Genomic DNA, 144179 nt, shown 5'->3' with positions numbered 1-144179 from the left:
GCTCCAGGCTACCCTGCACATGAAGGCAGCATGCTTTAGCACTGGGGCAAGGGGCAACCATAGAGATTCTCTGGCTGGCTACCAGTGTGTCTTTTGGAGATGCCGAACCTTTGGCTGCCTTAGGGCACGGTCTTGGATCATGTCCGGCCCCGCTTCTTTTCTGTGGGTTTTTTTTTTTTTTAACGCCTGGATATCCAGGTATCAAATTTTGAGTCCCTGCTGCAAATATGCAGTGCGGAGAATGTCTTTTTTTGTTCCCAGTGTGCCTCTTGCCATGTCTCAAACTGCTTTGAGACATGGTAAGAGGAATGTACGAGCTTGTCTGGATGTGGTATAGAAGTTGAGAATCTCTTCCCTGCCTCCTCCTTTCCCCTGCTTTTCAAATAGAAACAGAGCCATGATACTAAATGAATTTAGAAATGAGTATACAACAAGTGACACCTAGCTAACAATTTCTTAATTACTGCAGGGATATTTTTGAGCTACCTCAGTTTTCAAGAGTTGTACAAATAGTTCTATAGTATGAATTGGTGTGGTGAAGAACTCAAAAGTCTTTGTGAGACATTTCCTTCTTTCAAAATAATCATCTTGTTAGGATGTTAATACCAAAGCTGAAATTGTGTAATCGTACATTAATGGGGTGGTGTGTGGCTTTCTTCTGGCGGGGGGGGGCTTCCAATAGTACTCTAACTGCCAGGGTAAAATAAGTTACTGTTTCTATAACTAATTAAAAGTGTTCTCCAAATAAAGCAGTTTAACATGAGCGCAGATAAATATATCGTAAGTGGATATACTTTCTGATAATGGCTTCTGAAAAACAATTTTTTTAGGATTCTGTTAATACACTCACATCCATATGCACTGAAGTCTGCTTTCCATGCAAATTAGATACTCACATATGCAAAGAGATTCACAGTTATGTAACCATTTCTACATGGAATTATCCAATTTTCACTCTTAGATGCTTTATGCACATACGAATAGATGCATCAGTTATTATATGTTTGTATTGCTGTAGTGCTTAGGGACATCAGATTTTTATGAATGAGAGCCTGTTACATTTGCTTTGGAGAATCTAATTCTTTTAAGAGAAGAATTCTATATTTTGGACAAGCATACACAACTGCTTTCTCATAATAATATGTTTCCATTTCCTTGGCTGAAACAAAGTCTCAGAGGGATAACAGAATGCATGTGTGTATTAAATATATAGCATGGCACGAGTAAGTCATGAATAGACACAGAGTAAGAGTATGGGTGAAAAAAATTATATGTGGGAGGGGTAGGGGGAGGCAGAGAGGAGAAAATTACCAGAGCTACCACACATTTCTAATGGGTCTGTGAAATTCTATGGATTTCTTAATTTTTGATGGAGCATGGTCATATTCAAAGCTCTTTAGAATTGTTAAGAGAATTAAAGAAGTCATTACCATCATCACATAATGATGCAGGAGACTAGATAGCCTATTAAACTTCTCTTCAGCTTCAGAGGATTAAGGGTGATCAAATCACATTGGAGCATCTCATTCTAGTGAAGGTGCATTATTGCAACAATGGCTGTTTCTTGCATACCAATTACTTTCTTCTTGTGTTGCTTCTGTCATGGTCTTGTCAGCTGAATGCAAACTACTTTCTGTAACATTTCATTTCAAAGATTGGTAGTCTTTATGGGCCAGTCTTATGGAAGGTCCATATATCAATTTAATCTTGAGCAGCCTATTTTGTCAAGAGGAAGATGCCAGTGGTATCTACTTCACAAACTATTTAGCACAATATTTTGAGAATTAAACTTGGGCATATAATAAGTATTTCCAGGTGCACAAAACAGTTCACATTGTTCATCGTAGCGCTTCCTCCTCTAATCTCCATAAGGTTCCTTTTCTTTTCTCTGCACAAGATCATTGCCTTTTGTGTCTATATGGATATGCAGCCTGAATCACTCACCAGCTTTGTTAGGAGCTGTGACCTGCTTCTGCAAACTGCAAGCCCTTGTTTTCCACATCCTGAATATCAACAGTATTAGCAAGCTCCAGATGGTTGAACTCCTTCCTCAGGCCTTTGCAACTCCAGCAGCCTGTCTGAAGGTAGGTAAGAGAGAGAAAGACAGGACAACCAACTCTTTCTCACTATGTATTGTTTTGAACCAGTTATTCAGGTGACCATTGATGAAGATTTGTCAGACTTGACTCTCATAGAGGTTTTCAGCATAGCTAAAATCTGTTTCCCCTTGTTCTACAACTTTAAACAGCCTACTTGTTCCACAGTGAGACAAATACCCTTTTAGACACTTAAGATCTTCCTGTTTACCTCTCTACTTTTTTGTAATCTGCCTCAGGCACAGTATTCACTCCTTTGTTCTTCTGTCTTTGAAAACAGGTTATCTTTTCTTGGTACTGTCATCATGATGGACTTTCCCCAATTTTCAAGGTTTTTTCTTACTTCGTGTTGAACGGCACTTGCACCGACCTGATCAGATCATTGTCTCCTACTGCAGTCAGCTTCACTGTAATGCCATCCATTTTGGGATGCTTCCTGTCTACTCTTTCAACCTCTTTTAGCAAGATATTACTAGAACTGTACAGAAATTATAGATTGAAAGAAGCAGAGATGCTTAAAGACTTGGAAAGTATAGACCCACTCAGATTAGTCAGCATCATTCTAGAAGAGGTTGAATAGTTAATAGGAATAATAAATATATTCTGGACTTGTTAATATATGACTCTTTCCATCAGTTGGTGGCTCGATGATTAATGTAAAAAAGCTTTCTGGCTTATACACCTTCAGACACCCTGCTTAATGACCAATACCAATTACTTCTTTTAAGATGTATAATTAAAAGTATTTTGTATTTTCATTATATTTTATAGCCATAGCTCATATTTAAAAAGCCATTAGCACAGCTTGCCCCAAACTACTCTGAAAAACCACCAGCAGCTTTTTTCATATTTTGAAATCCAAATTACCCCGTTTGCATTTATACATCCTAAAATTACCTCTTCATCAAGCTCTGAGTGAGCTGTCTATAGCTTGAAGTTCTCATTGTACAAGCAAACAGAATAAAAATACACTTGGATACTGTAAACTGAATAAAGAAAAGATATTAAACTTCCATACATTCTATTATAATAGAAGTATGTTCTCTATTATTACCTCCATTGTGTCCAGCAAAATGTTATGGCTTTTGTTTTTCAGAGACCCACACAGATTGATTTCTAGAATCTTGACATAAATTAGCCTTCCAGCATCATTACTTGTCAAGAAAAATTCTGGTCTGGGAAATGGGGAGATTCCCAGTAAAGGTGGTAACCAATATGGTAAATGTATGCAGACCTTGGAGCATTTTCATCAAGGAAGTTTAGGGTAAGATCAAAAAAATGAAAGCAAGGCTATTTGCAATGCTAGAGCTAAAGCCATAAAAAGATACAGTATCTGGAAGTCAAAAACTGAACAAATTATAAACTGATATAAGATGTTTTAAAACAGTTATCTGACAGTAATTAACTACTAGAATATACTTTTAAACAATGCATTAGAATCCCCATCATTTAATGCCAGATCCAATTTGGTCACATAGGCATCTATAGACATTAGAATACTCAAGATTTCATCACTTTGCCCCAGCAGGGTGATGTAAATTGAATGTGTTTTGGCATTTAAGGTCCCTATACTGTCAATGGGTGCTTCCAAAGAGCATTTCAAAAAGTCAGGGAGAACCTAGAGCTACACAACAGGAAATGTTAAGTATAGGGATTTGTGTAACTTCTAACTTTTGAGCTCGCACAGGCTTTAGGCTCTGTTCAGTTTCAATCCAGAATGGCTAGCCTGATTTGTGAGAGAAGATATTGAAAGAGTAAGTGGGGATAATATCCATCACTTCCATAATAGCTGAATGATTAGAGCACTCACAAAGTGTTTCTAGGTCCCCCACAGCCTGAAGAGATGGAACAAACTACCCAGAACTGAGTCACGAACAGTACACGCTACATGTGTCAGGGACTTTTTTTGTTTTTTTGGGATGGGGGGAGGTCAGGAAGGAGTTTTACCCCTTGGACAGTTTGGTATGGACTGTGGGTGTTTTTACCTTCCTCTGTTGCAGGGGGCATGACCTTCTACCTGGAATCCCTTGAGCACATACTAACAACCTTTTACCAAAGTAGGACATTGGCTGCTGTGGTCTGCCTGATTTACCTTTGGCAGGTTAGGGTATTATGATTTGTGTTGTGTCAGAGTTGATGATTGTTTCACTAAGAGGTTAGATTATGGATTTGTATGGGATGGTTTGAATAAGGCTGATTAAGCCTCGGGCAGGGGGTCAGACTGGAAGACCTCTCGAGGTCCCTTCCAACTCTACTTCTATAGGATTCTGAATTTACTCTTTCCTATTCACAATGCATTAGTTTCAATGTACGTAGTCCACAGGGTGTTATCAATGTTTTTTTTACCGTGGTTTATGAAGAAATCTATATTGGTATTTCTGGGAGTAAGCACCTGAGGGAATTGCAGGAGTAATCATACCCTCACACTCCCGCATACCACCCCCCCCAGTAAAGAAAGGATAGACATGACAAATAGTAGTAAGTTAGTCCATTTAGAATATACATTTTAACACTTATTAAAATGCAGGAATGTTTGGCCTAGCACTTGTAGAGTGTACAATAATTTTATAGAGGAACTGATGGTTTGGTAAACTAATACTACAACAAAGGAGCCATTCACTTCTAGGACGCTGATTTTAATCGATTGTAGAAGAATAATGGTGGGACTTGGTGGGATAATTTATGTGACTACAGTATAGTGATGGATGGGTGACATTTTTTTAGGAAAATCGGGGAGGTGGGGAAGGAGGTGATCTCATTCTTGCTCTCATATGAAATGGGATGTAGGCCTGTTCAATGTCTTTTGAGTAAAGTTAAGGGAGAGAACAGGAAGGGTGAAATCATGATGGGTGTCTGTTACAGACCACCAAAACAGGGGGAAGAGGTGAATGAGGCTTTCTTCACCCCCCCCCTTCAAATAACTACCCGAAGTATCCAAATTGAGACTGTAGTACTTATGAAAACTTTAATGACATTTGTTGGGAGGGTATACAGCAGTGTACAACAGCCAAGTAAGTTCTGAAGTGTTGAGTATAAGTTTGGTATAGATAGTATAGAAGTGCTTCTTGATATGCCGCTTATAAATAGGGAAGAATTAGTTGGTAAGATGGAGGTAGAAGGCAGCTTGGGGACAGTGACCATGGAATGAGTTCATGGTTCAAGATAATAAAGGAAGAAGAATAAAATTCAACATAATAAAGGAAGAAGAAAAACAGACTAAAGGTCCTGGACTTCAGAAAAGCATATAAACAAATGGAGAACTGGTTGGCAGGATCCCATTGAATACAGTTCTGAGGCCATTGTCCTTGAGATGAGGGCAAATATTGTCCTCTTTCTTAAAAAAAGGGAAGAGTTTTATATAAGAGTTAATTCTTCAGTCAGGGTTGCTGGGCTCCTACTCTGGCCAATATTTTAGCAAAACCTTTGTGTGAGCCATATATATATATTGATAAATGTTCCAGTGAGGCCTAGCAAGTTGTCAAGAGCAATTTATGCATGACCAACCTGGTTTCCTTTTTGGATAAGTGGACCCAATGTCTTTCATTTTAACAGGGCTTTTGCCACTGCCTCCATGATATTCTTATTAAAAACTAAGGAAATACTGGACATTCTACAAATGAATTTGTGCATGCCTAAAGTTAATGCACCTTAGCCTAAGGTGCATTAAGGTAATTTAGTTGTGCATCTACACATGGATGTCTTACAGCACCTTAACGCAGACTGCTGGGCAGCCTGCCCTGGTCAGCACCCTGGATCGCCCCTTGAAGCCTGCAGCAGCATAGCCCAGCAGTAGGCCTGTGCGATGTGGCTAGTATTGGCTTTGGATTCAGATTCAGGGGACAGTGGTTCAATTCATTGATTCAAATTACTGTCGCAAATCAATCCAGCCAACTTTGATTCAGAGATTCAGCCACCGCTGAATTGGCCAAATCTCTGAATCAAACAGGCCCCATCCTCCACCCGCTTTCTCAGCCCTGTTAATGGTTTCCCTGCACCCCGCACCCCGGCTTTTTAAGAAAAAAAAGCCTTGCACTCACAGGCTCCTGCCAGGCAGGGCAAGGGGGGGTGGGCATGATCCCCCCCTGCCCCTTAGTGCGTGGGGGGGCTCTGACATGAGCCCCCATCCCCTGCCAGCTCTCCCAGCCCAGTCAATGGCTGCCCTGCCCAGCTCCAGCTTTCTGGCATTTTTTTTTTTTTAAAGCCCCGCACTTACTGGCTTCTGTCAGGTGAGGGGCAATCTCCACTGCCCCTCTACTGCCCCATGCTGCATGGGGGGGCTCTGTCACAAGCCCCCAGAAGCCCCAATGGCTGCTGCAGCAGCTGGTGAGTGAAGAACTTTTTTTTTTTTTTTTAAAGAGCTGGGGCCGGGCAGGGCAACCATTGATGGAGCTGGGAGAGTGGGCAGGGATCAGGGGGCACTCAAAGGGGCTGGGGGAGCAGGCAGGGCCCCCCCCCCCACCCCCTACTTACCGGCATGGAGTCTGGGTCTATCTCCCTGTGGCGGTGAGTGGGGACTCCCAAATCTCCAAAGCTCTCTGAACATATTCTGAACTGATTTGGAGAGCTTTGAATCTATTCAGACCTTTTTATTGGTCTCCCAGTTCAATTCAGATTTGGAGATTCAGCCACTGAATAGGGTTGAATCTCCTCTGAATTGAATCAGCACCCAAAGCTTTGCACAGCCCTACCAGGTAGTGCATCCCAGCACTGGCATAAGTAGTGGGAATCTCCAGTCCCCCCAGACATAGTTGGCCCAGCCTTACTGCCTACCTGGGATTTAGGTACCCTTAGAAGCCCACACTGAGGCTTCTGCCCAGGACAGCAGACAGGCTTGGGCTGCATCTGTCCCCATCACCCAACCTGCTCCACCTGCCTGCATCCTGGGCAAGCACCTGGTCTCTGTGCCAGATTCTGTCTGTGGAAGAGGTGGCATCAGCTCCTGGGGGCTCTGTGTGGCTCAGCCCAGGCAGGCTAGGTGCAATGTGGGTGGGGGCTCAGCTCTTTCCTTGGCCCACATGATCCAAGGCCAAGCCCCTGCTTGTGTTGCACCCAGTCTGGCTGGGCTGAGCTGCACAGAGCTCCCAGGAGCTGATGCCACCTCTCCCATGGGCAGTGTCTGCTACAGATGCCAAGAGCTTGTCCAGGATGGAGGTAGGTAGAGAAGGTAAAGCTGTGCTAAGTGCTGGGGGCAGACAAAGTCCCAGCCTGCCTACTGTCCCAGGTGAGAGCCCTACCATGGGCTTCTAAGGGCACCTGAATCCCAGGCAGGCAGTGAGTCATCTTGCCCCCGCAGGGCTGCATTGTCCAGCCAGCAAACCTGCCCCAAGGGAGAGGTGTGGGGGCACAACTAGCAAAGGCCCTGCCCATGCCCCACTGCCCATTTCCCCTGCAGGGAGTCACAGGGGGGTCTGTCCTTTGTGCTTTGATAGGAGCCCTTGCACCTCCTGCCCCCTCTGCCAAATTACTGCACGCTAACAGGGACTGCTGCTTTAGGAACCACCGCTCTAGCTCCAGTGTCTGCAGCTTGCAGAACAGCACCCATTGTGTTCTTTTCTTGGAGGCACCTGGAGGCAGCATAGGACCCCATAGGCTCAGTTCCAGCCCACTCAGTTAGATAGCGTTAAGGCATCTTATGACATCTACATGTAGGTTAAGGTGCCTTAACTAATTGTGCCTAAATGTGATACTTGCTTTATGCAGGTATTAAATTTAGGTGCAATTAGTTTAAAATAGCCATTTTTAGGGCACACGTGTAGATCAGTGCCCTTAATGCACCTTAAAAATGGCTAGCAACCAAGTTCCAGCAGTTGGTTTCCATGCTTTCCATGCTTTCTTCTATTCCAGTAAAGAAAAATCACCTTCCCAATTAACACATACACCACAATTTTGGAGGGCTGTTTTTTTTTGTGGATAAAAAGCTTGTGTGAGAGAAAATTCAGTAGTTTCATCTAAACTACTGTAAAGTGTTGGGTCATCATGCTCAAAAAGTAGTTACCAATTGCTTAATGTCTAGCTGGGAGGAGGTATCAGGTAGGGCTTCATAAGGGGCTGTCTGAGCTGGGTATTGTTTAATATATTTGGAAGATAGCATTAAATGCACACATAGCAAATTTGATAAGTCTTCAAATACCTGAAGAGTGGTTATAAAGAGAATATGATAGACTATTGTCTGTGGCTGTAGGGGACAGAACAAGGGGTAATAATCTTAATGGCAGCAAGGAAATTTAAGATATTTCTCACTATCATGGTGGTTAAGCATTGGAACAGATTATGTAGTGAGGTTATGGACTCTATCCTTATAACTTTTTAAGAGCAGGTTAAATAAAAAACTCAGGAATGGCTCAAGAAGGGATGATCCTGCCTTGAGCAGGGGGTTGGACTTGATGACCACTTGAGGTCCCATCCAAACCTATTTTTCTATGTTTTGGTAATGACTGAAAAAAATGTTTCTTGTCATGTCAGTGATTGATGAGAAACTGTTGATACTTCAGCTCATTTGGCAGAGGATAGATCACAGGCAGGGGAGAGGGGAAAAAAAGGGGGGAGCATCATAACTGGGAAAAGAAAAGATTAATAGGATTCTCAAACTGACTCTAGTGTATGGTGTGTGGGAGGGGAATAAGGATATTGACAAGAAACTCTATGCTAAATGGATGAAAAGGTGACTCTCGTTCTAATCCTGATCCGCTTATCTCTCTTTATACTAGCATAACACCACTGAAGTCAGCAGAGTTAATACACATATACAAGAAGTATGAGAATGGAATGAGAAATAAGGTTTCCATGCACTTTGTGCTTATTCAACAAAAATGATTGTTGAATTCACTGGAAGCTAGATCAATCGATTTGTCTATAGTGCTGTCACCACTGAAACTTTCATACATATTTTATGCTTTAAATATAAGGTGTTAATACACTATGAAGAAATTGACTCCTCTAAATTTTAAGTGCTTAAATGTTTAAATTCAGTTAAGTAATTCTTAACTCAACCAGGTTGAGCCATTGGACTTTAAAAAGATGACAAGAGAAAATCTGTGCATCTTTTAAGGCTTTTTAATTTAAGTCTGAGCTAAAGTGCTTTTGCCTTGGTCTTAGGTTATCCTTACTGTTTAGGTATGAAATAAAGTCAATCAAAGCTGAATATTTAATGCAGCTTTCTTTACTTTAGGAAATTTCTTGAGTTTAGCCTTTCTCTTCCCCTTTTCCCTCAGTATGAGTGGGTGTGTGTAAGTGCATGCACAGAAAGTCATGGTGTGCTTCATAATGCAATTCCTACTAGATGTACTATCATTTTACTAATATTTTATACAAGAAAGATCTGGCACATGTATGTGGCTGGATAAACATGTAACATCCTGAATCAAACAAGATGATGATTGGCAATAAGGCTTTGAATATCCAGATAGTTGATTGATCCTCCAGTTTGGCCAATGTGTCCAGGGAAGTGGAGTGGGGAGGACAAATGTAAGATTGTCAAAGTTGAATTTGATATTCCTTATCCATCTAAACGACTAAAATGACCTGCTTCTTTTCTTGGACAAATTTCAGAACCTTTTTAAAATCTGCTTGTCTTCTTCAACACTCTCTACGTTAAGAGTTCAAGGATTGATCTTTCCCCTCTCCTTTCTGAAATGCATGAGGCTGGTTTGAAAGGTTTTTAGATTCTCTCAAGTTTCAGTGCCATCAATATAAAGATATCCAGTTTTACACTGTTTTAACAATCGGACAACTGTTCACACACTCAAATCACACTAAATGGAAGAAAGATTGAAGCGTATGGATGGAAGTACTTAATCTAGTCTAGATGGAAGTAATGGTGGTAAGCAGGAAAATATCTTGATTAGTAATGTGTACATAGATTTAAAAGGTGAACCTTGTGCTGGACAGATAGTAGGGTTGTGTGAAGCTTCAGTTGCCAGTTTGATTCAGAGGAGATTCAGCCTGATTTGGCGGCCAAATCTCCAAATCTTAATTGAATCAGGAGACCCATTAATAGGTCTGAATTGATTCAGAAAAGATTCAGAGAGATTTGGATTGGCCTTGGAGAGGCAGGCACAGATGGGAGGCTGCAGGTTCTGTCACAGCTTCTCCAGCTGTGCCTGCCTCTCCCCAGGCAGGGGAAGCTGTGGGAGAAGCTCCCATGGTTGCCCTGCCTGGCTCCATACCCTGCCTGTCCCAGCCTCCTGTCACTTAAAACCCCCCCAAAAAACAAGCAAGCCCCACACATCAGCTGCAGCAGCTGGGGTCAGGGCCTCTGAGGGCTCATGGCAGAGCCCCCTTGTGCAGCATAGAGCAGTGACAGGGACAGCAGGGATTGCCTGCCCCTGCCTGGCACCCATGCAGCAGATGCCCCATGGCACGGGTGCAGCACGGCTCAGCAGGGCACTGCATGTTGTCTGGGAGCTGGGGCTATGGGGGCTGTGCACTGTTGTGCTCTGGGTGACTGCTGGAGCTGCCCCTGCTCCCAGACAATGCACGGTGCCCTGCCAAGCTGTGCTGCACCCCTGTGATGCGATAGCTGCCATGTAGGTGCCAAGCAGAGGGGAGGGGTGATTCCTGCTGCCCCTCACTGGCCCGTGCTGTGCAGGGGGGCTCTGCCATGAGCTCCCAGAAGCTCCAATTGCCACTGCTGCAGCCAGTGAGTACGGGGCTTTTTTTTTTTTAAAGCTGTGCTTGCCTCTCCCCAAGTGGGGGGAGCTATGGGAGAAGGTCCCATGGTTGCCCTGCCTGGCCGCATCCCATGCCCAGCCTAGCCTCTTGGCACTTAAAAAAAACAAAACAAACAAACAAACAAACAAAAAAGCCTTGCACTCACTGGCTGCAGCATTGGGTATCAGGGCCTCTGAGGGCTCATGGCAGAGCCCCCCTGAGCAGCATGAAGCAGTGGGGAGCAGCAGGGATTGCTCGCCCCACCTGGCACCCATGCAGCAGTTGCTCTATGGCACGGGTGCAGTACAGCTCAGCAGGGCACTGCATGCTGTCTGGGAGCTAAGGCCACTGGGGCTGAGCACTGCCTGGCTCTGGGTGACCGCTGGAGCTGCCCCAACTCCCATACAGTGCATGGTGCCCTGCCGAGCTATGCTGCACCTGTGCGATGTGATAATTGCTGTGTGGGTGCTAAGCTGGGGTGGCTCCAGCAGTCATCCAGAGCCTGGCAGTGCTCAGCCCCAGTGGCCCCAATTCTCGGACAGTGTGCGGAACCCTGTTGATCCGCACTGCACTTGCGCCATGTGGCAGTTGCTGCGCAGGTGCCAGATGGGGAGGGGCAGTCCCTGCTGCCCCACACTGCCCTGTGGGGCTCTGCCATAAGCCCTCAGAGTCCGTGATCCCTGCTGGGGCATCTGGTGAGTGGGTTTTTTTTTGTTTTTTGTTTTTTGTTTTTGTTTTTTTTTAAGTGCTGGGAGGCTGGGGCCAGGTGTGGGCTGGGGCTGGGCAGCGTAGCCATGGGGGCTTCTGCGGTGGCTCCCCCTGCCCAGGGAGAGGCAGACGCAGCCAAAGGAGCTGTGGGAGAACCTTCAGCTGTCTGACTGTGCCTGCCTCTCCCCAGCCAATCCGAATCTCTGAATCAGTGCTGAATCTCCGATCCTGATTTGGCGGAATAGAATGGGGACAGTGCTTCGTATCACCAAATTGAATCATTGTCCTCTGAATTGGCTGAATCCAAATTGAATACTTCCCTATTCTCACCGGCCTAATAGATAGTAACAGAGATGAGAAGGAAGCAAATAAGAACTTTTGTGAGATGAAGGTTTTTGCTAAAACTTGTTGAAGTACAGGAATGGAAAATGGATGTAATACAGAGAGAAAGGAGGAGGAAAAGGATGGAGAGCAACTGAAATCATGGCATTGGCTATCCTAAGCCAGGGCTGTTAACTTCTAAGCAGCTGGGGGCCAAAGGCCCTGTGGGGAACATGCCCACAGGCTGCAACAGGGTGAGCAATAGGCCCCCTGAACAACATGCCATGCAGGTATTCCCCCTGAGGCCACTACTGCATTGTGTAATTCCCTCTCCCCCACCACTGCTGCACTGTGTACTGCTGCCATCACCCTCAGCTCTCTGCACTGCACTGCACTGCTTCACCCTGTGGGGTGGGGACAGAAAGCAGAATCTGAAGGAGGGAGGGGAAGTCTGGAGACTCCAGCTGCTGTTGTAGCTGGTGTGATGGGGGGAGCTGCAGCCAGGCAGGAGCTTGGGGTATAATTTAACCCCTCATGGGTTGGATGCATCTCATGGGATGCCAGTTGAACAGCTCTATCATAAGCTATGTGATCCTCTGACACAGACTTTTCTTCAGTTTATTGGTCCAGATTGATTGCTCTGGGCTTGATAAAGCTTTGAGTGAAATTCACCCAGTTCAGCTCACTTCTTGTATTATGAAAGGGGTGGGTAGCTTAGAGCTTAATAAGTATTAGCAGCAATTTGACAGACTGTTTACTTGCTTGACATTTCAGCTAATTCTTAGACCTGATAATAGCTTACCTCCCTTATGATACTGAGTACTTTTAAAATGATTGACACTAAATGTTATTATACTGTTAGTGGACTCAGAATTAATTTTAATCAAATGCTGCAGGAAGACTCTAATTATAATTCCAGTGTTGTCTTAAGCATTGTAACACAGTTCAATGACATAAGACTAGTAATTTAAAATTTATTTTATGTGATCTCTGGCACATTAAAATTCTATATTTTAATAACTAGTGTAAAAATTAAGATCTTATTGTATTTGCAGTTGTAGTTCTTAGAAGTGTTAAATAAAAATAGTTAAGGGTTCTCAAAGTCACAGGTCTGACTTCAAAAGAAAATGTATTAGCAATGTAGAACTGTTTTGCTCCATGGAGTTAAATTATAATGATTTAATAATCTTTTGGCTTTTTAGGGATATTTTTTTCCCCTTTGGCTTAGCAAAAAAACAAAACAAAGCCCCACAAAAAAAAAAAAAAGAAAAAGAAAAATTGAGTGCCAATAGTTAACAAAGAAGCTGTAGGGGCAGAGTTACTTTATGCTTTCTGCATGATCTCTCACTTGTGGGGCATCATGGACATAGACTAGTCTGTTCATGAAGCTAGTCTAGTATCACATAAGTAGCTGGATGAACCTACATCCAACTTGATTTGCCTTTGTCCTTTATGTTGGATTTAGAAAACGAGTGTCACCAAAGGGTTGCCTAAACTTATCAACTTCAAGGTTGCTTTCTCTTAACTGACCATACACAAAACAGCCAAGGTTGGCCCTGAACTGGGCTAAAGTGGTATAATGATCTACAGGAAAAAGGCCTCAAAGTGCTTGCCAAAAATATATATGCCTTACAAAAATTTGAAGTAAATATGATAATGCCTCTATTTTCTGTTTTCCTTTTAACTTCAGAAAATACCCTCAAGATTTTTCAAAACATTCCATTCATTTATTTTATCCAACTTCTTGGTTGCCTCTATACCAGGGGTGGTAGCATAAAAGAGTTTTCAATACAAGCCTTTTTTTTTTTTTTTTTAACAATCTGCAAGCTTTTTACTGACAACTGTTTTTTTTTACTGATGCATGTTTTACATAATGTAAATTTAAATCTTCTGTCAGGCCCTGCCTTGGTGCCATCCCCCACTTAGAAGGGCTGGGTTCAAATTTAGGGGTTTAACATCAACCATAGGAAAAAAAAGTTTGGTTGTCACTAAAATGTTTTTAGTAAAAAAAAAATCTTGAGCTGGCAGCCCTGCTTGACTGCAGCAATGGTTCTATGCTGTTCTTCCTGTATGTCCCTACTCCCCGCTTTCACCCAACCAGGATCCCCATGCTCACCCCACACCCTGATGTCCCTAACTGCACCCTACTTTTCCCCCATCCCAGGACAGACCCCCAAAGAAACCTACCTGTGACCCAACAGAATTACAGGCAGCCTGAGATTCAGCAGCAGCAGCACAGGGCTAAGAGAGCACTCCTTGCTTGGATGCCAGGCGAGTTTGCTGTTCTCTGTCTGTTGGAGTTTCAATCAAGCTGAAGCTGCTTATTGTTTTTACTGATGGCAAAGTTTTATTAAAGACTTGACTGACAGCCATTTCTAGCCTGATTCTTTTTACTGACAGCAAGTATTCCTGGAGCATAGGTTAGGAAGGAAATAAACACCAGCATAAACAGTCACTACTGATATTTCTGAATATCATTTAACATAAATATTAATGTTTATATAAGTTAGTGTATATGTGTGTATACATTATGTTAACATATAATATATGTATAAGTTACATGTTTATTTTTATGACACCTTAATTTTCTAGTCCTAGTTCTCATAATATAAGATGGCAGTCCAGATTTTTAAGAACAATAAATTTTTTGGTGCCATTCTGCAACACTGTTTCCCCCCCCCCCCTTTCTCTCTCTACATAGATTGTGTTGTTACTTTTAAAGTTATTTATGTGATCAAGATACTCATTTCAAGTTGCAGACTATTAGGGATATTCACAAAACTGTAGATGGAGGAAAGAAATCAATGACTACATATATTTTCCTTTCTGCTAAGTATGCAAGAAGTCATCTTAGCTCTGGCATTCCCTAACTTGTGCCTTTGTAATGTGAATGTTCTTTTATTGTAACATTTAGTAGGTAACTTTTGAGGGCTTTTTAAAATCAACTTATTTTTTATACTTTGACACCAGATTGACTTCTCTGGTGATTCAGGCTTAAGCTTATTTATTCTATTGCACAAATCTCTCTCATGTATGCTAATAGAATAGGCACCAACTGTGTGGATGCTCTGGGGCTCAAGCACCCACCAAAAAAAAATTAATGGGTGTTCAGCACCCGTGAGCCATGGCCATTTTGTTTTCCATGATACATGTTAGATTCTGTTTGTTAAAAACTTTGCCCTGAAACTGAGCTTTTACAAGCTGGTATCAGTAGGTGGCAGAAACATGTTACATGGCTGTGCAGGAAGGTGGAATTAGACCAGTGCACCACAATTCATGGTAAGGTAGGAGACATGAGTAGGGCCGGAGGTTGGGTCAAAGCACCTACTGGTAAAAACCAAAGTTGGCACCTATGGCTAATAAAGTATCTGATTTTTTTGGATGGAAATATGTGTCACCTTTCCTTGCTTTTGTGTCACCATAAAATGGTTGTGGCAGCATAAAAAGCCAAGCAAACAGATTTCCATACTTCTTGTTGCACTACAAGTGCCCCAAATTTTTGGTTGTGACAAAGGTGATAGGAGATTATGCTGCTTTAGTGTGGCAGATGTCTATTTTTTTTTTTTTTTTTTTTTTGCAGTGAGAGAGTATAAGTAGCCAGTTATGTACACTCTTCAGTCACCCTGGACAGATTTTCTGGAGATTTGAAGGGTCCGCTACTGTGTACCTCTGTAATTCCTGGGCAGAATCCAGCCCCTCAAACCCCTGAAATACCTGTCCAGTTTTCCCCTCTTATGGAGATGCACTCTGGAGAATCTGGGAGCACATCTCAGTAAGCAGGAAAAGCCAGGTTTTTCCTGCTTGTTGAAATGCATCCTTGGGACCTCCCCCGCACATCTCCTTAAGCAGGGAAAGTCTGTGGTTCCTCACTTACAAAGATGCACCTCTGGGAGGTGCAAGAGCTGGGAAATAGGGCTGTGCAAAGCTTTAGTCGCTGATTCTATTTGGAAGAGATTTGGCCCAATTCAGCAGCCTAATCTCCCCATCTGAATCAAATCAAGAGACCCATTAATCTCTCCAAATCAAATCGGAAGCCTCTGATTCAATTTGGAGAGATTTGGAAATATTCGATGATTTGGCCATAGATATAGCTTTCTATGTTTTTTCTATGTACCTCAAGGTACCAGGCGCACCTTATGAATACTAAGATGGTGGGGTGGATGGAATATCCCACGGGATTCTCCAAATCAGAATCGAATCTTCAAATTCAGATTTGGCTGAATCAAATCGGGACAGTGGTCTAAATCAGAGAATCAAATCACTGTCCCCTGAATTGGGCCAAATTCAAATTGAATACTGCCCACTTTGCACACCCCAACTGGGAAATTCCTGGTACCTCATGCCTCTATGCTGTGATCTGTGTGGATCTGTACTTCACATGGAGGCATGGGCCAGCACAGATCCCTGTGCAGATGCATGGGGTGGCATAGAAGCCAGGGAATCAGCAGTGTTCCATGTTTCTATGCCAGGACCCATGCTGACTCATCCATTTGCATGAAACATAGCTCAGCATGGGTCTCATCATGGAGGCACAGAGTCACACATGTCCCAAGGTGGAGGCATGTGGTTCTGGGGATTTCTTACATTGTCAGCCTACACTGACCCATGCTGTTAGCACAGAACCCAGCACAGGTCCTAGTGTGGAGTTACTGGGTTCCTGGAATTCCCAGGCTCCCACATTGCCCCATCCTCCTTGCCGGGACCTACACTGACCTGTGCTTCAGCTGGAGGGATGGGACAGCATGGGTCCTGGGAATCTCTTTGCAAGGGGCAACGTACGTGTTCCCCAATAGAATGGATCAGCTGCAGCAGGACACATTCTACCAGACCTGATCTACTTCTGTTTAGCAATGTCTGTTTCTGCACATTCTTATGGATCAGCACAATTGAGGGTGAATACTTCGTTTCATAATTGTATGATTGAGGACAAGGCTGAGGTGCAGGAATTCTGGGTTTAGTCCATATTTTGAAGAGAATGTACCATTCTGGGATACAGTTCCTTGAAACATGTGACATGTTATATAAACTTGTAGGTGTTTGAAACTAAGTGAAGAACAAAAGCAATTGAGAAGTGGATCCATGTTTAGGAACTGCTTATGACTTGGCCTCACTTGGTGCTTATTAGTTCAGTGCTGTACACGAGCTTGTTTTATAGTTTTTCTTCTGATGGCTGTATATAAAACTCTGCATCAAAACAATTTCTAATATTTCAGACCTAGATTTGAATGTCTAGCTTTATTGGTTGGGCCTGTTTATGGATTTTTTTGAATGAAATTATTAGGACTGTTTAACTATAACTACCATATGCTTAGAAATGCCAGTCAAGCATCTGTCAAATATTACAGCCTTTTAAAATGTAGTATTATTCTGCTCCCAGCTGCATAGAGTCGTTTAGGCTACTTAATATTCAGAAGGTTGAAAAATACTAGTCATAAAAATTGTAGTATGCAATGTAATGCTTTGTTTTTCTGTGTCTGAAGTGATTCGTTTGAGGATCTTTCTCCAGTAAATATCTTTAAAGAGAAATCACAATAGGCCCTTTGAAATAAAAGTGAAGGAGAAACACTACATGTTTATTCATTTTTTATTTAAATAATATTCTTTCTGGTGGGAAAGCATTTGATCAACAGGTCTGAGAATTAAGCAATTCTGTGGCAAAACATTTGGAGAATCTTAAAAATCCCTCTCTGGCATTTAGAAGGTTGAGAAAGAGCAAAGGGAATTGGCAAATTTTTGTCAAACTTTCAGAATGGCATATTAGAACATTTAAAAGCTTTTTTGACATTTGAAACTTTGTAAGACCAAGCCACCAGGGTTGCTCACTCTGGGTAAGGAATACATTAACTAAACTAATCCTTAAAATAAATTATAACAGTTGAATTGGATTTCAGTGATTGAATTACAATAATTAATTTGAAAGAAAGTTACACTCCAAAACAGCAACAAAGAGAAACTCAGCTTAACCATAGTTCATGCAACAAAACTGATTTTGCATAAATATATCCCATCTTTATGTAAACAGAATGTGGCCTTATACATGGAGAAATGCTATAATTGAAATCCATTTTGAAAAACCTGCTGAGTTAATGGATCATAGAATTTGATTCCTATGTCATGTAGAATATTGTGGGCATACCAGTAGTAACTGAAGCACTGTAGTGCTAAACATGGGGGTACTTCTGTTCTGGTGAGCATGTGCTCTGAGAAGCTGGGGGTGTTGCTATCTGAGTGAATGCTGAGTGATTGTTGGGTGATTTGCTACCTGTACCTGACAAAAGCCCTACTGAGAGAGAGCCAGTCTCAGGCCCAGCAGGTTATCAAAGGAGACTCCCTGAGCAACAAGGGAGCAAACAGACAAGGACAGTAGTTTGCAAGCAGTTCTCAGATCAGTTTGCCGTCCTCTTCTTTGAAGGGGGGCCTTTAAGCTTGGTGAGAGGAAGCAGGGGAAAAGGAACCTTTTGAGATGAAGAATCAGTTTACAGGCCAGCTTACAGATGAGTTTTATAGGGAAGGTCTGCTTGGAAGAAGGGCAGAAAAAGAGAGGTGGCAGTTTAAGAGACCCAGGGAAATGGCTGGAGGATGTTGCAATGCCAGTCACTGCCACTACCTTTGCTTGCACCTGTGAGGTGTCTGTCCAGGTAGGACTGGTCACAGTGAAGGCTTCCACCCAGATCCTGGTTTGGCTCTGTGGAGACTGTGGCTTGCAGGTTCCTTCCAGTGAAGGCCAGGTGGGGGAGAGCCTGCAATCTGAGTGGTGCCTCCTTGTGGGGTCCCTCAGGGAGCAGGCAAGAGAGCTACAGGAGGAGGTTGCAAGGCTCTGAAGCATCCTCCATCATGAGGACTTCATCAGTTCAGTGCTGGAGGAGACCTTCAGCACTGTGGAGGAAGGATGGCCAAACGCAGCACTAGAGAAGGGAGAGGCCATAGCTTCTAAAGGAGGTGGAAACTGGAAGCTTGTGACCTCTGGCAGCAAGCAGAAATCTTCATCCCTGTCATAAATAAATCCCCAACAGAGTTAAATGCTCCTGCCACAATGGGCCGAGTGAGCTGTTTTACCCCCACCCCCCTTTTTGTTTGGGCCACCTGATATGGGCGTACCCTAGGTCATATTTCCGAGTACTTGGGGTGGAAGGTTCTAGAAGTTAGCACCTAATGCTAAGTCTTTATAATAGTAAGGAAAAGTTCCGCCTTGTTATGTAAATATGTGCAACATTATTGGCCAGATGTAAATTATTTTGTAAAGATGGTTAGCTATTGGCCCGCTAGCCATATATAAGGTTACCCAGTTTCCGCCCAAGGCGGAGACCTCTGCAACGACCTCCGAGCTCGCTGGCTGGAGATCTGAGAGATCACCTTTAGAGGTTCGTTGAGAGACTGATCATCTTTCAGCGTCTCCCTGTCACCAAAAAATATCTGACGTACCCTATCCCGATTGCTAGCTCGTTGCGTTGCGAACTCATCCATTCCTCCGTTCGATTGTCGTTCCTGTTACCTGTTGAGTTATTTGTATTCTACGTTCACCTCGTTTTCTGTAACAAGCAAGCTTCATTCACCTACGCCAGAACCATCTAAGGGCGTAAGTAAAATCTCTTTGAAACCATTAAGCTGTCCTGCCTCTCCAACCACACGCCTGCCCAACCGATCCTGTTTTGCTTAACAAACCTCGATTTCTGGCCCGGCTGGTCCGGCTCCCAGGACAATCTCCACCTGCACATGTTTGCCTGGAAAACAGATATGGAGGAGGAACACTGGTGGAGGGCAGGTCCAGCCTCCCCAGGTTCCATAGTGGTTAGGGGCTGGAAGGGACCTTCCAGATCATTGAGTCCAGCCCCCCTGCACTTGGGCAGGAAAAACTACTGGGGTCAGATGACCCCAGCAAGGTGGGTGTCAAGACGCTTTTTGAAGATCACCAGGGTGGGTGACTACCACCTCTGTGGGGAGCCTGTTCCAAACCCTTGGCACTTGACCGGAAGGATCAAGACCACTGCCACCAAGAGGAAATGATAGGTAGTGGTAGTTGGAGACTTCCTTCTGCCAGGGATGGAGGCATCCATCTGCTGTCCTGACCTGTTGTCAAGGAGGTCTGCTGGTTGCCCAGAGTCTGGATCTAAGATGTCATGGAGAATTACTGAGACTCATCTGGCCCTCTGACTACTATCCCATGCTGCTCATTTATATGGGCACCAGTGATACTGCCAGTGGAGATCCTGAGCAGTTCAGAAATGACTACAGGTCTCTGGGTGTAAGGATGAAGGGGATGGAGGCTCAGATCGTATTCTCTTTAATCCTTCCAGTCCAGGGGAAGGGTCTAGACAGGAATGGGTGCATCCTGAAAATCAATGTATGGCTATGCAGATGGTGTTGCCAGCAGGGCTTTGGCTTCTTGAACCATGGGATGTTGTTCCAAAAAGAAGGATTGCTAGGAAGAGATGGTATCCACCTGATGGAGAGAGGGAAAAGCATCTTCATAGACAGCCTTGCTAACCTAGTGAGAAGGGCTTTGGTCTCCATCCCCTGGAAAACCTAGTTCAAAGCCCTGAGGCAAGTGGAGAAGTGGGCGACCTAAAAGAAGTGCAAGCAGAAGCGGGCAACAGGGAGATATTCTCAGTCTTCCTGAGAAAATAGGGCAATCGGCTAGTTACCTCAGGTGCCTATATACAAATGCATGGAACCTGGGAAACAAGCAAGAAGAACTGAAAGTCCTTGCACAGTCACAGAACTATGACATGATTGGAATAACAGAGACTTGGTGCGATAGCTTGCATGACTGCAGCACTGTCATGGATGGGTATAAACTGTTCAGGAAGGACAGGCAAGGGAGAAGAGGAGGAGTGGCAAAAAAACTGTATGATTGCTCAGAGCTCCATTATGAAACTGGAGATAGGCCTATTGAAATTTTCTGGGTTAGGGTCAGAGGGCAGGGTAGCAAGAGTGTCATGGTGGGGGTCTGCTATAGATCACCAGACCAGGAGATTGTGGTAGACGAGGCTTTCTTCAAACAAGTAGCGGAAGTTTCCTGATCACAGGCTCTGCTTCTTGTGGGGGACTTCAATTACCCTGACATCTGCTGGGAGTGTAATACAACAGTCCACAGGCAATCCAGTATTTGGAGTGTGCTGGGGACAGCTTCCTAGTGCAAGTGCTGGAGCGATCCACTAGGGGCTGTGCTCTTCTTGACCTGCTGTTCACAAACAGGGAAGAATTGGAGGGGAGGGGGGGAGGGTTTAGCAGTGGATGGGAAATTAGGCAGCAGCAATTACCAGATGATTGAGTTCAGGATCCTAAGGAAAGGAAGGATGGGAAGCAGCAGAGCAAGGACTTTGGACTTCAGAAAAATCAGACTTTGATTCCCTCAGGAGAGTGATGAGCAGGATCCCCTGGGAAGCCAGTTTGAGGGGGGAAAGGAGTAGATCTGGACTTTTTTTTCAGTGGTAGCAGAAAACAGAACAAGGAGCAATGGTCTCAAGTTGCAGCAAGGGAAGTTTAGGTTAGATATTAGGAAAAACTTTCTCACTAGGAGGACAGTAAAACAGCAGAACAGCTTACCCAAAGTGGTTGTGGAATGTCCATCTTTGGAGGTGTTTAAAACCTGGCTAGAGAAAGTGTTGGTTGGGATGATCTAGTTGGGGATGGTCCTGCTTTTAGCAGGGGTTTGTATTAGATGATTTCCTAGTTTCTTACCACCCTAATTTTCTATAATTCTATGATCTTGGATTTGGAACATAACTTGTTGGTTTTCAAGAGATTCCTATCCAAGCAATACTGGATGATGACTCCAGATGGAAGTCTATAACCAATCAGATGTGGAATAGGTTCCACATAGATATAAAAGATTATTGGTACAATCACACATCCTTGCACCATGCCTTGGGACAATTACTGTCATATTATCATGATGAGGTCTGATGATTGGAACAAATTTTGCTTGACATCCATCTCTCCTCAGGACTTTCCATAGGGCCTCTTGGCTGATTGACTCAGAGGTCACTGAAGGCCATGTAAAGATCTCAGTATTACTTGGGGCCCTTTTCCTGCAGGTATCTAGGAACAAAGATCATATCTATTGTACCTCTGTGTTGTCTGAAACCACATTGGGAAGAATCTGCTTAGCAAGGAAAATGAGTCTCGAATGTGGGTGAGAATCTTTGGAGATCTGGTCAGGAGTGCAATGCAATCTTATCTACCTCTAATGAATATGGTTATAATTCTGCCATCTCTCAAGTCACTGGGAATCTGTTCATATTTCCAGATTTAATATAATGACTTCTAATTGGCGAGAGAGCTGTTTTTCCACTTTGCCTATACATTTGACCCTGTTTACCAACAGGATGACAGGCTCACTTGTTCTTCATGTGCTTAAAGACTTTCAAGGCTTCTCGATAAATTGGTGGATCTGCAAAGTAGTCCTTAATGAGATTTTGTAAAATGTCTTCCATGGTATTGTCTTTGATATTAGAATCTTGGTTCAGGTGCTCTTGAAAGTGCATCTTCCACCATACACTCATGGTGGATCTGTCTTTGAAGAGTTGCTCCATCCTTATACCTACGAGGGATTGCTCCTTATGTACTTGGCCCATAGATATCTCTGATTTGTGCTGAAGAAACTGTTCATGTCATGGCTGTCAGCAAACTTTTAAATCTCTTTTCTTTTGTCTTCCCACCACTTCTTTCACTCTTGAATTTTCTTCTGGGTCTGGTTTTAATATGTCTTGCTACCATTTGGTGTCTTGCTACTGTTTGAATGGATGTCATTCTGTCAAGCTTCAAAGGCTCTCCTTTTACTGTCTATGAGATTTTGACTTTACTAACTACCAAAAAGGCAATATTTAACCGGGGTCTCCCTGTACTTATTCTTGCAACTGGAATGTATCTACTTGGATGATACTTCAGGACTCAACAGAGTTGGACATTTTCTCTTGGACTGTTATTGGTGGACTACCCCCAAAACAATGAGTTTTGACATGACTATTCCAGTGTGAGGCAATAAGCAGCTTATGCCTCTGGGGCAATCTTACAGAACTTGCTACATCAGATACACTGAGGTCACATTTTCATTTATCTTACACATTTTTAATTGAAATATGAGTTTTTGACATGTACAACTCAAGATGCTAGAGCCCTAGACATGGAACCACAGTATCTGTGCCTTAATTAAACATGGGGGTGGCCAACCTATGGCATGGGCAGCCTCTGCGTGTGCTATCTGGCATGAGGGGAGGGGAGGGGATAGGCAGATGGGGCAGGGAGCAAAGCAGCAGATTAGGCAGGGATCATGGGGGAGGAGGCAGGAAGCAGAACAGTAGATCAGGAAGGGGTAGATGACACAAGTTGTACTTGGGGAGGGTAAGGTGCTAATTTGTGATTTAGAAGATTTTTCCACTTGGAATATTGTGGCAGCAAGCTGTTAATGAAACCTGTGATATATTTTAATGTGCTTTTTAGAATCTAACATTGAAATTTTGTTACTGAATCTAGTGTTGGTAACTGATTTACAGTTTTACTTTAATTCCCATAATATATTCCATGTGTGCCAGTATGGTGACACTTTTATCCACACCAGTGTGCGGAGTCATCCTGTTCCTTACTGTACTTAGGAAAAATACAACAAATACCACAGAGTGCTGGGGCCTAAGGCCTGGTGACAGACTAACAAAGAAATACACCTCTCTCAGCTTTTGCCAAGGGTCACCTGGCAGGATATTCCTTCTTCCAGAGCCTTCAATAGGTTTGCCATGAACAAATACAATCATCCTCAATGTCTTTGTACTCCTAGCTGTAACTGAAGTTTGGACAATTTAATTCTGCAGAACAATCTGTGGTATGAAAGGCATGTACTCCAAAAGTTTAAAAAAAAAAAAAAAAAAAAAAAAAAAAAAAGGATTGTCAGCATACTGTCATTTTTTTCCCCAAATGAAACATGTTATTTACAATTGCCCTATCCTTCTTTCTATAATTCTGCTTCCTGCTGGTTTTGAAATAGCTTTCATATCCTTGCAATTTCTAACTGCAAATTGAAAATATATGCATATTGCTTCTGTAGAAATAAGAAAACAATTACATTAAAATCTAAGATTTTTATTGCACATTATTTTTTCCTTAGTGTATTTCTTAAATGGAGATATTCATATTTTCTGTGCTTGTATGTCTCAGAGTTATGCTGTGAACATGTGTACACACTCTCTCTCTCTCTCTCTCTCTCTCTCTCTCTATTACAGGACCATAAACTCTGGGAAAAATAGAATGTTAGCCAGAAAACGTATGCATAAATATCTTTTAGATTTGAGAATCCAGGCACCATTCCAAAAGGAGCTAAATTGCCAACCTGCTTCGTTTTCCATTTGTTTGATGGCATTAGTATACTTCTAGCTTGAATAAGAAAATGGACTTTTATACATCACATATGGGATGCATAATAAAAATTCCTTGAATCTTTTTTTCTGTCTTGAATTACTAACCACAGCTTATTATGGAACAGACAAGAGCATTACTTGCAACATAATGGCATTATATAAAAATGAAATATAACTACTGTTACTACCTATTCTGTCTTTGATCAGAAATAAGTAATATTATTTAGCATTACAGTGAACTGTTTCCTACAGCTAGAAACAAACCCCTTTTGACTTCCATGACAAACTACAGGTTTACTTTTCCTTTCACCTATTAGACTGATCCCTACCATTGCATTTTGTTTGCTTGTTACTTAGCAATAAGGCAAGTTTCAATCTAATGCTATACCCAGACTTCCAATCTCCAACCATGTGAAAAGCTATCATTCTTCCTGAAAGAAGATTTTGACACTACAGAAAAATTATTGGATTTCTGTGTTAGCTTCAGTCCTCCAAATGATTTGATGTTGAACACAGGGAGCCAGATTTGTTCCTGCTGTATAAGGCATAAGCACTACTCTGTGAAGGTCCATTGTATACAAAGAAACATATCAGCCCCCAAAATGGGAAATCTGGGAGTAGAGCAGGAAGTAGTGCAGCCAAGGGATGCATTTTATCCCAAATACAGCCTTTATCTACTGTATTTTTTGGGATACAGCTTGCACTCCTTTGGAGTCCCTAGTGGATTTAAACCCAGGTCATTAATTCCAAACTGGGGTCCACAGACCATTAATGGACTCAGAGGCCACGGTACGTGGCCTGCATATTGCATTGATTTATTTATTTTGTTTCCTTCTTCCTATTAAATTTTGACTGTGCATAGTGATCTACATGAATACTGAGAGTTTACAGGGTCTGCTTGTGTGAGAGGGTTGGGACCCACTATCTTAGAATAATACCTTAAACGAGGATAGGGATGGAAATACTGTCCCAGTGCCCCAGGCATGTACTCCTTCAAGCAAAGCAAATCTTATTGATACAGCATGTACAGAAATGTATATCGTGAAGGGTAGATCTACAAAACTAAATTCAATACCCACATCCCTTCCTGCTCTTGATTACAGTAAAGAAGCTATAAACATACTTTTCTTGAATCCTCATTCACATAACTTGCCTTTTCCTTCTCCAGTTATTCAGCTTTGTGTTAATACATTTTAATTCTCCCAGTATTTGGTCTGAACTATGGTATTTTTATTCTATTTTAACATTTCAAAGACTTAAAAAACACAAAAACCAGAAACCCCAAAAACCCTTTCACAGGATGTTCTTAGATTGCCATCTTGTACTTGCAATTCAGATTCTTTCTTCAGTCCTTAATTTAATCTTAAATGTCTCATGTATTTTCAGATTACCATTTGCAAGTAGCAAACAGTGGGTGCATCTACATGTGCAATTTGAAGCAAGAAACTCCAGAGCAGTTTGAGCCAGAGTAAACTACTCCCATGCATGTCTACATGTGCGCCTGGGACAGAAGCAGTTTGAGCCAGGGCAGAGCAGTTTATGCCAGGGATTCTCCTGCTCTGCTGGCAAGGAGTATGTGGGGTCAGCTCTGGGCTCTGAGTGGTGGCAGTGGGAGACAAAGAAGCTGGCTGGGCCATGAGAGAGCTGAAAGTGTGGAGCCATGTGGCTAGGTGGCAGGCAGCAGCCTGGCCCCCTGCTGGCTAGGTTGATCGGGCACAATTTATAGCTGTGCTTAGAGTCTACATGTGTGTTTAATTGCAGTTAACTACCGCAATGTAAAATAGTTCCATCCCTAACAGTACAATCTTATGGTGGCATGAATTAACTTACTGTAGCCTAATAGCATCGCACATGCCGATGGTGATGCTTTACTCTGCAGCTAATAATTAGACTACTCCATAGTTAAGATTATGTGTAGTAGACATGGCCAGTGTACAATACTTTTCTCTTCTTACCTTCCTTTCTTTCCTTTTCTTAATTATTTTTTTAATCTTGAGTAATATCTTTTAAAATGTTGGACTTTGACTTTAAGATATATGGAAAAAATCATTTTTCTTAAGAGGTCCAATTGAAAAAGATCATTCATTGCTTAAAAGCATCACTCAAAAATAGCTGAAGCTAGACCATTCAAACCAAGATTATAATAAAATGATGTAACTTGGTAGTTTGGGCCACTTTCTGAAATCCCATTTAAGTTTATACTAGAAGATCTGATTACAAGATTGAGTTCCTACATTATTTTATGCTCAGTGAGGGATTATTTCAAGACTTTATGAATGCCTAAATTCATTAGAAATTCCTACTCATTCTCTTTGTTTCATTCAATCTATTCTCTCCTCTCACATTCTCTAATAATTAACATTAAGAAGGTGTTTGTCAAGGATGTTTCATAAAGAACTCCTTAAATAAAGAAGCCGAATGAAAGTCTCTTATGTTAAGACATTTTGTTAAGGACCCACTCAGCTAAGGATGCCTCAAATTAAGACTCTTCAACTAATGATGTATGTACCTTCATTTTGGAAAGTATCAGTTAAGTATGCACTCCTAAAGCAATTTATCAATGCTGAGGTGATTCAAAAGGTGAGACCCATGTAAACCATTCAATCAAATAAAAAGTATTTCAAAGTTAACTTAGCAAAACATATTTCAAAAGTAACATAGCAGTCTTAATATTTTTCCAGGTTTTTATTATTATTATTTTATGAAACTTAGATTATATGACAGAGTAAACACTGTAATAATAAAGCTGGAAATTCTAACTGTTTTAGAGTTTCTGATTTGACCTCTCACTGTCCTTGATGTCAGTCAGATCCAGCTCAGTTGAAATCACTGGAATTACACTAGTGTAAAACTAATCTATTATACATTATCTCTATCATTCCAGGTCCTAATGTAATACAACAGGACATGACATGGGTTCAGAAGTGAATCGCTCTCTTCTGGGCGCTGGCTGTTGGATGTGGAACAGTGCTGCAGGTATGCATATGTAAAACTTGTGCTGCAGGTATGTTTCCTGCACACTGATTAGAATCATGTCTCTTCATGGTCTCTAGTCATCAAGGGCTCAGTTCACAAGGGGCCTTAAGGACTGTAGCATCTGACCTTTAGGTATAGGCTTAATCTTGCTTCTCTAAAGGCCCCAAGTTAGCTGTTTATCTCTGCTTGGGATTCGTAACTACAAAACCTTTTCCTGGCTAAACCCTTTTCTTTCAAAGGGAAAGGAGGGGTCAGTCCTTTCTTTCAAAAGACTATTTGGTAATTGCCCTAAAGAATATTTTATTATTTGATAGAAAATTGGACTGCTTAAGCTGGAAAATAGGAGAGACTCCTACCCAGGAATACTTTATAGCCTAATAGTTAGAGCACCTTTCTGGGCTCAAGTCCCACCTTACAAAGGAGGGATTTGAACATCGATCTCCCCCTTCACAAATGAAGACAAAAGGAAACTACCAGCAACTTCTCTTGGGTTGTCTTTTATATGGACTTACCTATGTATAGAGTATGTTTTGTGATTTGGGTCATAGAGATGAGATAAGTAAGGACACGCATATGCTGTGATTCTGGTAGGCCTTAAGGCTAGGAACAGACATTACACATAAACCGGTTTAAGTGATCAGAAACCAGTTTAAACCTGTAACAGATGTTCAGTGCACATAAACCAGTTTGAAAATGGCTGAAACCACTTTGAGATGCACCTGGCTGAATATAGTATCAGACTTAACTGATTTGGGTCAAACCGGGTTATGCAATGTCTGTCCCAGACCCCTTGCTGGTTTAAGATAAACCAGACTCCTCCAGCATCCTGGCATGCTCTCTGGACTGGGTGGGGCTCTCTGCTCCACAGCAAATCTGGCCCTGCCCCTCTGCTCCCTGACAGGTGGTCCGGCAAAGGGTCTGCCTGGCTTCCCCCTGCTCTACCTTCTCCACCCCTCACTGCTCAAGCAGGAATCCCCCTCCCTCCCTTCCTTCATCCCTCCAATCTCCAACAGCACAGATCCAAACCCCACGGACCCTAGGCATGTGGTGTGCTAGCTATTGCCAAAAGGTGTCTGTGTGTGTGTGTGTCTCCAATTTCACTGGGACAGGCAGACAAAACAGTGACTGCTTAGGTGTTTTTGGAGCTAATCAACAGGTCAGCTGGTAAACTGTTTAAGAAGAGTTTGAACTAATGGAGAGAGGCTATTGTTTTGCTGATGTGGTGATAAACACTGTTATCAGCTCCCTGCTTGCTTGCTTGCCTGTCAGTTTGCTGCAGATGGTATAAAGAAGCAGGGAGGGAGATTGAAAAGTATTAACAGATGCATGCACTACACACCCGTCTCCCTTTGCCTCAGAGTGCTTGCAGGAGTCTTGGGGCTGACAACACACCTGCCCCTTGAGCAGGCAGCAGGGGAAAGCCTGGGATGGTACAGGCAGGCCTCCCTAATCAGAGGTCCTGTGAGGGCCTGGCCATGCCCCACCTCAGCCCAGCTCCCTGCTGAAGTGAAGGGAGGGCTGCTTTAGTGCCCCCCAGCTTTTAGCCTGAGCCACTGCAGGCATGTGCCTGAATTTCCTCAGTCCAGAGAGAATGTCTGTCTGGTTACAAACTGGTTCAGCCTAGCCAAGATAGACTAACCTGCAAAGAGTGAATCAATTCAGACTCATGCTTTTTGAATGTCTGCCCCTATCCTAAGTGTTTAGCTGATGGACTCTGTGGGCAGTCTGGGGCTTGTGTACATCATAAATGTAAGAAACTTAGGTTAGTTCAGTGCTGTGTTGGAGAGGAAGGGAGTTGGCAAAAGCTGGAGGCTCTTCAATGTTGAACTGAGGAGGCTAATGAGACTACTAGGAAATAAGCCCTAGAGTCCAACTCAAATTTCTTTATCATCCCCAAAATTGGTGCTCCTTTTATTCTTTCTCAGTGCAGCTCAGGCTTCTTATGGACCTAAGCCTCTTATTATGCAATAGTTTCTGTTAAAAGTCAATTGCTACAATAGTTATCTGCAATATAGTCATATTTTCCTATGCTTGGAATAGAAAGTAATTGTACAGTGTCTGGTACCATTGTATTGCAACTGCTGGTAAACTGACTAATGCTGAACACAGTGTATGTACAAAAATTATTCTTGTTGTACTATCCTTATTTCTTTTATATGCCACACCAGCAGTATATAATACAGTAATCACTATTGCATATGGGCTCCAATTACATAATGCAGAGAAGAAAAACAATTTACAGAAACTTCTACCACACAGTATGCATTTCCTCACAGGTGTGTGTGTGTGTGTGTGTGATGTGCATGCATGCATGTGTATGACTTGGGTTAGGAAACAAAGTCCGTGTGGGAGCTGGATGATTTCAGTCCAGCCTATCCTAGATAACCAAGAGCCATTCCAGGAACATTTTGCAAAAGTTTATAGGGCCTTCGATACAAGTACATCACAGAACTACATTCCTCTGACACTCTACTGCAGGCAACCACCATGTTGAAGCTGAAATTTCCCAGACCTTTCCTTTGTCAAGTGTTTTTTTTTTCTTGTACTACAAGTTAAAAAGACAGAACTATTAATATTATGCTATCGTAGCTCTTAAGATGCGAGAAGGAAGGCAGAAAGGATTTAATGAAGATAAAATGAGATTCATTCTTTCCTTCTATCCTATCAGAAAGTCAATGCATTATTTATGTACACCTTTGTTGAAGATCAATGTGGTGATAAAATGTCCTGTATAATATTTTGGTTATCTGTTTCTGGACCTCCTCTTTAATTCTGCCATGTTCCCTGTCCTTTACTACTGGCAGTTTTTTAGCATTTCAGTTAAAACAGAAAATTCAGGTTACAGATGTCCAAGGCAGTGCAGGGGGTAGAGGCAATGGAAGAATATTGAGAGTGATGTGGTGTTGGCATGATGTTGTAGCAGTGATGGTCCAGGAAATATGTGAGGCAGGGTTTTTTGTGGAGTGATATGTTTTAATGGACCAATTACATTTAGACAAACTTTCAGGCACAAGGTACCCTTCTTCAGGTCTGAGAAAGAAGCAGATACACTAGAACAATAGCTTATCTCCATATGTAGATAATATTTAAAGTACAGCTTGTTAATCTTTGCCTGGCTTCCTCATATGATCATTACTGTTTCTCTGACTCAGAAGCTGAGGGCTTTTCAAGGAGGTAGTTCTTCTGCCACTTATAAAATGGTACATGGGAGTGTCTTGTGCTATCTTAAGATAATCAAAGGTTGCAAGATTAAAACTCAGTGTAAAAAATAAGTAGATTCAGAGTTTAGAGCTCTGGGAATCTGTAAAAGCAGTCTTGGCTGTTAGTCCTGGAAGCTAGCATCAGAAACATCTGAGGTTTGTTCATCCCTAAAATTTACTGAGAATTCACAAGTTAGACATGTGCATCGTTGTTCCACTGTGGTCTCATGTAAGTGACAGTTATCATCAATTTGCAAAGTTACATGACTATTTGGAGCCAAAAGCATTAGTCTGCTTTATTGTGTTAATAAATACTGAAACCCATTATCTACTGATTTATCATGGTGCTGAGAATTGTTGTTCTATAGTTTATGACAGTTCACTTAGCAAATAACGCATGCATATTGTTTTCAATTTCTTTGCACTCCCAGGAGGGCGGTAAAACTATTCTAGGTAATAGATTAGTAACAATAATAGAGTAAGAGCTGGAGGGTTTTCTGGAATTTCTGGAGAAATGTATTTCAGCTTGTACTGCAGCAGTCACCCAAGGCATAAATTTATTAATGTGACATTTATAGACTGCATGGGTCATTTAAATTATTATTTGAAACAATAAAGAACTGGTATTTAAATAAACTAAAAAAGCAAATATAAATAGAAAGTTCTGTGCATTCAAATTCAGAACCTAAATGGTTTTGTTTGTTTATCATACAATTACTACCTTTAAATATAGAAAAATAGATCTTTAGATGAAAGTTAAATTAAATGGTTTGTTGAAAAGCTTCCTTATATTATATCATTATTATATAAAGTGTGTGTTTGTATAGATAGTAATCATGTAATATATTATATGATTACTATCTCTATATAGATAGTAATAATATGAAATATATAATATCTATCTTATTATCTATCTATCTCATATATAAAAGAGAGAGAGAGAGATCATAATTTTTTTTTGCAACTTTATATCCAGCAAGTTCTCATATATGACAGTTTTGAGACCTTATTGTTCAGCTTCTCTACTTACCTTTAAACATCATCAGGGAAGTATTTCTCATACAACCCTTTTTCTACTTTGGATCTCCAGGAGTGCTATCATTTTTATATCAGAATAGGCTTTGCTCTACTTTGAACTTCACCACCCCACTTTCACGCTCATCTAAATTAGAATTGACCTGAGCCTTTTTGGGTGCCTACAGATGTTCAGGACCCCACTCTGAGTCATGGTGCTTTATATAAAGAACCATGAGTTACAGCTGTCTCCCTGTCGCAACCAACATTTGCCTGTTGGTTTGGGGGAGATTGAGCCTGCCTGCACCAGCCCTCCCGGCCAGCAGGTAGGGGCACTCCAGTAGCCTCCAAGGGGTCTGCTGAACTGCCCCTCCCCAGCCCCACTCCCTATCTCCAAGTTCTGGGGCTGTTAGCCAGGAGGGAGGGGGAAGTGAGCAGCACAGGCTTACTGGCTTGCCCAATCTGAGCTTGAAGGGGGCAGTGGAATGGACCCCTTCACCTTGGAGGTCTACCCCCTAGCTACCCTGATAGGTGAAAAAATAATGCTTGAGGGAATACTAGTTCCCTAAGGTGCTCTAAAGCAGAATGCCTTAATCTAGTACCTGATTTGATGAGGGTTATTTTTTTGCACAATTGGCCATTTTCAAAGCTTTCTGTGTGAGCAATAACAGAGAAATCCCTTAGAGAAAACAGTGGCATAGTAGCCTTTGATCACACATCTGTGTTTACTGCAAGCTATATATCTGGTTAGATCTCATGTAGCTTACTCACAAGTATCATCCAGGGGCAGATGGAGATTTCCTTTGGAGGCAAGCAGTTGACTGACCATGAGTTTCAAGAGAGAGCGAGTTTCAGATGCCCCAGCTTCTCTGAGAGTTTTCACAATGGCTGCTGCCCCTCCTCCTGGGCAGTCTTTAACTTATATAGATCTTATGAACTCATTTACCTGATCCAGTGAAGGGCAGCAATTGTTGTCTGCCAGCCAACCAATTTGAAATGCATCAGTGGTTACCAGGCAGACTGGCAGGGTCTCTAGCCCCCTCCCAGTTATGATGACATTGCTTAGAACAATAGGGAGTTTAAGCCCTACCACCCAGGTGTGTGAGGCCAGTCACATAGGCAGAGGGAGCAGGTTCCCCCCTCCCTCAAGAATATATCCAACTCAGGTTACAACTCAGGATTACCTGAAGCCAATAGGGCCAGGGGTGTCTGCCCTGTGCAGTGACCACGGTAACTAAATTGTCAGATTCTTTATCAGCCTGATAACAGAGCTTAGGGAGAAACAGACATGGCATTCTGCTACACGCTTTTCCAACCTCCCAATCCTTTTCTACCATAATCATACCTTATTTTGCATTAGTGAGAATGAACAGCACAATCTCGCTATACACAGGGGCAACAGAGTTTTATGGAAAATTAATTCCTACTCAAGACCCTTTTATGACATTGACAAGCCCATGGGGGACAAAATCATGGGTAACTGGCAAATTTATTAAAAAAAAAATCCTTGGGTTTCTATTTTCCTGCTAGCTAAGTTACACTTCGGTGCAACTTGAGAAAGATCTTAGGGCAATGGAAAATTTATCTGGCACCTTCTCTCTCTCTCCTTTTACTCTTTTGTAGCTGTCTCCTCTTTAAGAAAGGAACTGTGTTCATATGTTTGTACAATTCATAGCATGAATATACACAGTTCATATCACTCCATTTCATACTAGTACATAATATTCATACACAGAAAATGTGTGTAATAGGAAATGTTAAGTTTTAGAACTATAAATTATTTTTAAAAATTGCAAGGTGAGCTTCTCCCCTGTGTCTTATTCCTCAAAATGGTCTGAGATGGCATCTCTGGCAGCAGACTTTGAAGACAGACAAGAAAAGCTGTCTCTGAAACCCCATTCTTCCTATTTCTCCTTCCTCCCTGTAGCCAGTCCTCTCTGTCCCCAATCCCATGAAGCTACATCAATGGAGGAGGTATAATATTGTTTAGTGTAAGTCATTTTATTTTAAAATTCACAGCGCAGCAATAGGTGAAATCAATGGCAAATGTCATGTTTATTATGCATGAGTGGAGCTGTATTGGGTGCTATTTTCCTGTCCATCATATGCTTATGGCATAAAGATTGATATTTTTTCTAGAACTTCAAAACCAGGCAATTTTTTGCTCTTATTTTATTGTTATAATTCATATGCTTTTTTACTTTATTTACATAGGAAATAGCTAAACCATATTTCTAAATGTATATAAATATAGTATTTCATATTTTTGTCAAGCAATTTACTAATAGCTACAATTATATACCTACTATCCTATAATCAGCAGCAGAACCTGTATCTGATATACTGGCCAACCCAAGAACAGGAGTTGCACACAGCCATTTTACACATAAAATATTATCTTTTGTCATCATCTTATGGGAAGGGAAAGTCAAGTCAGTGAACTTTTAAGACTTTGATCTAGGAAAAAATACCAAGGGTATTTCTCCTAGGGTTTTCATTGTACTGATTTAGGACCTGTTCCTGCACCCATCAATTCCCACAAAGAATATGAGAAAACTGGGGCTTCATTGTAAAAGAAATTACACAAGGATAGACTAAAAGGTTCCTTCTTCCTTCAGCTGAGAAAGCTCCCCCCCACACCTTGTTTGTTGCTGTTTACTCCACAGAGGACTTCATTTCTAAAAAACTAATGACGTGTTTATATCATAAAAGGATAAGTAAAATTGAGTAATTGAAGAGGTTAGGAATCTTTTAGTTTTTAACACAATTTTTGTTAACTTTTTTCCCCCTATTTCATAAACAAATGGTTTCTGATTAAGGTACCTTTGACTATCTCAGTATGAATGGGGTAGGGAGTTCATCTGGGATGGGTTTACTCTCCTGGTATAATAAAAAGCAGAAGTCAGGGTCAGGAGAGCTTGAAAGCATTAGGATGCTGATTGGAAAGTCTGCTGTTTCTTACCTTGAGGGTTATTTCTCTATTATTGTAAGCTGCCTTGGCTTTATGAATAGGGTTCGATATAAATCTATAATAACAACAACAATACATATGCAGAGGACTAATTTGATTAGAGAGCAGGGTAAGAATATTGTTCAATTATCAGGCAAGTCTATCAGAGGCTTCCTCTAATTTTTTTTTTTCAAATTTCCTCTGTCCTCCACCACTGATATCTAAATGATCTCCATTGTTTACAAACACCTGTACTGAAGTGTAACAGAAGGTTGCTAAGAAATCTTGTGTGGAAATCTCAAGGTGGATATCACCTACAGTAGCCTGTTTGAGTGCATTTAGGCAGCTATGCATAAGCTGAACTTACATTTTTTTTCCATTTATCACCTACAGACACCTTCAAAGTAATCTGTTCTAGGTAGTTAACATGTTGATGCCTTCCAAATGTTTAAAATAATTTTTCTCTCACCATAAGAAGTTTAAACTGCTCTGCAGATAAAGTAGATTTGCCTTTGTGTACACTGAACAATGACATTTGTTCCTAATTTGATCTTCATGAAAATTCTTAAAGTGCTAGGAGTGTTATATATTTGTGAATTTCCAAACTGAATTTTGTCCTTGTTTGAGTGGTAAAGGCCAGCAGGAGAGCATTGGATCTATTTTGGAGAGATTGCCATTTGTCAACATCTCTGTCTAAGGATGTACAGAAGGCAAAGCTCCTCATATTTTAAAGGAAATTATTGTGAAGAATCTGTCTTATTTATAGTAATGATATTTTTATTAACCAAATTGTATTCAACATTTTGGGAGAAGATTGCCAGGTAGTTTGTGGCATGTGAATTCTGACAATTTCCTCTGCCTTTAGATTTCTTAGATGGGTAGTCAGGCAGAGTTTGGAACTAAATTTGAGGTTAACATTACGTTGATTTTGCTAGTTGATTTATTAGTTGTTTGTACATTAATTTTATTTATTTATTAAAGAACTGTTGGATACTTTTGACATCATAAACAGGGTGGTTTATTGGGATGCCTAGTCACTATTGGATGTGGACAGTTGCACTTGTTCGATCCCATTCATTTCCCTTCAGGACCTTAAAGGATCTGTAAGTCCCTGGTTTGCATGACTGACACTTTTGACTTCATATTCACTTTGTAGCCTTGTTGGCTTTTCTCCTTGTTGTAGTCCTTGGTATGTAGAAAAAGACTTCAAGGTCATGGTGGATAATTCATGTTTTCCAGGTGTAACACTGTAGCTGAGGGCCAGGGTATTCCTTGAATATATAAATAGCAATATATAGTGGGAATAAGGAGCTTGGTGAATATATTTGGCAAGTTGATTCTTTACCCAAAATAGAGTTGGAGTCATTTTTAACTTATTTATATAAACAGATTGTATTTTATATCCAATAGGCCAATGATTAAGGCACCTTTTTCTGATATAAAACATTTATACCCATATCTACTCTCTGCCCAGTTCAGAGCAGAGGTTTCAACTAAGATTGCCCAGCTTTCAGGAGAGCTTCCTAAGCAGCCATTACTAAAGTATTCTGGTGTATGTTTCCTACAGTATCTGTTATTGAACCTATTGCACTTTATACAAATATTCACCCGTGTATAAACTAGAATCCAGTGATCCTACCTTCCAAACTTTAAAGTTCCTTTCACATTTTCACTCTGGTTCAATCAATGTCTGTGTGTTTTATATAAAAAAAGAACAGTTTCAATATGAGACTAAGAATAATATAAACCAGAATACTCTACAGCCCTTCTTGAAATTCAGGCATTTTCCTAGGCACTGGGTGATGTAGGTTCAAGTTTCCTCAAGCAGAAGAGGACTGACCCCTGATATTCCTCATCCTGGAGGGAATATCCTAAGTGCTTGGTGTGACTAGTACCGCCTCTTCTTCAGAACAGTGCTTATTAATAGTATTTCAGAATAGTCAGGTGCTTATCCTCCATTTGCTTTTATTAAAAATACCTTAATTGCAATTGAAATGGAATATTTTGGGGGGGTTTATCTTGGAGAAAAATCTAAAAACAAAGATATTGTGTTTGACTCAAACATTTGGTCACTGGTTTGGTTTTCTGATTTAAATCACAAATATTTACAGCAGTAGGCAGATAATGGTAGCTTTGCATTTGGTACAGTATTATTGCTTATAATTTTGTGTGTAGTTCTGTTGTCTATACTTCAAGACTATTATTTTAAAAATGGAGATGATTCAGAGAATATCCATGAGAATGACTGAATATTTGGAAAATGTTCTTTTTATAGATTCATAGATTCATAGATGTTAGGGTCGGAAGGGACCTCAATAGATCATTGAGTCCGACCCCCTGCATAGGCAGGAAAGAGTGCTGGGTCTAGATGACCCCAGCTAGATGGTTATCTAAGCTCCTCTTGAAGACCCCCAGGGTAGGGGAGAACACCACCTCCCTTGGGAGCCCGTTCCAGACCTTGGCCACTTGAACTGTGAAGAAGTTCCTCCTAATGTCCAATCTAAATCTGCTCTCTGCTAGCTTGTGGCCATTATTTCTTGTAACCCCCGGGGGCGCCTTGGTGAATAAATACTCGCCAATTCCCTTCTGTGCCCCCGTGATGAACTTGTAGGCGGCCACAAGGTCCCCTCTCAACCTTCTCTTGCGGAGGCTGAAAAGGTCCAGTTTCTCTAGTCTCTCGTCATAGGGCTTGGTCTGCAGGCCCTTAACCATACGAGTGGCCCTTCTCTGGACCCTCTCCAGGTTATCCGCATCCCTCTTGAATTGTGGCGCCCAGAATTGCACGCAGTACTCCAACTGCGGTCTGACCAGCGCCCGATAGAGGGGAAGTATCACCTCCTTGGACCTATTCGTCATGCATCTGCTGATGCACGATAAAGTGCCATTGGCTTTTCTGATGGCTTTGTCACACTGCCGACTCATGTTCATCTTGGAGTCCACTAGGACTCCAAGATCCCTTTCCACCTCTGTGCCACCCAGCAGGTCATTCCCTAGGCTGTAGGTGTGCTGGACATTTTTCCTCCCTAGGTGCAGCACTTTGCATTTCTCCTTGTTGAACTGCATTCTGTTGTTTTCTGCCCACTTGTCTAAACTGTCCAGGTCTGCCTGCAGCTGTTCCCTGCCCTCTGGTGTGTCCACATCTCCCCATAGCTTTGTGTCATCTGCAAACTTGGACAGAGTACATTTCACTCCCTCGTCCAAGTCGCTGATGAAGACATTAAAGAGTATCGGTCCAAGGACCGAGCCCTGCGGGACCCCACTGCCCACACCCTTCCAGGTCGAAGCCGACCCATCCACCACGACTCTCTGGGTGCGACCCTCCAGCCAATTTGCCACCCACCGGACTGTGTAGTCATCCAAGTCACAGCCTCTTAACTTGTTCACCAGTACGGGGTGGGATACCGTATCGAAGGCCTTCCTGAAGTCTAAGTATACGAGTATTTTTAGTCTGGGACTTGAGGGGTGTGTCCAGACGAGTGCGCACATGCCTCTTGCGGCATCTGAAACCAGTTGGAGATGCCACAAGAGGCATGCTGAGAACAAAAAAATGTTCCTCACACTACATATTTGCAGTGCAGGCTCAAGATTTGATATCTGGATTTTCAGGAATCAAATAAAAACACCCTGGAAAAAAGCAGTGCAGGGCACAGTTTCTCATTATGCCCTGAGGCAAGCTGGGTCTTGGACCTCCAAAGATGCTCTTGCATCTGGCTAGAGCATCTCTATATAGTGCCCCTTGCTGCCCTAGCACTCTGCCTTGCATGCAGGGCAAGCAAGGGCGGTGCAAGGCTGTGACCCGGGAGCTGTCCCTGGTAAGTAGGGACTGGGGGTGGGGGGGCTGTAGATGTGTGGGGGTGAGGGGGTTGGTTGGGGGGTGTGGGTCCCCCACAGGGCCCACAACTCACCCATGCAGCAATAGCCGTAGGGCGCTCAGGGTCCACTGTGGCCAGAGCCCCCAGTGGTGTGGCATGTCCCTGTTTGCGTCAGAGCCAGCACTGCCTATGCCTCTCAGTGTGGGTGCGGCCCAGCTCAGTACAGAGCCACATGGGACTGTGCATCTTATGGCAGCCCCAGGGCCACTCAGGCTGTCACCTAGGGCCCGGATGTGCTTCCAAGGACCACGCGTCGTGCTGAGCCAAGTCCTGCCTCTAAGGAAATGGCCCCACCTGATGGTGTGCAGGGCCTGTGGAGGCAGGACCCAGCTCAGCCCGTTGCACAGTCCCTGTGAGTGAGGCCGGGCCTCAGGTGACAGTCCCAGTGGCCCTGGGGCTGCCTGAAGCTGCATGGCCCCATGTGGTGCCATGCTGGGCCACACCTGCACTGAGAGACATAGGCAGTGATGGCTGTGAGGTGATCAGGGATGCGCTGCACCACTGGGGGCTCTGGCCACAGTGGGCCCTGGGCACCCCATGGCCACTGCTGCTGTGGGCGTGAGTTGTGGGACCTGTGGGGGGAGCTGTGGCCCAGTGCAGGCCACATGATGGCCCTGTGAAGGGCATATGTGGGCCCTGTGGGGGGCACAAGGGCCCTGCGGATGGGCATGTGTCCCTTGTGGGGGGGCGTGTGCCCTGTGGGGGGAAGCGGTGGGACCTGTGGGGGGCGGCAGTTCGTGTGTTGTGTGGGGGGGCTGCACCCTGTGGGGAAGCAGACCCCCACAGTCCCACCGCAATCTACCCACCATACCCACATCCCCAAGCCACTCCCACAAACCTCTCTCCCACATACCCAGCCACAGCCCCCAAGCTCCTGCACAAGACCCATACTGCCCCAAACCTCACCCCCACAAACCCTACACCCACCCACAAACTCACAACCACCTCCAAATTGTTTTACGCTTGTAAATATATCAATAAAAAATTGCCTAACTGTTCACTCTACGTATAGTGATGTTTCATTTTAATAGAGGAAGAACACTGTTTTGGGTATTTTAATGAGAGAATTTGGGTTTCTTATCAGAGTGTTTACAATTGATAAACAGGGAGCACCAGGATCTTTGCTGGTGAGACAAGTGGCGACACCTGTGCAGAGGAGCCTGTTTGGGGCCAACACTGGGGATCCAACTGGAGGGCAGATGAGGTGACTGATCTCTTGGGCATTTGAGGCCAAGGGGACATGCTTTAACAGTTTGAAGTGGGCCACCACAAGGAGCACATCTTCTGGGTGATAGCTGCCCAGATGGCAGAGCGGGGGCACCCCATCCGGGTCTGGCAAGGGCACAGCTTTGGGTCTGCAGGTCCAAGGGGGCAGAAGCTGTCGCAGGTGCGCAGCAGGTCACACCCAGGCATCAGCCCTCTCTGCCAGACTGCTGCAGGGGGTAGAGGGGGAGGGGCACTCCAGGTTAGGGCTGCTTCAGCAGTCCAGCTGGCACAAGGGCTAGTGTCCCCAGATACCAAGTGGCCATGCCTTAGAAGGTCCTGAGGGCAGATAGCCCTGAGATGCTTGCCAGGGCAGGTTTTTATACTGCTGGGGCCAGCGCAGGTGCTGGCCCCAGGCTCTAGCTGCCACTCGCTGCAGATCTGGGAGGAGCTGTGCAGGGTTATTTTGCCCACAGTGGCACAACTTGCCCCACACCAAAGTGCATGTCCAGGCACGTGCGCTGAGGCCAAAATCCCCAGCTCAGATTTGTGCCACTCCTACTTCAGCTGCTGCAAGCGCACATGCCTGTATGTGTGGATGCACCTAAGGAGCTCATTTTATTTATTTTCTCACTGAAGTTTATGGCATGATCTGATCAGTTTATAGGCATGCACATGGGAAATAGAAATTTGGTAGCAGAGTGCTCTTCAATCTAGCAGACAAATGTATAATAGGAACCATGGCTGGAAACTATTTGAAAGTAGAGAAGTTTGGACTAGAAATAAGGACGACCCTACCACGGTTTGTAGTGGATTCTCTTTTGCTGAGTATTTCTAAATCAAGATTGGATTTAAATCATTTTTTTTCTGAGTTGTTCTAGTTAACCGTGTTAGATATGAAACTGAAGTTAATAGAAGTAAGTCCTATAGGCTGTTGTATGTGGGGTGTCATTAAGTTACAATTGTCTTTGTCTTAAAACTGAAGAATCACCTTTGTTTTATTTTGAGTCCAGACTACTGGTGGGGACTGCAATAAATGGGGCTAGACTGGAACTGCTCACAGAATTGAACTAGTGTAAAATGTAGCTGGCTTCTGAGAGAGGACAATTACAAGTACAGTGCCTACAGTAGAAGAACTGCAGAGCTTTCCAATAACTTTGTTATTGGTTGTAGGAATGCATGATGTTAGTTTTAACCTATTATGCTTACATAGTTTAAACTACTGGAGGGAAAATCATTTTTCATGGTCCATACCACCACCGTTCAAATCAGTAGCAATGCTCAAGCTGAAAAACAATGACTAGGGTAAAAAAGGTGTGGTAATGTTGGTATAGAAATCACAACTTCGGAGAAAAGGCTGAAAGAAGTAGTTCTGCGTTGTCTAGAAAAAACAAGACATGGGATGGAAGGGATACAGAATAACAGGTTTCCGATGAATAAGTTAAAATAAGTTAAGGCAAGCAAGCAATCTACTGTTTTCCATGGTCACTGGGCAGAAGACAAGAAGACAGATGGATCTGCAGCAAGGAAGATTTAGTTTGGATGTTTGAGAACTTTCTAGCTGCCAAGATGATAACACACTGGAACAGGCTTGCTAGAGAGGCTTTTAAGACCAAGTTAGACAAACACCTACCTCAGATAATCTAGTTATACTTGATTCCACCTGAGTGTGAGAGGGATTTGACTAGCTGAATTCCTGAAATCTTTTCCAATATACAGTTTTCCTATTGTGCTTATTCTATCTAGACTAACCCAGTAAAAGTTTCCCTTCAGCCTATAGTGGGCCAATTAATTACTACTTACAGAGAAGAAAGTTGGACCTGTTTTGTTTGACACCAAAGCCAGGGTAACTGTCCATTTATTAAGGCTTTCTTAAAGTAATTTCCAAAAGGTCATTTCAGGCACTGGATAATTGCTGCCATCTGATTTCAAAGATTACAAAAGCCAGCCAAGTACATGATGTACACTCAGGGTGAGCTTTCAGCACCCTGTAGAAATAAGGAGGCTGGATCCTTTGATTCGCACTCCTTTTTTAAGTTTGAATGTGCCAAACCCTACACTACATCAGCATAAGGTTACCTTGCCTTTGATTCCGCAAAATGTGTCAGAGATTACAGTTTTCAAAAGATACATTTTGATCTCAATGAACGGAATTTTCAGTAAATTCTCAGTCAGTTCTGGAAGGAATTGTATTCCTCTCCCCCCACATTTGTATGGTGCCCAGAACAATAGAGTCCTAGTTCATGACTAGAGCTCTTGCCTGCAAGAATGAAACAGGAAACATTACTTATGGAGAAAAGTCATATCTGAAATATTGGTCTAAATCCAATGCTATGCTGGAGATACTGGACAACACACAGAGTACAAGATTTCTTACAGCATTCTACATGATAGTTTTCTGCTGCTTTTCATCCTAGTGACTTTCCATAGCGAACATATGTGATAGGTGTAAAATAGATGATGTCAGGACTGTCCAATTGGCAGCTCCCACAGGCTGACATGCGGCCCCCTAACTTGGGATTTGTGTCCAGCAGAGCCAGCCTTAGGGAAAATGGTGTGCTGGGTGAACTTGCATTTTGGCACATCCCTCTGGTGCCTCTCCCCCACAAGTCACCGGCACCATAGGTGACATGTGGAGGGGGGCATGTGCACCCCCTAAGATTGGTCACCGCCAAAGCTGCCACTGGCTTCTATGGGCGGTTGCTGCTCCCTCCCCCCCCCCCCCCCCCAGCCATCAGCAGCTTTGGGCGGTCCCCACTCACCACCACCAACAGCAGCTGCGGGCAGTGCCCATTCACTACCACCGACAGCAATTGCGGGCAGTCCCCATTCACCACTGCCAACAGTGTGGAAAGCGATTGCGGGCAGTCCCTGCTCACCACCACCAACAGTGCAGACAGTGACTTCGGGCAGTCCCTGCTTGCTGCCTCCGCCAGCACAGATGGCAACTGTGGGCAGTCCCTGCTTGCCACCAGCCGCTTGCCACCCCTGCACGCTGCCAACACCACTGCCACCTGTGGGTGGTCACCGTGGGCCCCCCCCCAGTCTCCAGGGGCATGCACCATTCATGATTGGCACTGTGCCTGTGGGAGCAGGGGGAGTCTTTGGGGGTGGGGAAGTATGTGTGAGAGGGGATTGCAGGTATATCTGTAAGGGGGTTGCATGTGTGTGGGGCACGTATGCCCCAGCAGCGGCAGAAGACCCCTGCAGAAGACCTATCATGGGGCAATGCATGTCAACTCACCCAGGATTCTGGTCTGGTGCCAGGCAGTGGGGCCGGTGGGGGCTCGGTGCAGGGTGACATGAAGGGCAGATGGGCAGGCAGCAGGCAGGGATGCCCACACAGCACAGCCAAAACCCAGTTGCCACCACCCAGCACCACCTGGCTGCCCACACTCTCACCCTTGGCAGTGGTGGTGGTGGCCAGAAAGGGGCAGGGGAGCTGCAGCTTGACTTCCAGTAGGTCAGTGATTGTGAAGCCCTTGCCACACAAGCTGGAGCTGCCCAATCATGCTGCCTTTTCACTGGGCACTGCTACCTTGCCCTTGGCACAGCCTTTGGTGCTCTCCTCTCTGGCAGTACTTGCTGCCACCACCACTGTCTGGGGGCATTTTATTCCATTGCCCAGCCCCCAGGATTAGCTGCCACTGAAGTACCCACCCCACTGCATGAGCAGCAGGGAAGAGCAGTGCAGGGTGAGCATGTATGTGTGATGCCCCCAACTACAGCACCCAGGGCAGTTGCTTATGCTGCCCATCCCTAAGACCAGCTCTGCCACCCAGCCACTGGTTCCCACTTTGCCTTTAATGCAGCATTAATCAAGGGATCCAAACTCCTCCTCCATTCCTTGATTCTGCTTCCTGCATCGACTCCTGGAGGCCTAGGAAGGGGATATAGTGTCCATGTTGCAGATGCAGCTGGGGAGCAGGTTGGGCTGCTCTTACTATGCATATGGCTAGAGGGTGGGGGGAGCTAGGCTGCCTGTGCTGCATGGATGGCACAGGGCAAAGCTGCCTACACAGCACACCTGGCCAGGAGAAGGGTGAGAACAAGAGCAGGATGCAGCTTGATATTTGGTGGTGGAGAGACAGGCTTCCTGTGCAGTAGAGATAAATGTTGTGGGGAATAGCACCTGCATGGCAAGTAGCATGTGGCTCCCCCAGTTTGCATTCCACGTTGCATGTGGTCATCAACTTCCCAGAAGTTGGGCATCCCTGGATTAAGGTAATAATATATTTTAGTTCTTGTCACAGACTATATTTCAATAACAGCTTTAGAGGGATATCTCCAGGGAGTTTGATTTAGCCTAATGCTAGTGAATGTTAATGACTGAACTCTAATACAGTCAAGCCCAGATAGTATGCAGGATTAAGTTCCTAACAGCCCCTTCCCCCAGCACCCTGTGAAGAAGATAAGGGTTTTCAGAGTATCTGGGGATATTCAGAGCTACAGCAAACTGCTGTGCAGGAGCACTGAGCTGCTTCAAATATTTACTGTAGCTTTTATTTCAAAGGGTGCCACTTCTCGGATCAGCTGTATGAGACTCCTGATGAGCTGCAGCTGATTAAGGAAGCAGCCTCCTTTGAAGTAAAAGCTGTAGCAAACAGCTGAGCAGTTCATTTGTAATTCAGCAACCTGCTGCAAATTAAGTGGGTTTGGAATCACTCAGATGCAAATGATCCTTGTTCAACTGTATAAATTTAGCAAGTGACAAGTAGGATAATGTGTAATCTCATAGCTCAGGAAAAGGCAGGGAGACTTCTTGCTCTCAAAAGGGCTTTATTGCAACTGCTAACACACATCCACCCACCCACCCCTAACAACTTCCTGTTGATGTCATCATGTCCCTCAGGAAGGGAGTTAAGCCTTAGTGCTACAGGTATTACTATTTCAGGCCTGATGCAAAGATGTATTAGGAAGAGGAACAATGCAAGAAGCCCTTCCCTGCATATGACGGTTCAAGAAGCTCAGTATAACTGTGGACCTCCAGCAGTCAGAATCATAGCAGATATGTAATCAGGGGTTGCATCTACATGTGCACTTTACTGCAGAGATGATTAATTAGTTTCACAGTAAAGTGTCATTGTTTACAAGTGTACCCATATTAGGGCGCAGTAAATTAACTAACTCCACTGTAGGATAGTACTGTCCAGGACAAGTACTATCCTACAGCAGAGTAGTAACATGCACCAAAATGCATGTGTAGACAGTGACCAGGACTGGCTGGTGCATGAGGGTGCTAAAGTGTGGGGGCTTCCTGCCTGCTAGCCCCACACTGGAGCACCTTGTGCCCCAGCCAGCCCCTCCACAGCACACTGAGCTGGGGTGGAGCACCCCGGGAGCCCCCTGCCAGTCAGGGCTTCTCCACCCTGGCTCAACATGCTGCCATTCTGAGCACACATTTAAATACTGCACCTGGAAGCAATAAACTCTAGCATGAACTATGCCAGAATTTATTGCTACGTGCTAATTGTACATGTAGATGCAGGGAGACTCAGGGGTCCACCTGCCAGCTTGGGGCTGCTCTGCCCCAGCTCCATGTGCTGTGGAGGGGCTGGCTGGGGCACAAGGGTGCTTTAGTGCAGGGCTAGCACTTAGCTTTAGAAAATGCTGTTGTTCAATGTGTACTTTTTGAAATGTATGTTGGTTCTAATGACAGCGTGCTGTGTTTTATTTACAAAATAATTATTCTGATCTCATATGATATATTGGACTGCCATTTATTAATACTGGATTACCTTTATATTCTATGGCAATTGCTTCTAAGTTATTGTCTTGTTCTCTATACCATTTAGCTTAATGAAACAGTATCACCCTTATTAGGATGCACCTAGGAAAGTGTCAATGTGGCTAGAGCTTTCAAAATGGTTGAGGCAAATTAATACTGTCAAACCCCAGAGAGAGATTATAAATTCCCCTTTATGCTGTCTTTATGCCTTTCAAGGACAATTTACCCCCTGCAGATTCAACTGATGTTTTAAGTGCCTTGCTTTTTCATTTTGCATCACACTAATACTCTATTTCAGTTTAGATGTTTTCCATTGTTTGATGTTTCTTTAAACCCAAATTAAAGAATAGGACCTCAACTGCTAAAATGTTTATATAAGTATGTATGTATATACAATTTAATTAATGTGAATTATGCCTTATGTTATATGAAAAATAGGTAATTGAATGATGTATTTTCTGTCTAGAAGGCAAGATTAAATTCTTTTCCTTACAAGTTCAGCTTCATAGCAAAGAATGTTTGAAGAAGTGGGTGGCTACTGGAAGTGAATATTCATTTGATTCAAACTTTTATTCATTTCAAATTCAACATATAAGACCAAAAAAACCCCAACCACCCAGCTGAGGTTCAGGGTAACTTTGAAAACTATTAAAATGAAGTCATACACAAAGGATATGAACAGCAGTAGGAAAAGACCCACCTTTCTTGATACCAAAGGAGATGATCTAATCTCTGCACCTCAGCTCATACAACACTAATGTCTTCTAAAAAAAAATAAAAAAAAAATCATACCCCATAAAAAACTCAGCTGTCTTCATACCTATCCAAACAGGTAGGCTTTACAGCATGGTCTAAAGCTCAATAATTCCTCTCTGGATTCCATAGTAGCCTCACTGGGTGCGTCCAGATGTGCATGGACGTTTGGTTCCCTGGGGACAAGTAGTGGTGGTGCACTTTGTGCCAACACTTCTTGTCCCGGGGGAACCCCTGTGCCATGCGTGTTTTGGCATGTGGCAAGTTGATCTGGGTGGCACAGGGGAGGCTGTGCTGGCCCCAGCAGCCTTACCTGGGGTCCTGGGAGCCTCCTGGAGCTGCAGCCACAGCGATCCTGCTGGGTGGAGCCTGGCCAGCAGCAGCAACACAGCTCTGAGCAGCTCGGCTCGACTTCTTAGCAGTGCATGCTGCCCAAATGGGCACTGCTTCAGGGTTTTTTTCACAGGTTTTTTTATGACCCCTGGGTATGCATGGAAAAAAAAATGGAGCAGCGCACACTTGGGTAGTGTGCCCTTGCAGCAGAAAGAACTCCAGATTGTGCAGTATAGTCCATAGCACTGCAAACATAGATGTATATTGTGCCAGTGGATAAACATATATTGTGAAATATGACTAGAAACAGATTGAGGTAAAACATATCTTTCAAATATAAAATATATATATATATAATAGGATGAACCATATCTAGTTTGTAACCGTCACAAATTGTATCACAGTATAGGAGTATTGTATCACATATTTTAACCATGCAGGTTTTTTACTCATTTTATATTTGAAAGATATGTTTTACCTCAATCTGTTTCTAGTCATATTTCACTATATATGTGTGTGTGTGTGTGTGTGTGTGTGTGTGTGTGTGTGTGTGTGTGTGTGTATTATAATATTATAATACACATTGTAATATATATATTACACACGCACACACACTAGTTGATCACTGCCATTTAACCATTTTATGTTGGAGGCAGTTCTGTATGAAGAGTTCAGTCATAATTAACTATATTGTGTCATTGATTTGAATGATAAATTATGCAGAAATATTTATTAAAGTACATCCCACACTCTGTGATAGTGTCCCCCAGTTAACCTACATTAATAAAGGCAATTATGAATAGATATTGATCTGACCCTGTTCTCCATACAAAACTGCAAATGCTGCATAAGGCCAAACCTGTCACCATCCTGAAGACTGGCTTACTGGAAATCAAGTAACAACAGATCACAAATTTAGCTTAATTTTTGTCCTTAGGTTTGATTTTCCTTAAAAGTTTCCTTCCAAACTTCCCTAGCTCTATTGTTTAGATAACATAACTTTGTGTTATGGGACTAGAATCCTAATAAATTGGGAGAGTTAGATGCCTCAGTATAGAAAAAAAGCAAGCAAACTCTATGATAAGCTAGAAGCTGACCAACAAACCCAACAGGAAATGCATGAGGAGAGGAGTCTGTCTTTAATCATGCCTATTCTGTGATTAAGGCACCAACCTCAAGTCAAGATTAACATTCTCCACTTGTAACCAGAAATGAAGTTCCTACATTTTCCTTACAGAGGAGAGCTAGAGGAGACAGCAGTTGTATTCAAATCTACCTTATATCAATTAGGTGAAAGGTTATAAGACTGTCCCATGATACAGGACACCTGGGTGAAATTGCTGCTTCTTTCTGAGCAGATCTGAGTTTCCATCTATAACCTGTAACAAGGGAGACCTAACTACCAGGTGGTAGGTGTTACTCTTAATGGACCTGGTTGATGCTATTCTACTGTTTATGGAATGATTAAGTATTCAGCTGGACCTGAGAGAACACAACTGTATAATAACTTAGTGAACCACATGACCTGGGCTCTGTGCTTTTTCCTTCAACTGGATATTGAATTAATTTATATAACGTATTGCCTGGAGCGGGGAAACACGTGTGTGTCTCCTTCAAACTCAGTACCCTAACTAATTATCATAAATTAATTTCCCCATTTTTCTCTAATCCAATGAGTATAGGTATAGTTAGACTGCCCATAGAAATCTAATTATACTGGGCTTCAATTCCCTTAGAAACCCAGTAAAGGAAACACAGAGTACATGTCGTCTGTATTGTCATAGAGTGGTCTAACTGGTGAGTTATTGGCTTTAGCTGGCACCACCAATATCAGCTGCTTTCTGATATGCTAAGTGTATTCTGGGAAGATCTACTCAGGGTTTGTAGACAGAAGCTCAATTTTAGGTATCTGGGAAATTTTATTTATTTATTTTTTAAACTAAGGTGCTGATTGCATTAGCTTTACAGAGATTTCTGAGGAACTAAATTTTAGACTTTAGACCAGTGGTTCTTAATCTTTTCAGACTTGAGGCACCCCTCAAAAAATGCCAGCTCATAGTTTTTCTGTGTCTTTTGACTATGGGAAAATAATAGAGAAGTTATTTTTTCTTGCAAGGAACTCAGAAAGACCACATGCAGGCAAAATGGTTTCAACATTCCTGTTTGAAATCTCTGGGCTTATTTTGTGAACTGTGTGCACCCAGAAGTGCTAACATTGTGTGGCACCCTTGAAAGGATCTCATGGGAACCCATGGTGCCAGAACACCTTGGTTAATAACTGCTTTAGACGCTTAAGTGGTGTTTAGGTGCTTAAATATCTTTGTGGGTCTAGTCCTTATTTCTGGGACCCATAATTCCTCTCTGAAGAATGGGAAAAGTATAATCTCCTGTAAGAACATTAAATAAGGTTATGAGATAGAATCATAGAAAATTGAGTTGGAAGAGATCTCAGGGCGTCATCTAGTCCAACCCACTGCTCAAAGCAGGACCACCTCCAACTATATCATTCCAGCCCACTCCTACTAATGCAGCCCAGTCTGCTGTTAGCCTTCTTCACAAAAAGGGCACATTTTCTCATATTCAGCTTATTGTCCACTGTAACCCCCAGGTCCTTTTCTGCAGAGCTGCTGCTTAGCTAGTTGGTCTCCAGCCTGTTCCAATGCATGGGATTGTTCTGTCCTATGTGCAGGACTTTGCACTTGTCCTTATTGAACCTCATGAGCTTTCTTTTGGTCCAATCCTCCACTTTGTCTAGGTCTCTCTTGATCCTAGCCCTACCCTCTAGTGTATCTATTACTCCCTCAGCTTGGTGTCATCTGCAAACTTGCTGAAGGTGCACTCCATCTGATCTTTCAGGACACTGATTCAGATATTGAACAAAACCAGCTCCAGGACTGACCCCTGGGGCACTCCATTTGATACTGGCTGCCAACTAGACATCAAGCCATTGACTACTGCCCTTTGAGATTGATGATTCAGCCAGTTTTCTAACCACCTTACAGTTCATTTATCCAATCAGTATTTCTGTAGCATGCTTGCAAGGAGGTTATACAAAACCATACCAAAAGCGTTTCTAAAGTCCAGGTATATCACAATCCAGTGCTCTTCCTGCATCTGCAGAGCCAGTCATCTCGTCATACAAGGCAATCAGATTGGTCAGTTGTGACTTACCCTTGGTGAATCTATGTTGACTGTTCCTAATCACCACCACCTTCTTCAAGTGCTTAGAAACAGATTCCTTGAGGATCTGTTCCATGATTTTTCCAGGGACTGAGGAAGCTGGCCTGTCTGTTGTTCCTCAGATCCTACCTCTTTCCTTTCTTAAAGATGGGCACCAATTATGCCCTTTTCTAATCATCTCGGACTTCTTCTGACCACCACAAGTTTTCAAAAATAATGGCCGGGGCACTGCAATCACATCACCAACTCCCTCAACACCCTCAGGTGCATTGCATCCAGTCCCATGGACTTGTAAATGTGTAACTTTTCTAAATAGTCTTTAGAAAGACTATTCTTTCACCACTGTAGGCTGCTCACTGTGAGGTGCTGAGACACTGTGAGCCATATAAGTGTCTTAGACAGAAAGTTAACAGAATGCATCTGCCACAATGAGATAGCAAAATTTACTGTATAGCCTTACATAGTGTTCTGACTTGTCAATAGAAAAGTCCTGCAAGGATTTTATTGTTACAGTAATAGCTAGCTCTTTGTCACATCTTCAGAGAGTTTTGCAAACATTAATTAATCTATAATATACAATGGTGTAATATAATGTGGGTCTAGAGTTTGAGAATGGATGATGTAATTGCTTTCCTCTTCCAAAATGAACTAATAGCTAGTGTTGCCTAATTTAGTGTAATAGAAGCACAGTATGGTGTGTAACACTGTTAAGAATAGATACTCAGTTTGAAAAATAAGTTTAAACAGGTGGAGTAGAATTTGACAGGCTGCATGTTTGAAAGACAAAAACCCCATATCTTCATTAATCAAGGAGTGCTGAGTCTAAAGAATAATTTCTAGGGAAATGAGAACCCTTGCTAAATTTTCAGAAGCATGGATGGTATAGTTCTTCCAGAGGAGGAGTAAGTGATATAGGACAGAATTCTCCCAGTTCTCATCTGACTATCACCAGGAGACCTCTGGATCTGAGGCCCTTATTCAGTATGCTCTTCATTTCTGAATTGACAGAAACCATCTTGTTCAAGTCAAGGACATTCACCTTCTCATTAGTGTTGATGACTGACTGGTGCTGCTGATGGAAATGGTGATTTCTTATGTGGAAAATGGCCATTAGAAAGCTGTTGGAGCAAAACAGGTTTATTACTTGACACTTGAGCTTCTTAGAGAAGATTTATTCTAAGTGCAGAGGTAACACTGCCAAAGTTATAGGTCCAAAGTAATAAAAGATGATGATGCTCTTTATACTTGGTGCAGTATGGCTAAGTAAAGATTTATATCAGGAAACTACTTAATTTATATCAGGAAACTACTGAAGGTGTCCACACTGGTTAATATATTAGCAGTTATTTCTTTTTAATTTTTTCTTCTTAATTTTTTTCTTATGAGAGAAAATTATAAAGTTAGCTTCATGTAATTAAAGAGCTCTCAAATATTAAGAAAGAGCTCTTATTTTTAAAAATGTTATATCTGCAGACCTAAAAATGACTAATTATTATATTTTAAAACAATATTTAAACATCTACTGTTTTTCCTTGGAGACAAATATTGTGAATATATTTTAAAAGGATTGGATAATTTTATGGCCAGTAATAACATTTTAGTTATGTAAGTTATTTATCTAAGTAAAAGTAATTAAATGAAGCTGAGCATAAGAAAATTTAAGCTAACAATCAAGAGAAACTTACTAGAAATGAGGTCGAATTTGCAACATAATAGGTTCTATGAACACTTGATTTTCATATCAGTTCTTAAATACAGTTCCTTAGTGTTTTGTAGCCTCTACATTCAGCTCCTTCTTAGGTCTTTAATCACAACCAGTTAAAGATGAAACAACTTACAGTTCAATTGCAAACATTCTCCCTATGCTGTTTAGTTCAAGACCACCTATCTTATTTCCTGAGTGTTCTGTTGCTCTAAATAAAAAACCTTTCCAGATTTCTCTTGGACCTAATTCTTTTTACATTCCCACAGATGGAATCCTTACTTTTGGGTTTGATTCTAAATGTTATTCAGCAGACCTGCTCCACTCCCTTTCTTTAAGACAGAGTTTTCCTGTCTTAGCCCAACCAAACATGGGTGTTTGTTTATCCAAGTGCAGTTTTCCAAAGGAGGTGATGGAATGTATAGTAAATTAATTAAAACTAGATAGCACCTGAATAAATTTGAAACTAGGTAGCAAATTACTTCAGAATGAGAAGCACAAATAATGTAGTAACTATAGCTGGAAAGTCGGGTGCAGGGAACTCTCAGTGCTGCTTCAGCAGTCCAGCTGGCACAAGGGGTAGTGTCCCCAGGTACCAATTGGCTGGGCCCCAGAAACTCCTGAGAGCGAGTAGCCCTGAGCTACTTGCTAGGACAGCTTTTTGTACTGATGGAGACAGCACAGGTGCTGGCCCCAAGCTCTAGCTTCCCCTGGCTGCAGATCCAGAAGGAGCCAGGCAGGGTTGTTTTGCCCCGAGGCACAACTTGCAACACACCAAAGTGCATGTCCAGGCACATGTGCTCAGGCAAAAAGCCCCATCTCAAATTTGCACCGCTTCTATTTGAGCTGCTGCAAGTGTACATCCACACATGCAGGCATGTACTTAGGAAGGGTTAGCGACTGAAAGGTTGAGCTTTGGAGTCTGGAGGAGCCAGGGCCTTCTTCCATCTAGAAGCCACATACTGGGTTTCAGGGAGAGTCAGAGAGATTACATGAGGCTGGAGGTCCTGATCAAGCACCTTCCCAGGGAAATCTGTGATAGACATGATGAGGAATGGGTACAGGAAATTGTATGAGTTCACAGAAAGAATCCTTCCTTGGAGTAAATAAAATGGAAGTGCTAATTCTGATGAAGAAAGTTAATAAATAAATTTGGTAAGGAACAGGAGCAGAAAATATTGTGGGAGGGAGTAATAGATTCACCATACAGGTCAGATTAGAGCTACTGCCAGAAGTGACAAGGTCTTTAAATGGCTTGGACCTGGTTACCTGAGAGACTGCATCTCTTTTCATGTTATGTTTTCACAGTTATTCATCCTTGAGCTTCCTCAACATAAATAGGATCATAGGAAAGAGGGCTAGAAGTGACCTCCCTATCCCCTTGATTGAGCAAAGGATGATCCCTGAATAACCACCTCAGTCAGGTGTCTATCTAACCTGCTCTTAACATTTCTAGACATTTATACACATGGTCCAGGAATGGGGGGGAGGAGGTATTTTAATTAGAGGCATTCTAATTAAAGCCCCCAGAGAATCATGTATATCAGCATCCGCACACTGAAGCTTTAACCTAAAGCTCATTTGATAATCTTTAGCTAAAGTTCCCCCACTGCCATTTTTCAGTGCAGGAACACTGATATATGTGACACTGGAGTCTGCTGGAGTACAGTAATTACCATGGTCCAGCAGACTCAATAAAAAACTCCTTCATAGTCATGGTGTCCAGACTGTAGAATAAACTTCCTCCAGAGGTGGTGCAGTCACCTACCCTGGAGGTTTTTAAGAGAAGACTAGACAGTCACCTCGCTGGGGCCACCTAACCCCAGTTGTCTTTCTGCCTAGAGTTGGGGGGGAGGGGGCTGGACCCAGTGATCTGCAAGGTCCCTTCCAGCCCCTAACAATCTATGGATCTGCTGGCCCCTCCCTGCACGTGTATAGGTGCCCTAGGATTCCACAAGTTCTGTAGGCAGCAGTCCAGTACTTGACCACCTTCATAATAAAAGAGTTCTTTCTAATCTCCAACCTAAATTTCCTGTACTTCCTGCCCAAAGCCTGAGAGAATGAGGCTTGGGCAACAACATAGGGCCAAGGGGAGCCTGAGGCCCAAAGCTGGAATTAATGTGAGGCTTGGATGACAGCACAGAGGCCAGGAGGGACCAAGGCCCAAGTCCGGAGAGAATGAGGTCAAGCAAGAGGCTGAGAGTGAGGTCCAGGCACATCAACAGATGCCTGATGCCTGAGTGGGCTGTAGACTAAGAGTGGGGTCCAGGCACATTGACAGACACCTGAGGCCCAAAGGCCGCTAAACCCAGAAGCCCAGAGGTAAGGAGCCCAGAATATATGGAAGTAGAGGCCCTAGTGAGGGGGTAGAGTAGAGGCCTCAGTGCAGGGGCATATGACCCAGGCATGTCTAAGGACACCTGAGATCAAGTTGGGCCAGAATCTGGGCCAAGATATGTCTGAGGGTGCCTGAGGCCAAATTTGGGACAGTGGCCAGTGTGGCCCAGCGAGGGGTCCAGGGGAGTTGGAAGTCCTTGTGAATGCCATCTGCAAGGCATGGGACATAGTAAAGCAGAGGTCGAACCCATGTATTAGCCCTTGGCATCAGGGCATTAAATGGGCAACCTCCCACATTTTTCCATCTGTTTGTTTTGATATATACAGGCGTGGTGGGCAATTCAGGGAGGACTGCCCTAGACAGGTGGGTGGCCTGACATTGTGACTGGCCTCACGATGGCCCCCTCTCACATCCTCCCTTAATTTTGGCTTCTCCAGATTTAATAACCTTTGTTCACTCCACCTTTCCTCATAAGTAGGGATCTACCCTATTCATTATTTTGCATTTTTTGTAAAAACTAAAAAAAAAAATTAAAATAAAAAGTGGTTTCCAGAATGAGTTAGTGCAGGAGTTCATGAAGGAGGGTGAGTGGGAGGGCCCGAGGCCCTGCCTGTGAGCCCCCTAGGGTAGACAGTCCCAGCCCACCAGTGGCATGATGCGGATAGGCATGCGCCACAACCTGAAGGTCCCCTTGGGCCTGCACCCCCTCCGGCACTTCAGAGACCACCACCCAGATGGAACCCATGGTTCCAGGCTCCACGCATGTAGAGACTCTGGCTCTCGGCTGCGGAGGCTGTCTGTCACTTTTTCAGGCTCTGGGGCCCAGGAGTATGGCCACCTCCCCTTGTGAGGGCTGTTCCCTACTGGGTTCTCTGGTGCACCAGCTGGAGGAGCTCCAGGCTGCAGTCCAGAGACTGTGTGCCATCAGGACTGTGAGAAGGAGATCAACACCTACTGCCAGTCTCTTCTCCCCCGGGAGATGGAGGGTAGACCACAGTCTCCCTCCAGGACAAGGGAGGACTCGGGGAACTCCCATTCTGTCCAGCCCAGGGATTGGACCAAGGTGGTCAAGGGCCCCAAGGCCCACTGCACCAAGGCCCCAACCCTGCTGGAGCTTTGCAACAGGTATGAACCTCTTGCAGCCCCAGCGGAGTGTGCTGAGTTGCCAGCTCCTGCAGGCAACACAGGCACCACTGTAGCTACAGCCCCCACTCTCCCCCAGACAAAACGCAAAGTGTTTGTTGTGGGAGACTTCATCCTGAGGGAGACTGAGGGGGTAATCTGCCACCCCAACCCCTTAGCCCAGGACGTTTGCTGCTTTCCGGGAGCCCACAACTGAGACATTGCGGAGAAGATCCCTAAACTCCTCCAGCCCACTTACCACTACCTTATGCTCCTTATTCATGTGGGCACCAATGACATGGCTTGGAGTGCTCCCAGCCAGGTCATGAAGTGCTACAGGGATTTGGGAGAAGGGTTAAAGGGCCTGGAGGTGCAGGTGGTGTTTTCTGCAATCCTCCCAGTCTTGGGGTATGGGCTGAGGAGGGAGAGGAGGATCCAGATAGTTAACCAAAGACTGTGGCACTGGTGTCATCGGGAAGGCTTTGGCTTCCATTACCACAGTCTGCTCTTTGGTGAGAGAGGCAGCGAGCTGCTGGGAAGGGATGACCTCCACCTCTCTTTGCTGGAGAGGAGGCTCTTCTCAACCAGACTGGCTGACCTGCTCTACTGGGCTTTAAACTAAGCCTGCCAGGGGATGGGAGGACTACTGCCACTGCTGGCCCACAGAGCAACCCTTGCAAAGTCAACAGGCCAAGGCATTTAAGGGAGCTCAGCCCTGGAACAATCTGTAGGCAAGGCAAGGGTCCCCAAGGGGACACTTACATGCCTATACACAAATGCCAGGAGCTTGGGGAATAAACATGAGGAACTTGTACTCCTGATAAATGCATATAACTATGATAAAAGTATAAAAGGGAAAAGAAAGGCCCAGGGTGGAATAGGACCCCTATTAAATGGGCAGAAGCAATTGGTGACAGACAGGGGGGTCAAGGCTGAACTCCTCAATGAGTACTTTGCCTCAGTGTTCCTAAGTGAGGGGCGGGACAAAGCTCTCACTGGGATTGTAGAGAGGCAGCAGGAAGGCACCAGACTTTGTGACCATGGTGACCACTTTAAATTGGTTCTGCTCTTTCCCAACAGGGAGGTTCCAGAGGTTGGTGATGGGTGAGTGCTCATCATTCCTTCAGAACTTTTCCTGTGGGCTCTCCCAGGGCTCGATGTTATCATTCCTTCTGTTTAATCAGTATATGAGGTCTCTAGGCAAAACTGTGTGGAGATTTGGAGTGAAGTGACATCAGTATGCTGATGACATTCTGCACTACCTGACCTGACCTTCTGACCCTGGCCCCATAGTCTCCATCCTTTCCCAGTACCTGGCTGCAGTTGCAATGAGATAAAAGTGAATCAACTAAATCCAGACAAGAGAGAGGTGATGGTGGTTGGCAGACCACTTGACTTGGGGGTGGGGATTGGGACATCTACCATTGATAGGGTTCTGCCTCCTCTTCTCACTCAGGTTTACAGTCTTAAGGTACTCCTGGATCCTTTGTTGCATCTGGATTTTTTGGTGTAGTAGTGGCTAGGAGTGCTTTCAACAAATTCACCTGGTGAGAAGGCTGCAACCCTTTCTTTTATATCTGAATCGGGCCACTATTATCCATTCCTTTGTAACCTCAAGGCTAGACTATATCAATGCTCTCTATAAAGGAGACAGAGATGGAGGTGGAGGCTGATGCAGAATGTGGCAGCCTCTCTTCTGATGGGGTGGATAATCAAGAACACATAACTCCAGTCCTCCAGCATATGCACTAGCTCCCAGTAGCTTTCCAGGAACAATTCAAAGTGTTGCTTTTGACCTATAAGGCCTGAAATGGCCTGGGGCCTGTTCATCTAAGGGAGTGCTTATTGCCACATTGTTCTCCCTTATGCCCCACTGTTATCCCTAAAGTAAGCCAGGAGCAACCTTCTGCAAGTACCACCATTATGTTAAGTGTGCTTGGGAAAAACATGTGGGAGGGAATTCTCAGCAGTTGTTCCTCAGCTCCCGAACTCCCTTCTCCTGGAGGTTTGCAAAAACCTAGCCTGGACATCTTTTGGAAGTGCTGCAAGACCTCTTTATTTTGGCAGGTATTTAGCAAACAAAGCTAGGTCAAAACATTCTTTAGGGGTCTCTGTTTTATTTTAATATTCTAGTTGTCCAGTTAAGTTGTTCTGTTTTCTTGCTGCAAGCAATCCTGAACCTTTGGTGGGAAGGGCACCATATAAATTTCATCAATAAATAATATATAAAAAGCTTTTGTCATCAGCAATTCTTATGATGTTTGAGTAAGATTTTTTCAATTGGATTGCGCATGAATTACAGGTTCCATATTTAAAAATATTTTAATCTTCAATGTACAACTGCCCCTTTTTGTATGCAAATGTGAAAATTCCACTTAAATGCATGGCCACATGGAAAAAGTAGACAAGTGGTATATAGATTGAGAAGGCCAAATTATGCTCTCTCACCCCCAAGAAGTCCTACTTTTTAAGAAGTTGAGAACTTTGTGTACATTTTTGAAGAATCTCCTCATGTATTAGTTTCTGTGAGAATCAAGTAATTCAGGCAGTGCTCAGTTCCATATGGATCCAAAAACTGACCTGTTTTAAATAGTTTGATTAAAATTGAAATATGTGTAATCTTCATTGTGACATTCATTTTATAATGAAGGTGGTTTCAGATTAATCTGTAAAGAAATAAGAAGTGACTACATGGATGAAGCAGAATTGGTACAGGTAAAAGTCATTTGGGAACGATCTAAAAGGAGTTTTTCTTACGGTACTGCTATGGGTCTCTACATTGAAATCCCTGGATCATATCTGAATATATCTTTCAAAAATAATGGGAGAAATAAATACCACCAGGCATTGCCCTTATGTGAGACATCAATTTTCTAGGTGTAGATTGGAGAACAATTGCTACCTATAATGCCATGTCCCAGTTATCCCTGGATTTAGCAGCTACCAGATAGAGTGATCTCTAGGTTGTTCAGTGACTACTAAGTTTTGGTATTTAGTGAGGAACTTATGGAAGAGCTAGACTTAGGAGGTGATTTTTGATCCAAGGAACCATGGGTTGATGTAATATGTGGGATGATTTATAAAAGTAGGTGTGTAACTAAATTCAGTTGCAATAGATGAACATTTGAGAAATTAACAAAACCAGTTGGTGACATCAACTGAACTAAAGAAAAATGGAATTTATGTATGGAGGAAGCTTGGAATTTCCATATGTCCAAGATGCAAAAACTGTCTAAAACATGATGAAAAGCTTTTAGGGAAGGGTTTCAGACTTGCACGGAAGAATAATTGTCTAAAAGAGGTTATTAGGAAGAAGGAGAGAGACTTCTTTAAACAATGGAAAAAATGATTGGCCTCCAAAGAAAATTCATTACAAAATGTGCAGTGATAATGTGGGAATTGCCAGAAGTCAAGATGAGTTAGATTTGTAAAGGAAATTAAATATTAAAATATTATTTATTCGTATAAATAGGAGAGGCAACAATGAAAGGAGTGAGGAAGATTTGTAGGGAGGGTGAGATCAAGATTAATGATGATCTAGATATGGACCAAAAATAAATGAATATTTTGTCTCAGTTTTAATAAGGATGATATTGAATGTGGAGGCAGAGGCAGAGTACCTTATTGGAATGAAGGTACAGAAATAGAAATTACCACTTCCAAGATAAAAGCAAAACTAATAGAGCTTAATGCACTCATACTGTGGAGACAAAATAATTTCCATTGCAGAGCACAAAAATAACTGGCCCATGAAATCAGAAACCTGATACAAGGATTTTCCATGGTCTGGTTACAGCTACTAAAGTAAGAGTGAAGAAAAGGTTAAAATTGGGTGGAAAATGTGATCTGAGGAACTGCAGACTTGTTAGTTTGACCCCAGTAGCATGCCAGGTTTGAAGGAAGGCATAATTAACAATATAGAGACAAGTGAGGAAAAAGAACAAAATACAATGTGGGTTTACCAACATTATATTGTCAGACAAACCCAATAAGATAACTGATTTTTAAGACAAGGCAAATGTTTAGATGTAATCTTTCTGGACTTCAGTATAACATTTGACAGTGTGCTACTTGAAAAGTTCAATTAAAAAAGATAGTTGAGTACAACAGTTGTAAGGTGGATAAAGAAGCAGTTATACAGAAAGAAATACCTGATTTTTCTTTAAGAAGACTTGTTGAACTGAAGGGAAATTACTCACAGAGTTATTCATAGATTTGTTGTAGGACTAATCTTATGTGATATTTTCCTTCTGAGCTGAGAGACTGAGTATGCTAATAAATTGTCTACACAATGTAGTGTTAAGGACTGGACTAATAAGAAGTTTTCTATAAAATGTGTATTTGTCAGATGAAAATGGATGAGAAAAAATCAGATGAGGAAAAAACCTGGGTATTTTAATTGATTATGGGATAATAAATAAAAGTATCCAACATCATCCTAGGATGTTATTTCCATTAGGCTCCTGACAGATGTTACATTTCAATGTGAATAACTGGTTAATCACATTTTAAGTAGTGACCGAGCCAAACATTCAATCAATTAATGGTGTGATAAAACAAGGGATAAGCCACAAGGTTATTACACATATTTTGATTCGTATCATGCCTTAACTGATCATGGGGACAGTGCCCAGCTCTGGAGCCTGTCAAGACTCACATGTCCTCCAGAGACTGGGAGACCCCTCAGCTGATTGTGGCTTGAAGACAGAGAGTGCATCATGCATTCCCTGGCTGGGAGCCCTGGTCAGATCATATGAGTTTCCCTTGCCAGGAGACCTGATCAGCTGAAGGGGATCAAAATGTTGCCCTGAGGGGTAAGGCCAATTCTCAGGATCTCAATATTGTGCTGTTAGACAGGAGGGCATGGTGTACAATTGCACATGCACACATAAAAATCAATTAAGCACACATACACCCACTAGGTGCATATACCCCTACTAGGTATACACACTCACACTAGCAACTCAGATACACACACATTCAAAAGAAACAGTCTAGGTTCATGCACACCTATCACCAATTTAAGCCCATACATGCTACGCACACCAAATTTAGACAGAATCAGTTACCAACACCTGCACATCCAATACACATACATGGATTACTAATTCATATACCACACACACACAATGATATATATATGTGTGTATTCACTAATTCACACACATACCACCCACCTACACATACACACAGGTGAGTTCCTAAGTTGGGTGTTGTGATGTATATGTATATACAACAGTAAGAATCAATACAAACCTAATAATAATACAATATAAAACAGTGGATATCCAAAACCAAAAACTTGCTACCAAAATAAAAATGTTAAAGCTTATCCTAAGTCTGAGCTCACTTATACTTATCTATAGGGAATAGAGAGGGAGAGAAAAAGTCAGAAATGGTTGGGGCAGGGGAGGGAATGCATTTTAAAATACATTTAAAAAAAGAGAAACTGGGGGTTTTGCTACACCAGCTGCCGAAGCACATGGTACAGTGTCACATCTGGGAGCTCTGATTAGCTGATGGGACTGCCAGCTACTGGAGCACCTGGTGCATTTCTGTGACTGGGACCAAGCTTGCTGCTTGCTGGCACAGGAATTGCCTACATGAGCAAAAGACTGGAATTTATGACCCTTTCAGTCTTGTTTCATATGGTCATATGGAACTTGGCAGCTAGTTAAATGACCATGTCTGGGATTGGCTGGGATTTGTCTCCACTCCTGGCACATGACCACAGGACAGTGGTTTTCTGCAGAGAATCCTAATTGCTTCCCAGCTGAAGGAAATGGGGATATAAAAATAGATATTATATTTAAGGGTGTGTTGGATGGATGAGTAATGGGGTTATCAACTACCCCTGAAAAATGGGAGGGAAAAAGGGCAGACAGGAAGGATTTTGGCTTCCTTGAAACACTTCCCAGATCCACAAAGGGGATGTCTTGACTAAGTGAGGATAGTGCATGTCATGCATATTAGCTACTTTACAAACATGTGTAGTTCTATTTTTCAAATCTCTAATTCTTTAGGATTTGCTTGAAATCAAGAGAGTAATTAAATCTCTTGGGTAAACCTGCATGCCTTGCTATCCTGTGACAATGTCCTTGAAGGGGATTATACAGAAGTTCAGAATGCCCAAATAGGAACTAGGAACAGCTGAGTTATTGGGTTTGGAGTTTGACAGGTGGTGTGTAGTGGAGGCATGGAGGCCTCCACTACATTACATTACATTACATTACACGTACTCCTTACATTAAGGAGGCATGGCAGATATGATGTGTACCCAATTTAGGAACAGTGACCTTGCAGGGCCAAGACCCAGCAGAACATATAGGTTTGTTTAAGAGATTGATGGTTGTCCTGTGAGATGCATGTCTATTGTGATTTGTTTGTTTGTTTTTAAATGTTTGAGGAAATGCACACATCCAGTTTTCAGATACTAGTTAATATCTGAAAGCAAAAAATAGGAGGCTACAGTGTGAGTGTAATGGTGAACTTATTTTTGGTGCTGAACAAATCAAATGTTCACAGATTATATAAAACAATTAGTGCATATTATTTGATAGGTTGATAGTTATCTCAGTGTGTGTATTCTGTCCCTCTGTCACAAACACACAAACTCCTCTCACACACAGACATTGTAAAAAAAAATGAAAGAAGGGAGAAAGAATTAAGCAATCCCACACCACCTCCAGGCATTAGAGTGTTTGACCCTTCAAACTGGATCTTGGACTGCACTCTGTAATCATAGATCACTGGTAGGGTGGCCATCATAGAGGACATTCTGGTTTTCTGCTACTCTGTCCTCTGTCCTCTATTGGTACGAAACCTGACAGCTTTATGTCCTCTATTTTTCTCTTTGTGGAGACAAATCTTGTCTCTTTGTGGAGACAAATCAAGGCCATAAAGGCATCTGGTTTCATATCAATAGAGGAGAAAGGACAACTGAACTGTCCTCTATGATGGCCACCCTAAGCACTGATCAGGAGAGGAGTGTTCACACAAAAGCAGTGTCAGTAATTCTGAAGCTTTATTCAGGGTCATTGCCTAAGTCTAAGTTAGTGCACCCCAAAGTACTTTGCTAATACACAGTGGGGTTTGAAGAACAGTAGCATTCCATCCATGATCTCTTTCCTCATACGCCAGTGGAAGTGAAGTGTCATGGAAGGAAGAATGTAAGGTTCCCCATAAAATGCTCCCTGATGTTAACATTGCAGCTGCTAGCGATATGGTACAAAGTGTTACATCACAAAAGAAGAACCAGTCTTTTACTGTTGTTTCAAGATCTCTGTGTCATTTCATGTTTAACCTTTTATAGCATGTAAGAAGTAACAAAATCTGATGCAAATGATCAAACTCAGAATGAGGGATGACTGAAAATGTTTTCCAAGGAAATTAAACAATCGTCTGAAAAATCACCATTATGGAAATAATGTCTTTCAGGTTTATAATGCAACCTTTATTTTATGGCAATAAAATATCCAGCTTGCATGTCTTGTCAAGCTTCACAAAATCTACTGATGGTTCAAAGCTCCATGTAGCTGCCATGTATTTTTTTGACCCACCTTTATTCCCTTTCTTCTGTTTTTGATTACCAAGATGTGATGAATTGTCATCACAAAAGCATAAGAAATGGCTGCTTGAATCAGCTTGCTTTTTTGGTCAAGAATGTCTCAGCAGTATACTTTCATTCCTCCTTTGAAACATTTCTCTTCATGTGAGAGAGAATGCATTATTTTATACAGAAGTACCTTACTGCTTTATGGCTCAGTTTTACAGTGCTTCTAGAGGCGGACTAAGAGACTTAGAGTTGAAAGTTCTTGGCACCCCTCTGGGGGCATTCAGCACATTACAAGATTAAGCCATTAGTTATAGTCCATGTATGAAAAATATTAGTTTGAAGTGCTGTTCTGTTAATCTGTATGATGTTTCACCTATTGAGTTCATTGTTACAAGTACCACGTCTGATGAAACTGTAAGAAAAGGCTTTTTGTCTTCATTCTCTAAACAATTCAAAAGATGTACTATCACATAATATAGTGAAATCTAATACAAAAAAGAGGCATCTTGAGGAGCTTTCTTGAAAATGAGTGCCTGGGTTGTTTCCTTTTTTATTGACTTGTCTCTGTGCGAGACTGAGTCAACATAGCTTATGTATTTGTGTGTTTACTGGAATTTTTATATTGCTTGTCATAATATCAAAGTGCTGTCTCCTCTTCACTGCAGCTAGCAGTAGGCCTTTTTCTAGCTTTTCTGTTGGTGATTATTGCTAGAATGGTGAGAGAGTGCAAATAAGAGGTACTGGCAGAACTGAAACACTGAAGAGGTACTAAATGTGTGAGGATACTAAAGGGGCTTCTGAGAATGGAAGGAGGACTGCAGGTTGACTTTTGGAAATGTCACTGGGTTGGAGGGATTAAGTGGTGCTGGAGAAAAATTACGTAGCGAGAAGTCAGGTGCCAAGAATAAGGGAATGATGAGCAGAAAGGATTGATGCAGTAATGAAAATGGAAGGGTAGCACGAATGTTGAGAGCAGAGAGGAGACAAACTTTCTAGAATCAAACATGATAATTAAATCAGTACTGAGTGCATTACATTCCTGAACAGATAAGATTAGGTGCTAGAAAGAGAGGATGAAGAACAGTGAAAGTCTAGAATAATAGAGTTGGAAGAAATATCAAGGGTCATTTAGTCCAGGAGTGTTAAAGTGATGACCCTATAAAATGGCCTGTGGTACTGCCTGTGGGTCTGGGACTGGCCCCATACACATGCAACATGCACTAACCCTGGCTGTATGAAGCATGCAGAGCTGGTTTAGCGTGCTGCATACAGTTCGTGGGGTTGGAGTTAGCGTGCATGCTGCATGTGGGTTCAGTCTGGGGTGTGCACCTGCATGCTGGATCCAGGCCAGTTTGGATCAGGCTCATGGACCAGCCCCACACACCTAATGCAGCATACTGTCCCAACTGGCCTTGTGCACGGTGCAGGGCTGGGGTTGGGATTGTTGCATGCTGTATGTGGTGTGTGGGGCTAGAGCCAGCACATGCACTGAATGCAGCACAAAGGGTCTAGGGACAGACATTCAAAAAGCCTGAATTGATTCAATCTTTGCAGGTTAGTTTAACCTGGCTAATCTAAATCACTTTTGTAACCAGACAGACATCCCAGAAATGCAGGCACATGCCTGCAGTGGCTCAGGCTAGAAGCTGGGGGGGCGGCGGGGTGTGCTAGAGCAGCCTTCCCTTCCCTTGCACAGGGATGAGGTTGGGGGGGGGGCATGGCAAGGCCCCAGTAGGACACTGTGATTAGGGAGGGGTCCCCCCCCTTGATAACGGAGCACTTATCAGCTCTGTTATCAGCATTTAACACCCCATCAGAAAACAAAGCCTCACTCATTACAAGCTCTTCTTAAACAGCTTTTTCCAAAACCAGCCTCTGGTTTTTTTACTATTCATTCCATCCAGAAAGAGTACACACCAAATGCAAATGCTTCCTCAGCCTGACAAAGGGTTTCTAAACCTAGAAGCTTGCTAAGAATTTTTTTTCCAACTATTTAGTTGATCTAATAAAAAATATCAGATTTACCCAAAGAATCTTGTCTTCCTTTTCCAAAGGAAGGAATGCAGGGACATTACCATCTGAGCTGTTGATTACCTCCAAAAAGTCCTAAGTGGAAGGACACTGTCCTATCTGCCTTACACAGCATTAGGTAGCATACTGCATGTTGGCTATAGTCTGTGCTGTGGGAGAGAGGAGAAAGGGATCTCTGCTTAAGCAGTGAGTGGTGAGTGGTGGGGAGGGGGGTATGGGGAAGCCAGGCAGATGCTGCTGTGCCTGCAAGTTTCTGCCAGAGCTCCAGCCAGGGAGCAGAGGGGAGGAGCCAGCTCTGGGAGAGAGCTCTGCCCAGCCCAGAGAGCATGGTGGGATGCTGGGGGGGGGGGGGTGTTTGGTTTAGCTTAAACCAGCAAAGGGTCTGGGACAGACATTGCATAAACCAGTTTGAGCCAAATCAGTTAAGTCTGATACTACATTCAACCAGGTTTATCTCAAATCAGTTGCAGCCATTTTCAAACTGGTTTATGTGCACTGAAAATCTGTTCTGTTACAGGTTTAAGCCAGTTTCTGATCACTTAAACCAGTTTATATGTCATGTCTGCCCCTAGCCAGGGTCAGTCTGGAACATGTGCTGCAGGCAGTGCACATGCTGAACCTCACCTTCATGCTGGATGTGGTATGTGCGGCTGGTCTGTAGGCCAAATCTGACCTGCAGACCCCCTCTGCCCCTTTCACCTAGTTTGTAGGTCTGGATGAGTTTCATACTTCTGATCTAGTCTAACATTCATGCACAGAGGCAAGTTGCATTATGCCTTGTCCATCTTACACAGATAACTATTTAGCCTGTTGAAAACTTCCAGTGGGGGAGTTCTCACAGCTATTCACCATATAGTTTCTTCTGTTGTCCTAAAGCTCATAATTTAGCTATTTCACCTCCCCCATGAGATTTAAACTAAACTGGAAGAGGGGGAAGACCCACTGTAGCCTTGTGGTTAGGGAACTCATCCAGGAAATGGGAGACCTAGGGTTGAGGTCTTCCTTACCCAGAGGGGTTTCAACCTACATCTGATACCTAGCATAGTGTTCTATCCAATAGATGACAGTGCCTTCTTCAGCCTTCCTCTTGATGCTGGCCCTCTAGGAACAGTCAAGAGAGGGAAATAAGTGATGTCAGGAAGAAGAAAAGAACCAGCTAGATTATATAGGTTTCAGTGAGATGGGCATTGCTCTGGAAAGGAGAGGTTCCTGGATCTTTGTTCTCACTGGGGCAAAAACTTCCCTACTGCTCTACTTTATCCAGTGATCATTTAAATACCAGATGCAGTGGCACAGTTCCATTCATGTTTGATGCTAGTGTTCACCACTTCTTCCTCCAGGTATATATAAATGGGTTATTTTATAATTTGTCAAGGTAACTTCCTGGGTATTCAAGTCAGACTGACTGTTTTATAATTCATAGAATTTTCTTTTTTTATCTCTTCAGCTTGGGGAAAGCAGGATGAGAGGGGCCAGAACAGAGCAGTAGGGGCAACCTGAGGAAGTGCAGACATGAACGACTGGTGCCTCCCACAACTGGCAGGGCACCATGGTAGTGAGCAGGGATTGCCCACAGCCAGTGCCCGCAGTGTCAGTGGCAGTGAGCCGGGAATGCTTGCACCTGACACCCATGGTGTCAGTGGTGGCGAGTGGGAACTGCCTGCAGCCACTGCCTACAGTGTTGGCAGTGGTGAGTGGGGACTGCCTGCAGCTGCCACCCACAGTGTCAGTGGCAGTGGGGGGAAATGGCAAGCAGGGTCCACCCACAAGTGGGGGGGTGGGTGCAGTTGGCAACTGTCTGTAGAAGCCAGTGGCAGCCAATCTCAAGGGGGTCACATTCCCCCCTCCCCCCCCTTGCTCCCCTTACTTGTTGCCTATGAGTGCAGATAAGAAGAAATGATCAGGGCGATGCTGGAGGAGTAAGATAGTGAGACCAAGAGACAGATAGGGTAGGAGGAAGGATCTGAGTAAAAATTAATAAGAGGCTGGCTCTGGGTGGAAAAAAGGTGGAAAAGCAAAGTAATCAAAGACAAATATACTGGAAGTGACTGAGTAATGAAAAGAGACAAATAAAATAAAGGCCTAAAGCAAAGGGAGTTTACAACATAGATCAGTGGAGTCAATATGCTAAGATATTATATTGTGAGGTGCCAAAATCTATAAAAATGAACACAAACTCCCATACCAAAGAAAGATAGCCCAGGATTCTGCTTTTCTGCTGAATTCTGAAACTGCAAAATGTTTTGCATCACATTTTGGAATGAAAATATGATATCTTGAAATAGTCTATAGAAAGATTTTTTGTTACAATCTAAACATTTCATTTTGATAAATAAAATACCTTGACATTTGCATGAAAAATGTTATTTTTAAATTAATTAAATGTATTCTATTTTACTTGAGTTATATATAAATTTTTTTCATATTTTTCTTTCATCTCTATTTATAGTTATATTTTGTTTGCCTTTTGATTTTATTTCAAATGATTAAAGCAGCTATAGGTCTTTATTATCAGCTATTTTAATCCTCTGAGGGCTTATGTTTTGTTTTTTCATCAAAGTGATTCCTGTTTGAACAAGAAAATCAGATAAGCCCTCAGATGTAAAAACAATTGCAGAGAAGCTGGGCAGTCTTTTGGGGTTACTGAATTATCGGTTGCCCATAATCTGTATATCAGAAGACCTCCACGGATAGGATTTGGTGTCAAAAGTATGTATTAGAGACTGTGGTTGGTTCTTTACTGTATTGCAGGACCAGATCTGTTGGAAATCCCAGCCCCAGGTGTCATGGATTCCTTCAGGGGAGTGCTTGCTTGGGACCTGCAGCCTTCTCTAGTCTTTCTGAGCACTCTCCTGAAACCAGCCCAAGCATGGCTTCTAGACTTAGGGGAAACTGAAATACCTTCTCACACTAAGACCCTGGCCTTTCTATCCCTGACCATTTCTGGCTCTCTGTGGCCCTGTTTCAGGGAGCTACCTTCTTGTTCAGCTCCTGGGGGAACAATGTTACTTCTTGATAGGAAGACGTGCACGCTGATGTTCCAAGTAGAGAAACAGACATCTCTTCTTCAGTAAAGACCCAGCAAGAGGTTCTCTATCCCCTTCAAAGAATTAATATTTATTTAATACTCAAGCTGTCCTTAATCTGGCCTGCACAACCCCAAGCACCCCAAATTAGGGCAGCTGCTTTCTCCCAAGACTGGATGGACATAAGCCCCAAAGTTTCTTGGCTGTTCCTTGCCTTCAGACTCTTTGCCACAGAGGTGTAACAAGTCAGCTGGATGCCTGGGGCAGCTGTGGGCACAGACAGAAGTGACAATTTTTTCCCAATCTGGCCACAGAAAGTGGTCTATAATCATGATCAAATACAAGTACACAGCTGCCAACTGCTTCAAAAGTGGCCAAAAGGGGAAAATGAGGGTTCAGATTAAAACATTTCAAAACATCTGTAACTTGTGTCTACCAGCCTTCAAACTGTTTTCAGAATGGGAAGGGGGAAAGGGAGTAGAAGGAGTTTGGTTTGGGGCTTTTTCAGCCCCCACTGGAAGGTGGGGTGGGTATATTGGAGCCCTCCCTGAGGTGATTGGACTCTGTTTCACACACTCCCCATCCAGTGTCAGCTGGGAAACCCCTAGAATGAGCTCCCTCTTCTCCCTTTACCCCTTCCCATTCTGAAAACAGTGTGGGCAGGCAGGCAGGTGAGCCGCTGCTCGGGGAAACCATCTGCAGGCTCAAAGCCAACAGCTAGATTCCCGTCCTCCCTGGAACTGACAGTGAACTTCTGTTTGGTCTGGGGCATCACTGCAACTTTGAATGGTTCCTGCAAAGTGTTCTGAATTACAGCAGAGAGCTGCATCTCTGTCTGTGCCCTGTGATGCATGGAAATAGCAGCAACTTTCAGCTGCTGCTGTGCCATAGGTGCAATTGTGTGCCTGTGGTAGTTTGGACACCCCACCATGGTTACACTACTGCTTCCCTGCAAGCCACTGTCGTCCTTTTTTAGGTTTTTTGTATGTTGTGATACTTAACTTGGCCACTTCCCTTGATGCCTCTAACATGTCACCTTCAGTCCCACCTTTTTGAAATGTCAGCTAGACTATTCAATTCTCTGCTGATGCTGGAGGTCTATCTTGTCTAGTCCTGCAGGTAGACAGCTCTGGGACCTAGCAGGGACTATAATCCTTCTTTCCTGCATACAAGCTAGTTGGGGAAATGGAGGAACAATAAATTTATTACGATATGAACAAATTTTAAACAGTAATATTACAATGAAATCTGTAGTCTGTCACACCAGGTTAGAATGTAAGGATCCTTGAGCTTACTCAAAGAAAATCACCTGCTGTGCCTGAAAAGTGTGGGGAATTGTCATACCTGATGATAAGTTCTGAGGGGATCAGAAGAGGTGCACTAAAGGAGATTCTATATCATAGCTTCTGATTTCATGTTCAATAGCCACTGCTGTCAAACTGGGTCTTTTTTCTTTTATTTTCTCCTCTCTTCTCTTTTTTCTATTCTCTCCTTTCCCTCTCCTCTCCTCTTTTCAACTGAATCATGCATTTTTTCTTATTGAAGCTCTATGATCTGAAAGCTATTGGTACTCTTTTTTTTTTTTCTTGAATAGAGACCATAAATAATATTGGGCCAGAATATCATACTGTAAATTGAGAGAGATATTCTAAGCTGAAATAGTATAACAAGCTTTACATTTTTATCATGCCATATATTTCATCATTTATTCATATCACATCAAGTTATAGCCACAGCGGTACATTATACAGACACACTAAGCCATTAAGGAGACAAAAATAAAATAAAATACAATTGGAGTATACCTAAAGAATGATAGTGTTTTATGTGAATAAAATAAAAAAGGAAAGTTTTCATATCCTAACAATGATTCTTCATATTAGACTTTTAGGCCAGGTTATGTGAACACAGTAAAGAAAATCTCAAATGCCTAAAAAAGGCAATGAGGTAGATTCAATACTTGCTTTACTAGTTTTACCTTTGCCTGACTCATAGAATCATAGAACATTAGGGTTGGAAGGGACCTCAGGAAGTCATCTAGCCCAACTTCCTGCTCAAAGCAGGACGAGCCCCAACTAGATCATCCCAGCCAAGGCTTTGTCTACTGGGGTCTTAAAAACTTCCAAGAATGGAGATTCCACAAACTCTCTGAGTAGCCTGTTCCAATTCTTTACAACCCTTCTAGTGAGAAAGTTTTTCCTAATATTTAACCTCAATGTCCTATGCTGGAACTTGAGACCATTGCCCCTTGTTCTGTCACCTGCTCCACTTACAACAGTCTAGCTCCATCCTCTTTGGAACTACCTTTCAGGAGGTTAAAGGCTGCAATCAAATACCTCTTCAGTCTTCTCTTCTCCAGACTAAATAAGCCCAGTTCCATCAGCCTCTCTTGATAAGTCACGTGCCCCAGCCCCTAAAACATTTTCATGGCCCTCCATTCAACTCTCTCCAATTTGTCCACATCATTTCTGTAGTGGGGGCCCCAAAACTGAACATAGTAGTCCAAATGTGGCCTCACCAGTGCTGAATAGAGGGGAAGAATAACTTCCCTTGACTTGATGGCTATGCTTCTACTAATGCAGCCCAGTATGCTGTCAGCCTTCTTGGCAACAAGTGCACACTGTTGACTCATGTTCAGTTTATTGTCCACTGTAATCTGCAGGTCCATATCTACAGAGCTGCTGCCAGGTATGGCTGGTGAACTCAGACTGGTGGGGCGGGTGGAGTGGCACACGGGAGCAGGGGTGGGGGGTGTTGCAGCTGGCTAGGAAAAGGGTGGGGTTTGCAGTCATCTGGCTGCAAACCTCTCCCCCCCCAGGTGCCTGCCATCTGCAACTCCCCCTCCCTAGGCGCCCATGTGATGCTCCATCCACCCCACCAGTCTGAGTTTACCAGCCATGCCTGGCTGCTGCTTAACCAGTCAGTAATCAGCTTGTACCAGTACATGGGATTGAACTGTCCTAAGTGAAAGACTTTTGCATTTCTCCTTATTGAACTTCATGAGATTTCTTTTACTCCAATCCTCCAATTTGTCTAGGTCACTGAATCCTAGCCCTACCCTGTAGCATACCTACTACTCTCCCCAGCTTGGTGTTATCTGCAAACTTGCTGAGGGCTCCCTCCATCTCATTTTTCAGGTCATTGATGAAGATATTGAACAAAACTGGCCTGAGGACTGACCTCTAGGGCACTCCACTTAATACTGGCTGCTAACTAGGCATCAAGCCATTCATTACTACCTTTTGAACCCAAAGATCCAGCCAATTTTCTATTCATCTTCCAGTGCATTCATCCAACTTCTTTAGCTTCCTTACAAGAATGTTATGGGATACTGTGGAGAAAACTTATCTGAGTTGGCAGAGAGGTGGAGGGACACTGCACTAGCAGAGGAGCATGGTGGGAGCAAAGCTGCTGTGGCCAGAGCTGCTGTGGGTAAAGATCAAAGTGAAAACCCATGGTGGAGCTAGGAGGAGCCAGAACTGGCTCCCACATCTGCCTGGGCACACTTTATAAAAGTGTTCCAGGGATGATGGGCCAGGCAGATACGCAGCACCAGGATAAAAGACCTGGCAGGAAAGAAGCTGGGGGAGCAGGAGCAGAAGCACAGGCAGAGACAGAGGCAGCAGCAGCAGCATCCTCAGCTGGCTCAGAGGAGTCTGGATGCTTAAAGCCTCCCTACGTGGGAATCTGTTGGCTCCCTTGTGAGGGGAGCGTGACAGAGACGTCAGGCCAACAAGTATCCCAGGGGTTGCTGGCAGAACCAGTGTGGATGGAGGATGGTAGCAGCGACTGGGACATCAGCAGGAGTGACAGGGATAGTGCTCTGATGGGGACAGCAGACAACAGGTAACAGACCTGGGGAGGAAATGACATGGCAAGGGGTACCAAAGCCTGGGCAGAGTCAGACGCTGCATAAGCCAGGAGGAAAAGGGGGCTGTGGGAGATGCTTGGTATAAATATTACTAGTGACCAACTAATGCAGCCCCTAAGGGACCGAGTGCCAGGGAGGGTCAGAAAATCAACCCTGACAGACAACAGGACAGTTGGCATTAGGCGGGGTTTAGGGAAGACGGAGCCCCAAGAAGACATAGCGTGAGGATGATTGATGGAAGGTACCTCGGGAGATGGGACCAGACATCGTTTTCCCGATCAAAATCTATTTACCATCAAAGATGTGGCAGGTGAGACCCCTGAGGCAACTGACCCAAGTTCACTTCTGATAGCTTGGCTGTGTATCCCAACAAGCCACGACGAAGTTCAAGAAGAGCTTATCTGCATAGCACTCGGGAACTAGGCACGGAAGGTTACAGATACCTTATCAAAAGCCTTTCTAAAGTTAAGGTATATCATGTCCACTGGCTTTCCTGTATCCACAGAGCTAGTCATTTTATTGTAGAAGGTACCCAGAGTTGTCAGGCATGAGTTGCCCTTGGTGAATCCATGCTGACTGTTCCTAATCACCTCTTTCTCCTTCAAGTGCTTAGAAATGGATTCCTTGAGGATCTGCTCCATCATTTTTTTCCAGGAACTGAGGTGAGACTCACTGTTCTGCAGTTCCCCAGGTCTTCCTTCTTCCCTTTCTTAAAGATGGGCACTATATTTGCTTTTTTTTTTTTTTTTCTCAATCATCCAGGTCCTCTCTTGATCATCAGGAGTTTAAAAAAATAATGGCCAGAGTCTCTGCAATCACATTGGCCAACTCTCTCAGCACCCTTGGGTGCATTGCCTATGGCCCCATGAATTTGTACACATTCAGATTTCTAAAGAGTCCCTAACCTGTTCTTTTGCCACTGTTAACAGTTCCCTTCCTCCCCAAATTGTGCTGCCTGGTGCAGTAGTCTGGGAGTGGACCTTGCCTGGCCTGGGACAACTGAGGTGAAAATAACATTGAGTACTTCAGCCTTTTCTGTATCACCTATCACTAGGCTGCCTCCCTCATTCAGTAAGGGACCCATACTTTCACCAATATTCCTCTTGTTGCTGACATACTTGAAGAAACCTTCTTGTAACCCTCATGTCCCTTGCTAGCTGCAACTCCTGTTGCATTTTGGCCTTCCTGATTTCTTTCCTTCATATCCATGGAATACTCTGATACCATTCCCTTGTTGTTTGTCCAAGTTCCCACTTCTTGTAGGCTTGTTTTTTGTGTTTTAGCTCACTGAAGAGTTCCCTACTAAGCCAAGCTGGTCTTCTGCCATACTTGCTAATCTTCCTGCACATCAGGATGGTTCATTGCTGTGCTCTCAGTAAGGCTTCTTTAAAATACAACCAGCTCTCCTGGACTCCTTCCCCTCGCAGTCTGGCCTCCCACCTACCAATTCCATGAGTGAGTCAAAGTCTGCAGTTCCCTGAGTGAGTTGAAGTCCATTTACTTCAGTACAGTTACATCAGCAATTGAGTATAACATCAGCCCCAATATTTTAAACTAGATTAATACCTTCAAGAGTTTAAGGCATGTAGGTTGTAGCCGTGTTGGTCTAAGGACATAGGCAGACAAGGTTCTTTGGGTGAATCTGATATCTTTTATTAGAAAAACTTAAATAGTTGGAAAACAATTATTAAGCAAGCTTTCAGGTTAAAAACCCCTTTGTCAGGCTAAGGAAGGTTCTGCAGCTGGTGTGTGCTCTTCCTGGATGGAATGAAAAGTAAAAAAGCCAGGCTGGGCTGGTATGCATACAAGACAGGTAGTCAGTGAAAATGTAATGAGGAGTCAATGAGTGAGAGACAGGTTGGGGGAGGGGTGGGGATGAATAGTGGAGAGGTACCTGGGGACCTGGGGAGTCAGATGTCAGGCAGGTTATAATGTGTCATAAATCCAATGTCTATATTTAGTCCATGATTTTTAGTGTCCGAGAGGTTGATGAAGTGGGGTTCATAGGCTCATCTCTGGGAAGTGTTTTGTAAGTTTCCGTTGAGGATCAGGACTGAGAAATTGGAGAGAGAGCAGTTTTCTTGTCAGAAATGTGCCCCCACAGGTAATTGGGTATTCTTGTCGCACCCAACTTGCTCTGTGGGTGACAAGCAGTTTTAGGATTGAGTCAATGAAATCCAATCATCTTCCCTAATAATATACAATGGATACAAAGAGACTACAAAAAACTTTCTACAACATTCATCCTATATAAAAAGAAAAAATGGAACAAATTACTCCGAGAACAAGTTCCCCAGCCACAAAACAACCATCAGAGGAACAACACTAACACTTTACAACATTCCAACCTCAGACTTGATAAAACTGAAAGCAGCAACCAACCCACAAATATTATCAATCTCCACACACACACACACACACACACACACACACACACTTACCAAAACTGAAAAATCTGTCCTTTCTAAAGGCCTACATTTTTGTCCAGAAAAATACCCTAATAAAATACTTCAATGTAGAGAACTAGAAGAATTTTTCCGAGACCTCCACCTCAAGGAATATTTCCACGACCAAACTGAATCCACTGCCAACAACAACTCATCCTCTGACAACATTCAGGAAAAGATCAACACCAAAACCCCCCAAAAAACATCAGATTGAACACCTCACAGTGGACGAAACCCTAACCTTGACTGCTACATTGACTGCTTCATGGAAAGAATGAACAATGAAATAATCAGCATCACACACCACCATAATACCCTCTCTCTACCAGAGAAAAAGGCAATAGAATCTCTGAGACCTAACCACCAAATAGTAATAAAACCAGCAGATAAAGGAGGAGCCATAGTCATCCTAAACCATGAAGACTACATAAAGGAAGCCAACAGACAACTCTCTCACACCACCTACTACAAAGAACTACAAGAAGATCCTACTCCCCTTATCTCCAAGAAACTCAACACTACCATCATATCATTTCCATCAAGACTACAAGAAAAATTACAGACCTTGATCCCCCCATTACCTAACCCAGGGATTTTTTACATGCTCTCTAAAATCTACAAACAAGGGAACCCTGGCAGACCTATCATATCCAACCATGGGACCCTAACTGAGGAAATATCAGATTTTGTTGAATTAATCCTAAACCGCTCATCACCCACAGAGCAAGTTTTGTACAAGACACTACAGACTATCTACAGAAACTTAAAAACATAAGCCACCTTCTGAGCAACACCCTCCTAGCCACCATGGACGTTACCAGCCTATAAGCAACATCCCACACCAGGATGGCATCCAAGCCTGCCTTGCATATCTACAGGAACAAGATTACAACTCAGAACACAGACCCAAAGATATTACTGACCTTATACACTTCATCCTCACACACAACAATTTCACTTTTAATAACCAACACTTCCTCCAGACGATGCGAACAGCTATGTGCACCAAAATGGCCCCACAGTATGCCAACCTTTTATGAGCCACCTGAAAGACTTCCTCAAGACCTGCACCATCAAACCCTTGCTATACTTAGGATATATCAATGACATCTTCATCATCTGGACTGAAAACCTGCAATCTCTGATTGAGTTCCATCAGAAATTCAACAATCATCTTCCATCCATCCAACTTTCTCTAGAATACTCCAGCACCAGTATCTCCTTTTTAGACATGATGATCAGTATCCAGAATGATAAAATACAGACCACGTTATACAAGAAACCCACAGATCAACATACATATCTGCACAGAACCAGCAATCACCCTAAGCACACCAAAAAAGCTGTGATATACAGCCAAGCCCTCAGATACCACTGAATTTGCACTGAAGAGAACACCCGGGATTGCCATCTCACCAATCTTAAAAAGGCTTTCACCCAACAAGGACACTCCTCCAGAGAATTAGATCGCACGTTTGAAAGAGCCACCCAGATAACATGTGAAGAACTGCTGCAGTACAGAAGAAAACCCCCCACAAATCGCACACTGCTGGTTATGACATATCACCCCTCCCTTGAACCTGTACGGAAAATCCTCAAACAATTACAACCCATACTAGAAAGAGACCCTATTCTTAAAGAGATCTTCCTGGAACCACCCATCCTAGCCTTCGAACAAGCACCGAACCTTGCTAACCTCATCACCAGAAGCAAACTTCCTCAGGCCCAGAACACACCTAAAGGATCCAGACCATGCCATGCCAACAAATGCAAAACCTGCCAACACATCTCCACCACCCCCACTATTACTACACCCCACAACAGAGCCATCAGCATCCCAGGATCTTGCAGCTGCACCTCCAGAAATGTAATATACCTCATCCAATGCACCAAATGCCCTGATGGAAAATATGTAGGAGAGACCAAACAACAACTGCGCACCAGAATGAATGCACACCGGAAATCTATCAAAGACAAGAATACCCAATTACCAGTGGGGGCACATTTCTCACAAGAAAACCGCTCTCTCTCTAATTTCTCAGTCCTGATCCTCAAAGGAAACTTACAAAACACTTCCCTCCCCCCCAATCCTGTTTCTCACTCATTGACTCCTCAATCTACGTTTTCACTGACTGCCTGTCTTGTTTGCATACCAGCCCACCTGCTGGCTTCTTTACTTTTCATTCCATCCAGGAAGAGCACACACCAGCTTCAGAACCTTCCTTAGCCTGACAAAGGGTTTTTGAACTTGAAAGCTTGCTTAATAATTGTTTTCCAACTATTTAAGTTGGTCTAATAAAAGGTATCAGATTCACCCAAAGAGCCTTGTCTTCAAGAGTTTAAAGTTCTCCAAAAACAAGCGTGGTAAGTGAGCTTATATGTGGTAAGTGGTAAGCTTAATTTGTTTGTTTGCTTAGAAAATAATCTTATTGCCAAATACAAAAAAATCTAGTGAATTACAACGGATAATATAGCAAAGAGGATAAAGACAAATATTACAGCTAGGCAGGAAAATTGTAGTCTGTCAGTTTCACAAATGAAGGAAAAAAATTCATTGCATTGAAAATATTGCAAGTGGTACATTTTGAAGGAATCATTTGTATGATGAATAAAATTGTCTATTATCTGAAATTTGTTTTTCTCTTTGTTTATCAGCAATATACTACACTGAATCAAAAACACTTGAAACATGTCATATATAAATCTTAGGGTCCCTCTATATGTGCAGGTAAAGAAACAATTGGATATAAAGCATGATCCACACAACTGTGCCTTCTGCCATGTCATGTGGGCTCCCCCAGCTCCTCATGCAGAGGCAGGATTGAGAAACCCCACAGCTGATGGAATTCTAGGTCCCAACTGCATATGAGGCCCAACTGTAGCTGGGAGCCCTGTCAGTTGTGGGGTCTCTCGGTCCCTGCTGGGTGTTTGTTGCAGCTAGGACCAAGAGCCCTGTGTGGGCCCAGGGGTTTTGTTCACCCCCGAGTCTTGGGGTCATGGCAGTTTCACGCTGGGCATGGTGCACTCTTGCAGCTGGAAACCCTGTCAGCTGATGGGGCTCCCAGCCGCAGTAGAGACTCTGCTTTACATGCAAGTTAAAGCTTGAAAGCAACCAGGTGTAAAGTTAGTACACATTTTTGAGGTCTAACTTCATAGCTGGTTGGTGCTTTTTATTCTGTGATAGCTACTTTGCACATATACCTGGTCTTCAGATAATTGAACATTTAATCAAATGATTGTGTGATAACTGTAACATGTAGAAGGGGCCTTATAGCTGGATTTGAAATAGGGAGGACAAGAAAGTATGGTGTCTGATTATGTGACAATTAACTGGTATATGTTATATTTTCACTGTGTTAGTTCAAAAACATCCAATGGCAATAACTTGAACGTATGTCTCTTAAAGAAGTAATTGTGTACTAAAATCACTTATCTGATTTTTTTTCTTTATCTACAAGTTCTGAGATACCAGTTTCACGAGTCAACAAATCTGTTGCATTGGCTTTGTGTTATAACAGCCAGAGGCTCTCTGAGGAAGCAGGATATTTGAAGTTGTTTTCCTGCTGGTCATCAGTACACTCAGAATCAAACTTTTCCATTGCTCATTTAAACTCTTCAAAGGTCCAACTCTTTAAAATTAGGCTAGAATTATCCAATGAGATTTCTAGAACTTCTACCTTTACTCACAGATAACAATATGAGTTTTTTCAATAATATTCTAGTATTTCTTTCTGAACGTTTTGGATCTTTAATAAAAAAAGTCAATCATTTAAATTTAGATGGCATTTATTTTCTCTGTGCCTTCCATAAGGAAACATTTTTTTATCCATCTACAATAGGAATCATGGGTGATAAAACTACCCATACCCTCTACCAGCTAAAACAAAGCTGATACATACCTTCTTGTGATAATCACTTGATTCAACCGTTTAGTCCTCCAGTCCACATCAAAGTTATCAGAATTGTAATAAAAATGTTGTTTTAACTCAGCAAATGGGAAATATATATTACCATGGAATATATATGTTTTATTGCAAGTTAGTGATTCAGAATCTGAACAGGAAAATGTAGTCATGGCATTCAAAATTAAAATGACTCAGCACCATAATTTAGACATCAGAATAACACACAAATATAAATCTGTGTGCAATTCCATCACCATGCTTAAGTGCGTATGTTCTATTTGTTTTAGTGCTATAGATCGAGAGGATCAAAGACTGAATCAAACATTGAATTAAAACACTTTAAAAAATCTCATATACAAATCTTGTAGTTTGATTTGAAATTCGGAGGACAGAAAAGAAGGGTATTTGATTTATGTGACAACCAACTGGTATCTGTTGGTTGTCGTACAATCCTATGTTTCCTTGCATTTGTTATTTTTCAAAGCTACAGAGTTTATTTCTTCTATCTAGTAGTGACCAACAGGTCCCAATCTAATGATGAGCAGATGCTTTACAAAAATCTTTGCACATTGGAAAATCAAATATTTATACAACGCATAAAGAGAAGTCTACTTACATTTCACTGCAGATGATTTAATAAGTTCTATACCATTTCCCCAATGAACAAGAGTCACTTCCAAACACTTTCAATTATTCATGCCCTAATTTGCAAATATTGCAAGGAATTCATATCTGGCAATACATACTACCCCTGTAGCTGCTTGAAAGGAGTGAAATAATTCCTTCTGTTTATAGTGGATTCCCTTATCTCACCATAGTATATTCAGTGCTTCCTCCTGGCTGATTTAGAAATCAATATTAATAAATGTATAATTGTTCTTTGCATCTTTTCAACTGAATCAGTCTTGTACTTTGAAATGTATGTGGAATTTGAAGTGGGGATGATAACAAAAAACACTGATTTAATGCTGGAGAAAGGTGGAACCTCGCCCTGTGAAATGTGGATTGAAAGTATTTGTGGGGACTTTGTTACAGACTGATGAAAAAGGCCTATTATTTCACCCTCTCACTTGCTCATGTGAGCAACTTTATGGATGGGTGTGTTAGTTTAGGCTCCCATATGTTATACGAATCCTATTGTTCCATTGGAATTTTGTCATAAGCAGACTGCTTGAGCACTGGCTAGGTAATAAAGTAAACAGTAATCAGAACAGTACATATATTCAAGATGCATTTGTAGATAGATGATATACAACACAGATATGGAGTACTATGGGTATAAGTAAAATATATTAAGAAACCAGAAGGAAGGAAGCTTACCTTAATAGGTGCTGTTGCCAACAAGTAACTTTGGCTTGCTGGAAGCAAAAGGTCAAAATACATATCTAAATGTATCACTTTAAAATGCTGCTGTTAAGGACTGGTTAGGGGAATCATTTTAATTTTACTTTAGTTTTACTTGCTAACACCTCTAGTGGCTGCTGTTAAATATTTATGACCAATCTACTTTGGTCAGAAGAGAAGACAACTCAGGTGGCTGGTTGGTGACAGCTCGAGTTCTGCTTAATAGATTTTATGGCTAGAAGGGTCTATTAAGATGATTTGATTTGACTTTCTATATGTTATAGGCTTTGGGGAAACAAGAGAAAATCTTTTGGAACAAGATAAGATAAGTCATAAGGTGCATCTATATGTGCATCAAACACTTTTCCTAATGTACATTAAATTTAGTACCTCCCAATGTGAGGTACTAAACAAATGCTCATTATGCTGCCTTAATGTGCAGTAACAAATGTGCATAGTTTTTAAAGTGATGGTTAATGCACAGTAGCCTATTTTACTGTGCATTAGCATAATCACACAAGTTTTTTTATGTGACACTTTAATGCACAGTAAAATAGACTACTGTGCATTAAAGCGCATGTGTAGACATGCCCATAGAGGATTACCTACATCCCTTGATAAATTGTTTCATTAGTTAATTAGATATCCAGTTAATTAGTGAATTAGTTAAAATAGATATCCAGGTTGGATTCCTGTAAGTTGTTTCCAGCCTTTGAATCTGTTTACTGTGCTACAGAGCTTTAGAATCAGATATCTTTTTCTTGTGTGGATACTTCTCGGTCAAGCCTTTTTAAAAACAAAAAACCCAAAAAACCTTTTTATATAATAATCCTAAATGGGTTGACTTTCCTAATAAATGTCTTCCTCTTAGGAAGGTTTTCAGACCTTGGTCCATACTTGTAACTTTCTCCTAAACATTCTCTTGTTTGCAATTCCACTTTTGAAGCATTGATGCCAGAAGTAGACCTACCATTCCAGTAATGGTTTCACTATATCCACTGATGGTAGACTGGAGAATTTCTTTCTGCAACCATTTCCCCAAATCAGAGTTAGCTGGAAACTTGCTAGGCCTGATGCTAATTATGGTAGTGTAGCAAAACCCCCAGTTTTTCTTTTTTTTTAAAAACCCCCAGTTTTTCTTTTTTTCTTTTTATTTATTTTAAAATGCATTCCCTCCCCTTCCCCAACCATTTCTGACTTTTCTCTCCCTCTCTATTCCCTATAGATAAGTATAAGTGAGCTCAAACTTAGGATAAGCTTTGAACATTTTTATTTTGGTAACAAGTTTTTGGTTTTGGATAATCCATCATTTTCTATTGTATAATTATTAGGTTTGTATTAATTTTTACTGTTATATATTGTATTATTGTCAGTTTTGTATTGATTTTTATTGTTTCATATGGATTTAGCTCTGTGCTTGTAAGTGAACCAAAGTCATGTCAAGTTTCCATTTTAAATGTCAAGCCTCCATCTTGTGTCCTCTGCCTGGGCATCCCATGTTGCAACAATACGATTCATTGTACTCCTCCCATTAAATTGGTTCCCCGATGAAGGAGAGTGATTGGGAATGATTGAAATACAATGGTAGCAGGCCTCTACTGAATGGCCTGTAATGGCTGGGCCATCACCTTGCATTGATTCATCCAGGAACCATGGACCTCACTCAGGAACAGAGACAAGACCAGCATTTGAAAGAAAAAAGACCCTGCAAAACAAGCAACTCTCACCATTACAGACACCCAAAACTGCACATCCCTTCATGGAGCACACATGCTCAGTATGCCAGGAGCTGACCCTTGCCTAGGCATGCCTCCTGTCACTAGGGTCACACAAGGTCTGCCCCTATAAAAAGGGGCAGTGAAGACAGACCCAGTGGGAATGCCATTTCCATCTGGACCAGACCAGCTTCACATCACCTATCCAACCCAGAGGTCCTGCCGGCGACCCCCTCTGGACAACATCGAGCTGAAGGAGACCCCTACTGGCCGTCGAGGATCAACTTTCAGCCTGGGATAGGTAGATATCACCTGCACACCTCCTCCTACAATTTGGACTCTCTCTCTCACTCTCTGTCTCTCTTTCCTCCTGGACTTCAATGGACTTCAGCCCCTGCACCAAGCCTCTTTAACCCCTGCTGCCATTGTGTGTGTGTGTGTGTGTGTGTGTGTGTGTGTGTGTGTGTGTGTGTATGTAGGTGCAAGGGAACCAATTTGACATTGTGTCATCATCTCCCCTGTTCAATAAAACCAGTCATTGGCAACCTTGAGTTGGATCATGTTTTACTGAATCCCAGTCCCTTCCCTATCTTAAATTCCAGCCTCATTCTCTCTCTCTCTCTCTCTGCTCCAGCCCCACCCTCTCTGCTAGTTTATTGATCTCCTCCCAATTCCATCTCCCCTTTTCTGACACCTCTCAGCCTGCCCTGCACCTACTGCCTTTTTTCCTGTGACTTTCTGCTGCCTTTCTCTGCTTTCCTGCTGCTCTGCCACCTGCTGCTTTTCCTGTGATTTTCTGCTATCTGTCTCTCTGTTTTCAGGCTTCCCCCACACGTTCTGTAATCCTCCCCACAGCTTCCCAGCTCCTCTTAGCTGTCCTGCAGCTTTTCTCCAGCTTCCAGAACCTACTGTCGCTCCCTGCAACTTCTCTACCTGCCCCAGAGCCATCCTCTGGCTCCCCACACCCAAAGCCCCTCTTTAACATTCACACTTTCCCTTAGTCCCATTTGTCCCTCTCTCTACCTACCTTTTCAGCTCCCCCGTAGCTCTGGCTCCAGTTCCAGACTCTGTGCCCGCATGCTTCCCTGTTTTGCAGGCTTCGGGCATTGTCTTTTAATCAGTTAAGATCAATTAACCTAAAGTTACCCCCAAGCCTCAGTTCTTCAGCCCAGGCCCCTGTAGTCTACTGGTTCTAATCCTGGTCCTGGTAACTTTAACTCCCTACACTTCTACTTTCCTACCTTAACCTTTCCCCAGGTATCCCAAGTACACCAAGCACATAAATACATACACATCACAACACCCAACTTAGGAACTCACCTGTGTGTATGTGTAGATGGTTGGTATGTGTGTAAATTAGTAAATACACACACACACACATATAGATATCAGTGTGTGGGGCATATGAATTAGTAATCCATGCATGTGTATTGGAGGTGCAAGTGTTGGTAACCGGTAACTGATTCTGTCTAAACTGGTGATAGGTGTGCATAAACCTAGACTAATTATTTTGAACGTGTGTGTATCTGAGATGCTAGTGCGTGTGTGTATGCCTAGTAGTGGTGTATGCACCTAGTGAGTGTATGTGTGCTTAATTGATTTTTATGTGCAAGTGAAATTGTACACCACACCGTCCTGTCTAACAGCACAATATTGAGATCCTGAGCATTGGCCTGACCCCTCAGGGCAACACTAGGGACTATGAATAACATTATCCTAAAGGGGACACACAAATGCACAAAAACTGCCTTGTTAAATTGTAAATGCTACTACATGGTCTCCATTTTGAAGGAAAACAGTTTCAATATAAATGCATGGGTTCCATCTGGTTTTAAAGTTAAAAGAATGAATAACTGAAACTGAAAGATCAAAGGAAAAACAATCCTTGGAAATGCTTCATTGATGATCGCATGGTGCACGTTGCCAGCATTGTTAACAGTTACACCAAACTAACGTTAAAAAAAAAACAACCCTGTAAAATATTTTGATAGGTTTAGGTTCCATAGCAAAGAGAGTTTTTCTCTATGGTGCATTTAAGTAGGAAAATAGCATTTAATTTAATAAATAATGAGGTGACACTGTCATTTATTGATTTATTCATATTTATCCCCGAGGTTTCTTCACAGAAAATACAATTATAGGTATTACATGTCCTTTAAATTTGTGTGTTTCTGTGGCTGAGAGCTTTACCATCTCTTTGGAAAGACTTTTCGTTGTAAACATTTGCTGGTTATCACATCACACATCTGAGGTGAAACAAAATTATGCTACTGGCTTGCCATTTTTATACTAATGTAAAAAAATTGCAATCACTTCTTACAGTTCTGATTGTACCTGAAAAGGCAGAATTTTTAAAGTGGAGTTTGATTACAATAAAAAGTGTTTTATATGTTTATTTCTGAGTTTAGCCTCTTAAGAAAAAAATACCAAACTTGTTTTATTTAACGTCTTATTTGTAACTTTTAAAATACAGGAAAATGTGGAATAGTGTTGCAGGGTTATTGTAGATCACAGGGGTGATCACCCCTGAGCCTGAGCTTTTCCAGGCTGAAGAGTTCCATGGCTTTCAGCCTCTCATCCTAAGGTCTGTTTTCCTGACCTCTGATCATGTGCATGACTCTTCTCTGGACTCTCTCAAATTTCTCCACATCCTTTTTGAATTGTGGAGCCCAAAACTGGATGCAGTACTCCAGCTGCGGCCTCACCAAGGCTGAGTACAATGGGAGAATGACATCCCAGGATTTGCTTGTGAAGCATCTATGGATGCAAGCCAGTGTTTTGCTCACTTTTCCAGCTGCAGCATCACACTGAAGGCTCATATTCATTTTGTGGTCAATCATGACCCCCAAGTCCCTTTCATCCATGGTGCTAGCCATCAGCACTGCCAAGTCTATAACCATGCTGCAGGTTTTCCCTCCCAAGGTGGAGAACCTTGTATTTTTCAGTGTTAAACACCATCAGGTTCTCATCTGGCCATTTCATGAGCCTGTAAAGATCTGCCTGGATCACCCTCCTGTCCTCTGGTGTGGATGCTTTACCTCAAAGTTTGGTGTCATAGTCGAACTTGGCCAGCCTTCTTCTGACACCAATGTCAACATCATTGATGAAAATGTTAAACAGTAAAGGCCCTAGGACAGAGCCTTGAGTGATCCCACTGGTCACAGAGCACCATGATGATTGACTTCCATCAACCACCCCCTTTTGGATCCTGCTGCGGAGCCAATTCCCCAGCCAGTGGATCGTGGTGAGGTCAAGGCTGCAGTTAGCTAGTTTTGCCAAGAGGTGATCATGGGATACCAGAATGAAGGCTTTTTTAAAGTCAAGATATATGACATCAATCTCTTCCCCCTTGTCCAGGTGATAGGTCACCTGGTTGTAAAAGGAAAGGAGATTGGTCAAGCAAGACCTACCCACAAGAAACCCATGCTGGGTATCCCTCAGGATATTGCCGTCAGCTAGTCTGTTAAGGATGGCCTCTTTGATAATCTTTTCCAAGACCTTCCCCAGAACAGAGGTCAGGCTGATGGGCTTGTAGTTTGCCGGATCTACTTTCCTCCCTTTCTTGAAGATTGGCATGACACTGGCCTTCTTCCAATATTTGGGCACTTCACCAGAGCACCAGGAATTCTCAAATCCATGCCAGGGGCTGAGCTATGATGCCTGCCAGCTCTTAAGTACCCTTGGCTGTAAACCATCAGGGCCAGCTGGCTTGAAGGTATCCAGCCTGTCAAGGTGTTTCTTCACAAGGTCAGCTTTGATGGATGGTAAAGAATCTCCCTCACCTAGGCTTCCCTGTCTCAGAGTGGGCAGGGGCATCCCATGAGACTGGTGAAAAACTGATGCAAAGTACCCATTTAGCAAATTTGTTTATTCCTGGTCATCACTTGTCAGTTGTCCCATCTGGTTTAGCAGGGGTCCAGTGTTGCCCTTGCTTTTCCTCTGGCTCCCCACATATCTAAAAAAGGATTTTTTATTATCCTTGATATTTGTAGTTAGCTGGAGTTGCACAGCCTTGGCTTTCCTGGTTTACGCTCTGCAGGTCTGGACCATATCGAAGTATTCCTCCTTGGTGCTGGATCCTATCCTCCATCCTTTGTATGTCTTCCTTTTAAGACACAGGAGGTCTGCCATTTCCCTGGAGAGCAAAGGGGGCTACTGTGCACTTTTGCTGCCTTTCCTCTGAGATGGGATGGACTTTGCTTGCGCATCCAGTATTGCTCCCTTGAGGAGCAACCACAATTCCTGAACGCCCCTCCCCTTTGGGTTATGTCCCTTTAGGGCCTTACTGACAAGCCTCCTGAACTTGTCAGTCAGCTTTTCTGAAGTTGAGGACTTCTGTATTACTGACGGACTTGCCAGCTTTACGGCAGATGGTGAAGGTGATCAGCTCCTGATCACTGTCACCCAGCTTCCCTTCAATCATTAGGTTGCTGATTAGGTTGTTCCTGGTTGCTAGAACCAGGTTGAGCAGCGCTTTACCTCTCATTGGCCTGGAGACTTCCTGTGTCAGATAGAGGTCATCCACGCATGAGAGAAAGCTTTGCAAGCATTCAGATTTACTGAGCGCTCCTCCCACAAGATGTCTGGGTAGTTGAAGTCTCCCATGACAATCATACACTTGGAGCGTGCGGCCTCAGCCAATGCCCTGGCAAACTCCTGGTCAAGATCTTGACCCTGGGTTGGGGATCTGTAATAGATTCCCACCATAGTATCCCCTGTGCTGTGTTCCCCATGGATTTAAACCCAGTGGGTCTCAAGTCCACCATGGGTGCCAGTGTCAGCTTGCAGGGATGTGTAGCTTTCCTTGACATAGAGAGCTATGCCCCCGCCCTTTTTGTTCACTCGATCCCTCCTGTACATTGTATAGCCATCTATACCTGTGGTCCAGTCATGGGTAGAGTCCCACCAGGTCTCCGTTGTCCCTATGACATCATAGTTATTTGCATTTAGCAGGAGGACAAGTTCCTCATGTTTATTCCCCAAACTCCTGGCATTTGTGTAGAGGCATGCAAGTGTCCCCTTGGGGGCTCTTACCTTGCCTACAGATTGTTCCAGGGCTGGGGCAGGGGTTGGTTCCCTTAAATGCCTTGGCCTGCTGGCTTTGCAAATTAATACACGTTCTTTTAAAAAATGCCAAATAAGAGTAGTATTCAAGAAATGTATGTATGCCATACTATTAATGAATCTCAAATTGCAAATAAATAATTAGTAACCAATTATTGAATAATAAAATTGAACAAATTAATTGTGTTCAATGACAACTGCTAATTAATTATTAAATTATGTGTGCATTATCACAATTGGTGCTAAGACACAGGAATGGTGAAAAGTTGTTGGAAAATTTTATTGGGAAAGTTTTCCATTAAAAAAAGCAGTGGGAAAGTTTTTATTGCGAATGTTTTCCATTAAAAGTCAATTCAAATGTGAATATGTAAAATTCGTAAAAATAAGAAAATTCAATGTTGTGAAAACAAAAAAAATGACATTGGAATTAAAATTATTTTTAGTTTTCATTGTTTAAAAATTTTTCATTATGATTTAGAATAAAAAATTAAGTATGATAGGCCATGTGTAGACAAAATGAGGGGCATGTGTGCATGACACTTTAAAGTGGGTTAAATACTTTTGCACTGCTGTCATGGGGTTAGTGCTGCATGCGTTGGCAGCATATTGTGCAGTAATTCCAGCCGCTGTAGCAAATTGGGTGTCATAATGCACCTTAAATGACTTGGGGAGCAGCAAACTAAAACACCTCCAAGGAGTTTTAGTTTGCTGCCCTACAGCCGCAGAACAAATCACCGTGCTCTGTGCAGCTCAGGGGCCTGACAGCAGCCTGGGAAGGCAGGCCACACTCTGAAGCCTGCCTGCCTGCCTGCCTGAGCTGCACAGGTGCCTGGTGCTTCCTTCTGTGGCTGTAGGGCTCCCCAAGACCACCTGAACTGGGTGCCTGCTGGTGGGTGCCACCTGTGGGGGGGGCACCAATGCCATGGAGGCAAGCACCAGCCCCACCTGCAGCCCAGGGACTTCTCCGCCCTCCGGCAGTTCACCTTTCTTTCCCCGCCACCGGAGAGACAAGTAAGTTTGGGTGTGTGCACAGCAAGGGGTTTTAAAGGGCCCTAAATTGAAGCGGTGGTTTTAAAAACCATCACTTCAATTTAGGGCCTCTGTTTCATCTACACATGCCCATAGGCACTAATTTCCTGCAGAATGAAAATTCCATTTTCTATTCTATTCTAAAGTTTAATTCTTGAAGATAATCCATTAAAGGATATTAACAATATAAGATCAAACTATAAAGTAATGAAATGTAATGTCCATTGACTTCTGTTAAGAATAATTGTGTTATATTCCACTAACGGGATATTTTCTGTTAAAACTCCATTTTAATCCATATCACTAAAGAAATTTGTGAGGCGAAGAACCAGATCTTCACCTGATGTAAAATGGCATGATTTCACTGGAACTTAATTGGCTCCAAATCTATATCCAAATCTTGGTCAGTATCAGCAGACTAGTAGGGAATGAGAAATACTGCACACATTCTGCAATCAGCTTCTGAGAAGTTTTCCTTCCATCAAGCATCCCCCTTCATCCCCTAAATTTGACCAATGTTTGGAGTGATTTTTGCTTATATGTAGGAAGAAAGATATGATTGATAGCTGTTGACAAGGGAGCGGGGAAAAGGGAGAGGAATCCTGAAAAGGCTGCATGAAAATAAGATGAAGAAACATTTTTGTCAAAATACTGCATCAGCAAATGTCTGTGAAAGTACATATAAACCACATCTGTGGCAGTGAATTATATCTAATGACAATAGAGCTTTACGATTGCCATTAACATGAAGTATTTGAAAAGGAGATAATTATTTTAATTAATACATGCTAAACTGCCTTATAATTACCATCTCAGTCAAAAAGCCACATTTTATGAAATTATATTGGGCCATCCATAAGGTAGAATAAATGATGATATGAAATAATTATGAAGATATTTGTATATGAATTAATGAAGATTGCTATAAACAGTTAATTCTAGTCAAAAGGTAGCATTTTTGTAGAGCATTTTTCATCCAAATAAAAAAAAAAACAACTTTCTGGAAATAGCTGTTTTTAGAATCATGGAAAAGAGTATCATTTTTGCTCATGGCATTTTATATGGGGAAAAAACCCATTCTGTTCTTGGTGTCCCTATGTTAAGCTTTCAAGGAAGGGTTTTTTGGTCTGTTTTTTGTTTTTTTTCTGTGGTGGGTTTTTTTTAATCCCCTTGAGAAACTGAGGGACATAGAAACCAGTGCTTACCAAACTTCCTCAGCATGATCCCATTATGACACCATTTCCTCAGCATGGCCCCTCACTCCCAACCCAATTCCCCAGGTGCCTCTCACTCCAGACCCACAGCCCCCTGCCCTCCCTCCAGCAGCACCCAAGCCCCAGCTGCTGCCTGCAGGAGATGGCAGCTGCTGCAGCTGGAGCAGAGTGTGCTGCCTGCCTCTCACCCCCCCCCCCCCACTCTGTCCCCTCCCCTGTGGGTGGCACAGCCAGAGCAGAGCCCATAGTGGAGGGAGGATGCGGCTGCCTGCTATGGGCTTAGGGCTCCCCACCCTGCTGCCCTACTCCTGGGGGCTGCACAGCCTAGCAGGTGGGACATGGCATGGGAGAGAGCACCGTGCTACCATAGCTGCCAAATTGAGGCACCCTCTGTCCTCCCATGCCTCTGCTGCTGCCGCATCTCACCTTGGCAGCTATGACAGTGTGGTGCTCCCTGCTCTGCTGAGTTCTGCCCACTGGGAAAAACCTCATCCCTGTTTATTACGACCCCAACTTCTGATGTTGCAATCCCATTTGGGGTCGCAACCCACAGTTTGGGAACCGCCGATATAAACAATTGTTCTCATTAACCCCAAAGATTGAATGTCTATAGGCTTGTGCTCGGCAGTTGGGAGGTTTCAGGGGGGGAGTGTGTAATGGTCACACCCCCTCTTCAGTTGTGCAGTGCATACTCAGTGAGCTCCCACAACTCACCAGCATGTCAGTGCAACTCCACCCAGGAGTCCAATGTATACTGTGAAATATGAGCTCACTAGCTGGTTCGTGCAGCTCCAGAACCTGGGGCACTGGGCCATGTGTGTATGGCAGGAGACATAATTGTAGGATCACATATTAGATCCTATTGCACCATATTACTGGTCCTGTGACTCAGCTGAGGCCTAACAGCTGCAATCTCCAAGCCCCAGGAGTGTGTGAAACCCCAGGGCTAGGAGATTGTGGATGACAGTCTCCCAGCCCCAGGGGTTTCATGCAATAGGGATGGGAGACTGCAGCTGTGGTCCACAGCTGCCAGTACCCACCTGGGTCTTAGCACTGGGAAGCATGTTTCTGGGACCTAACATCCTCAGCTGCAGGACTCTGGATCCTGGCACCTGTGAGGCACTGCTGAGACCCAGGGTCTGCAGCTGCCAGGGCTGAGTCCCCTCAGTTACGGGACTCCCAGCCCTGGCTAGGCATGGTGCATCCCTGTCTGGGAGCCCGGTCAGCTGACAGGACTCCCCTCCACAGGGGAGACCCTGATGCATGTGCAAATTAAAGTTTTATAACAACCAGCTACAAAATTAGTACACATTTTCAAGGTCTAACTTAATAGCTGGTTGGAGGTTTTTATGGCCTGACAGGTACTTTGTACATATAGCTGGTTTCAGTTAATTGTGCAATTAACCAGCTAATTGCACAATGCCTGTAACATGTAGCAGGAGCCTTACAGTTCTTTCTGACTATGGTTGTATTAGTGCTTCTAATGATCCTGAGATCCTGGGTGATGGGTTTTCTTCATGCTCTGAGAACTAAAATGCCAGAACTGGGGTCAGGAAATATTTCCTCAGATCAGATTGTGTGTGTGCAATTTGTTTCTTCTGTAGCATGTACAATTCCTATGAACATTTAACCATAATGTACCTTATTCCTGGTCACTTGCAGGAACCCAAGGTATTGGTCCTTAACTTTTTTCCTGCAGCCTGTACCTCAGGTACTTTTCTTGTGGTGCATTGTTGAGAATGATTGTTCTTTTTGTTCTTTTGGTTTTTTTAAATAATTTTCTGTTAGGAGGGGATGTGGTTTGTGGGAAGGGTCAGAGTAGATATTTTTGGTTAAATGTTTCTAGGCTGTCTCAGAGGAGTTTATGGAATGATTTGGAGGCCCTTTTCAATTCTATTTCTTTATATATGGGGGACATGAATACCAATCAGCTTAGGGCTTCAGTGTTGGCCTCTGTACCGTTTTCCAGTTTGTTATGAATTTTAATGATCTCTTCTACTCTACAGATAATGTGCATTGTACATTTTAAGAAAGTTATGATAACACTTTGGTAGTGCAAAAGTATCACAAGTCAAATATCTCCATTTGAGGAACAGAAAGAACCCATTAGGAACACTTTAGAAAACCAGAATGATCCTCTCACTAAGCAATTTTTAAATCATCCAGTCTTAGGAAAGCTCTGCTTGTTAAGGAAGGCTGAAATGAGGACATATTTGTTAGATACCTTATGTTAGAGTCAGCAGGGCCAAGATTTTGTGGGGCTTTAAAGTTCTGTACTGAAGCTCTTAGCATAGGCAAATTAAAACACTTGAGAAAAATCAGTATAGATAAAGGTAGGGAAGTAAATGGTAAGGATGTTCCCCGAGTGCTTTTCGTTTTCCAAGAACGTTTTAAAAGAAACATTTTGAATTGTTATATAGATCTTAAAAAGGACCTATTGCCAATAGGAAACACTCATTCTAGCCTTCTTCCCTACAGCATTTAGTGAAGAACCTATACGATTCTGCTGTTCACAGTCTTTGAGTAAATAAACCTCACATTGCATGAGTTCCTGAATCTGCTTACCATGCTGAGTTCCTTGGTGGGAGCCACAGTCTAAACTCAGGCCAAGAAGAGTGCTGTAAAGCAAACAACACCATCTATCTGCTAAAAGGGAAGAGCAGGTAAAACAAAAGCCATTGTTACTCGTTGCAGAGGAGAAGTGAGGCTTGTTTGATGTAATTTGAGTCTATGTAAGTTTGAAACCATAAAAATGAGCTTCACCCTCCTTTAAGGGTGTGTCTGTACTGCAGTCATAGAATGACTGGGTACCCTGAATTTGGGTGCTGGTAGTGGTAAAAGTCACCATAGGGTATTGAATTCTGCTTTTCACTTCTCTGATTTCAGTGAAAACTTATCCTAACTATTTGAGGTGTGTGTGTAGCAATGCAAGTTTTCTCACACAATGAAAAATGTGCATATTAGCGGTTTTAAAAAATGGGGGGATATTCTTAAAAAAATTATAGGCCCATTTAAGTCATTGAACAAACTGCAAAGATACATGCCAAGATTTAGTAGCAAAGCCAAAAAAGATTTATAGGTAAATTAATGCATGGGGACCAACTCGAATTCATGAGGCATAGAATAATTGCAGGCTCTGTAAAGGAGGCTTTTTATTGTAATGCAAATTGGTAGTGATACATAGGACTTGGTGTTTGCAAATTCTGTCAATGCCCAAAGTGTTTAAAAAGATTGAGTGGACTCTCTAAATAAATGTTAAATCAGCTAGCTTTCCTATTGTGCGGGCCGGGAGTGGTCCGAGGCCCTCGGGGGCACGCGGAGGGCTGTGGCCAGCAGCCCTGGCACGCGGGTTGGGGAATGCAGGCCGGTGGACTAGAATTAGGCACAGACGCATAGCAGTTGATTAAAGATTATTTTACTTACACCGTAGATGGTCGCGGTGCAGGCAGGAAAACTTGCTTGAGTTGCAGTTACAGATAGGAAAGAAGAGCGGACAAGAGTTCTAATCTCGCGAACTCTAGCCCAATCCGGCTGAAGGCTCTAAAACCGTGAGCCCGTCGTGTCAACCGAAGAAAACAACTCGGAGAAGAGCTCTGGATACACACACACACACACGAAGCTTGCTAGGCTTCGTGGAACTTGCGCGCAGGGAAGGGGTTCATCGAGGGATCGTGCTCGGTGATGGGGAGAGGCCAGAGGTTGATCAGACCCCTATAGCCTTCTTAAGGTACACACTGGGTCCATTAGGCTCTGCAGCGCTTAGAGTTCTTCACGAGACATGAAGTCCTCTTCCTCCAGATGGCTGTGGAGTCCTCAAACTTGGGCAGAAACTGCTCAAGCCTCTTATATGGCTATCAAGCCAATCACTAGCTGCCATGTGGGAATAATTTAGAACTGGCCAATAGTGGGACACAAATTTGCATGCGGGTGGCGGGAACTTCTTTGCACCGGGGTTTTCTGTTTGCAACTGAGAAATGCACCTTGCAAAGAAAGCTCCTTGTGGCGGGAAATAATTTAGCAGTGCCGAAGCGCACACACACACAAAATCATACCCTTGGGTTGTGACATCCCCCCCTTGCTGAAGGCACAGCTGAATTATACCACACGCTTGTCACTCGGGTTATCGAGAGCTCTTATCACGGGTTGTCGAACTAAATGGGTAAACACAAAATTAACTAACATAAGAAGTTCGACCTCCAGGGATCGAATCAAATAATAACCAGCACAAATACATATACACATAATTAGATTCATAACAAAGAACTGCACGATCAGGGCTTCAGTGGGCGTCATGGCGAAGTCGCACGTTAGGCCCTTACTTCTTCCGATGATGTTATCCTTCTTGTGGCTTCTCTTCACCACGCACTCTGAATTCCGGATCTGTGAACAAAACTCTCAGAAAATAAGTTAACGTATAACAAAATATTTACAAAATTTCCATGGAACCACACTATCATTTCTAAAACATATAATACAGGTGTTTGTTACTCTGGACAACCGTTTCTTGCACACTCAACTAGATGAAATCATCGAGGATTCGTCATCCAGTTCTTCCAGATAGTGAAAAACTAACTCATAGGCCAGTTGCCATTGGCCTGCATCCCCTAAAATCCGAAGTTGCCGCTTATTGAGTCCAGAACGCTGTAGGAGGAATCCAAACATGTATCGCTCCTCTGGTGTTCTCTGTGGCAATGATGGAAGATCGGATTCGCAATGTCTTGCGCCTTGAGCCTTGGTCGGGTGTCGACGTTCCCGATCGCTGGATATTCTTGGCTCCATCAGGATACGCAGTCGGGACAACTGACACAGAAGATTACTCACGGGTTGGTTCACCATTGCGTTAAGCAGAATCTGGAGGACAATGATGTTCTTTCGCCCATAAACCTCAAGACAACTATCTATGCTGTGGATGGTCACTGGAACGGTTCCAGGATTTCGTAGATGACGGTGAGGCTATGGTCTTATTCGCTGGAGTGATGTCAGTCCTAGTGCACATGATCTGGGGTTCCAGGCACAGTATGAGACTCCGATAATCACTAGCATGAGTTGCTCTGAGCCGGTATGTTCTGGCCGTCCGTCATGCCATGCGTGGGCTTTCTGACCGATCAGTCCTGCAACAAGTGCTGGCAGTGGAATAGGCCAGTGAACGTTAAACACCACCATGTCAATGTCAGTGACATGTCCTCTACTCCACGAAGCTTGTCTGACCAAGAAGCTTGCTTCTTCCTGGTTTAGCAGGTCGGATCCAAGTTCCACGACCAAACATCCCAACCACACAGCTAGAGTTTCTTCAGGTTGGATTCTTGATTCTCTGCACAAATCCTGTAGTTCAGTTCTGGTGCAAGCGTAATAGGCAGTAGCAACTCGGCTGGTTGTTGTTACAGGCTGAACTACTGCTGTGGGAGTCATTGCTGCTGTGGGAGTCATTGCTGCTATTGCTTCAGGCAGGAGGGGTGGATGCACTCCTCTGCTCGATTCTCCCTTCCATCGGCAAGAAGGCATGGTTGGCGGAAGCGACGCTGCGTCGGTGGGCGGGGTCGCCGGCCGAACTCTCGCGGGTTCCTCCGAAGCTCCACCCTTCTCTTCCGGTTCTTCCACGTGGTCTCCCTCTTGCTAGGCGCCATCTTGGCGTGGAGTCTCAAGATTCTTTTTCGCAGCCACTTCTTTGACCGCTTGAACGGCCATACGCAGCTGGGCTTTCAAACTTAAATTCTTCTGCATTAGATCGGTTACAGTACGAAAAGTTGCAGTTAGCACTCCCCCCTTTTCATATTCTGGGGCCACCCTCTCATTCGTGGCGCGTTCCTCCATCTCCAGATCTTTGCGGAGCTTGGATGGAAGCTTGCGACCCCTTAATCTAGATGCCAGCATAAAGGGGGCGAACCGGTTGATCGGCACCGGTTCTTCACTCTCCCGAGCACATCTTAGGCAATGGGCACTCTCCCGGGTGAGGTTCGGGTTCACTATGCCCGCCAGGTTGACTCTGGTGAGGGACACAGTGTCGAGGGGCCTAAACAGGACCCACTCATCACTCATTATACACCCAAATGCCGCGGGGTGCAGATACACTTCCCTCTCTCTCGGGGCTCCGTCTTCGGAAGCTCCTTCTTCTCCCTTCAGCGAAAGGCGTCCGCTGATAAACCTCTCACCCGTTCCGCCCGCCTGGTGGTAAGTGATATGCGCCTCCAGTTCCATAAAGTTCTCTACTTGGCATTTTCCACTGCACCAAGGGCAGTTCTTAACTAATTCTAGCTCCAGCGTGCCTTCCCCTGATCCAATCCTCATCGCCATGTGTGGGCCGGGAGTGGTTCGAGGCCCTCGGGGGCGCGCAGCGGGCTGTGGCCAGGAGCCCTGGCATGTGGGTCAGGGAATGCAGGCTGGCGGACTAGAATTAGGCACGGATGCTTAGCGGTTGATTAAAGATTATTTTACTTACACCGTAGATGGTCGCGATGCAGGCAGGAAAACTTGCTTGAGTTGCAGTTACAGATAGGAAAGAAGAGCAGACAAGAGTTCTAATCTCATGAACTCTAGCCCAATCCGGCTGAAGGCTCTAAAACTGCGAGCCCATTGTGTCAACCGAAGAAAACAACTCGGGGAAGAGCTCTGGATACACACACACACACACACACACACACACACACACACACGCGCGAAGCTTGCTAGGCTTCGTGGAACTTGCGCGCAGGGAAGGGGTTCGTCAAGGGATCACGCTCGGCGACGGGGAGAGGCCAGAGGTTGATCAGACCCCTATAGCCTTCTTAAGGTACACGCTGGGTCCGTTAGGCTCCGCAGCGCTTAGAGTTCTTCATGAGACGTGAAGTCCTCTTCCTCCAGATGGTTGTGGAGTCCTCCAACTTGGGCGGAAACCACTCAAGCCTCTTATACAGCTATCAAGCCAATCACTAGCCACCATGTGGGAATAATTTAGAACTGGCCAATAGTGGGACACAAATTTGCATGCGGGTGGCGGGAACTTCTTTGCGCCGAAGCACACACACACAAAATCACACCCTTGGGTTGTGACACCTATAAAAAAACATTTCTTTTTTCTGATTACAAAAAACAGCTACTACCAAAGAAAGTATATCTTTTAGTCTCCTCTGGGCAGGGCACATGGGTATACATGCGTGCAAAACAGGGGTGCCACCTTTTCTTCCTACTTTACAACTTTAGTAATTAGGAGCCCAATTGCAGAAGGATGCAAATGTCATGAAGTTGGGACAGTACAGGGCTCTTCCTGCAACAGTGTAGAGCACCCTGTCAACACCTACTGGTTTCAAATGGAAGGAGTGGAATCCATCTGCTTTCAGCATTTAGTCTATACCCAGATGAGAATTTGTACTGGTCCCATGCTATACTGTATTTTTCATGCTGAGGGTGACTTCAGCCCTGTACTGCACAGTGAAAGAATGAATAGATTTTGCCCAAAAAACTGATGGTGTTGATTATAGATTCTAAGTCTGTGCTCAGAGCTTTTTGTGTGGTATTAAGATATGGTGGTATCATCTACTGTATGTGACTATCTCTATTGTAAGGGAAAATGAAACCAAAGGTGCAAATAAACATTTGTGGGACCCAGCTCAGGTTTAGGCAGCTTAGGTTAAGCTGCCTTAACCTGATTTGGGGTTGGAATATGAAAGCATTTGCTGCTTCCTGGGAGAAGGCATTGGTAGCTGCAGAAAGTAAGTTGAGGGGGGGGGAGGGAGGGTGCTGGGGGCTCTGCCAGGTGACTGGAGGGTTGACGGTGGGACCTGCCCAAACTGGGCAGGGTTGGTAGGAGGAAGTGGGGGTGGAGGGGTAAAAACCGAACATCTCTCGGGGTGTGGAGAGTGACTGGATTTTCCCAGCCCCAGGGCTGTGCTAGGAGCATGTGCAGGAATTCACTAGGCTGGATTAAACCTTGCTAGATCAGGTTAACCACTTGCCAATCTAAAGTTAGTTCACCTCTGAACACAGCACTGACCTAAACCCTGTGACTGCTTGCACACTCAGCTATTTAGGTCACTCTGACTTTACTCATCTAAAAGTAGTAGGCAACTGTCAGTCCTCTGGACTATGGTGCACATGCAACAGGTTGAGTCAAATGCCTGATGAATCCATTTGTGACTGAGCAGCCCAATTTGAGAGCAACACAGCTTGTTACAAGTTTTACAAATTCATATGTTGTCTGAGTTGGAGCACGCTTACAGCATATGCTGCTGCTTTCTTCTTTCTCACCTTGCTTCAATCCTCTGAATCAGAGCTGCTTCCTGTTGAGCTGAACCTAGTACCAGATGTTCCCTCCAGATCATACAGGCTTCTACACACTCCTCCCAGCTTTCTATGTTGATGGTGAACAACTTAATATAATTTTTCACATATCATGGTACTACCATAAAGGATGACCCAGGGCTCTGAGTGCCTGCAGGCTTTTAAAGACCTCATGCAGGGGATGCCTTAGAGGCAACCCAGACCTGAGCCAGGAGAGGCTCCCAGCCCAGAGCCCTCAGGTTAGCCTCAGGCCAGCCACCTAGTGGCAGGGCTGACCTGGGAGCAAACTTGTTCCTGGATTACATCACCAAATAATAGAATTCATCATAAGACATCAAGTGGGTAAGGTAACTAGTAGGGTGAAAGTGCTAGACTTTAGGAAAGCTGATTTCATTGAACTCAGGCATTTAGTCAAGGACACACTGCAGAGTAAGAGTTTTGAAGAGATGGGAGCCCAGGAAGGATGGCTGTGCCTTAAAGAAATGATCCTTCGGGTACAGAGGGAGACGATCCCGATGCAGGGAAAAAGGGAGAAAGGGGCCAAAAGGCTTCCTTGGCTGACCAGAGAAATCCAGAGCAGCCTATGGGCTAAAAGGGGAGCATATAAAAAGTGGAAACGGGGAGAGATTACTAAAGAGGAGTATACCTCCTCTGCTCACGCTTGTAGGGAGGCAGTTAGACAGGCCAAAGCTACCATGGACTGAGGATGGCATCCCAAGTTAAGGATAACAAAAATTGTTTTTTAGATATATAGGGAGTAAAAGGAAGGCCCAGGGTGGAATAGGACCTCTACTAAATGGGCAGAAGCAATTGGTGATGGACAGGGGGGACAAGGCTGAACTCCTCAATGAGTTCTTTGCCTCAGTGTTCCTAAGCGAGGGGCAAGACAAGTCTCTCACTGGGATTGTAGAGAGGCAGCAGCAGGGCACCAGACTACCAAGCATAGACCCTGAGATGGCGCAGAGTCACTTGGAGGAACTGGATGCATTTAAGTTGGCAGGCCCAGATGAGCTCCATCCGAGGGTACTGAAGGCACTGGCTGACGTCATTGCACAGCCACTGGCGGGAATATTTGAACACTCGTGGCGCACGGGCCAGGTCCCAGAGGACTGGAAAAGGGCCAATGTGGTCCCCATTTTCAAGAAGGGGAGGAAGGAGGACCCAGGCAACTATAGGCCAGTCAGTCTCACCTCCATCCTAGGCAAAGTCTTTGAAAAAATTATCAAGGCTCACATCTGCGAGAGCCCGGCAGGACATATTATGCTGAGGGGAAACCAGCATGGGTTTGTAACAGGTAGATTATGCCTGACTAATCTAGTCTCTTTTTATGACCAGGTTACAAAACACCTGGATGCAGGAGTAGGGGTTGATGTCATTTACTTAGACTTCAGGAAACATTTGATACGGTATCCCACCCCATACTGGTGAACAAGTTAAGAGGCTGTGACTTGGATGACTACACAGTCCAGTGGGTGGCAAATTGGCCTGAGGGTCGTACCCAAGAGTTGTAGTGGATGGGTCAGTATCGACCTGGGAGGGTGTGGGCAGTGGGGTCCCGCAGGGCTCGGTCCTTGGACGGATACTCTTCAATGTCTTCATCAGCAACTTGGATGAGGGAATGAAGTGTACTCTGTCCAAATTTGTGGATGACACAAAACTGTGGGGAGAAGTGGACACACTGGAGGGCAGGGAACAACTACAAGCAGACCTGGACAGGTTGGACATATGGGCAGAAAACAACAGAATGCAATTCAACAAGGAGAAATGCAAAGTGCTGCACCTAGGGAGGAAAAATGTCCAGCACACCTACTGCCTAGGAAATGACCTGCTTGGTGGCACGGAAGCGGAAAGGGACCTTGGAGTCCTAGTGGACTCCAAGATGAACATGAGTCAGCAGTGTGACGACGTCATCAAAAAGCTAATGGCACTTTATCGTGCATCAGCAGATGCGTGGTGACCAGAACCAAGGAGGTGATACTTCCCCTCTATCGGGCGCTGGTCAGACTGCAGTTGGAATACTGCATGCAATTTTGGGTTCTGCACTTCAAGAGGGATGTGGATAACCTGGAGAGGGTCCAGAGAAGGGCTACTCATATGGTTAAGGGCTTGCAGGCCCAAGTCCTATGAGGAGAGATTAAGGTACCTGGACCTCTTCAGCCTCCGCAAGAGAAGGTTGAGAGGCAACCTTGTGGCTGCCTATAAGTTTATCATGGGGGCACAGAAGGGAATCAGTGAGACTTTACTCACCAAGGTGCCCCCGGGGGTTACAAGAAATAATGGCCACAAGCTAGCAGAGAGCAGATTTAGACTGGACATTAGGAAGAACTTCTCCACGGTTAGAGTGGCCAAAGTCTGGAATGGGCTCCCAAGGGAGGTGGTGCTCTCCCCTACCCTGGGGGTCTTCAGCCTAGCTGGGGTCATCTAAACCCAGCACTCTTTCCTGCCTATGCTGGGGGTTGGACTCGATGATTTATTGAGGTCCCTTCCAACCCTAACATCTGTGAATCTACATATGAGTAACTGCTCTGTAACTAATCATGTCCAGCAGTGGTGAGAGACAGATGGGAGGAAGCCCACCATGCCCCAGCAAGCCAAGGACCCCCTTTGTGACCTCCAGCACAGGTGGTAGACCTCTGACTGACCCCCAGCACAGCCGGAGGTAAGCAGGCCCGCAGTGGGAGGGGAGGAGCCAGCTGTTGGGAGGCAGCTGAGAGGAGCTGGCCAGGGTCATGTTCCCCCCCCACACACACACTTTTACTTGGCCCAGCCCCCCAAGGAGAGAGACAGAGGCAGGTACTTACCCAACCCCCTCTTAGTGGAGCAGGGACTCCCTACCCCAGAGGTGCTGGCGGCAGGCCCACTGGCCATGAACTGATCACTTTCTCTGTCCAACACAGGGTGGGCAAGTATCTCAATAAAACAGAAATCCTCAACTTTGGGAAGACCAACTTTCAAAAACTCAGGAGACTGGTCAACCAGGCACTTGGAGATCATGGCCCTTTAGAAAAGCCCAGGAGGAATGGTTGTTCCTTAAAAGTATAATCCTCAAAGCACCAGTAAATTCCATCCCATCCTGAAGGAAGTGTAGGGGCTGGGGTGCACCCTTTACTCAGTAGGGAACTTTTGGGCCTCCTGAGAAGCCTACACCAGATAGAAAATGGGAGTCATCATCAAGGAGGACTACACAGCACTAGCCCGCATCTGTAGAGAGTGAAACAGAAAAGCCAAGGCAGACACCAAACTTAGGCTAGCCACAGGAATCAAGGACAGGAAAAAGTACTTCTTCAGATATGTGGGAAGTCAGAGCTGATGACTGACACTCAGGAAAAGGCAAATTTCCTAAATGATTACTTTGCGTTGGTCTTCTACCTGTCCAAAGGGGTCAACCTGTCAGATAGGATATAAAGCATCCAGGGGGTGGGAAATGGGCCCACAATTGATGTAGTTCAAGTGAGGGAACACCTCAAAAGACTCAACATCCACAAGTATGTGGGCCCAGACAGTATGCACCTGAAAGTCCTGAAGTAGCTGGTAGACATCACTGCATGCCCTGTGGCGAAGATATTTGAGAACATGTGGTGCTTGGGAGAGGTACCAGAGATTGAAAAAAAGCCAATGTGCTTCCAATCTTCAAAAAAGGAAGGAAGGAAGACCCAGGGAATTACAGACCAATCATTCTGACATCCAACCCTGGAAAGCTCCTGGAGAAAATTATCAAGGGTCAGCAGGCTAAAAGAAGGCAACTTTCTGAGTGCCAGCCAATGTGGCTTTGTTTCTGGAAGGTCTTGCCTGACCAACCTCGTCTCCTTCTGTGACCAGGTGATGTATTGCCTGGACAAGGGAGATGAGGTTGATGTCATATATGTCATATATCTGGATTTCAAGAAGGCCTTTGGCTTCATAGATTTCATAGACATTAGGGCTGGAAGGGACCTCGAAAGATCATTGAGTCTAGCCCTCTGCCCCAGGGGCAGGAAGTCATCAGTGATTATAGGATCCCAGCAAGATAAACATCCAATGTCTCTTGAAGGTGTTCAAAGTAGGTGCTTGAACCACCTCCGGCAACAGTCTATTCCAGACCTTGGGGGTTCGGACAGTAAAAAAATTCTTCCTTATGTCCAGCCTGAAATGGTCATGAAGGAGTTTGTGACCATTTGATCTTGTCATCCCTTGGGGTGCTCTGGTGAACAGAAGTCCCCCCAGATCCTGGTGAGCACCCCTAAAAAATGTATAGGTGGTCACCAGATCACCCCTGAGCCTGTTCTTTTTCAGGCTGAAGAGTCCCATAGCTCTCAGCCTCTTATCATAAGGTCTGTATTTCTGACCTCTGATTATGCATGTGGCTCTCCTCTGGACTCTCTCAAGCTTCTCCACATTCTTTTTGAATTGTGGAGCCCAAAACTGGATGCAGTACTCCAGCTATGGCCTCACCAAGCCTGAGTGCAATAGGAGAATGATGTCCCAGGATTTGTTTGAGAAACGTCTATGGATGCAAGCCAGAGTTTTGCTTGCTTTACTAGCCGCAGCATCACATTGAAGGCTTATGTTCATCTGGTGGTCAATCATGACCCCCAAGTCCTTTTCATCCATAGTGCTAGCCAGTGTAGCACGGCCGAGCTTTTAAGCATGCTGCAGGTTTTTCTTTCCAAGGTGGAGAACCTTGCATTTTTCAGTGTTAAACACCATCAGGTTCTCATCCACCCATTTCCTGAGCCTGTCAAGGTCAGCCTGGATTGTCCTCCTGTCCTCAGGTGTGGATGCTTTACCCCAAAGTTTGGTGTCATCGTTGAACTTGGCCAGTCCACTTCTGATACCAATGTTCACATCATTAATGAAGATGTTGAATAGTGTTGGCCCAAGGACAAAGCCTTGAGGGACCCCACTGCTCACAGCGCACCATGATGATTGACTTTCATCAACCACCACCCTCTGGGTCTGACCATGGAGCCAGTTCCCTAGCCAGTGGAGCATGGTGAAACCAAGGCCACAGTTGGCCAGTTTTGCTAAGAGGTGATCATGGGATACCAGATCAAAGGCTTTTTTAAAGTCAAGGTATACGACATCAATCTCTTCCCCCTTGTCCAGGTGATAGGTCACCTGGTCATAAAAGGAAATAATATTGGTCAAGCAAGACCTGCCTGCAACAAATCCATGCTGGCTATCTCTCAGGATGCTGCCATCGGCCAGTCTGTTAAGAATGGTCTCTTTGATAATCTTTTCTAAGACCTTCCCCAAGATAGAGGTCAGGTTGATGGGCCTGTAGTTTGCCGGATCCACATTCCTCACTTTCTTGAAAATAGACACCACATTGGCCTTCTTCCAGTCTTCGGACACTTCACCAGAGTGCCAGGAGTTTTTGAAGATCCCTGCCAGGGGCTGAGCTATGGTGCTTGCCAGCTCCTTTAGTACCCTGGGGTGTAAACTGTCAGGTCCAACTAACTTGAAGGTGTCCAGCCTCTCAAGGTGTTCCTTCTCAAGGTCAGCATTGATGGAGGGTAACGAATCACCCTCACCCAACCTGTAATGGGCAGAGACACCCCTTGAGACTGGTGAAAAAGTGATGCAAAGTACCCATTTAGCAAGTTGGCTTTTTCCTGGGCATCAGTTGTCAGTTGTCCCATCTGGTTTAGCAGGGGTCTGATGTTGCCCTTGCTTTTCCTCCGGCTCCCCACATATTGGAGGGACTTGGTTTCCCATGATGTCCTCATGGCTAAACTGGAAAACTGTGGCCTGGGGAACTGGCTCTGGGGTTGGACCCAAAGAGTACTGGTTGATGGGAGCAAATCAACATGGTGCGAGGTGACTAGTGATGTCCCTCAGGGTTCAGTACTTGGGCCAGTACTCTTCAACATTTTCATTAATGATCTGGATTCGGGCATCAGATGTGGACTGGCAAAGTTCATGAATGACACTAAACTATGGAGGAAGGCAGTCACACTGCAACAACAGGTTGGGGATACAGGCCGACCTGTACAGGCTCGCAAGGTGGGTGGACCACAACCTGATGGCATTTAATGGAGAGAAGGTCAGGGTGCTCCACCTTGGGAGGAAAACCATCATCATACTTATAGGCTTGGCAGTGCTATGCTCACTAGCACCATGACTGAAAGAGACTCGGGGGGTCTTGATTGCCCACAGGATGAACATGAGCCACCAATGCAATGCCATGGCTGGCAAAGCAAACCACACTCTGGCACGCATCCACCAATGCATCTCAATTAAAACCAGGGACATCGTCCTCCCGCTCTACTCAGCCTTAGTTAGGCCACAGCTGGAGTCCAGTTTTGTGCCCCCCATTTCAGGAGGGACATGGATAAGCTTGAGAGAATCCAGAGGAAAGCCACCTCAAAGGCCAAAAGAACAAGCCTTATGAGGAGAGGCTGAGGGACATAGGACTCTTCAGCTGGGGAAGAGAAGGCCTGGGGGGACTTGGTGGCAGCCTATAAGTACATAGGGCACATTGCACCACTGGAGAACAGTTGTTCACCAGGGCTCCCCAAGGGATAACAAGGTCTAACAGTCACAAACTTCTGAAAAGCTGATTTAGACTTGACATAAGGAAAAACTTCTTTATGGTCCAAGTGTCGAGGGTCTGGAACAGACTCCCCCTCAGCGGTGGTGCAAGCACCTACTCTGGACTCATGCAAATTGCGTCTGGATGCTTATCTTGCGGGGGTCAATTGACCCAAGGACTGGACTTTCTGATCTTGCGAGGTCCCTTCCAGCCCCTAATGTTTATGAAATCTATGTGTAAATTTGCTACCTGTACTTGCAGATACCAAATTTACTTGTGATTAGGGGGTTTTACTGTGCAGTATGCGTGCACACATGTATACACACATGTACTATGCAGTAAACTATGCTACTGCACAGTTAAGTGTCTCATGTAGATGTGTCCAGTATGTCCTAAGTGGATCTTGTCTTTTTTTAGTACTGGTTCTGTTGCCCAGGGTAAGCTAGAGTACCTGTAGGCCTATGTCAGCAAGTTTATCCTCCCCTCTTTCAAACCATTATATTCTTTTTGTTGTCTTCAGAGCAGCACTATCTCCTAGTCTCACCAAATGAGATTTATACCCTGCATCCCAGTGAGTGATACACTTCCTTAAATCAAATTTCACTCCTCTTGTGATTCCTTTTGACTCTTTACCTTTCTCTTCTCAGCGCTCACTCTGTAGGAGCTGGCTGGCAGCAGTAGGATGGTCCTTTTGTTAGCTTGTTGCTTGCCCTCTGTACTCCCTGCTCTGCCTTCTCCTGCCTCAGCAAGGAAGTGGTGAAATTGCTCGACTGTTGAATAGTTGCAGGAGATGAGCTTAGTTAGTTTTAGTCCCCTAGGCAGCCATATATCCTATCTATAGGGTACAGCCAACCTTGTTTTTTTTCTTTATCAGTGTAATTCTGGTAGTGGTCACTCAGGGACAAATTCAGTAGTGCTTACTCACGGTCCCCTTAATCTCAAAATAAGTAAGAAAGAATTGCAGAATCAGATGTATTGAGAGCAAAAATATACAGATGAGAAGAGCACTGGCCAGTAGAACAACTGATAAAGTCTCATGCAAGTCCCCTATATCTATGTACATGAATGGCAGGGATTCACCACACCCTTGAATTTTGTCATTTGTTCAAAAAGTACAACCAACTCACTGAAGTCCGGATTTGGTGTCAACAGTGATTTCCCTCTGGGGGATGCTGAGATGCCCTATGAACATAGAAAGCCATCTGTTATGATTCTGTTTGTAAATGAGCTCTTTGTACTTGAAGACTGGCTTTGTTTTCTTTAGACTAAATAATCCCAGTTCATCTAATCTTTCTGTATATGTCATGTTTTCTAGACCTCTGGTCATTTTTGTTTCTCTCTCCAATTTGTCCACATCTTCCTTGAAGTGCAGTGTCAGAATTGGATGTAGTATCCCAATGCTGAACTGAGTAAGAGGATCACTCAGAGGTATAATTTATGAGTTTCACAAAACTTCCCTTCACTGGGAGGGAGCAGGGTGGCAGGGGCTGTATTATTTACTTCCTTATGGCTGTGTGTAGATGAAATGAAAGACATGTGTGCACAACACTTTAAAGCGGACTAAATGCTTTTGCATTGCTTTACTGGTGTCAGTGTTTGCATGCCTCAGCAGTGTATTGTGCATTAATTCCAGCCACTGTAGGAAATTTGGTGGCATAACACACCTTAAATAACTTGGGGCGCAGCAAACTAAAACTCCTAGGAGGGCCCCTATAGCCGCAGAGCAAAGCACCAGGCTCCATGCAGCTCCACAGCTCTGCAGGAAGCCCTGCAGGCAGCACTGCAGTTAATAGCGGGAGTTTTAACTGAGGTGTTCCTTTTGCTGTTCATAAATCTCTTAAACTTGGTTTGCTTTTCCAAATTTAAGGTCAGGAAGGAATTTTTTCCCCAGCTGAAACTGGCTAGTTCTACAGAGGGTTTTTTCTTGGCCCTGTGCCTAGGATTGTCTAAGCATACATGGACCAATTTTACTTCTCTGCCACTGCAGTGGGAGGGTGTTGATGAGGCCTTTGTCTCAACCCCCACATTCACATTTTTACCTGTCGCACACGATAGGGTGTTTTTGGTTTTGTTTTCATCATGCATTTTCTGGCTGTGGTGTCTGAGGGTTTGGAGTAGATAATATTATAAGACCTTATAGATAGGGTCTATAGATTTGGTTGCCTCCAAATGCAGGGAATTGAACTTGATGGCCTGATAAGCTACTTTCCAGTCAGATATTCCTAGTCATTGTTGACTCCAGTTCAGCTTGTGACCTACTATATCTCTCTAGACATTTTTTTCAATGCTGCAGCCTAGGCAGTCATCCCCATTTTTATTTGTGGAATTGCTTATTCCTTTCTTTTAAAATAAATACTACAATTTTAGCAGGATAATGTATATTAATTAATAGGACATAAGTTTTTATAAGAAATCTGGAAAATTTCTCTTGGAGGAGAAACATAAATTTCCTAGTTACATGAATAAGTCAATATGACATAGCTTAATTATTAAACTTTCAGAATTTTAAATGTATGTTTGCTTGTTTTTACCCCCCCCAAAACTGATATAAAATATTATTTATAGTTTTCAAACATTAAAATCTTTTAAAAATAACTAAATTCTCAAGTTTTTTATGTGAAAAGATAAAGCTAAGAAGCAATCTGCAGCAAAGCTTAGGCCTTTCTTTTAATGTTTGGCAAAACATTAACATCTTTTTATGAGTCATTCATTCAGGTGGAAAGTTTACATTAGCAGCAGTTATGTGAACTCATAGAGCCAGGAAAATTGGAGATTGACACAAAATGGCAAATAAATCACAGCATAAAAGGTCATTTAGAAAATTCTTGACAGTTTGGAATGCTAGAAGGTCAGAAATCAACTGCACATTGTCCAGTATGGATATACTGTGCAACTATACTCTCGCTGTCGAGTTTTATTATCTAAAATAATTGCATGTTCTTTTGAAGTCAGAAAGCCATTCAAAAATGTATTTACCATTTAGGAAGCGATGAATCAAGTGTAGTGAAAGGTTTATTTTATTCTAGAAGAAGAAAATACTACATCCTGACAATGAACATACTTCTGTTTATGCCATATGAGATAATGTAGGAATAATTGATGATCCTTTGCAAAGTTGATGAAATTTGTGTCTAAATGTAATGCATTTTGAGCAACACAGCCTGTAAATTCAAATAAACACTTCTTTATGTGATTGGAAACAATATTTATTTATATGTATTTGCTTGGAGAGGAGAAACAGTTCTTAGGCCAGTGCTAGACATTCAGTTAAAAGTTTGATGGGATTGGATCTCCAATCCCAAAATCATGCCTCCTGCCATGCAAGACCTACATAACAGGATACATGAGTTTGGGATTGAGGATCATATCTCAATTGCACTCTACTTGCTAGTGCTGAGGGAACCTGGGATCTTGGTTTCCCATCCACCAGCAAGTAAAAACGTGGATGTCCAGTGAAGCTGTGTAGTGCTAGGTCTTGAACCACTCTGGTGAAGTCCCATGTCTGGGATCACAAATCAGCTGATTTCAGTGCCAGGACTGTATGGGATCTGGTTGAATACTCCAGTGCAGACTCATTTCTGGGACACCCATCAGCTGATAGGTGGTCCCAACCCTGGGAGTCTTAATCTGGCTCCAGTGCAGTCCTGGGGCTGGGATTGCCCATCAGCTGATGGGTTGCCTTAGGGGTGAGACTGAGCAGTCAGTCTTGGGACCACATGGAAATATAATACATGCTCCAGTACAATCTTGAGGCTAAGACTGCTCATCAGTTGATTGGCTATCAGCCTGGAACTGTACCGAAGGAAGATCTACACTCGCATGTGGTTTCATAGCTGGGACCACCAATCGATGATTAGTGGTCCAAGTGTGCAATTTGAAATGAGATGGAAACCAGCCACAAAATTATTATACTTTTTGTGGAATCATTCAGTGGCTTATTCCCCCTTTTATCACACCATTAATTGCATGAATGTGTGGCTGGGTCACAATTTAACATGTGGTTAACTGGCTTTCTGTAGGTTTTCTGTATCAAACAAAAACCTGTGGCCTGTGAGTGCATTGCTGGAATATATTCAAGACAGGTGTGTATCCACCATTTAGGTGATTGGGATTTTACCTGTGCTGTGAAAATAGACTACCTGAAAGCTATGCTTTGGTATTGGACATCACTAAAGATGTATTCACATTTTGTCAAACTTAATGCCGTGTGTCTTAGTTTTTATTGTAAACTCAGTGTTCTTGAAAGGTGATGAATTGAAACCCTCTATCCACAGAACATGTACATTATAAACAGTAGCAGTCAAGCCACAGTTTCCCATTAATATGTATCACTCTGTCTTTAGAAGAACCACTTGTAATCATTATGGTAGTTCAGTCTCCATAATGTCTTTGACCTGGACATCTCAGCTGACAAGAACAATATCACTGTGAAGTGCAGTAATATTACAAACCATTGTCCATCTCAAAACTGGTGGAACAAAGGCCATACATAGGCATTACATATGAAAAAATCCTTTCCCTTGGCACAAAAAAAGGGCATACAGCCATTCAAGGATTTTCTTGCAGAAGAGAAATGGCTTTTCCACAAAAAATTTAGCTTACTTCTAACCTGACAGCACACCTCTAGGTGGGTTCTCAGAGTCAGTGCTTCTCCTCTTCTCCTGTCCTGTAGAGGGAGGGAGAGCAGAGGACTATGAGATAGAGGGTCTCCTCAGCACCCAAAAGAAGTGTACAGCCATTCAAGCTAGCGTGGGTGCATCTACATGAGATGCTTATTCTGTGGTAGCCTAATAACATGGCTCAATAGTGTGCTGGTCAAAAATCATGCTAATAAGCCACTGCACAGTATTATTAGGCTACTATGCAGTAAATATCATGAAAAAACTGTGCATCAGCATTACTGTGCAGTAAATGTAGTTACTGCACATTTAGTTAGTACTTCATTAAGCAAGTACTACACTAAATGCACAGTAAATACTGTGCATTAATGAACATGTAGACATAACCTGTGAGAGGGATGAGTGTGACTTTGACACCCACCCAGAATGGCAGAAGATCCTGTCTGGGTCCACAGCTCAGCATCAGGGCTACAGGTGAACTACAGCTTTATCAGGGCTCTGGAGGGAGGGAGAGGGAGGAAAGAAGGGAGAGAGAGACACAGACAGAGAGAAGAGGAGAGAGACAGAGACAGAGAAAAGAGTAGAGGGAGAGAGAGATGGGGAAATGGGAAGAGGAGAGAGAGAGAGATGAAAGTGGGGGGAGAGGAGAGAAAGAGAAATGGGGGAGTGGCCCACCCTATCCTGTGGAACCTGCAGCCTCAGGGGACCCTGCAGCCAAGGAAACCCCTGTGGCCATGAACACTCCAAATCAGTGCCGTAGCAAAGTGGGGTAAGCAGTTGCCACCGCTCTGTGTTGCCACCACTGCCAACTTCACATCTGTCCGCTCACCAGCCCCGCTTCCCTGCCGCTGCCACCGGCTTCTTCAGCCTCTTGCCACCCCTCCCTGAGCACCAACAGTGCCATCATCTTCTTCACATCAGGGGGCTCCAAAAATATATCTTGCAGCCCCAAAAAATTGTGGGCTGGCCCTGGGGGGGAGGGGGAGAGAGATGGAAAGAAGAGAGGGCGAGCAGAAAGAGAGATGAAAAGAGGAGGGAGACTGAGAGAGAGAGAGAGAGATGCGGCCCTTGTCAGGTCCTCAAAACTCATTAAGTGGTCCTCTAGCCAAAATTGTTGCCCATCCCTGTACTGGTCAGATACTGTCTTTATTACCTAATTTACACAATAGGCAGACAAATTCTACTGTTTCCTCTACTCGAGAAGTGGGCGCTCCATGTGTAGAAAGCAGTCCATTCCCTGGCCTCCATTCCCAGAACATGATGCCAGCCTACATTTAAACAAGATTTACTATTGTCATAATAGGATTTCCTTTTAGTAACATATTGGAAATCTTTAGATTGCCTTTTTAGACAGTTTGTTTGTGTATGCGTTTGGCTTTCTTTTAATCTGGTATGTGGCTTTAAAAGACATTGCTATTTTAACAACAAAAATATAAATAAAAATCATGTTCATGCAGAAGGGGCAGGACTATTTCATATGCTTAAAAGGTAAATGTTTTACTTTGTCACCGAAAGACTGTATTACATTAGTACAATGTATCAAACAGTCTTGCTTCAGCATTGGATATCACATTAGCCAGTACTTAGTGGACTTGTGAAGACATCTCAAAGCAATCTATAAACAAAGTAACTGCAGCAATTTGCAGACATTCTGACTTATATTTCAGGCATCTGAGGCAGAACTTAGTTGTACAAACTAACCGTAGCTTCACGGTATTTAATCAAGTCGCATAGTTTTAATTATAGCTGATGAGGTGGTATTTGATTTTTAGTTTTACAAGCACAACTATTTAGAAAGCAGAAACATTAGACCTCATTAAACTATGAAATTATTGCTCAACTTCACTCAGTCAAATAGATTTTCAGCTGATTGTTTGTTTTTTGCTCCTGCTTAGGCCTAGTCAGAAAAGTAGTTAATAAAAGGAAAATCTGAGGAATTTATATATATATCTATATGTGTGTGTGTGTGTGTGTGTGTGTGTGTGTATAGTCATTTCTCATAGATAGATCTATCTATCTATCCAGTATATATATATATGTGTGTGTGTGTGTGTGTGTGTGTGTGTGTGTGTGTGTGTGTAAATGCTCCCTCTGACCAGTGTCAAACTAGTGACAGAGCACTTAGAGTGGATGAATGTCTTCAGGTTGGCAGGACTGAATGAACTACACCAGAGAGTGTCTCCCATGATGCTCTTAAAAAAAACAAAAACACAGGGAGATTATGGGTTGGCAGAGTCCCTGGTCAGGTGGGTTGGGAGCTGCTTAAGGGGTTGAATCCCAAGAGTGCTAGTGGACAGGTTTGTATTATCTTGGCGGGAGCAGAACTGGATGCAGCTCAGTAAGGATAAATGCAGAGTGCTTCATCTGAGGAGAAGTAACCTGTGACATGAATATCTGTTAGGAGGAGATGTTCAGTGTGATGGCTGAAAGGAACCTCAGGGGTATGGTTGATCACAGGATGAACATGAGCTGACAGTGCAATGCTGTAGTCAACAGAGCTAATAGCATACTGGGATGCATTAGTGGATGCATTGTGAGCAGGGCTAAGGAAGTGATACTTCCTCTCTGCTCCACGAATCTTGAAAGAGTCCAGAGAAGGTCCACAAGAATGATTAAGGGCCTGCAGAACAAACCTTATGAGGAAAGACTAAGGGATCTGGGACTGTTCAGCCTGGGGAAGAGAAGAATGAGGAGGGACTTGGTCGCCATCTATAAGTATGTAAGGGGTGAATATTGGGAGCTGGGAGAAAAAAACTGTTCACTCGGGTGTCCCAGGGGAGGACAAGGAACAATGGCCATAAAGTGTTAAAGGATGGTTTCAGATTGGATGTAGGAAATAACTTGAGGGTAGGGGTGACCAGAATCTGGAATAGACTTCCCAAGGAGGTGTTGCAGCCCCCAACCTTGGAAGTCTTCAAGACTGGACAGACACCTTGCTGGGATCATTTGACTTCAGCAGTATTCCTGCCCAGATCAGGGGGGTTGGAGTTGATGATCTTTTGAGGTCCCTTCCAGCCCTTAATTTCTATGATTCTATGATTCTGCGAGGCTGGGAACAAATGTTGCATTTGACCCCAGACAAGTTGTGCCTGTGTTTCCTCTGGAACAGAAATCTCCTGGGATATTGCCTTTCCAATCAGGGTTTAGTGAGCATCTGAATGCACTGCTGCTTTTCTTCCCTTTGATTGAATGATGCTATTCCAGGACAGTCATTCAGACATACTTTGCAATGTCCTGGAACAAACTTCTTATCCTATAAACCTTTTTAGAGTTTGTCCTTGGACAGTGGACATGGAGGTCTGAATGACTGTACTCTCTCCTGGCATAAAATAGTTTCTTCTGGGACAAATGAGACATCTGTTGATCATCTGAATGAATTAGTCTTTTATGGCATCTTACCTTGCCTTCTGCCTGGCTTCAGACCAACATGGCTAATTTTTATCTACCAACTGAAATTATGGAATATATTCCTTTATCTGCTAAAAAATGATTCATGGAAACTTAGCTGATAAAAGTTGGCATAGCTCTGTTGAAGTCAGTAGAGCTGCACCAATTTACTCCACCTGGGAATATGTTCCATATGGCTTCTATTGTGGATTTAATTTCCTTTTTAGACTTCAGTGTTAGTGGTATGAAGATGCTAGTGGCTATATAATCCATTGGGTCTGAAAAATGACTGTATTACCAATCTAAGAAAAAAAAATACTAAGAACTGCTAGCATAGATTGCAGAAGAACTATCCCAACAATTGACTAGAAAAGAACAGAAATAATATCTACAGGCAGCAGTTTTCTGTTCTTTATTTTTTTTGTTTTAGAAATTATTTTACTTTATTACTATGTGCACATTTTATGAAGACATGAATGTGACAAGATTTACTGAATTTACTTGAAAGAACTAATGAGCATATAAGATTGCATTAAGAGAGCACTACATTTCACTGCAGTGTTTATCTTCAAGACCTGTGTGCCCCTACCTGACTTTTTATGCTTCTTGATATTCTACTTAGGGATTTATGCAAGTTTTGTAAGGAAAATGGGAGACAGGTGAAAAATATCTGTACACTATAAAGTGAAATATAGCTAGCAAATAGGCGTATGCGAAGTGGCTAGTATTCTCTTCAGATTTGGATTCGGCTGATTTGGGGGACAGTGATTTGATTTGGTGATTTGAATCACTGTCTCGAATTTATTTGGCCAAATAACCCAGGCCCAACCCCTGCCTGTCCCAGCCCCGCCTATGGCTGGCCCACCCACCCCAGGTTTGATCCTTTATAGAAAAAACACCCCAAAAAACCCAGGCCTTACTGGTTCCTGCCTGGTGGGGGGTGATCTCCGCTGCCCGCCACTGCCCCACACCATGTGTGGGGCTGTTCATGAGCCCCCCAAAGCCTCAATACCACTGCAGAAACTGGTGAGCCCGGGGTTTTGGGGGTTTTTTATTTCCTTAAAGGGCTGGAGCTTGGGCAGGTGTGGCAGCCACGGGGCGGGGGTCTAGGGCAACAGGGAAGAGTCGGTGGGCTCATTTGCACCCCACCTGGCAGCACCTGGTGAGTAGGGGCTTTTTTTCTTTTTTAAGCACCGGGAGTTGGGGCAGGCGAGCCATCCATGGGACAGGGCTGGGGGAGTGGGTGGAGGTTAGCAGGGTTAGAGGAGCAGGCAGGGGATGGGGCCTGGCAAGGATCCTCCCATAGTCCCCTCCTCCAGCCCACCCTCCCCCACCCCCTACTTACCAGCTCCAAGTCTGGCTTCAGCTCCCTGCTGTAGTGGGCAGGGACTGCCTGAATCATCGAATCTTTCTGAATCTTTTCTGAAGATTTGGAGAGCTTTAAATCAATTCACACCTTCTTATTGGTCCCCTGATTCAATTCAGATTTGGAGATTCGGCTACCAAATTGGGCCAAATCTCTGAATTGAATCAGCACCCGAAGCTTTGCACAGATCTACTAGCAAATCAACCTTGTTTTAGCATGGCAGATATGATAACCTACTATTATGGGTCTGTTCTGTTTCTAATAGATGTTATGTCAAAGATATGCACCTGAGTGTGACTAAAAATAGAGTACAGCTTATGTTCCTGGGCTGAAGTTTTTGGAAAAAAGAAAGATATAAAAAAGCAGATTCTTGTCTGAGGGAGGGCTGAATTATCTGTGCCATTCATCAGTGTAACGGATCCATGAATGGCTCAGACTTAGCTTAGTGTCAGTTGTGCCAATCTCCTTCAGCTGTTGTTGGCATGCTAGGGACTATCAGGGCAAAGACAACACAACTGATATGCTCTACTTCCAACTGATCCTTGGGCCTGAAAGAGCAGCTGGCATACAAGTGGAAATCAGACTGAGTCATTGGTCACTATTATATCCAGTTTTTACAACGTGAGCTGCTTAGAAAGAGTTTTTAGAGGCAGCAGGGTTTTGATTTTGTCTTGCTTTGTATTTTCTTCATTTTGAAGATAATTAAATAAAATGCTTAAATAAACAAATCCTAGCAAATTTTGCAGGGGTTTCTTTTTGACATTTGAATGACTAACAAAGAAAACTAAACCTCTGTTTGTCTGAGCCAGAAGCTTATGAAGAAAATTAATTCCAGCCTTCTCTGATTCCTGTGACGATATCTCAAAGAGTCTACAAATGGAATTAAATCTGCCAGTAAATTGCTCAGATGTCAAAAGTCAAAGTATAAATATTATTGAAAGTGAGAATTTTGTGGGCAGTAGAGCTCAGGATATTTTTGTGGCCATTTAATTAAGTGATGCATACAATATAGTTTGTTTGCCATTAGCTTCAGCTTCTTTAATAGCCTTTGTGCATAATTTATACTCTTAAATATTCTTAAATCTGTGCCAGCTTGGAAGGTTTCTCATGAAGGAAAAGATAATATAATTAAAGAGAAAAATGCTCTTAATTTAACAAGGAAGGGAAATACCAAATATTAAAATAGCCATGTAATTCAGACACTACTTTAGAGAACTAGCAGTGATTACAACTTTGGACCTTATGTTTACAACTAGAAGTGAGTTTATACCTGATATTATGATACCTCTGGAACTGATTAAATTCTGTTAGTTTTCTCTCTGTAGAGAAGTTTATTCATAATCTTCTGTTAAAGGAATTGGATAATTTTTCTAGTAATATATATTTACACACACAATGTAACAATTCTTTTAACAAATAGCCATCTTTTATTTTTTATTGGCAGGCAACCATCAATCCTTCTGGATCATGATGTATGCGTGAGAGGTCACCAGGACCACTGACACATACACCTAGGTAGGAATATAGAGGAGTGGAGGCTGTCCAGACCTTTCATCCACCCTTTAGACCATTGAGACAGGAACCAAAGACCAAACCAAGACCAGACGTTTGGTACCTCAATGGCTGTAGATGTATGCACATATGAGAATCAAACTGTGTCTGCCATGTGGCAGACATGGATTCTACCACTGACCCACAACAGTAAGTTCACTGCAAATTTTGGTCACTCAGCTATTGACTGACTTTTGCCAAAAGACCTCATGCTGAAGTCATTGTATATAACCTACGCGCAAATAATACCTACTAGGAAAGAGCTGTATTACTTTTCTAGGCAGTTTCAGGTTCCCATCAAGACAGTTAAGGGAAATAGTAGCTTATTTCCAGTTCATACATTATTTATTATCATACCAACATCTGTTGGGGTTTTTTTTACAATTTATAGTGTACCATCCTTTTAAAAGTTTTCCATTTTCTGAATATGATTTTGGAGGAGTATTTTAGCCACACTGTAAAAGAACAAACTGTATCCTACATTCTTGTGTCTTGTCTACTCTAGAACAATCACTAACCTTGCAAAGAGCTTCCTCAACCAAGAAGATTAACATGCAAAATATATGGGGGATATTTTTTTATTGCTAGCTGAGTACAAAGGTCTTTAACATGCTAAATATGGATATAACTGAAAGAAATGAATGGATATTTCTCAAGTGTTCTAGAAAAAAATTAATCTCTAGACCAAAATGAAGCACAGAAATTATCATTCCCCAAGAAGTATATTTCAGAAAGTTCTGTGTATGTGAAAACAGAAGTTATAATGGAAGTTCCATGGTAACCATAACTATACATTTTCCCTTGAAAAAGCTATAATAAAATGCGGAACACATGCATATCCAGACACATTACTCACCAGTGTAATAAATCAGTAATTGGAGAGTGAAAAACAGGAACACAAATAGCATCTCTTAAAGTCTCCCTTCATGCACATTGGTTAGCAATTATTATGTAATACATGATACTTTATAAGAAATATAATTGTAAACCATCTTTTTACTTTTATTAATTAGAGTACAGGCTACAATAGCAATTTGTGGGGCATAGGTTCTCATATCCCCCGTGAGTGGCAAAATCTGCAAATAAGGCACTGCGTTCATGAACGCCGTCTGTGTTCATAAACTCAGTGCTCCCAGCAGCTGGGGGTGGGAGGCACAGCCGTGCTGGTGACGGTGGGAGCCCAGCAGTGGTGGTGGGAGCCTGGCAGCAGTAAACGCAAAGCACCTGAGGAGCTCCTTTAAGTGTCTTTAAGAAGTGGGTTTGGCATTCACAAATATTTGAAACCGTGAATGCCAAACCTGCAGATAGTGAGGATTTCCTGTATGTATTTTCTCTTTAGTGTAAAATTTATTCTGAGGTAGATCCTCATGTGAAATTCCTACTGACATCAATCTGAGGTCTGTCCTTTCATGCATAGACAACATTTAGTCCTCTTGGCTCATTATGAAATAAATAATATAGAAGAAATCAAAGAACTGTTTTCCTAAGGCTTACAAAGTACTGAAATAATATATTAAAATGTAAAATTCTGTGTGTGTGTGTGTATATGTGTGTGACAAAGAGAAAGAGATCTCATACCACATGCATGCGTATATGCACAAATGTATGCGTGCACGCACACACACACAGACACACACACACACACACGCATCATGTAAGCACTACCAAATTGCCCATCAAAAATTATGTGGGGGGGACAGGTGGGGATGGAGTGCCACCACCCACCACCCCACACCACTGCTGTCTCCCAGGAGTGGGTGGGGAGGGGGGAAGCTTGCACATGGCAGCTGCCACCACCACCTACCACCCTGCGCTGCCACCACTCCATGTCTGCCCGCATGGTACCCCCACACCCCGTGCCACTCCACTGCTCCACTGTGTGTCTGGCCCCATGCTACCCCTTCCTCCCCACTCTGCTTCATGTCTGCCTGGCCTGCTCCACCTGGCCTGCTCCACTGGAGCCATGCCCCACCTGTCGTTCTTGATGCAGCATTGGCTGGAGCCACACCCTGCTGGAAGGCATGCACCCCCAGAGCTTTACAGACAGACACACAGACAGATGGACTAAGCCCTTTAGCTATATATAGATGATAGTGTTACTACAAACTTTACAAGAAAAATGGCTTTGGTCTCAGTCCATTTTTGATACTTCTTTTGGTAATTTTTATCATTTTAAAAATCATTGAGTATGACTTTAACTTAATAATCGACTGGATTAATTAATAAAACCTACATTAAATGTAACACAAATATTAACGTGCATAAACAATACATCTTAGATGGCTTGGCAGTTGGATTTAACATTTTGCATTTTGTTTCAACAGTAATCAGGAAATCCTAGCAAACAGAAAGGAAACAAGGGAGTATGTATAGGAGCCTCTATAAGGGATTTTAGAGAATTCTTTCTAAAAAAGAAGTAGGAAGGGTAATAGAAAAGGAAATGATGATGATAATGATGACTTCTAAGGGAGAAAACATATATATTTTGTGGCACCAAGCAAACAGACGTCCATGCCCCTTGTGTCATAAATGCCCAATGTAACAGTGCCGCAGCCGCGACACGGTTACTAAAAGAGAGGTAACAGCTGCTGGAAACGAAGACAGCCAGGAAATTGATGAATAACCCTGGGCAGCCAATACGAAGCCAGAAAAGTGTAATAAAAAGGGGAGGAAACTTACCAAGAGCGCCTTTGGGCATGCACTTTTTGAGAGGAATGAGAAGGGACCCCTACAGCGACGGAGCCCGAGAAAGTCCAGGAGATAAAGACGCACACCCAGATGAAGAGGGTAATTGTGGGGAGCGATACACCCTTCCCGGGATCGTGTTCTACCTTGAAAAGACAGCCTCTGCGGTGAGCCATGAACTGAGCGGTGGCGTGGAAGCTCCCCCCCACCCCACCTCTGAGGGCTCAGAGCGTGGGGATTCCCCGAGCCGGGAGGGGGGAAGAGAAGAGTAAAGGAAGAGGCAGAGAGGAAGAGGGCGAAGGGGCCCCAACCCTGCCTTGCAGCCCCTATAACTTGGATCCTGCACCAGGGGGTGGAGGGAGACAGAGAAAGAAAGAGAAAAAGTAAAGTGACGAAGCCATGCTTCGCAAGCCAGCCCGAGCTGCAGCCGGTGAATCCCGGTGTTGGCGTTGATCAGCCACTAACAAGGCAATTAGCGGCTGATCATTGAGTAAGAGGCCAACAAGTGAGAAGAAAGAGAGTGAAAGGGAGAAAAAAAAAGGAAAGTGACAAAGCCGTGCTCCGCAAGCCGGCACGAGCTGCAGCTGGTGAATCCCGGGGTCAGCGTTAATCAGCCGCTAACAAGGCAATTAGCGGCTGATCACTGAGTAAGAGGCCAACAAGTATTCCTGCTTTGATCCCTGAAGGCAGGCGGGGAGAACCCCACGGCAAGCACTTGGGAGGAGGGTCGTCCGTGGAGAAAGAGCCAGGCAAACGTTAAATAAAGCACTAGTGGTGAAGATCTGACCTGTGTGTTTTCTTTACCGGTGTACCGGTTTCTAACAACTGTTCCTCCCCCCCCCCCCCAATTGTGTTTAGATCAAGTCGTGGCAGGCGGGAATTGGGGGGAGTTACCAGAAAACCGGGTACCCAGGATGGGCACACGCTGACATCCAACATTTGTGGGCATGATGAAGATGATTGCTTTGTGCGCGGTTTTGGGCTCCACCTTTCCAGTAGGATGTGGCGAAGTTAGAGAGTGTCCAGAGGTGGGTGACAAAAATGATAAAGGGCTTGGAAAGCAAGTTGTACATGGAGAGACTGAAGGAGCTAAACATGTTCAGCTTGTGGAAAAGATACTTAAGATTTGACGATGTAATAGCTGTCTTCAAATACTTGAAGTGCTACCATAAAGAAGAGGGAAATATCTTTTTACCCTTGGTGCAGAGAGTAGAACATGGACCAATGACAAGGTGTAGCAAAGTAGATTTCGATAGGATATCAGGAAAAAACGTTGTCACTGTTAGACTAGTGAGGCAGTGGAATGGACTGCATAGGGAGGTTAAGGACTCTCCATCACTGGAGGCATTCAAGAAGAGGTTGAACAGCCACTGATCAGACCTGATATAGCTTAAAAGCAGGTGGACATTTGCTGCTGTGGTTCCATTGCTTTATTTGTGCCAAATTAGGGTGTTATGTCTTGTGTTGTGTCAGGGTTGATTGTGTAGTTTAGCTAGATTAGACAGTGATTTGCATGGGATGGTTTGGATAGGGAGTATCTTGCCTCAGAAAGGGAATTGGACTAGATGACCTATGGAGGTCCCTTCTGACCCTGCTTTTCTATGATTCTGTTTTGTGCCACTGTCTAGTGGTGGATATCTTTTTGAGCGCATTCTTCAGCTGCCCCAGGCAGGTTTTCCATGGGCCTAATCCTTCACCTTAGGAATTCCCATGCAGAATCAAACACATAAAGCCCCAGAAGCACCTGCCCAGATTTCCTGTCTTATATGGCTATGCCCTGGGGAATTTCAGGGCACATATCTAAAAAGAGGAAGCCAAGGTTTTCTGCTCACAGAGACATGCTTTGGGAAATCTCAGCTTTTTCCACATACAGAGATATGCTCTGAGACACGCTCCCATGTACACAGGCACACCCTGTGTAGGACTGGGCCCCTCAAGTCCTGGGGCAACACATCGCCTGCTATCCTGCAAGATCAATGGGTAGGGCAATGGCAACATACATTTTACCCAATGAAGTGGGTCAGCTGTGCTGGGATGCATCGCAACAGTTGATCTACTTTATTTGCTGATGTCTGTTTCTAGCTTAATGCAGCAGGGAAGGTGACCAGAAGAACTGGAGAATGTGAAAAGGACTGAATGTAGAAGGCACAGAATGTTCCTTATTATTGAATAGATACTTAATAAAAACTATTTATGCATAAAGAATCATCTGATAATGCCCAGGACAGAAAGTCCCAGAGGCAGCTGCTAACGGTGGTGGTAGAGTTTTAGGTGATGATATGATGGAGGGGAAAAGCAAAGCAGCTGCAAAAGCAACCCAAGAACTTCAGATGCTTGCTGAACAAGGGGCCCTGAAGGGTAAACTGTTAGATGAAGAGGCTGATTATGGACGTAGAGAGGCACAAAGTGAGAGGGAGCAGTTTAGAAGACCCAGCGATATGACTGGGGAGTGTAGTAATTCAAGAGCCACTGCTATTTCCATCTTTTTCTCTGCTTCCACCTGTGAGGTGTCCGTCCAGGCAGGACCACACACTGTTGAAGCTTCCACCCAGGTATGGGTTTAGTGCTCTGCAGATTGAGGCTTGCAGATTCCTTCCAGTGTCAGCCAGGTGGGGGAGTGCTTGCAGTGTGAGTGGGGCCTTCTCATGGTGTTCCTCAGGGAGAAGGCAAGGGAGCTACAGGGGGAGGTAGCAAGGCTCTGAAGCATCCTTTGCCATGAGAAGTTCATCAATTCCACACTGGAGGAAACCTCTAGGATAGTGGGGGAAGGACTGCCAGAGGTGGTGCTAGAAAAGGAAGAGGGCATGGACTCCAAGGAAGGTGGAAGCTTGTATCTTCTAGCAGCAAGAAAAATCCATTCTCCTCACATGTAGTAGTTTTCACTAGCAACAGAGGAGGAGAAGAGTATTCCATTGGTGGAAGAAGCCAGGCCAGAAATTCCCTGGGGAGGATCAAGACCACTGCCACAAACTGTAAGCAATGGGTGGTGGTGGTTGGAGATACCCTTCTGTGCGGGACGAGGGATCTATCTGCCAGCCTGACCTGTTGTCCTGGGAGGTCTGCTGCTTGCTTGGACCCCAGATCCGAGGTGTCACAGAAAGATTACTGAGACTTGTCTGACCCTCTGATTACTACCTCATGCTGCTCATCCATGTGGGGTGGGCACCAATGATACTGCCAGAAGTGACCCTGAGCAGATCAAGAGTGACTACAGGGCTATGGATGCAAGGATGAAGGAGATAGGGGCAGAGGTTGTTTTTTTCCTCAATCCTTCCAGTCAAGAGGCAGGGCCCTGGCACGAGCAGATGCATCCTGCAGATCAATACACGACTGTGCAGGTGGTGTCACTAGCAGGGATTCAGCTTCTTTGACCATGGGATGATGTTCCAAGAAGAGGGATTCCTAGGAAGAGACAGGATCCACATGATGAAGAGAGGTGAGAGCATCTTTTCAGACAGGCTTGCTAACCTAGTGAGGAGGGCTTTAAACTAGGTTCACTGGGGGATGGAGAACAAAGCCCTGAGGTAAATGGGGAAACGGGGGACCTGGAGGAAGCAGAAGCAGGAGGGAGCAGCAGTGGAGTCCTCATTCTTCCTGAGAAAGGGCAGTTGGCTAGTTATCCCAAGTGCCTGTACACAAATGCACGGAGTAGGGTAATTGGCTAGTGTGAAACTGGAGGTAGGCCTGTTGAATGTCTCTGGGTTATGCTTAAAGGGGAGAGCACCAAGGGTGAGATCATGGTGGGTGTCTGCTATAGACCACCAGACCAGGAGGATGAGGTAGATGAAGCTTTCTTCAGACATTTAGCAAAAGTTTCCAGATTACAGGGCCAGGTTCTCATGGGGGGCCTTCAATCACCCTGATATTTTTGGGGGATACACTGCTACCAATACAACAGTGCACAGGAAATCCAGGAAGTTTTTGCAGAGCATTGGAGACAACTTCCTGGTGCAAATGATGGAGAGTGTATATTTTTTGTAATAACATTAAAATATGTTATAGTAGGTCAGGGGCTAAGTGGGGGGACTTTCTGTCCCAAGATGGTGACCGGGGGGCAGGGCACCTGTCAAGGGACGGGGCTACCTTTACGGCCCTCGACAACTCACCAAAATTCATTAAGTGGCCCTCCGTCTGAAATAATTGCTTGCCCCTGTTGTACATTAGCAATATGATCAGCAAACCAAGCTATGTTTTAGAGGTCAGGAAGTGTATAGATAAAGGTGGCAAAGGCTTTTTATGAGTTATATCTTTTACTGAACCAATTTCATGGGATAATATTAGACAAGCTTTCAAATGCAAAGCATTCCTTATCAGGTCTCAGCTGTGAACCATTACAGTTACAACTTCACTCTAACACTACCAAAACATAGATAAAGTGATAATTACCCAAGCCAAGCTGAGTTAGATCTTACAGAGAATATAAAAATAAATAGCCAATGGTTCTTGAGTCATATAGATAAAAGAAGAACAAGAAAGAACAAATGAGATTGCTTTAAAGTGGGAATTGGCCCAAGATAAAAAAAAAAAAAATCTAGCTATGGTCCAAAACTAAATGAATATTTTATGTCATTTTTTCTGCGAGGAAAGTTATATTGAACATGGGGGCAAAGGCAAGAGAGCAAATGGGAATGAGTATATGAAAATGGAAATCACAGCATCTGAAGTGAAAGCAACTCTAAGATGAAAATGGCTCCGGTCAGGGGTACTAGATAATCTCCACTCCATAATTCTGAAAGAACTGGGCCGTGAAATTACAGGTCTGACAGTATATGTCTTTAATAAATATGTTACTCAGAGGGCACTGTAAAATTGGCAAATAGCAAAGGTAGTACCTATATTTAAATAAGAAAAATGTGATCCATGCAACTATGGGTGTGTTAGTTTGATTTCAGAATTATTCAAGGATTTAAAACAAATTTTTTGTTAAAAATAATTTAAGACATAGAGGAAAATGGAAATGTGAAAAAAATGCAAGAAGGGTTTACCAAACATAAACTGTTCTAGACTAATTTGTTAAAATGAATCATTTTTCTAGACAAAGGAAAGATGGAAAATCTAGTCTATCTGACCTTCAGTAAAACATTTGATACTGAGAAATATGGAAAATTGTTACTTAAACTGGAGAAGATGGGGAAAAATACAAGCAGTAGTAGGTGGATAAGAAACTGGCTGAAAGGAAGATTAGTAGTTAGCATTGAAAAGGGAATAGTTCAGTGACAACTAACGCATTCTGTTGTACTGCATATCTGAAAAATGGCTGAATTAAATGAATCAAACGAGATAGATTTCTTGCCACAAAAGTTACATTTGAATTGTTTTAAGACATATCAGTCTTCTTTTATGTCCAGTGCTTGATGGAATTGTTCTCAGTTTTTTCAGTTTCTTAACTCTGTCTAATGGCAAAACTTCTGCTTTTTCTTCCTCAAATAAATAGAGAACTTGCCAGAATAATATATTTCTCCTACTGGGGAAAAGGAGTCTACTTCTTAAAGTATTTTTTGTTGAATTAGAAACTGAAATCTATACTTATCTCTGAGTATAACAACTTTAAATTGAAAGAATATTTTTTCTTGTCCTAAAAAATAATTTGAGCCTCGTGTTTTAGAAGATTTTTCATTGCCCTTAGTTGCAGATGATTTGAAGAGAATTGTCTGGGTTTTGGTAAATAAGGTACCACTGATGTCAGGTTTGTTTATTCATTTTTAATAGCTATACCAAGCATTGGTTTTAGGCACTAAAAATCTGTAATACTGTGGAGATTTCATCCATATGCTAGAAGAGTGGTGTTCAAAGTACAGCCCATGGGCTGGATCCAGCCCACAAAGCTGAGTCACCCAGCCCATGGGGTTACTCACAGGTCTGGAAACTTGACAGTGAAGGAATAGTAGCAGTATTAAGTGCCGTAGCTCCCAGAGATATGGCAGTTAACACTGCAACCATTCCCCTGCCAACACATTTTTGGGCCCATGGTGAATCCCATGGCCTGGGTGACATGGCCCCATACACTGGATCAGGCCAGTATGTGGGGCCAGTCTATGGTCTGACCCAGTACATGGGATCAAACCTGGTGCATAGCCCCAGATCTGGTATACAAGGTTGGAACTGGCACGTAACCTGAGGCCTGCTACATGGGGTTGGATCCTGTGTGTGAGGATGGACCTGACACATGGCCCCACACCTGATGCATGAGGTCAGACAAAGTTTGCAGACCCAGACCTGGTATGTGGGGTTGCTCTATAGGCCCCATTTGGTTTGGGGTTGCAGTTGTTGTCCAGAAGAGGTAAAATTCCTCTTTCAGGAACAGAACCGGATGCCATCTCCTTTGATTCAGGGTCATGAACAATAAGGGAGGGTGAGGGATCGGAAGGCCAAGGTCTTAGAGTGGAAAGGAACTAATCCCTTTCTCCTCCTTCCCCTACCCCCTCCAGTGTAGAAACTACTCTTGGGTTGGCTTTAGGGGACACTCTCAGGGACAAGATAAGGTCATAGTCCCAAGTAAGCCCCCACTTCTAGGGTTTCCAGTACAACATGGCACCCAAAGGCATCCTTAAAAGAACTTCATGGCACCCCGGGATGCTGCAGTGCCCTGGTATACATATGAACCGTACTAATTTTGAGTTCCTAATTTTGTGTTCTCATGGGAGCTACAAGTCTTCCATATGCAATTAGGAAATACCTGACAGAACTGGACTAAAATTAGTCACTTCCTTCAATTGTTCCACATCTAGTTCTTCAGTGTCTTGTTAACTTAACTATGAATTTTCTGTGACGTGAATTCAACTTGAACAGGCGCTCTCATGATGCGGGGCATTGAAATTCTTCAGGGGGTCAATGGTGAGTGGCATCAACATTTTAAAAGCTAGGATGGAATGGGAAAAATGTGGAGAGGCAAAAAGAAAAAAAAAGATATGGAAATTAAGGGAAAGTAGTGACATGAATAAAAGGAATGAAGGAGTTGGGTGAGAAAAATATAATAAATAAGCAGAAGAAAAGAGTAAATGAAGCTCAAAGAAAAAAATGAAGAGTACAAAAACATAAAGAAACAATGAAAGGCAGGGGTAAAATAAAAATAGCATGTACACCCCCACACGCTCCCACATGCATTGAATGCTATTTCTGGCATTGTAGAATTATAAAAAATACAGCTAGAAGAAACCCTGAGGTCATCTAATTCATTCTCCTGCACTGTGATAAGATCAAGCATACTTAAACTATTCCTGAGAAATATTTAGCTCTCGTGTTGTTTAAAGCCTCCAGTGCTGGGGGCTCCACAACCTCCATTTATAATCTATTCCACTACTTAATTATCCATCAGTAAGTTTATCCTGATGTCTAACGTGCATTCCCCTTGCTTCAATTTAATTTCATTACAGCACATATGGAGAACCATACATTTCCTAAGTCTTTCCAGTAGCCTTTTACGTATTTGAAAACCAATCATGTCCCTTTTTAGTCTTCTATATTAGTGTTCAAATACTAAATGCTAATTTTTACAATTCTTAGAAGGCTCTTTAGAGTCTTCCAAAGAAAAAAGGAGAGTTGGAAAGTAAAATCAATGTCCTATGGGTTTAAAATGTTATGCTTGTCATTTTCCTGAATCTTGCTGTAACAAGCCCTGAAATGCGAGCCACATTTGTTTTCTTCTGCCTAATGACTTTTCCACGTTTATGCTAGCAATAAATTAGATTTTCTGTTGCCGAACACAGGGGTGTATATTTGCTTAAATGACCTGTCCTGAAATGTAGACCCTAGATTTCATTTGTAGACAAAAGGTTTTTTGTTTTCCTACAGGCCTGTGTAATAGGGCAAGTAGAAAAGTTCACAATTTCTTCCTAACAAGACTAGAGGGGCTTGTTTGTCAGTTTGAATCTCTGGCAAACAGCTCATTATAGTCTAAATACTGCTCTACAGTAGGCCGTGAGTGATTCAGTACAGAGCTGTCCCTTTTTCCCCAGGAGCCCGTGCTTATCACCTTGGGTCTTCAGTCATCTGATGTGAGCATAGTTAACCTCAGACTGAGACCTTCCATGCAGCAAGTCCATTGTGCCCTCTGCCAAGCTATTGGACCATGTCAAAAGATTGGAGTTATTAATACAAATTTCTGGCAGACAGGGAACACTACTATTCCAATGATGCCAGTTAAACAAAATTACTCTGTATTATAGAGCTGTCTAACTGTTGGGAGGTATGGCGGCCACACACCCCTGAGCCACAGGCTGCACGGGCCATATACCACAGGGGCAGCCCTCCTGGGATCCCCCATCACACAGGCAGCCTTGATCTCCCATTTTGCAATGTGCAGCTTCATTCCTCTCCCGGTTGCATGTGCAGCCTGGCTTCTCTCCCCATGATTGCACATAGCATAGCCAACACAAACCCCTCTTGCACATCCCTCCCCCCCTGCCCACCATACTGCCTTGCTCCCAGGAGAGGTTCAGAGAAAAGAAGCTGGGAGAGAGAGGGGGAGCCCAGAGCTCCTGGCTGCCACAGGAGTAGGAGCAAGAGTATAACAGTGGCCGGGCAGGAGCACTCAGACTGCATATTAACCCCTTGAAAGCCATGTGCAATCTGTGTGCTGCCAGTTGCACAGTCCTGCTGCATTACATCTAATGGTGGAATGAAATGCAGTGTCAGGACTCAATTTAATCAGAATGGTCTTAAAGCAGTGTTTCCCCTCATAAGCTTTAAAATGTAGCTTAGGTGAAAAATCATGGATTGTACAACTATCAACATGTGATATATCTACATTGTCCTGAAATGTTCCATATCTGCATTATACTGGAAGAGTACATTTGTCTATTTTGTTATAATATTGTGGTGAGGGGGAATCCTACCTCTGGGCAAAAAAAGAGATATAATTTTGGGGATTAGTAGCAATTACTTTACTGTGTTTGTGTGCAAAAGGTCATTGAGGCATAACGGTATTAGAAATCTGTAAGAAGCAACCTCATACAGAAATTGCTGCACATAGTATATTGTGGAACAATAATTGTAGACAACAAAGAATAAAATTTGATCTAGTCACAGCAGCTACTGCAGGGAGTTGATTTTGTTTTCCTATTTTGTAGTCCCTGATGTTTTCCTGTCCTACTGAGATGGCTGTTATGCTTGTATACTTCAGAGGAATGTGACAAAATGGATTTTTTTTCATTTTAAAAATAAAGCTTCATGGTTTGTCTGCAGTACATCTACTGGGTAGCTCTAGAAATAAACAATGGAACAAATTAATCCCTGGTGTAATTCAACTGAAGTCTATTATTCCAGTTCTGAATCTGGCCCAAAATAAATTTAATCTATGCTGTAACTACAAATAAAAAAAATGTGTGGCAAAGTTTGATTTCCAAAGAAAGTTATGGACTGCAATTTCCTGAATACCATCACCTAAAATTGTCTCTCTTCCTTATTTCTGCTATCAAGGACTCACCTGAAACATTCACGCTCAGGTATGAATGGCATTTCATGATCTGTTTCTTCAATAAATATTTTTGTACTAACATTATACACTGATTTTAATTACTTTAAAGAATCTTGTCAGTATGCTACTCTGAAAAGGTTTCTGCATTACAGAAGCCCTAAGAGTACTCAAATAAATCACCTGGACAACCAGAGAAGCAGGGAAGAAAGGCTGCGCACAGAGCTATTTCAGATGTTTTAAGGGGAAATCATTTGAAAACTTCCTAATTTAAACCTCAGGTCACATTTTGAAAAGCCTGTGATTGCCACGGGAGTCTAACATCCTAGATTTGTAGAGACTTAGGCCACATACTTAAACAATAAACTGTCCTTTCCTAGTAGTGGCACCTCCCGAGGTATCTGTTTCAGTCAAAGAGACCTGTTTCCATAAATGGAATCAGTTTACCTGTCTTTGTGGTGCTTCTGGTTGGCTAATTAGCACTTCTGAGTAAATGGTTTAGTCTATCCCCAGCTAATTAGTGCTGCACTGCTGGTGTTACACTTCTCCCAATAAGTGAGGCAGGATGTCCCACCTTGGATGCACTGCTACTAGGGACAGTATGCTTATCATGTAGATATGGCCATAGACATCTAAATTATTATTCAGGTTTGGAATGAGGCTCCTAAAGGTTTTTTGTTTTGTTTTTTCTTATATAGCACAAGGAAACTCTATGCAGATTGATCCTGAGCTAGTCCTGTGCGTGCTAGTTCCAGAAGTGGAAGAATTGTAGCCATGTTAATGATGTGGTTTGGTTAGACAGTTGGGCTTAAGCACTTCTGGATATCTATCTGTCTGTACCTTCAGGTGCCAAAATACATTTGGAAACCTGGCCATTATGCATTTTGTAACATTTTCCATCTGCAATTTCTTTTAAAGTTGTAATACATTTGGTAAAGTTTATCAACAAATGGCTTCCTTTTTTCCCTTTCTATTTAATTTCTTTATTAAAAAATAGTATTGATGTTTGGATTTCAAGAGCTGCCTGCTGTACAATATACCTATTTGCTACTCTGAGGAAAGAATTATATTTGGTTTGTATCTGCATTAAAATAAAATAATTAGTAAAATGATAATAGGGTAATTCCTTTGGGTTACATTTAGGGTTAAGCTGATCTAAATGCCCATCTGTGCAGGTGTTCAGGAAGGTTTAAATCGCCCCAAAAATGGTCAACCTGATCTATGTTGGTTCACCTGAGGAGGTGAATTAACTTAGATTAGGAATGGGTTAATTTGATCTATTGAATGCCTGTACACGTTTGATCCATGGTCCTGGGGCTGGGAAGCCCAGCCACTCATCCCAGCCCTGGGGCTGCGCTCTTCCAAGCAGCTCTGACCCTGATCAACCTATTTTTAGCACCCCCAAAACTCATCCCTGGCTGGACAATCCTCCCCACAGACTCACCAACTGCTCCCAGTGCAGGCAATCCTTCTGCAAATGTGCTAGCCCCCTCTACCCTAAATTACTTACACTGGCTTCCCTGCACTGTTCCTGGCATCAGTGAATACTTGTATACACTGCTCCTGGTCTATGTTTATGCAGCTTAAAGTAAGCCACATGAACATAGACCTGGTGCAGTGAATGGCTATCCATGCCCTTTGTTGTTTTTGTTCTCATCTTATAGCTGTGATGGAGAAAAGCTTATGGGATCACTTGCATTTTCCTGAACTAAATTATAGTTAAACAACATTTAAAAAAAGAAATAAATATCTAAATCAGGGGTTGGCAATCATTTGGGCCTGAGAGCCACATAGGGAGTTTTAATGATCTGTTAAAGGCCAGGTTGGCACCCCCTGCCTACTTCACACAACTCACCAAAACTCCCTATAGAGCTCTGGGTGGGTGGGGAGCAGTATTCAGGAGTAGGATAGATGTGATCTACTCCCTGCACACCTGCCCAGGGGCAGGGATGGCAGAGGGTATATGCACAAGGGATGTGTGGAGCAGGTATGTGCTCCTGCTCACACCTGCTAGCCCTGCTTTGGGCCCCGCTGTGCCAGGGCCTGGGTTAGTGGGAGCATGGTATGGGCTGCCCTGGTGGGAATGAGTGGAACTCGGCCCCATGTGGAGTACTGTAGGGGTAGTTGCAGGCAGATCCAGTCAGTTGACAAGCTAGATCTGGCCTGTGGACCATATTTTGCCCATCCCTAATTTAAATTGTGCCAAGAAACCTAAGAATGTATGGGTCCAGAGTGTGTATGTTAAACATATAGTTCAAGTACAATCATCCTCAAGAAGGGCACATCCAGACAAGCACACGCGTACATTTCCCTGGGGACAAATAGCAGCAGCACATAGTTTTGTTGATGCTGTTTGTCCCCAGAGAACTCTCATGCATGTATGTTCTGGCACACAGCAAGTTGTTTCTAGGGTTTCTCCAGTTTCGGATACTGTATGCTGCCGCCACATGTGCCATCCTGTTTTTTCTGCTGTGGGCTTTTATTACACCAGGATTTCCTGGTGTCAAAAAAAGAAAAAAAGTGTGTGCCTACATGTGTGGCACATGTGCTTTGCAGTGTGCTGACGGATCTGCAGCACTACAAACCACATGTACGTGCTTGTCTGGATGCTCCCACAGAGTTGAAATTGTACTTTGGCTTATGCAGGTGTCAGCCAGAACTGTATCCCCAGTTGGTAAATTCACTGTAATGTACATATGCTTATCATATTTTCTTCTCTATGTTCAGTCTTCTTGCATGGAAAAATACCAACATGCATTTTTCTTTCTTGTATTCAATGGGTCGTGGAATGCCTATATGCTGTGTATTTTATATAAAGAAAACAGCTTGAAAGGAGAGGTGTTGCTAGCACTAAAGGTGGCTGAATTCTTCATTTCAAGCTATTTGACAGATTTAGCACTTTTTTCTACATGCAAACTGTTTATGAACAGATCAAGGTTTTAAAAGATGTGCTTTTATTCAGAAATGCATGACAAATAGATTTCACCAGCATATCTGAGCTGTAAATGAAGCTTTCATTTAATAACTATAGTCCTAAATGAAATACAGCAGTCATACTGATATCCTTGCACTAGATATGCCTGTTCATATTCACATAATATAGAGCTCAGTGAGCATGTCTACATGAGCCACCCACTGCACAGTTGTTACTGCGCAGTCATTTGGTACTTGCATAACCAAGTACTAAATGACAATGCAGTAACTGGCATTAATGCACAGTAGCATTCTGGCATGGTTGCATAGTGATATTTACTGCACAGTAGCTTGTTACTACTGCGCAGTAGCATCACATCATGGTGCCTGGCAATGCTACTGTGCAGTAGTAATGAGCTGAGCAGTAGTAACGAGGTACTGCACAGTAAATGTCTTGTGTAGATGCGCCAAGTGTTTTTAAAAGCTGGTCTTCTGTTAGCACAATAAATTGTGGGTATAAGTAATTATAGATGCAGTTGTAGACCTACAGACATATGAGGGTTATTTCTTTGATTTTTATGTACTTAAGTATTTGGTTATGTTTGAAACTCAAATGTAGATGACATTAACTGTGTCTGCAGTTTAGTAAGTATAAGAAGGAGGCTGACTGAAGCTGGTCTCACAATCATAGATAATTGATATTTTTATCTGTGTGATTTTGAGCTACTGCAATATATTTTGCCTCCTGGCTACTAAAGGGCATATAATACAGGGGTAATAGAGTTGGCAATGGATTTATGAGCACAATCTTGAAGTTATCAAACTAAAATGATCAACTAAGCATTATATCATTATGAATATTTAATATACTAATGACATGAAAGTACATGAAAATGTAGTATAGCAAATGGGATCCAGTTTCTTTTTCTCAGGCTAGAGAAAGTCCAACCTTTACAATGGAGAGAGAGGAGGGTTATTACTCATATACATATAAGAGATAGAGTAGGGAGCATAGCCACAAGTTCTCCAAAATGTAATAGTGGGGGATTGCATTAATTCAGAGTGGAGGCTATAATTAAAGATGAATATTCTGCTTGTTTGCATACAGCTCAAAACAGTGATGGAACTGGGCCAATCAGAATTTAGGAGGCTGAACAAGTCATATGTTGTCTTAACTGAAGAGAACCTACAAGCAGACTCAACAGATAAACAGATATTTTGCAAAAAAGAGAAGCGTGCATACAGCTGGGGCTCATAACCCCTATCAGTCTGACCATAGGCTATTTTTGTATGCCAATTTTTACCCATCAGGGAAGCCCTTATTTAAAAAAATCAAAATAAGTAGATCTGTGTGGTTTACTAACATGTTCTTTATAGAACTTATAGGCATAGTAATGAAAGGAAATGTGGTTTTCTTTTTTACCCCAAGTGGGAACAAGTCTTATTCAAGTTACTAGCTATTAGCTACTTATTTGACATTGGAACTGATTAAATAATAGTCAAAGAATTGATGTTAATATATTTTTCCAAATTATTCAAGGAGTTCTTCTATTCCTATGCACTTCAAATTGCATATTCCTGAATAATTTCATTCAGAAAGATACTTTTTGTGGCTATTTAAACACTTTTTTAATAAAATGTTTTGGAATATATTCATATATTCCCTCCTTTCTGCACCTAGTCTTACTTAATACCTGAAGTACATTTCTATGAGAACAAAAAGCAGAGCTTTGTGAAAGAGAGGATCTGTTGATAGCTCATCAGTATTTTTCCCCCCACACCTACTGAGAAATTATAAAATTTTGCATCTCATTGTGTAGTGACTTATGGAAAACCACAGCCTTGTTTTCTGAGATGAATATTAGTCCCTTTTATCATTTTGATTTCAAGCAAGGTTGTCCAAATAGGGCAGAATTAATCTGAAGACACATTATAAACTTTGATTTTTTTCCCTAAATATTTTAGAAGTAGTCAGCAAGAAGATGGTTAAAGACACTGTAGTAGGGTTCACTCAACAATGGGAGAAGTATATTGTTAGAAATATGTGCTAGATTGATTTTTGGGGGGGCTCACTATTTGGGGAAAAAACTTGGAGTCAGTGCAAAACTATTCTGTTTTGAGGTTTTTTAACATTATTTAAAAATTAACTATTTTTAACATGCCTAAATTAAACATTTTAACTTTTTTCTTGTTATTTTGTCTTCAAGTGTTTCACAAATTGGCAAAAAAAAAATTTTATTGACCCAAATATGCATTTTTGGGAGATAAAATTTTGAACCAAAATAATTGCACCCCTCTAATATTTGCACATACTTTATTTGGTAATTCATGAAAATATGTCAAACTATTGAAAGACTTGACCAGCTCTAGCTTGCAGAGAAAGCAGGTTAATAATCTGACTTCTAATAATTCTAAATCCGTTAACCTTTTGGCCTCATAGGCTGGATCAAGCCCTGAATTGGGTTCTGGGGCCCAGCACAACCCCCTTCCTGCCCTGAACACCGGGAGTGTGCCCTGGAGCCTAACACTGCCCCCATTTGCTGGGATTGGGCCTTGAGGGCAGGAACTGATTGGTTTTCTGGTGCGTGGCACCATCCTATCACACACCAGTATACCAGGGTTGGGTCTCAGGGGCCTGGTGTCCCCCTGTCCCACTCCCACGTACCTGGATTGGTCTCTGGGGACCTGGCACCAGCTCCCTCCACCTCCCTCCCTTGGAGCCTGGTACCTTCAGCATGCAGGGCCCAGGGCTTCTTGTGGGTCTACGAATCTGGCATTTTGCTGCAATGGTTACATAAAACCATTAATAAACCTTATATCTAGTAAGCCAGGTAATCCAGGCCAGGATCAAGCCCACCGATTACTACCCCATGGTCCTAGTCCATGTGGGTACTAATGATGCGGCCAGGAGAACCCCCGATCACCTGATGGCGGACTACAGTGCTCTGGGTGGCGTGCTGAAGGAGTTCGGTGCACAGGTGGTATTCTCTTCCATCCTACCAGTGAACGGACGCGGAAGACGGCAGGAGAACTGTATCCGAGAGACCAACTGGCGGCTTCGGCAGTGGTGTCTCGAGGCAGGCTTCGGCTTCCTGGACAACGACCCGCACATCACGATGAGGGACATGCTCAGCTGGGATGGGCTTCACCTGTCCCCCAAAGGTAAGCGTGTGTTTTCTTCTAGGTTGGCGGATCTCCTCCGGCGGGCTTTAAACTAGGCTCGTTGAGCGGAGGGGAAGATGAGTGCGGGGGAAGCTGTGGACCACCAAACCATGTGGCACCCACAAAGACAGCCCAGCCTGAAGAAAGAGAGCATTGGGAACCTGAAAGCCATGGGGAGGCCAGTACTACGGCACAGGTAAGAAATGAGAAGGTAAGAATCAAAGGGCCCCTTGGGACTCGGAGGGGGGGGCAGCAAAGGCACCAGTCGCAGGGCTCAAGTGCCTATATACTAATGCTAGGAGCATGGGAAACAAGCAGGATGAATTAGCGCTCCTGCTTGCACTAAACACCTATGACTTAGTGGGGCTAACAGAAACCTGGTGGGATTCATCCCATCACTGGGCGGTACATATTGAGGGCTATAGATTGTACAGAAAGGACAGGGTGGGGAAGAAAGGGGGAGGGGTTGTGCTCTATGTCAATGAGCAATATACGTCAACCCTCATCAAGACGGAATCCAAGGATGAGGAAGTAGAAGGATTGTGGGTTAGGCTACATGGGGGGCAAGGAGAAAGGGATTTGGTGGTAGGGGTCTGCTACAGACCCCAACATCAAGGGGAAGAAAGAGATTCAGGACTCCTGAGGCAACTCTCGGAGACCATAAAAGCTAAAGAGGCGGTAGTCATGGGGGACCTAAACTACCCGGACATCTGCTAGGAGATGCAGACAGCAAAGTCCCACCGCTCACGCAGGTTTCTAACCTGTGTACAGGACCTCCACCTGGCACAGGAGGTACACGGTCCCACTAGGGGGAATGCCATACTGGATCTGGTATTGGCAACGGGAGATGACATGGTAGCGGACCTCCAGATCGGTAACCATCTTGGGGACAGTGACCACCTAATAATAGAATACACCATAAGACGTCGAGTGGGTAAGGTAGCTAGTAGGGTGAAAGTGCTAGACTTTAGGAAAGCTGATTTCAATGAACTCAGGCGATTAGTCAAGGACGCACTGCAGAGTAGGAGATTTGAAGAAATGGAAGCCCAAGAAGGGTGGCTGTGCCTTAAGGATGTCATGACCCAAAGGTCTGATTTTTTTGTGTGTGCTTCGGCACTAAGAATTATCCCCGTGGGTATACAGCTTCGTTGCACGGAGGAGTTCTGCTGCGCAGAGAACCCGCGTGCAGGGAAGTGTTCCCGCCACTTTGCAGCGATCTTTGCAGGGTGCATTTCCTTTGCAACACAGAAATGCACGGTGCAAAGGTTTCCTGCTCATCGTATGCAAATTTGTGCCCCGCAATTGGCTAGTGCTAAATTATTCACACGTGGCGGCTAGCGATTGGCCTGCTAGCCGTATAAGAGGCTTGAGCAGTTTCCGCCCAAGCCGAAGAGGACTCCGCATCCATCTCGTGGGGACTCTGGGTGTGCGCGGCAGGGTAATAGAAACCCTGTGTGTCGCTCAGAGGAGTTTGGCGGCCTGATCCACCGCCCACCTCTTCCCGTCTTCGAACGGAGCCTACTATAAGACGTAACGACGAGTTTAATGCGCGCTTGTCCTGGACATCCGGAGTTTGTCTGCGTGGAACCTAGCAACCTCCACGTGATTGTTCATGTTCTGTCTGAGTGGAGCCTAGCAACCTCCACGTGTGTTTGTGTTTTTTGTTGTAACCGCAACTCAAGCAAGTTCTCAGCCTACACCACGACCATCTCGGTGTAAGTAAAATAATCTTGAAATCAACTGTTACGTGTCTGTGCCTAATTCTAGCTCGGCGCCCGCTCTCTCCGACCCAGCCTGCCCGGGCTGCTGGCCACAGCCCGCGTGCAGAGCGACGAAAGTGACCCGGGGTCTGACCCGGCGCGCACAAAGGAAACGATCCTTCGGCACAAAGTAAGACGATCCCCGAGCGAGGCAAAAGAGGGAAAGGGGCCAGAAGGCTTCCCTGGCTGACCAGAGAAATCCAGGGCAGCCTAAGGGACAAAAGGGGAGCACATAAAAAGTGGAAAGAGGGAGAGATCACCAAAGATGAATATACCTCCTCTGCTCGTGCTTGCAGGGAGGCAGTTAGATGGGCCAAAGCTACCATGGAGCTGAGGATGGCAACCCAAGTAAAAGACAACAAGAAATTGTTTTTTAGATATATAGGGAGTAAAAGGAAGGCCCAGGGAGGAATAGGACCCCTGCTAAATGGGCAGAAACAATTGATGACGGACAGGGGGGACAAGGCTGAACTCCTCAATGAGTTCTTTGCTTCAGTGTTCCTAAGTGGGGGGCACGACAAGTCTCTCACTGGGGTTGTAGAGAGGCAGCAGCAAGGCGCCAGACTTCCATGCGTAGACCCTGAAATGGTGCAGAGTCATTTGGAAGAACTGGATGCCTTTAAGTCGGCAGGCCCGGATGAGCTCCATCCAAGGGTGCTGAAGGCACTGGCCAACATCATTGCAGAGCCACTGGCGGGAATATTTGAAAGCTTGTGGCGCACGGGCCAAGTCCCGGAGGACTGGAAAAGGGCCAATGTGGTCCCCATTTTCAAAAAGGGGAGGAAGGAGGACCCGGGCAACTATAGACCTGTCAGTCTCACCTCCATCCTTGGCAAAGTCTTTGAAAAAATTATCAAGGCTCACATTTGTGAGAGCTCGGCAGGACAAATTATGCTGAGGGGAAATCAGCACGGGTTCGTGGCAGGCAGATCGTGCCTGACCAATCTAGTTTCTTTTTATGACCAGGTTACGAAATGCCTGGACACAGGAGGAGGGGTGGATGTCGTATACTTAGACTTCAGGAAGGCCTTCGATACGGTATCCCACCCCATACTGGTGAGCAAGTTAAGAGGCTGTGACTTGGATGACTACACAGTCCGGTGGATGGCGAATTGGCTGGAAGGTCGTACCCAGAGAGTCGTGGTGGATGGGTCGGTTTCGACCTGGAAGGGTGTGGGCAGTGGGGTCCTGCAGGGCTCGGTCCTTGGACCGATACTCTTTAATGTCTTCATCAGTGACTTGGACGAGGGAGTGAAATGTACTCTGTCCAAGTTTGCAGATGACACAAAGCTATGGGGAGATGTGGACACGCCAGAGGGCAGGGAACAGCTGCAAGCAGACCTGGACAAGTTGGACAAGTGGGCAGAAAACAACAAAATGCAGTTCAACAAGGAGAAATGCAAAGTGCTGCACCTAGGGAGGAAGAATGTCCAGCACACCTACAGCCTAGAGAATGACCTGCTGGGTAGCACAGAAGTGGAAAGGGATCTTGGAGTCCTAGTGGACTCCAAGATGAACATGAGTTGGCAGTGTGACGAAGCCATCAAAAAAGCCAATGACACTTTATCGTGCATCAGCAGATGCATGACGAATAGGTCCAAGGAGGTGTTACTTCCCCTCTATCGGGCACTGGTCAGACCGCAGTTGGAGTACTGCATGCAATTCTGGGCGCCGCAATTCAAGAGGGATGCGGATAACCTGGAGAGAGTCCAGAGAAGGGCCATTCGTATGGTTAAGGGCCTGCAGACCAAGCCCTACAAGGAGAGACTAGAGAAACTGGATCTTTTCAGCCTCCGCAAGAGAAGGTTGAGAGGCGACCTTGTGGCTGCCTATAAGTTCATCACGGGGGCACAGAAGGGAATTGGTGAGTATTTATTCACCACGGTGCCCCCGGGGGTTACAAGAAATAATGGCCGCAAGCTAGCAGAGAGCAGATTTAGATTGGACATTAGGAAGAACTTCTTCACAGTTAGAGTGGCCAGGGTCTGGAACGGGCTCCCAAGGGAGGTGGTGCTCTCCCCTACCCTGGGGGTCTTCAAGAGGAGGTTAGATGAGCATCTAGCTGGGGTCATCTAGACCCAGCACTCTTTCCTGCTTATGCAGGGGGTCGGACTCGATGATCTATTGAGGTCCCTTCCGACCTTAACATCTATGAATCTAGGATTTTAAATGCAATTGTCTTGGTTGTGACTCATTTTTTGAAAAGGCAATTGATCTCTTTGTTTATTTCTTAAACATACAGGTTGAACTTCAGGAATAAAGGGAAGAGTAATAGTTGATAGATTTCTATATTTTGCCAGGTATCTCTATATCCTAAAATTATAGCAGGCAGTCTAGCCTGTGGTATTTGGATCATTTTCTCCTGGCACTGCATTTTAATTATAAATATTATTATTTATTCTTATAAAATATTCTTTTATAATTAGAATTGCTATAAGTAATAGCAATCCTAAAAAGAAGAAAAAAAATTGCTTTGTTCACTCTGCTCCTTCACAATAAAATGTTGTGTATTGTATTGCAACACCTCTATCATTCAAATGACAGACTGTTTTGTACACCAATTTTTACCCATCAGGGAAGCCTGTTTTGTGTAGTTTCAAGGGCATGCTTCTTAGTGCATGCCTAATTAATTTATTTACCTGAACCTACAAATGCTTATGTATTTCTTTAAGCCAGTGATTTTCAACCAGGGCACTGGGGCACTTTGAGGTACCTTGAGATCTTTTCAAGGGCACTGAGGGGGTCCCTTCAATGTTAGCACTATCAGGTTTGCAAACATGATCTACAAGATAAATCTAGAGATTTCGAATAGGAATCCATAGCATTAAAACTATTCTGTCTTGTTAGGGTCTTTCTGAGTTTTTTTTGAGCAGCAGAATTGCTCTATTATTTTTTGGTAATGAAAATACACAGGAAAACTAAGCTGGCATGCTGTGGGGGCCACCTCAAGTCTAACGAAGGACACCCCCAGTCTAATGAGGGGCATCTCCAGTCTAAAAAGCTTGAGAATCATGTCTCTAAACCTAAGCACATGATAAGGCTCACTGGGTGTAACAGAGCTACTTGCATACCTAATCATAAACACATGCTTAGTCTCTCAGAGACCTAAGAAACAGTGGGCACATCTACATGTGCAATTAATGTGACTGAATTTTCTGCACAGAAAATTTAGGCTCATTAAAGTTTTCCCCAGTGCACTTCTAGACATGCACCTCTGTTGGGAGCAAATTGAGCCCAACAGGAGCAGTTTAGTCCAGGGCTGCTGCTGCCCTGCTTTGACCCCCTGCCAGCTTGGCAGGGGGCATTGGGGCTTAGCCCTGAGCTCCAGGATGGGTGGGGAGCTGTCCTGGCTCAGCAGACAGCCCCATCCCAACTTGGAGAGGGGAGATCAGGTTTGCCGGGAGGGGAGAGGAGCTGGTCTAGCTGGGTGAGCAGCTGCCTCTTAGCCACATAGAGATCACGACTCATCCCAATCTCTGTGTGGAAGGGAGAGCTATCCTGGCTGCCAGGTAGCTGCCTGCCAGCCCTGTGGAGAGCAGTATGGGCCCTAATCTCCATGTCGATGTGAGTCATCTTTCTGGCAGCCAAGACAGCACTCCTAGCCATGAGACTGGGATGGGTCCTGATCGCACTGGGGCAAGGAGGCAGCATCCAGCTGAGTCAGAACAGCTCTCCCCATCCTCTGTGTTCCCCTGCTGCCTGGGCTGCCTGGGAGCAATTCAATTCTGGTAAGCGTCTACCAGATATTAGTTAATGTGCCATTTTTCTAGTACCTGTATCTATAGGTACTAGCAAATGGTGTTTTAGACTAATATACTGCACAGTAATTGCTGCACACATGTAGATGGTGATGCTTTATTGGTGATGATTAGACAAATCTAATGCACAGTAAAGCATCTTGTGTAGATGTACCCGGTAAGATTTTGAACAGTGACTTGTGAAAGACTAGTAACTCAACAGGGCCTAAGAGTGATGTGGAGAGAGAAAGTTTAAGACAGAGAATTCAGAAAATAGATTGAATCAATAGCTATTATGTTTAATTGTGCTAACTGTTAGAGGTCTCAAAAAAGCTGGAAAATAAATCAACGTCTCTCCCTGTAAGAGCTGAGTGGGAGTAAGTATAAACAAGTACTGGAAAGATGTGCGGTTTGATTTGATTCATGTCTCTATTCCACCTTATGCTCGTTCTTCTGGGTCTAATTCTCTGCTTCATACTATCAATGCAATTTCAAGACTCAGTTATTTTTTTATCTCTATCTCCAAAACAGTAGTGTCTTTCCATACAATTCCTACGTCAGTGAAGTTTTCAGAAATTTTAAAGCCAGAAGCTGAAAGATTCTGTGTCTCTCTTGATCCTATCCTGTGTGATTTGCTGTTTGGATTATGCAAAATAAGTGAAACGTGCTTTAGAAATCAATAAATAATATTTGTGTCTTGGCAAACAAAAAGAGAAAGATGAGTGAGAAGTGTTACAAAATTCCAGTATGTTTACAGTTGTGTATAAAATGCCTGGGATAAGAGGGGTGTATTGGGATTAGCCTGAGGCCTTAAAGAATTTGAGTTCAGTGTTCAGTGATGTAAGGAAAAAGCTGCCTTTCACGTGAATGTGAAAAGCTAAATAAACCATATGGCCCAGAGGGGCAAAGCTTAATTTTAGTAAACCTTCATGGGGCAAAGCAGTTGGAGGTGCTGAGAAAAATGAAGTCAGCAACAGCCTTAGGAACCAGCAGGATTAGCTATAAACTATTTAAGAAATGCCCTACAGTTTTCTGGGTCTTATGGAAATGTGTTCAAGTACAGAAAAGATAGGTACTATAGTAGAAAACATGTTTTGTGAATTTCTGTTATTCAAATAGTTTGCAATTAAAAAAAATAATGTGGGCAAGTGGTTAAAGCATATTATGCTGTACTATTAAATGGTCTTAAGCACAGAGAATTTTTCACGGTACTTTAGAAGGCAGCTTGTATATCAGAATGCATCATTCTGATGTTTTTGAGATCATATGTGGACTGAAAATAATTCTAGAATCTTTGCAGTGATAAAATACTGTAGTTTAAAAAATAATTCTTTCTAACAGAGTTTGTTGTTGAGTATTTGAAAATATAACCTTTGGTTTTGCTTTGCTATTGTCACATGACAATGGTTTCTTTAGATCTTTTCCAGTTTGCAGGGTAGTGAATTCATATCTGAAGACTACTTGATTATATATTCATCCACTAAAGTGAATGGACTCCTAAGGGATTTTAAGGAAATTAAGACTTTTTATTGCACTACTAATAGTAAATTACCTACCCAAGTATTGGAGAGGTGTTTTTGGTTCTGCAGGGTAAGTAAAATGTATTAAAACTTTGGCCTAGTTAAATGATACAATGAAAAAACTCCTATATAGTGAAGCATCCTGGTGCTTTGCCCTAGCTTTATTCTAGTGAAGTTGATTTTTAAATGCCCTTTGAAAAGCCTAGATGAATATTTCCCCCACCCCCTTTAATTTCTAATAGACATCTTACATTTGGCTGAAATACATTGTGCAGATTCAAGAACAAGTCATTCTTGAATTCAGTCATTGCTAGACTATCTGCTAACTTAAAATTTGCAAGTTCTAAGTGCTTGTGTGAAATTGAGACCTGGACAAGAGTGTGTGCCACATGAATGCGTGACCCAAGAAAGATCCTGGGTTACTAATAGTTGACTAAATCAGATATCAGCTATAGCATCCAAAAGAGACAGTACCAGGAGACCATTTGATCCTAATGAAGCAATTTGGTTGAGTTTTCCTTAAAGATTGTGACTTCCCATTTGGCTTTTTAACAAGTAAATAAAATGTTTCTTTTTCTTTGATATTAGTGAGATCAGACTAAATGATCCACTGATTTCTTCTGCCTTCAAAAATCTGTGAGTCGATGAACATAGATATCACAAACAAATCTGTCCAAGGGGCACCCCAGGATCCCCAAGTTTTCTCTCTGCTGTCCTGCTGCTTGTCCCAAGGAATAGATGAAGTTTTTCCTGGGATAGCTCCTTATCCCCACAAGCCTCAGCTCCACTATACTGGACCTCACAGATATGACAGGGGAAACTCTACCAGCTCTAGGTGGCTCGCTTTGGGTTGTGAGAGAAAAATTTGTCTCCCTTTCCATAGAACAGGTAGCCTGGAATATCACTTGTCCAGAGATCACTTTTTACCCAGGCAATCTGTAAGGAGACAAAACAACAAAAGGATGTACAGGCAGTTCTCGGACTTACGACACAATTGGCTCCTGGAAACCGCATCTTAAGTCAAAATGTAACTCGGAACCAATTTTCTCATAATAAACAATGTCAGAAATGGGGGATTGGTTCCTGAACCAAGGCCTGATACCCTATTTTCACCAAAAATACCTCAGAATGTTGTACTCAATCAATTATAGATGAGTAATATAGCTACATTAATGTATTTATATTGTAAATAGCAATCATATTGATTTGGAAGGACTGCTTTGAGGTGACTTTGCTGGACTTTTTGAAAGGCTCTTGGTTGGACTTTTTGAAGGGTTCTTGGCTGGAGTCTTTTCAGGATTCTTGCCTGCAGGTTTTTTTAGAGACTTGTCTTCTTAAAAAAAATTGTCCAAGGAAGTTTGGACAGGTGTTCTCCAGGGAGGTGAGTGACATAGCGAACTTGTTCGCTGGTGTGGCGTCACATTGGATCAAGTGTTGTAAAGTCGAAACTGGCATTGTAAAGTTGAAACAGGGTGTCAATTTATAAACGTTGTAAGCGTGAAACGTTGTAACTCGATTTGTTGGAAGTCGAGGATTGCCTGTATTATATAGGAGAAAACAATTATACAGAAAAAACTGACCATAATTTTGGAGGCAGAACAAAAATATGTCATGTGTCTTGCCTTCTTGTCTAACTGTCATTTAGTCCTTCAGAGAGATCTGCTAGTATTTTCAGAGATCAGCCTTCCTGCTTATGCTGCCAGCCTTGACTTTTGGGGTCCTAGGTTCCTCCAAGTCCAGAGAAAATCCAAAGTCCCTTGCCAACTTACAGATATCCTTTAAAATCCAAGCCAGTCCTCTTGCATCAGCATTGTCCTAATTCCTCATGAGTACAGAATCCTCTAGAAATTTCTTTTCTGCCAAAGAAAGCTGGCATTCCTCTGAATAATGAGCCATTTCACTCAGATGCTTTTGCTATTGTGCCCATCCCACCAGTGGCTCCTTCTGTCTGTGATTGGGAGTGCCAGTTGTCTTTGCAGAAGAACACAATGGCAAAAGATAATTAGTAGTTTCACCTACTCCCTTTCCCTTACGTATCAATTCCTCATTTCCTTTGGCCAGAACTTCCATGTTCAAAACTATAAAGCTGAATACAGTCAGCAAAACACATCCTATACAATGATAAAAGCAACATAAATTGATACAGAATGACATGAGCTTTTTAACAAGAGGACACATACCATATCAGTGAAATAAACATAAGAAAACAGTTATGACATCCCATGGACCACCAGAACATAGTCGGGTTTGTGGTGATAGATATCAATTTATATTATATATTTAGAAGTACTGGCTAATACACATATTTAAAATACTGTCAAAATTTGGAAGAGTATCATTCAGCTCTTCTTCCTGACTTGGTAGTTTATACTAGAATCATAGAACCATAGAAATTAGGGTCAGAAGGGAGCTCAGGAGGTCATCTAGTCCAACCCTCTGCTCAACTCAGGACCATCCCCAGCTAGTTCATCCCAGCCAAAGCTTTGTCAAGCTGGGCTTTAAAAACCACAAACTCTCTGAGTAGCTTGTTCCAGTGCTTCACCACCCTCCTAGTAAGAAAGTTTTTCTCACTAGGAGACCTCCTCCATAATATTTCTATGTACTGTTCTTTTCAGATTTTTTAATTTCTTTCCCTTGGATCTGGAATAAGTATACATATTCCTGATGTACAAAGTGGTATCGTCTCTTTTTCCCCAAATGCATCACTCCAAAACAGTCTCTCTCTCTCAAAATTGATATTCCAGTCATGGGAGTTGTTCCATTAAGTTTCTGTACTACAGATTAACAAATTGATTTCTATACAAACTATGGCTTTCAGGCTCATTCTTCTTGTTGCCCATTCTTACATATTTATATGCACCACTAAGGTATTTTGCAGCTTGACCTACATGCCTTCCTCTTGCACTACTTTTTGCTCTTCTGTGGCTCTCTAGCCCTTCCCCAAAATTATCTTTCTTCTGGTCCTCTTCCCTTTGAAATGAATGTCCAGAGTGCTTGGAATGTTTTCTTCACCTCTGCCTCCCTCTCCCTCAGCCCCGCAGATGAAGTTTGAAACCCTCCTTACCAAGTTAGCTAGAAGATGCCCAAGATGGATTCCATCTCCCAATAGCAATCCTCTCCCCAGAACATTTGCCCATTGTTAAGGAATCCAAACACTTCCCATAGATACCATCTTTTTCAGCTATACCTTTGTTTCCATTATGCAATGACCTCTGACTGGATCCTTACCTTCAAAGAAGAGAATTGACAAGGACACCATTGTGCCTGTTGCCAGCCCCTAGGCTATTACTCTGGGAGAGCCTGGAGCTTCCCCTGGCTGCTTCAGTGGGGCAGAGCAGGGCAGGAACAGCCCTGTCCCAGGCTGCTCCTGTTAGGAGCAGATTTTTTCCCAACAGAGTGCATATGTAAATGCACTACCAGGGAAGGCTTATTGTGCAGTAAGCCTGAAACACATGAATAGCACATGTAGTTATGCCCACTATGATGCAGGTTGTAAGAAATATTATTAGCTTGAATTTGTTTCAAGTGTCATTTCCACAAACAGTGCAATTCAACAAATTTATGGAGACAATGAAACAATATGGTCTCAGGTAAATTTGGAAATATTTAATGACACCCTCAAGGTAATGTTAATTTACTTCTTTATGAAAACTGTGAAGCATGCAACAATATTTGGTACAGCACTCTACTTTGATTCCCTGTTTTTCATTGTGAAATGTCAGCAGTAGATCAAACTGATAGTTTTGTTCTTAAATATACAAATTGGTAAGTATTTGAAATGAGATTGTGGCAATAAGGTAAACTGCGTGGTGTTAAAAAAAACAAATCTGGAAACATTCCTACAGGGATTGGCTGGTAGTGTCTCTCAATGAACTTAATTCCTGACCTTATTCTCAGAGTCCTGTCTTGAACAAAGATTGACAGTTGTTTTGAAATATATCAAATTATGTGATTGTTTCTAGTTTTCACTGTGGATTTTTTTCTTTCTTATTATATAATGTGTTATAACCTGCCATGTGTCTTCTTTGTTTGTCTTGTATACTAACATCTTTATCCTGATGTGCTGTTTTAACTTAGCTGTGCAGCAGTTTGGAAGTGCCTCTGAACTATTTAAGTTCAAGCCAGCAAAAATCTGATCTGCATCCTGTACTACACAATGTAATCTTCTGACCAGAAATGGTCCTGAACTGAATACCAGTGGACACATTTACATGAGGCACTTTACTGTACCGTAGAGCTAATTACTACATAGTAAGCATCACTGTCTACATGTGCTGACCCTTACTGCACAGAAATTCTCTCAACTCAGCAGTTAATTTGCTGCCTGCAAATGCAAGTACCAAATTAACTACCAAGTAATTACTGTGCAGTATGGGACATGTAGATGATTGACTTGGAGCAAATTTGATCCTGGTCAGCCAGGCAGCAGGGGATGGGAGATTGCTCCCTGCCCCTGGCAGCTGCTTGCTGCTGGGGCAGGGGGACATTGTCCCCACCTGGGCTGTACCACCAGCATCCACCCCAGCAGCGGGCAGCTCCCAGGGACAGGAAATAATATCCCAGCCCCTGCCAGAAGACAGCTGGTCCCTCCCAACCCCTGGGCTAGCAACTAGGGAGAGCCTAGACCTCCCCCTGGCTGCTGCAGGGGGCTGGTGCAGGGCTGGAAGGGTGGAACAGACTGCTGCCAGGAGCAGCAAATCTGTTCCCAAATCCCTACATGTGTAGGTGCTTGCCCACGGTGGACTTACTCTAAAGTAATTTATACCCTGCAGCATTAGCACATGTAGGCATGCCCAGTGTTACCTTCTTCCCCTTAAAAAGTGGAAAAGTTTTTAGTTAAAACCAAACTTTCAGTGTTTGAAGCCACTCATCTCTCCTGCAAACAACTTGCTGCCATCTTCTTCAAAATACTTGCACTGTTTCTGAGAGAGTAGATACTCTGTAACTAAAAATAAAATTGAAAGAATGGGACCACTAGATTAATTCTTACCTGTCCTCATGTTTAAGAGGGCAGCTGTGTAGAGGTGGCATATAGTCACTATAAATTATCAGTGTATTATATGTCATGTGGAGGGCATTGTAGGAATAGGCTCTATTTTATCCATCATCAGTGTGTGTAACACTTTAAGCACAAAAAAAGACATGTCCTGAGGAGCTGACAGCTGAGTTTAGACACAAGAGCCAATTCATACCTTTCTATGTTGAATTCCAGTATAAACTTGAAGTAATGTTCAGAAGAAGTTTGCGGAGTCTAGCTGAGGTTGAGTGACACAAACAACTATTACATGAATAGGGTTGATCTCCTAATAAAGGCTTTTCAACAGTATCAAACCTACCATATTTACTCAAATCTAAGATGAGGTCTGCCTCCCTCCGCCAATCAGCATGGGGCAAAAAGCCCCTCATCTTAGATTCACATACAAGGTGAAGGGATGGGCAGGTGGCTCAGCTCTGGCCCATTTCCTGGTTTGGGCCAGATTCAGATACATAGCATTCTACTGCCCCCACCTATGCTTGTCCTCTGCAGCTTCTGCCCCCACCCCCCACCCCTGTCAGGCATGGCTTGGCTCTGGCTCAGGCTGGATTTCCTCCCGGGCACGGAGT

The sequence above is a fragment of the Alligator mississippiensis genome, chromosome 4 (genome assembly GCF_030867095.1).
Source record: "Alligator mississippiensis isolate rAllMis1 chromosome 4, rAllMis1, whole genome shotgun sequence".
In the NCBI taxonomy this organism is placed as follows: domain Eukaryota; kingdom Metazoa; phylum Chordata; order Crocodylia; family Alligatoridae; genus Alligator; species Alligator mississippiensis.
Note: the sequence above shows the minus strand (reverse complement) of the source record.